Source organism: Diceros bicornis, chromosome 8, assembly GCF_020826845.1.
Source record: "Diceros bicornis minor isolate mBicDic1 chromosome 8, mDicBic1.mat.cur, whole genome shotgun sequence".
In the NCBI taxonomy this organism is placed as follows: domain Eukaryota; kingdom Metazoa; phylum Chordata; class Mammalia; order Perissodactyla; family Rhinocerotidae; genus Diceros; species Diceros bicornis.
In genome coordinates, this window is record NC_080747.1 from 84732474 (window position 1) to 84876652 (window position 144179).

At 39.7% G+C, this 144179-nt stretch overlaps 1 protein-coding gene across 1 annotated transcript; it reads right to left on the reverse strand.

Annotated features, from left to right (window-relative positions):
• Positions 1-557: 557 nt before the first annotated feature.
• SLC39A8 (solute carrier family 39 member 8) lies at positions 558-92343 on the reverse strand. Its single transcript, XM_058547583.1, has 8 exons — positions 91630-92343; positions 61953-62115; positions 54414-54583; positions 51877-51999; positions 51210-51377; positions 4104-4311; positions 3726-3910; positions 558-1633 (listed from the first exon to the last, which is right to left on the reverse strand). Exons 1-8 carry the CDS (start codon positions 91846-91848, stop codon positions 1484-1486), a joined length of 1386 nt encoding a protein of 461 aa, XP_058403566.1. The 5' UTR covers positions 91849-92343; the 3' UTR covers positions 558-1483.
• Positions 92344-144179: the final 51836 nt, after the last annotated feature.

The window sequence follows — 144179 nt, forward strand, 5'->3', positions numbered from 1 at the left end:
CATAGTTGCACATCCTTCTAGTTGCTGTATGTGGGACGTGGCCTCAGCATGGCCGGACAAGCGGTGCGTCAGTGCGCGCCCGGGATCCGAACCCGGGCCACCAGTAGCGGAGCACGTGCACTTAACCACTAAGCCACGGGGGCCGGCCCTCAAATCATCTTTCTTAGAGGAAGATGGGCACAGATGTTAGCTCAAGGCCAATCTTCCTCAGCAAAAAAGAAAAAAAAAGAGGAGGATTGGCATTGGATGTTAGCTCATGGCTGATCTTCCTCACAAACAAACAAACAAACAAAATCATCTTTCTTTAAGTGACTTGGGAGTGTGAATTGGGGTTAGGATGTTCAATGTTAGACCAACTTGCTATATCTACTAAATGAGTAAACAGGCTCTATCTTTTATAGAAGGTAGAAAAATAACCATGGTGTGCAGAATTGCTTTCCCAAAGCATACTATATAGGACAAATGTAGGCTGAACACAAAAGAAGTCTTTTCTGAATGACTCTCAATCACCCATAAGGAACGTATGTTGTCTAGTTAATCAGTCCTTGACACAGCAGTCCAGTTGTTATTTTGCATTTATTTAAAATATCCCCTGCTAAATAATTGTGTTCATCTTTAAAAATAAATTGCTTAAAATTACATTCCATTTCTTTCTACAAACCAACATATTCTTCACCTTCACAAAGCAAACACACTGTACACTGAACTGAGTTGTCATCAGCTTTACATACTGTTCTGACACTTCTTGTGGTGCAATCACAACATAAGTCATAAAAAAGCAATTCTAGATTTTTAGGGAATCTAGTAGAATTTACACTTAGAGATAAAGTATCAAAGTCTGAACTTAGTAGGGCTAACAAAACTTCATTGATTTCATAATTCATATTATTTTAGGATGGTTTTCAAAACAAACCTACAAGTCTCTACCTGAAATATGAAACAGAGCAAAAGCTGTGAGCAATCTTTCTTTCCTGGGTTAGTTAAGGCCTTGGAATCATTTATATCTGTGTTGTATACGTTTTGATTCTCTTCCACATTTCAATGTACTTGCTCATGAAAGCACCAGAACAAATTCATTAAAAGAAAACCACTCTGAAACCACTGAACTTTTGATCCTACCATAGGGGTTTAAAGGCTTATACAACCTCGCCTGTATTCTTCTCTGGGTCTCTGTGTCTAAATGATTATAGAATGCATGTTTCTTGCTTTGTGATGATTTTTGAATATGCATGAAACATGGAAAAGTGGGTGTTTACCAAAGATCTCATACACCAGGCTTTTCAGCTGGAACTGAAAGCCTTTTGAAGCATTGTTAACAACAAATAATGGTCTGTTTCACAATCTGAAACTAATCATCAGTTTCCTTGACCCATAGTTGAAAACAAAATTATCTTTTCGCTAAATAGCATCAGCTTAAAAACCCCTTTGGAGAAGTGTTTATTTATTAGATGCCTTCACTAACAACACCATCTTTCACTTCCTATTACTCCAATTCAATTTCTCCCGCATACAAAGTGATGAGCAGAATGGCTGTGAATCCAGTTAACATTCCAGCATTCTGAATCATGAAGAAGGTGAAATCGGTTTTTCTTCCAGTTACCTTTTCTCTCAGCATATCGTTCATCTCCGGAAACTACAAGGAAGACATATTATTAGATAACCGTTGCCATCTTGTGGTAAAACATAAAACAGTCATTTATAGATTTCGGTGGGGGGGGGTGATCACTTATTTCAGAGGTTTAAATGTTTTAGTATAGATTAGCATAAAGGGATCTCTAGCCCTAACAGACACCAACAAGAATAAAAGCACTAAAACAGTCTTCTCCAAGTGAGTCAACCACAGGACGGGATTCACCTCATGTTATGCCTCGTCTCTCCCTCTTCCCTCCCTCCCTCTCTTTCTCTTCCTTGCTCTCTATGGTCCATCCACAACATTCCTTCAGGACCTCAAATGCATCCAGCCTCTTTCCATCCTCAAAATCTTCACACCCACCAAAACCCCTATCTGCACTCTTCTCCCTCCACATTTTCAATGAGCTAAATCCTTCAGGTTTCAGCTTAAATCACAATTTCCTAGAAAGGCTTCCCTTACCACCCCTCCTAACCTACATCAGATTCCCCTATTATCATCTCTCCTCATATATATTGCTTTTCCTTGGGCTTCACAGATTTTCTTATCTGCAGTTCTTTAGTCACGTGTGTGACTCTGTTTGAGTGTCAGGCTCCCCTCTCTGTGGACAGAAAGCCCAGGGACACAGGACTGGGCCTCTTTGGCTCACCCTAGTGTCCTTAGGGCCTCACAACTTCCAGGCCTGGTGCAGAAATATCCATCGATAGTAGCTGATTAAATAAATTTTTAGAAACCACTATACGTGTAATTCCTATTCTCTTCAACTTGTTTCCTTCTGCTTGCTCTACCTCTCACAAAATCATAAACTTTTAAAATAAATTACACACTGTTCCAGTGTTGAAGACTATTAACAATCTCGTTAGTGTGAAAGCAATTAAAACCCCAAGTTTTGTACTTAAAAATCTACCCTTTCTCAGCAGATAATTTCTACTTTCTGGAAAGGCTCCATGAGGAAATGTGTAAATGGAAGCCTTTCAAAACATATTCCAAAATGATTTGCTCTGTATGCAGTGGCGCACTGTACCAAAGCACCTTAGAGGTCTCCAGAGCGCACAGTCAATCCGTGTGCCTGACTCAAGGAAATGGTTACTGGGATGAGATGAGAGAAAGCTATGAAACCACTCTGAGAAAAGCAAAACTGCTGTAAGTACACACAGCATCATTTTGCTAGTGTTATTTCTTTAAACTGAACAACTCTAACAGATTCTGTTCTCATATCAGAGAAAGGAGAAATGATGACCTAATATCCATACAGTATGAGACATTAATTCTGTGAAGAAAAATAAAAATGTAGTGATGGTTCTAAGAGATGAAATTCTTGCTCTTATAAGGGTCTGCACAGAACAATGAACAAGGGTAGACAGTTATCATTTGGAGCTAAGAATGCAGATGAAGGAAATTAAATTATTAAATTATGTATGTAATACATATTCAGTTCCAAATGCAAAGGAAATATTTCTTGATTGGCATACACTTAGCACACTTTCATTTTCTAGAAAGCTGTCCATGATCCATTTGAAAACACACAGGACCATTGATATTCTCTCTCTTACACATACAGAGACATAAACAAAGACAGAGACACAGCACAGCCACAAACATCGATACAAATACATACCGACCCAAGTAAACATTGTCCAATTTTAATTTACCAGTTTTAGTTTAACCCAAATGGCTCTCACTGTTTAGAACTTTGAAATAACAAAATGCTATTTACTTTAAGAAGTTATTCCCTTCTCGACGTGACATCCTCACAAAACAGGGGGAAAAGTCCTATGAGGACATACTATAATGGAATACAAGGTTTACCCAGCACATGGCAAAAGTCCTGGGGAAATATCTCTACTTCATTAAAATAAATCACTTCATGAAATAAATCATTTCATCTTCTATCAATATGATCATAGATTTTAATCAATGAGAATCACTTTCAAATTACTATTAGTACAAACTACTCAAGAAGAGTTATCTGTTGAACCAGAAATGTTCTAAATTACAACAGTAAGGACTTCCTTTTGCACTGAGTCAAATCATAATCCAAACATTTATTTCTAAATTTTAAATTAAAACAAGATGAAATATTAAAATTTCTTACCATATCCGCCAGAGAAATATAGAGAAACATGCCTCCAGCAAGTGCAAATATGATATTTGGAGCAAAATTGTTGCCCACCAAAATGCCAAAAGCTAGCCCAACATAGCAGGAACATGCAGAAAGGAAATTGAATAACAGGGCTTGTCGAGTGCTCATTCCTGCATTGAGTAGGATCACAAAGTCCCCTAGAAGAAGAAGAAAAGATCAAGTGAATCGTTCTTTCACTTTTGGGATGAGATAAAAGATAATCATCAATGTCGAACAAGGGCTCCTTCATTTTGATGCATCAGCAAGATTTTTAAGATTGTGTCACCTGAAATGTCTCACTCCCCTGACACCAAGAAGTGTCGGGCTTTACAACATGAGCAGAGCCTTTACCTAACTCATGAGGAAACTCCTCACACAGGATCGCTATAGAGGTGCTGAGTCCCTGAAGAAGAGACAAGGTGCAAGAAGCCCCAATCGCCAGGCCATCGATGAAATTGTGGAGGGCGTCACAGAGCGTTATCATCCAGGCAATTGTCCCTATTTCTGATAGTTTAGGCCCCTTCAAACAGGTACATGAGCTTGGCTCCTTTTTTCCATCCTGTGAAATAACAGAAAATCAATCAACAGGATAACCAACATTTCTCGCAAGTCTAATAAATACAGAGAAGGAGGAGATGTGTTATGTATTGAGAGAGACAAATGGTTCCAAGAGAAAGTCTTTCAGAGTCAATAGGAATTCCTAATCATATATAGCAGAGAAAAGACTCACGATAGGGGAAAGGAAATGAATAAATTGACAGGCCTTGAACCAGCCACTTAAAAGACATTTTACTTTGTTTTCACCTTAAAACAATCCTTTTGACTTGTATGAACAAATTCCTAGTACAGCTTTCCTAAAATGTAACAGATGTTAACCTAAGAATTTGGTTTATTCACATACTTTAAAATAAAGGGAATTTTTCAAAGACTAAATTTAAAGTCTTTTCCATGTTACAATTTAAACATCAAATCCACATTTAAAACATGATGACATCAAAGAACATTTATTCTAATCCCTCCTATACCACTGTGCGACTGTGAGCAAGTTATCTGGGCTCAGTCTCCTCAATTGTGAAATGAAGAGGATGGACTAAGAGATCTGTTTATTTTTCAATAACTTAAGTGTGCACCGTTCCAGGCAGTCAGTGTGCTGGGGGGCATTCAGGCTACAATGACGTGGTCCCTACCAGCTCTAAACGTCAATGATTTTCTCCACAAATTTCATGAGTATGACCAGAAAAGGCTTGCCTTTCCACTAACACTTCTTTCTATTTTGAATCAATAACAAAAACAGAAAATCCTACAATGGGCCCTTTGAAGAAATTAAATTGCCACAAAACTGTATAAAATCGAATGACAAATGCCAACTAAAGCATTTTCCAGAAATGGTAGAAAAAAGGTAATAAAATGCAAATTCATTTTTAAGTAGGGAAGCAATTTGCAATTAACTGGAGAACATTTTATTCCTAATTTTCCTCTCCTCGACTCAACCTCAGCAGCTAATCAACACATTTATTGAACAGTGTGCCGGATGCCACGGAAGTACACAGAAGTGGAACACACAGCTTCTGTCTTCAAGAAGCGTATTTCCTTGGGAGAACCGAGACGTAAAGTGTATGACTGACTTTTTGAAATGTGCGCTCTCTATCCGGCTGGGGGGCCTGCCTTCAGAGCAGTCATCGGAGGGACTGGACATGTACTTCCAAGTCGCTCCACTGCTCGGAACACTTGGGGGACTCCTCTTTCAGGACTGACTTTAGATCTTGCAATACATCTTTTCACTGCTTCGTTAGTGGCAAACCTTCCTCCTTGGGGGATGTGTTTTGTTTGCAGACACAGCCGAAAGTCATTTGGAGCCAATGTCTTTGTAAATCAGTATGGAGGGAGGGTTGTCGTAGTGGTAGCAGCAGCGGTGGAGGAAGAGCAGCTGTCCTAGTCGTAGACACAGTCACCAAAGGCTGACGCTATTTCTCATGTGCCAGGCACCGCTCTGAGCACTTAAGTATTTAACTCCTTTAGAACAATTCTATGCGCTGAGTACTATTATGATCATTTTATAGTTGAGGACACTAAAGCACAGAAAGGTTGGTGAACTTACCCAGGGACACAAGGGAAATGAGCAGGCTTCTTTAGCAACTGTTGTGCTACTCCAAACTTATGGTGGGGTGGGGGGAGACACCTCATTTGTAGTAGGATCTGAAGGCAACTCACAAGGAGAATGCCCCCTCCTCTCAAAAACTCTTCTAACACTTGAAGCAATGTTGGAATAAGTGTTTAATTTCCTTTTATTTTAAAAAGCAAATCTCATCAGCATAAAAAGAATTTCATCTGGTCTTAAAATGTGGTCTTTTTACTTTATAGTGCTAAAAGATAAACGGAGGCAAATTACAAATGTTAAGAGTTTATTTGAGCAAAAATCAATTCAAATCGGGCAGCATCGAATTGTAAGTGGTAAGAGGCGCTCCAGCAACAGGAGCTGGGGAGGGGCTCCTATAGAGAACAGGGAAGCGAAGCAAGGAAATGGTCGGCTGGCTCTGGCTCAAAGCCTGGGTGGCTGTGGTGATGGGTTGCTCTTGATTTCGATTTCCTAACCCTGGGGCGCTTACAGGCTGAGATTATGGTTTGCTTACGTGGGCGCCACGGCGTTAGAGCCACCTCGTCTAACGGCCTCCTTGTCTAATCAATCTAACCATTGATGTATCTTAAATGCACACATAACAAACAAGTACGATTTAGTACAGGTCAAATGGGTGGCTTGGGTAAGAAATGCCCCAGAGCAGGAAGCGATTACTGCCAAAGGAGAAACAAAGGTGGACCTAGGAAAAGCCATAGAGGAAGTGACCTTGGCTTTGCAAAAACTTACTGCCAAGATACACTTAACAAGACCAGTCGTTTTCATGTTCCAACTCAGTTTACCTCAGCACGTATTTATAATTTCCTTATTTACTTGTGGGTTTAGGGAAAAGATTACGAGACCAAGTCTTGACCACCTGATATCACATACAGAGACTGTATACGAACTCTTTTAATTCTGAAAAAGAAATTAAGTTAATACATCAGCCATGATTCCCTTACTGCTAAGTACAGATATTATTGACTCTATTTATTACACTTCCTTTTAGCTCTATAAGCTTGGGTCTCACATGGCACTGCTTGGTAGGTTAACAGTCATATATTTTGAATGGTTTTGGAACAAATGAAGGTAGGTAAACACTCACAAAGAGTTCTTTTTTTTTTTTTGTGAGGAAGATTGGCCCTGAGCTAACATCTGTTGCCAATTCTCCTCTTTTTGCTTGAGGAAGATTGTCCCCAAGCTAACATCTGTGCCAATCTTCCTCCATTTTGTATGTGGGACGCCTCCACAGCACGGCTTGATGAGCGGTGCATAGGTGTGCACCAGGGATCCGAACCTGCGAACCCTGGGCCACTGAAGCGGAGCTCGCACTTAACCACTATGCCACCAGGCCAGCCCCACAAAGAGTTCTTTTTTAATTCACCTGGAACTAAGTCACTGAGCAGAGGGAACACTGAATTCACGTCCCTCTACTTAAGTTAGTGAATATTCTCCTCTCTCCCTTTCTTTTCTATTTTTGTTGCTGTTATTGTTTGCTTGCTTGCTTCCTTGTTTGACATGTACACTAAATGTGATGCTACTTCTAACCTCAGCCATGATGAGGCAACTCAATCTAGTGAAAAGACTAGAGGTCTGAAATCCCGGAGACCTGAGTTCTAGCTTGGCTCTGACAAGAATCACTCTGTAATCAGCAGCAAGGCTCTTAACATCTCTCTCCTTAGTTACTAATCACCTTAGTTACCAAAGCAAAGTGCAGAGTAAGCAGAGAAAGGGAGAAAGTATATCATGGACCAGAGTGATGAGAGTAGAGGGGAGACTAAGTAGAACCCAACATAAGTATGGAGGGGAAGGAGCAAAAAGAAAAAGAAAAAAAAGACTATGAAGTCAAAATGAAGAAAGCATGTGCGCTTATTGCAGAACAGTTGAAGTCTAACGGTTTAAGGAAGAATAGAAAAGAGGAGGTAGAGAAGAATGAGAAGGAGGGCGAGGAGGAGGAAGAAGGAAAAAGAAAGGACTTGGTATCCCTCAGTAGGAGATGGATCATATAAACATGGCTTATATCTGCGATGAAAAACTACGCAGAGCAGTAGAGATGATGAATATCTATATTTCTCTACATGTAAAGATGTCCAAAACATAGTGTTGAGGTAAAAAAAAAGTTATAAAACAGCATGTCTAGTGGACACCTTTTTGTAAAAATAATTATTATTATAATTCCATAATGGTCTAAGTGCAAGCATATTTGGAAGGATATATATAAAAATGCTAATTATGGCTGTCCCTGGGGGATAGTACTGTGGTTAATCTTTGGGTTTTTTCTTTTTATCTTATATGGAGTGTTATGGGTTTTTTTGACTTATATATTATCTTAACTCAGAAAACAAAACATTAAAGCCATGGGATGAGAACCAGCAAGGGGGAGAAGTGAACCCGTGACGACTCGAGAGTCACCAGCAGACAAGGTCAAGCTGAGGAAGCAGGCCTCCTGCTGAATTGGGTCTGCATTGAAAAAGGGAGGTGTCGTCCCACCAAAGTGAAACTTTCTGTGTTGGGTTAATGGCTGCAAAGACCAGCACGAGCACAGTCAGACCTCATTCTGCACTGGGGGAGGCAAGATGAGCCATGATTAATGAATATGTTGTCATGGTTGTCTATACGTTTTACTGATGAAAAAAATAAGTTTTATTGGTAAGTGTACAACCGCTGCAGGTAAAAGTTCAATTCCAAATTCCACATCCCATGCTGAAAGAATTTTGCAGAGGAAGAGCTCTGATAAAAAGAACACCAGCCAAAAAGAAAAGTAGCGACCCACCAAAAGACACAATGAAGATGGCAAAAGGAATTATAAATGACAACAAACAAAAGACGAGTTATATGCAAAGAAACGTATAAAATCTATGCCCATGAAAGGAGCACTGAATGCGAGCTAGCTTAATGATTAAAGTGTGTGCCCTAGCATTACATGGGCATGAGTTTGAATACTGTTCTGCTACTTACTTGTTCTGTGTCCTTCAGAAAGTTACTTAATTATAGCTAAGGCAACAAGACAAGAAAAGGAAATAAAAAGTATATACACATTGGGAAGAAAGAAATAAAGCTGTCTTTGTTGGCAGATGACATGACTGTCTATGTAGAAAATCCAAAAGAATCGACAAAACAGCTCCTGGAACTAATAAGCAACTATAGCAAAGTTGTAGGACACAGGTTAACATGCAAAAAGTCAATTGCTTTCCTATATCCCAGCAATAAACAAGCGGAATTTGAAATTTAAGTCATAATGCCATTTATATTAGCACTCAAAAAATGAAATACTTTGGCATAAATCTAACAAAATATATACAAGATCTACATGAGGAAAAGCACAAAACTATGATGAAAGAAATCAAAGAACTAAATAAATGGAGAGATATTCCACGTTTATGAATTGGAAGACTCAATTTTGTCAAGATGTCAAGTTCTTCCCAATTTCATCTATAGATTCAATGCAATCCCAATCAAAATCCCAGCAACTTGCTATTTTGTGATTCTAAAGTTTATACGGAAAGGCAAAAAACCTAGACTAGCCAACACAAAATTGAAGGGAAGGAACAAAGTTGGAGGGCTGACACTACCCGACTTCAAGACTTACTATATAGCTACATTTGTTAAAACAGGGTGGTATTGGTGAAAGAATAGGTGAATAGATCAATGGAACAGAATAGAGACCCCAGAAATAGACTCATATAAATATGGTGTACTCATCTTTGACAAAGGAGCAAAGGCAACATACAATGGAGAAAAGATAGCCTTTTCAACAAATGGTGCTGGAACAAGGGGACAGCCAAACGCCAAAAAAAAAAAAAAAAAAGAATCTAGACACAGACCTGACACCCTTCACAAAAAATGGATCACAGATCTAAATGTAAATGCAAAAAAAAAAACCCCAGAAGATAACATAGGAGAAAACCTAGATGACTTTGGGTATGGTGATGACTTTTTAGATACAACACAAAAGGCACAATCCATGAAAGAAATAATTGATAACCTGGACTTCATTAAAATTAAAAATTTCTGCTTTGGAAAAGACAATGTCAACAGAATGAGAAGACAAGCCACAGGCTGGAGAAAATATTTGCAAAAGACATATCCGATAAAGGACTTTAAACAAAATATACAAAGAACTCTTAAAAACTTAACAATAAGAAAACAAACCGAATTAAAAACTGGGCCAAAGACCTTAACAGACACCTCACCAAAGAAGAGATACAGATGGCAAATAAGCCTCTAAAAGATGCTCCACATCATATGTCATCAGGGAAATGACAATTAAAACAATGAGGGGATAACTACCATACACCTACTAAAATGGCCAAAATTGCGAACACTGACAACACCAAATACTGGCGAGGACGTAGAGCAGTAGGAACTCTCATTCACTGCTCGTGGGAACACAAAATGGTACAGCCCCTTTGGAAGACAGTTTGGCAGTTTCTTACAAAACTAAACATATTCTTATCATACAATCCAGCAATCATGCTCCTCGGTATTTACCTAAAGAAACTGAAAACATATTCACACAAAAACCTGCACACAGATGTTTATAGCAGCATTCCTAATTGCCAAAACTTGGAAGCAACCAAGATATCCTTTAGTGGGTGAATGGATAAATAAACTGTAGTACATCCAGACAATGGAATATTATTAACCTTCCCCCGAAAATGAGCTATCAAGCCATGAAAAGACATAGGGGAATCTTAAATGCATATTAGCAAGTGAAAGACGCCAATCTGAAAAGGCTATATACTGTATGATTCCAACTATATGACATGCTGGAAAAGGTAAAACTATGGAGACAATAAAAAGATCAGTGGGTGCCAGGGGTTGGGGAAGGGAATGGGATGGATAGGCGGAGCACAGAGAATTTTTAGTGCAGTGAAAATACTCTATATGATGCTACAATGATGGATACGTATCATTATACATTTGTCCAAACCCATGGAATGTTCAACACCATGAGGGAAGTGTAAACTATGGACTTTCGGTGATTACAACGTGTCAATATAGGTTCATTGATTGTAACAAACGCATTGACTCAGTGGGGGATGCTGATAATGGGGGAGGCTATGCATATGTGGGGGCAGGGGATATATGGGAAATCTCTGTACTTTCTTCTCAATTTTGCTGTGAACCGAAAACTGGTCTTAAAAAAAATAAAGTCCTTAAAGAAAAAAACTGGAATCTGACTTCAGATTCCTTGTCTGTAGAGTGAGAAAATAATACTACCAACTAACTTCACAGGATTATTGTGCTGATTAAATGAGATGTTTATAAACTGCTCAGTGCTCCGTGAATGATGATGATGATGTCACATAGATCACTTTATCTAACAAAGTGCAGATGAACACAGCCTTATCACAAGGAAGAAAAACAAAAACTGCCTAAGAGAAAAGTGTGCAAGACAAAAGATTTCTAATGCGTGATCCTTGAATACATTCAGGAGCATACTGATCAAGATTATTGGAGAAAAAGGGAGGAAAATTAATTAATTAATTAAGCTCTACAGAAAAAAGAGCTTTAGAAAAGTGAGGGGGTACAGAGACTTGTTAAAAAGAAAAAAGGAAAAGTTTTAATAAGGATGCTTGAGCTTGGGCATAAATACACTCTCGCAGAAAGCTCTTGAACTTTCACCTTCTGAAGTTCAAGGTGTATGAAACAGTCAGGAGATTAATTAGCCAGAAAGTAAAACCCTCGTGAAAAGTATGAAATCTGAGTTAATACGGCTATATGAATCACAGAGTTGACTGGGTAAGGAGGAAAGGAATCTGAAAGGTGTAATTAATATCTTGCATACCCAGCACTTCACAGTTTACAAGGCACTTCCATATGTTACTGTCTTTTCTTATGACCTTTACAACTGCCTCATGATCGAAATAGAACAGACACTGGTATACCAACTTTAGAGATGAGGAAAAGGACAATCCAAGAATATAAATGACTTGCTCAAAGTCACACACGAGGTGTTGGGATTAGACTACTTTATTTACTGAGCAATCATTTTATAGCAGGCAGGAACTGTGCTAAGAACTGACGACAGAAATATAAATAAAAGAATCTCCATCTTTTTTTTCTTTTTGCTGAGGAAGATTGGCCCTGAGCTAACATCTGTGCCAATCTTCCTCTATTTTGTATATGGGATGCCGCCACAGCATGGCTTGATGAGCGGTGTGTAAGTTCATACTTGGGATCCAAACCCATGAACCCCAGGCTGCCAAAGCAGAGTGCATGAACTTAACTGCTATGCCACTGGGCAGGCCCCAAGAATCTCCATCTTGTTGGAATTCATAGTCCAGAAAGGAACATCCAGGATTCAAACTTCAGGCCTGTGATAAATGCTCCCATCTGCCCTTCCAGAATGACTCTCCACTCTCTCACCCTGCTCTCTGTCCTAAAGTGCTGCCCCAAATGGGCCACCTCCACAGGCTCCTCCCCCTCGGTTTCCATTTGAGATTGACCACTGGGGAGCCCTAGAGGGAACCGAGGAGGAGAAAGGGAGAGAAGTCAGGGTATTTATTTCTCTGCTACGCCTTTGTGTGGTCACCTCAGACCCTCTTCTCAAGACAACTCTCTTCGCAGGTTCCAGTGACTGCTCCCTCCCCTCCGCCCTTTGGGTCCAAGGGTGGAAACCACTTTGCCATTGCTGATCCCTGGTTCAGGGACTACCCCTGTGGTTCTCTCATACGCCAGTCACGCCTTACAAATAAATCTTCTTGAAATTATTCTGAGTGTTCCATCTGTTTCTATTGGGATCCTAAATGATATAATCATCGGTGCTGGAAGTGGCTGTATGCAACACACCAAAGAAATGAGGTTTAATTGGGTTTTTCATATATTCAAAGTATACGGAAATGGTTACGCATAGGTAGGCTGCATTTTTTAGGGAAGCCCAGAATATGAAAGGGCTCTGCAAGGTCTATGCAAGCTTTCCTGCCACAGCACTTCTCAAGAAGTCTTCTGACCCAGCATACCCAGTGGAATTGGAAAAATCTATGGCAGACAGAGATGCTGAAAGGAGCCTGCTGGCAAACTCTGATCACAGAATCATAGTGCAGACCCCTAGGATGTTAGGATAAATCCATGTCCTCTTTTGCCATTAACTGTTCTTTTTCTCAACAGCAGTTCCTTCCTTATATCTGGGTCCTTGTAGAGACTTAGCTTGTGCCCACGGGACATTAAATGGCCATGAGATCATGCCCAGCATGAACTGGATGTTATCTGATCCAGCAAGCCAATAAAATCAGCTATTCATATAAGCATCTATTATTAAATTGTATGTACAGGAATAGGCCCACACCAGTCTTGAAGACACAAATTGCAACAGCAGGTGATTCAGATTCCCACAGTTTCTAAACCTAATGCTTCATCTCTTTTCCCTCAACAACAATAAGGTTTCATGGGAAATTCCCTACAGCCAGTTAACTGTGGATAGATCTGTTAAGTGTGCCAGCACCAGCCAGCTGTACAATTACTCATAACGAACTTAAAATATATTGATAAAGGGAAATCCTACAAGAGGGCAGAACATTTGAGTGTTGTGTTGAACTTCATGTAGAAGAAATGGCCTGAGATATAAATCTACACTAACTCATGGGTGGGTTCTAAAAATTTGGCTAGTTGGTCAGAGACTTTTAAAAAACAAAATTGGAAATTGCTGGGAAAGAGATCTGGAAAGAAATATATAGATGGACTTCTCATAAAAGGCACAGGGTGTGAAGATAATTCTATTCCATTAAATTTCATAAGAGGGTATCACAGAGGACAGTCTCAAAGATAAAGTGAAAAAGAAAATCTGATGATAAATGTCACTTGGTATCTCTCATCAGCCATCCCAGTGTCTGCTTGATGGGCCCATATACAAAGCAGTCAGAGTAGTGGGGATGGAGACTATTCACAGGCTCAACGTTCTCTTTCTCTACCAAGGAGGATCTGGCTTAGCAGCACTGAAGAAGGTCCAATCTGTCAAAAGCCAAGGTCAATGCTGAGCCCCCAAAATGGCATGCTCAATGGGGCAAGAAAGCCCAGCTGGTTCTGTGCAGCAGCAAGATGATTACACTGGATCCTTCCCATCACAAGGAGGTACTCTTCCCACTCCCAAAGATAGACATATATAATAAGCGTCCCCTGCTTTCACTGTTTCTGCTAGCACCATCATTCGTGGATTTACAGTACAACTGATATATAGCCAAGGTAACCTGTATAAATTGCCTCCAAACCATTTTTCAGCAAAAGAAGTGAGACAATGGAGTCAATACTTAGAATTCACAAATCATATCACTTGCTTCCTCATAGAAGCAACCAGCTTGACAGAATTGTGGAATGCCCTGCTGAAGGCTCAGCCAGGGTGCAAACCAAGACAGAACACCCTGAGAGGGTGGAGTTCTGCCCATAGGATGCATATATATGCCTCACACTAGCAGCCAAATACATGGGGCTATCACCACTGTAGAGGATGCACAGGTCCAGTACCAAGGGGTGGAGGAGAGTGGCCCACTCATGATTACATCTACTAACCCACTTGAAGAATTCTTGCTTCCTGTCCCCAGGACCTTACACTTGGTGAGTCTGAAGGCCCTAACATCCAACGGAGTAATTCTTCCACCAGGAAACATGGTTATTTTCTGATTCATTGGAAGCGGAAACTAAATTTAGGGTTCTTTTATGTCCCTAAACCAACAGGTAGATCAGGAAGTCACCACACTGGCTAGGATAATGGCACTCAATGATCAGGAGGACCTGAGTTTCTGCTACAGAATAAAGACAAGAACAATGCTTGGAACTCAAGGAATTCAGTGGGGCACTTCTTAGCACTCCCTTCCCAACAGTCGTGGTCCAGGAAGAATGGCTACAACCCAATGAAGACAAGACCACCAAGGACTCAGATCTTGCAAGAACGAAGGTCTGGGTCACTCCAACTGGAAAAGGACCTAGTCAGTCAAGGTGATGCCAGACAGTGAGGTAAATACAGAATGTAGAGTGGAAGGAGGCAGCTATAATTACCAGCTTAGGCCTTATGACCAGCCATAGAAGTGAGGAGCAGCTATAAGTTAAACTTATGTTCCTTAATTGCACCTTTTCTCCCTCTCCCATCCCCAGTATTTTATATGAAGAACACTGGGAGTGGTCAACATTTTAGTTTCAGGTTGCAATATTACTGTATCGGTATCACACTGGGATGATATGGTAGTTGATGGGACTCTTCATTCCCTGTCTTGGGGACATGCATTTTTAACCCAGATGAAGGACAAGAGTGGAGGCTGACAGGGAAAAAAGGGGGTGGAATAGGCCAGATATCTTTCATTTGCCTTTCCAGATCCACTTTCCACCCTTCTTCTCTCAGTTCTCTGCTCCATGAGACCTGTATGAACTCTATCTAAGGGTTCCTATGCTCCTGGCTTCTACTGGTTCCAAACAAAGTGCTTTAACATAAAATTAGAGGGAAAGAGAGGGAGACCAGGGTATTCATTCCCCAGGCTCCCGCCTTGAGGAGTCCCTTAGGCTGGCTACATCCCTATTAAAGATCACTGCCCCACTTATAGCGGCTTTCTGTACAAGACTAGCTCCTCCCAGGTTCTAGGAACTTCTTCCATCCCTTTTCTCTTTGGACATAAGACTGTTAACAGCTCCTCTATTCTAAGCCCCAGTTTTACTGCATTCTTCCCTGTGGCTCAGCTACACCTTGCTCAGAGTTTTGCAAATTGTCCCTCTTCTATCTATGACTTATCCTTATTTAAATGGGCCCTCTCTTTCTGGAAAGGACATGACTGATTCAAAGTCTAATGCTCATTCCACACACAACACTCACAGACTCTATATACACTACTAAATATATTTTAATGAAAAAATTTATAAAAAGGATTAAATACACATGAAGATACTATAAAGAGTTCTATAAAGAAGATACTATAAAGAGCACTATAGAAATACAAAATTTCACTTTGCTTTTATGACTATATTTTCTAGTGATTCCAACGTACTTTACAGCTGGTGGCTCCTCTGTCCTTCCTCTAGCCCTGCAGTCAGTCTCAGCTCACCATAACCAAAATGAAACTTCACAGGAGAAAGGAGACAGGAATTTTATCTTTAATGCATATAATCAAACAGAATTCAAATGCACTTAGTCTTTAGTCATTTGGTTTTGGGAAAATCTCATAACTATTTCCAGAACTCTCTTTGGTAATGAAAATAACCATTAACAGTGTCAGGGAAGAGGGAGAATCCCCCTCTGCCCTTTCCCTTAAGGTTCTTATGGCTGGCCAAATAATTAAAAGACAGATTAGCAGGAGAAAATAATACCAAGTTTAACAACATGTATACATGGAAGAAACCAGGGAAACTGAATTTCTCAACACAATAGTGGCAATTCTCATCTTAAATACCATCTTCAGCTAAAGACAAAGGAGAATGTTGGGGGTGGTAGTGGTTTGGGATTTCAGAGGGGAAGAAGACAATTCACATGGAGAGGGAAATGTAAATGTTTGTCAGACAATTCTTTACAGGGCCACCTATAGAGACTGTGCCTGGAGAGACAGAAATCACAGTAATCAAGAGTATGTAGATTTAAGTAAGTCCTCTCCTTCTGTACTGATAAGAGTTTCCAGAGATAAGGCCATCTCTCCCCCCTTCCTAATACAGAGAGGGAGATACCTTTACAAATGTAAATATTTGGTAAACAGAACTTTGAAAAGAATGGGCTTAGCAAGGACTCAGCCAGTCTGTCCATACCCAGAGTTAAATTCCTTTAGGCAGTTAGTGGGGGAGGTCAAATGTCTGTCAGAGAAAATAATCAAGGTTAAGAGACATATTTCAGGGTGGCCAAATTTTGATCTCCCACAACAGAAAAATAACAAATTCCAGAAACCTTGAAAATGGTTTCCTTTCCCTCCATCCCCTGTGTGGAATGTGAGTAATGTTGTTTCCGTCTTTAGGAGTTGAAATAATTGTCTTTCATTTTCAGTTTGGGACCATATCATTTTACTGTCTTGAAAAAAAATAATTTAGGAGAAATCTGAAGAGTTTTCAAGAAATACGCTACTATTTTGCTAATGGAATTTAAAGTATACACTAATTAAGTATTTATGATACCGGCTCAAGACAAGGTTGCCATAAGGGAAGCCATATTGTAGAAAAGAAAAACCCTATTGTAACTTTGAATGACCTCTGACAAACTAACCTAGCTGGATATGCACTCTCCAGGAGATCTAACTTCTCTGTAGCTTTTACTTGTGCGTGCTTGTGCGTGTACCTCTCAGCTGCGATAAGATGATAACTTTGCTTTTTTGAGTTCCTTAGGAATATGATGACTCCTAAACAGAGAATCTATCCTGATAGCCATCATCAGTGAAAACTGAAAGATCTGGTGTGGCACTCCCAGCATGTAACACCAAAAGGTCAACATTCCTAACCCCCTTCCCATAACACAATGGTCTATATAAGTGCTGGAAGATTTCACGCCCCCTTAAGATGGTTCTTTTGGACATGAGTAAGCCATCTTCCCTCTCTCTAGCAAGCTGTAATAAAAAAGTCCTTTTTCTCCCACCACCTTGCCTCTTGACTATTGGCACGTCTTGCAGCGAGCAGAAGGCCCCATGTGAGGCGGTAACATTTACAGTTATCTTAATGGACTATTTACACCACTCTAAAAGTTTTCCTACTGTTACTACAGATGAGGATAGCATTAACACTTTAACAGTATATTCAGGAAGCAGGATATCATTTCTTATAAAAAGCTTGTATAAAATACTCCCGAGTCCACACAACTTGCATTGTTCCTGAGAAGTCTTAAATGGAGTGAGAAGGCACCAGGAAATTGGTAAAGTTTTAATGTAAGTTGGAGAAATTTCTTGCTCCTGAAAAGCAGTGTTCCCAAAATACAGGAATATCAATACCACTCAGCATCAAGCCTTCCAGGATAATTCAGATGAGAAGACAGAGGTAGGTGGGGTGTAGTAGTGGAACCGACCCCATGCAGCAGCTGCCTGCTGTGTAATCACCGTTTGACATGAATTGTGTCAAAAGAACTGAACTAGAGAAGATCCCACCCAAAGTACTACAAACGATTGATTAACCGGCCCTGCAAAAGACAAGGGGCAGAGAAGATCTAGAAACACAAGCCTCTAAGGGCAAGAAGCTTGGGAAAAGTAATGAAAGGCAAGGAAGGACAGATAATAAGAGGAACAAGGGAAGTGCCAGCTGCAGTCACCGAGACAGAGCAGGCGATCAGGATCACAGCAGGGTGTTAAGAATCAGGCAATCTGCCAGCAGAGAAAGAAGTGAGCAACAGAGGGTTAGAAATAAAACGCTGTTCTCTGAGGGCCATCCAGCCCCCTGGTCTATGTTTCAACAGTTCAGAATAGCAGAGGCCATCTCCACACTGTACATGGAGAGAGAGGGGCGGGAACCACACAGGCGATAACGGCACCAGAACCTCAATTCCCCCTGAAAGATGTCACTGTGACACTCTGAGATTTGTTGACAGTTCAAGAAAAGAAGTTTGACAGTGGAGAATTGAGCATGAAAGATAGAGGATACACTCATCAAGCACAGAACAGTAATTATGATAATATTAGTAGTTTACAAATCATTTAATCTTCACACAACCCTACATGGTTATTATCCCCACTTTACAGATGAGGAAACTGAGGTCTAAAGAGGTAACTAACTTGCCGAAATCATACCTCTAGAAAGGAGCAGAGATGGGATTTGAACCCCTTTGCCAAGCAAGCTACGCCTGTGATCCCTAGGAGACGTGGGATTTTATTTTCTTTCTTGTGCACTCCTGTTCACCCAGTATCTAGCACAGCAGGCTAGTAAAAGCAGCCTGCAGGTTCACAAATCATTGTCACATGAAGCATCTTTCCAGGCTTTCCAAAGAGCAAACATGGGCATTTACATACAACGTGGGAAAGGTGTGCATGGAAAACTGTTCATTAATCCATTCCAAATCAGTTCATCTACATAAAAAAACTCCAAAAGTGCAAAAGTGTTTTTGTTGTTCTTTGTTTTCTTGCTAGTTCTTTGTGATTGAAAGTTGTGGAGCCAGATCGAGAGCTCCCAGAGAACACAGTTTAACGTTAGCAGGTGTTCAATAAATGTTTCTTTTAAATAAACGATGGGGAGAGAGGCCATGTTTTGCTGAACTGAACGGAGATGTGGAACGCTGAAACTGCGTTCCAGTCAACAGATCTCAGTGCTCCACCTCCACCCCAGTGACCACGAAGGGGCTAAAGACTTTCAACATCAGCTATCTTGCAGCTAACTTGATGAGACTTACACATTTCCCAGAAGATTGTTGGAGGAGGGAGGTATAAAAGTAGGAATAGTAGCAACAAAGGCAACGAACACTGCTGAGTGCTTACTGTTTGCAAGGGGCTTTCCTAAATGCCATGAGATGAGTACTTCTAACGTCCTAATCACGGATGAAGCAATGAAGATACTAGAGGGAAGGACTTGACCAAAACCACACAGCTAGAACTTGAACCCAGACGATTTGACTCCTCAGCCCATGCAATAAAAGGCAGAGAGACTGCTCCAAAGAACTGAGTTTTCCAGATAAGAAATTCTGAGTTCAGCAGTTTATTGTTATAATAATGCATTATTTTATTGCTGTTGCCAGCAATCCTCCATCCTGGAAGGTGCCAGTGATTCAAGTACCTCTGGTTTTGAGTAGAATACACTAAACTGACGTTCTGAGGTTTGCTAACACTTCAAACACACTTAAAGTAATGCCTCAATCATTGAGGGGAAAAACACTATCCTCGGGTTTTCAAATCTGCTCCATATAATCCGCTGTTTATGGACCACAGCATGGATGGAAAAACACCGCTGTTGTCTTGACCGCCCCTTCCTGAGTTTGCTACGTTTAATAAAATGTAATTGTAGAATCAGAGGCTTATTTTAGATTATGGATACTATTTAAATGTTAGAACACAGTAACACTTACTTTGAAGAAAGAGTTCTATCTAGAACTTTCTCCAATGTCATATTATACCACATCCATTGTGGCCTAGCCACTCTGCCCTTCTATTCCTAAAACCCAGCAAGCTCCTTCCCACTCTAGAGACTTTGCACTTTTGTTTCCTCAGCCGTGACCACCTTCCCCCGATCTCTGCACGGATGGCTGCTTCTTAGAGTTCAGATTTTACCTTAAATATGTCCCTGACCACCCAAACTAAAGTAGCCGCCCAGACACCACCACATCACCACATTTTAATTCCCTGCACAGCATCTGTAACCCTGTGATGGTGGGCTGTGTGTCCCACTGGAACGAAAAGGATGCCAGAGAGCAGGAACATTTTCTGTCTAATTTGCCACGATATCTCCAGGGTACGGAACAGAGTCTAGCACTGGGCAGGTGGTCACAGGACACACGACAAGTGAATGAAAGACAGAATGAATAACTGAATCCCTCTTCCTCCTTCACTGACTTGACCTACAGAGCAGGATGTCATTCAGAACAGGAAACGCTGCCAGAGTGCGGCCCAATTTAAGATTGCCATTATTGTTTTAATACGTAAGTTGCATGACTCTGAAATTTTCGTTCAAGTCACAAAAACTACAAAGAATCCAGAAAGAATGTGGACTATTTATGCAAAAGTGAGGCCTTCCCAGTAAAGGACTTTTGTGATTTTACTTTCCAAACGTAAAACAATCTCTAGATTTGCATGTTTGTTTTGCAGCCTACACAACTATTACTGACGACCCCGCCCTTCAGTTTTTCCGATATGTACTTTATATCCTAGTAATAAAAGCATGAGACCAGAGCCCTGCATTGATTTTTATTGGCACGGTCCCAGCTACTGAATTTTTTTTATTTTAATCTGCCTTCACTGAGTTGCTTTAAAGGTTTAATAAAGTCATGTTCATTAAGCAATTTGATATTCCTAAGTATAAGAAGATTCAATAAAATAAAGTTTGTTTTTTTTTACTTTTAATACTCTGATACCTGATAACAGAAATAAAGAGCAATAATATCCCAACCACTTTAAAACTAAATGGGCTCACACATAGAGCTCTCTCCTTTCTGATAAGAACGCAAAACTTACAACACACCTGAACAAATTGGACCACTGATTAACATGGCAAGCAAAGTTAAAGACAAGAGAAAGTCATCACTTAATTAAAATAAATGAGGAGTCATTAACTTAATTGGATTGAGATCCTCAGAAAGGGACTGAAATCCCCTATCTAAAAAGCAGGCATATAGTAAAATCAAATTTCACCACCCAATCAATGATCTGACTCTAACCTCATGGTACATTCATCAAGAGTGAGCAATTAATTTGGTCTTCAAACACCTTCAATTATTTTTGTATTCACTAAGACTATCAGTGAGGTATTAATAGTTACAAAAGTGATATTTGTGATGTGGACATTTGCCTCAGACATAAAACTGAATAGATATGAATATAAAGACACATGAATACCCATAGGTGAGTGTGGGTGTGTGCGTGTGTGACAATCTGCTGATACTCTGTTCATAGTATAGTAGTGTAAAACTCAGAAAGCATTTTGGCAAGACCACATTTCATTTGCAAGAAGCTTTAGCCTTGTGACTTTCTAATTTAGGATTTTTATTTTGAAATATATAGAATAAATACAACATGAAATAATAGAATAAATTCTACCTCCCCAAGTGCTTCTTCCTGGGACATGAATTTCATTTATTACAATAAAACTCCTCGTGCTTTGGCAAATTTTCCATCATGCAATCCACTGAGTAAAAATTACTCACCAGGTCTTGATCCAGTCAGTCTTCCCAAACTGCAAGATGTAGCATGTAAAGAATATAGCACCATATAAATATTTTCAAATGAGCAAATAGCAGAAGTCAAAGAAAAGAAAAAAGCCTATTTTGGAAAGTCCAATCTTTATGACATGAACATCCTTTATAATGTAACCTTAAAAAAAAACTTAAAAAGGCCGCTGTTAAAGACACAACAGCAATAAAATATGTATTTAAATTTTTCCATTGCTTATGCTGGTTTGCAACTGGGCTTTCTGCACAATAGAATTAAGCAACTCTTTCTGATGCTCAGAATAATTTAGTTGAACCTCTTACATTTTTTCCTCATCTATCAAAAGAAAATGTGTTGGCATTCATTCTCAAATTTTTTATCAATCAGCATGCATGCCAGAGCAACACAGCAATTCTTCATTATACTAATGGGGGGAAAATTAACTTGACATCAAGCCTAATTGAGTAAAACCTCACTAATTCTTCTAAATAGGGATACGTCCTGCTTCATTAGTGAAAGCAATTTAGTACAGAACATGTTGAGATAAACACAGTTTTATTGCTTTCCAGAATCACACTAACGAACAGCTCCCGCAGCAACACGGGTGCGGTAGAGGCCCTTCCGAAAATCTGCCACATTGTATGGGCAAGATTAATGTAGCATATCAATTACTTGTTAGATAACTTAAAAACCTTAGGTGCATCTTGCCTGCAAATTGTTTCAAAAGCACGTTTTACAGATGCTGTCAAGATACTCTACAGGTTAGCCTATAAGCAAAATACATATAACAAATGGTCATTTCTCAGCTATCATAGACTTGTAGAGTCAGAATTAACCAGGTTTCACTACGTAGGCAATCCTCAACTCACTACAAGTTGTATTCCAGAAGTTCGAGTGTACATTAATTGTTAGAAATCAGAAGTCCTTAGAGCAACGTTCCCACTAGGAAGTCAGTGTAAAGCAAGAACACAGGTTTGGGAATCAGACCCCAGGAGGGCATCTCATCACAGCTCTGCTGTTTACTGTCTGCGTGAACTTGAGTGAGTCACTTAACCTCACTGAGTCTTAATTTACAAATCTGTACATAGATTTAATACCTAGTTCATGGAGCTGTTGTAGGAATTACACATAATAATAGCTGTAAGGCACCTACTACAGTGCTGTCTACTCTTACCTCTCTGCATTTCTTTTCTTTTCTCAAGTCTCTCTCTACATCAGAGAGGAATAGCTGGGAGGCTGTGGAGGTGCTTCAGTGGGTTCCTGACCCCCTTCAAACTCTATGTAAAAGTTAGTGGGTCTGTATACCCTTCTGTTGCAAAATGTAATGTACTTCATCAAACAGCATCCTAAGAAGAATGATTAAGAACTATTGCCCTACTGTTTAGGACACTTCCCTAAAATTTTCAAAATTAGAAATGGCAAAATGTTTAAAAATAATAATTGGAAGTATACTCTGAACCTAGGTTACCGTTTCACCCAATCTGATTTACCTAGCAGCCTCCTACCCATCCTTCAAGATGGGGACAAGCATCACCTTCCCAGGAAAGCACCTGTGACCACCTCACTTGCGTCACTTCCCACCCCAACATGTGCCACATCATTCTCAGCACACCAACCTGGGCACCCCTCTCTACAATACTCATCATACTACACTCTAGCTATTTGTCACTTGTCTATAAGCACCTTTAAGGAATTCCGAGTACATGGTAGATGCCTGTCAAGTGGATACATATTTTTCCTCATAAAAATGTATTTATATTTGGATTTCATTATAAGAAGTCATTTTAACTGATGAGAAGCATGCAAATCATGTAGTAACTTAGCTTTGTTAAAAGAACTTTGAGTGTGACAGATTAAGTTCAAATAAATAAACCCTGATAGCTCTGAAATTCAATTTCCTCATCTGTGACTGGAGATAATCACACCCACCAACCAAGGTTGTACATGAATAATAATATTTGTAAAGTACTGAGTATACTTCCTGCCCATGATAGGTACCACTGCCATCACACCACCAACCACCACCATCACTACCATTCCTATTAATTATTTAGGAGTGGCAGGTAATAGAAATTTGACACGCCTATTAATGAGATGCTCTACCTGACACTGTGGTTCAGAGACCAAAGAAAAGAAAATCTGTGTAGGGACAGCTTTCCAGGAGGTGGAGTGCAAAACGTTTCTGGAACTTCATATGCAGGAGGAGGCTACTTTCATATGTGACCTCCTGGCTCCCAGAACCCTTCAAAGGTTGCAGGCATGCCATTCTCCCTGTCTGCAATGGTGTGGAACGCCACCCAGCTGGACTGTGCCTCACATCTGTGCAGAGCGGTGCTGGAGTTTGTGGGTCTGGGATGTAGAGGTCAACATCTCTACCCCTGAAAGTGAGGACACAGACTCAGGGCTGAGGATTCTGCCTTTCTGCCCAGCAGTCTGCCATCATCTCTAATCACCTCTTAAGCACATTAACAGAGAGCTGATTCCAAGCCTTTTCCACTTTTCCCCAGCCCCACACTCCTTCACTGCTACTTCCCACTTGCCTGCGATAGAGACCATCTGACACACACGCCCACCCCTGCACCCACAAACACTTTCTCCACCTTCCACTCCATCTTAGAATAAGAACCCTCTCCTTGTCAAGATCAACAGCTCCACTTGTGCTCTAATGCCCTTTCTTTTTCTTCTCTAGGAATCTGCTCCATCGGACGTCCTTACCGTGACTTCCATTCTCTTCTGCATCTTCAATCTCTCAGTCCACCGGGCCTTTCCTCTGTCTGAAATCACCCTTAGATTAACAAAATCCTGAATCCTGATACTTCATTGAAATGCACTTCCCTTCAATCAGAAACTCCTTGGAATAATTCATTTTTCTAGTCTTTTTCTCTATCTATTTATTAAATCTGGCCTTTCCTCTCCTTACAGCCCAACACAGCATAGTACTGCCTCCAAAAGTAGCTATATCTGACTTTAAAAGCACTGGAAATTTATGTATTCTTTACCAAAACCTTTTTGAAAACACCGAGGAAGGAGTTACTAGCACACACATGGCACCACTTCTCAATGCGCTGCAGACCTCTCTCTTGGCCATAGTTTCAGTTGTCAGGGCAGATCCTCCCAATCTCTTCTTCCCTCAAAATTCTTCCAAATTTTTCTCTCCCCCCAATACACCAGTTCTCCATCTTCAGATAAACTTATTATGGAAGCTGACCCATATTCTCATTCATGACTCTGCTGGGGCAGTGCAAACAAAGAAAGGTTATCAAGGAGAGTCCACTACATCCTGGGGGCCCATGACATTTCTTCTATTCATAACTGGGAACATGGCACCAGCCCATCCCACCCCAGCTCCTGGCCACTTTCTTCTACTTTTCCTCCCTAATGTCCTTGAGGCTAGCATTGCCTAATGCACAGGACTCTGTCCACCAAAGTCTCTTCTAATGAAAACCTGACACCAGGAAACTTGTTCTGAAGAGAAAGCAAGTCAACCTCAAAATTCAATCCAACTGCCTTCAGATCCTGTATTCATACTTGTGTTTGGTTTTGTTCTCTGCAAACCGCCACGAAAGCCCTGTTCTCCTCATCTATCCTAGTAACCTTCACTACTATAACTCTTGGCTATAAACTGCTCCTGCACTGAGGTCATCAATCTATTTTTGAATCTTCAAAATGTACCCCACCATATCTTCACCGAAAACCCACTGCACGAAATGTTTTCTCCTTCTAGTTGCCATGTGCTTGTAAACCTGACACACGATCCCATAACCTTGTATCAAATCTCCTACTCTTTCAAGAGCAGCCCAATATTCTGCATTGAAATAGAGGTCGTTGTGAGTTTGAGACCACACACTGTCGGCTGCTGTTGCTCTCACTTAATCCCCACTACTTCTCAGGAATATGGTAATGTTTGATTGTTTGGTCATGGTAGTAAAAAGAGTTAATATTTACTGCATACCTATGCTTATTCATTACTTTTAAAATATTTAATCCTTGTAATAATCTTGACTGGTAGAGATTTTTGCCAATTTACAGATGAAAAAAATGAGTTTTAGTAACCTGATTAGTTGTCAGTAAACTTACTAAACTCAGATCTGACTCAAGTTCTTTTGACAAAGCAAAGTTACTCTAATTTTCATGTTGCTAATCAATTAACACCTAATGAATAATACCGTAGTTCAGAAATGACAAAATTTTTGTGAGAAAATATACTTATTTATTCATTTATTCTTTCACTCTGCTTTAAGCCTCCTCAATTGTAAAAGTAGAAAAATTAATTGAGTATAGATTACCTATACTTGGTTATATTGTAGAAAAGGAAAAAAAAATCTAATAAAATTCAACCCTGAGAAAAACACTTAGGAAATTCTGAATATGAAGGAACTTTCTTAATCTAATTAAGGGTATCTATTTTTTAAAAAAGAATACTAAAGCAAGCAACCTGCTAAACTTAGAAGCATTCCCATCAAAATCAGAAATAAGACAAATACTAGCTATCACTACTTCTACTCAGCATTCTATCCATGAGTTCTTACCAATGCAACGAGACAAGAAAAATAAGAGCTGTAACAACTAGAAAAGGAGAAAAAATGTGCTTATTTGCTCTTTGATGTCTACATAGAAAATCCAAAAGAGTAAACAAATAAAATGCAAGAAATAAAAGGAAAGTTCAGCAATACTGCAGGATACAAAATCAATATACTGAATTCAACGTACTCCTACGTCTAACTGGTTATAACCAGTTAGAAAATATACCAGCAAAAAAGACATTTATAATATCTCAAAAGCTACAAAGTAATTAGGAATAAATCTAACAGAATACTTTAAAGACATTTATACAGAAAATTACAAAGAAAATCTGAAACATCATAGAGATGTTAGCTGTCCCTCAATTGATCTCTAAGTTCAATGCAATGTCAATAAAAATCCCCAAAATGACACTAATATAGAATAACAAAGATAATTTTCAGTGAAAAAACAAGGTGAGGAGCCTTGTCTTAGGAGATTGAACATTTACTAAAAACTACAATAATTAAGGTAGTGTGGTATTAGGGCAGGATTTTTTTTTTTAAATAGATAAATGAAAGAGAATAGAAAACCCTTTGACAAACACATTGATATATAGAAACTTGATATATGGCAGAGACAAAATGATCTATCCAATAAAACAAGCTGGGTTAACTGCTTTTCTACATAGAAAAAAAAAAAACTAGATCTTTTTCTTATATCATATACAAAATAAATTCCACATGGGAAATTAAACTTAAAACTTTTAGAAGAAAATATAGATGAATATCTTCTTTGCTTTGGCAAAGGGAAGATTTCTTAAACAAGACTCAGAGAGTAGAAAGCCAGAAGAAAAGTATTGACATATTCACTACACTGAAATTAAAACTTTTTTACAATAAAATATTTTATAAACAAAGTGAAAAGAGAAGTCACAGACTTTGAGAATATATTTGTAACCCACTTAATTAATGAAGATTAGCATCCAGAATATATGTCAGACTCCTACAAATGATAAAGGTTCTCTCCTTGACCAAACTTTAGTCAAGCTACTCTGAGCCTTCTTCTCAACTAGGCCTCAGTCTTGGGCTTGTGTGTCCATCCTTGCAGAGTCCAGTGGCAGCAAGTATCCTAAGTTAATTTAACAAGAATGCCCCCATCCTTGATATTTGATCACCTGGGCCTGCCTTCAGCAAGAATCCTGTTAAGTTGGTTTAGCAAGAATCTCCCCTGTCCTCGATATCACCTCCTAGTAATTTTCTATCCACTGACTCCCTCATTCTGCTCATTAGCAATAAATCCTCAGCTGTCTTTACTGCATTCATAGTTGAGTCTAATCTCTCTCCTCTATTGTAACAGAGTTGGCCCCTATTGTCATAGTCTTGAATAAACTCTTCCTTACCATTTTAACAAGTGTCAAAATCTTGTTTCTCTCATACAAATCAATAAGAAAAAAGATAAACAACTCAACTAAAAATGTGTAAAACAGATGCACAGGAAACACAAAAGTAAATTTATGACCAGTAAGCATATAAAGAGATGCTTAACTTTACTAGTAATCAGAAATATACTAAGAGAAATCACAAAATGATACCATTTCAAACACACTAAATTGGTAGTGAATTTTTTTAAAAGTTTGAAATTTTCAAGTACTGGTTAAGATGTGGAGAAAATGTGAAATTCTCTTCTGCTACTGATGAGAGTGTAAACAAGCATAACAGTTTGGAGAGCAGTTTGTTGTTATTCAGTAAAATTATATATATGCAAACCTCTGACCCATTTCTTATAAGTCCAGCTATATACCCCAACCTTTCTCATAGAGATTCTGAAAGACAATTAAGTCTTAACGCCTTAAGGTATCCATTATACATAATAAGTTAAATTCTCTTCCATACACATAGAATGGTACTAACTATATGTATCATCCTTAAGAGATGAGAGAAAACAGTCACTTAACTTGTTTTCAGTGGGGCTTACTCATCTCACAAAACTGCTGTTGAGAAAATTTCTAGACCATGGTTCTAAACCATGAATCTGAAATGACCTAAACGCCACCCAAGGGCATTTAGAAATGTGAGGATAATGGCGGATATTTTTTGGTTGTCATTAACGACTGGAGTGCTGCTACTGACAAGTGGTACCCTGGAGCCAGAAATGCTGACTCTCCCACACAGAGGGGATGCACAGGACACTCTCCCACAAAGTCGTTCCATCTGAAATGCTGTCAGTGCCCACCTCTGCCCTAGACGACCTCTCATACACAGGCACAGTGAGACATGTATAAGAACGTACATTGCGGCATTATTGTTATAGCAAAAAGCTGGAAAGAAAAAAATGACCATTTTAAGAGGAAATGGGTAAACAAGTAGTAGTAAGATCCCACAACTAAATTGAATGAAGTAGAAATACAAGTACTGAGATATGGGGGGGAAAAAAAGCAAGTTGCACAATAAAATGCCCAATACAATAGCTTTTTTACTCATTTCCAAAAATGTAAAATAATACAATATATTTTTATGGATATATAAATATATAATAAAAATATAAAAACATAAATAGATATGGTAAGATTAAATTCATGATAATGACACTGATGAGATATATGCATGTCATGGAATACTATAAAGCAATGAAAATGAATGAACTACTATTACAAGCCACAATATAAATGAATTTCACAAACGTAATATAGAGCAAAAGAAGGCAGATACAAAAGATTATATACTCTGTGAAAAACTATTTATGGTATAATGTTGGAACTCACAGTAGCAGTTTCCTTTGGGAGGAAAGGGTGTAATCACTGGGGAGGGGCACAGTGGAGGCTTCTGAAAGCTGGTGATGTTCTGTTTCCTGGTGTAGATGGGTGGTGGTTCCACAGACAATTACTTTGTAAAAACTCATAGAGCTATACAGTGAGGATCTGTTCTCTTTCCTGTATGTATGTCTTATCTCAATGCAAGTGCTTATTAAGAGAAAATTTAATCATCTTTCCTCCTCCCTGCCCACTCGCCCCTTTTCCAGGGCTCTCTCCTGATCGCCTCATTTTGTTAACCACGCCATCTTTCTTCTGTCACCCAGGCTCACACACTCATATTTGGTCTTTCAACTCCAGCAGACAAGACTGACTAATACTAACTGGGACTTTTATGAAATTTCTCTTTCCTTTTTTCCCACCAACATCAAACAGATCTTCTGTTTTCTGTTTAACTCTGCATTTTATAAATCAAATTGGAAACCAAGAAGTTTTGGTATCTTACCCTGATAACTCCTAAAAGGTTTCCATCCACCGTGAGTAGGACTCTGAGTGGATTTTTCAAGATTCTCTGGCAAACAAGATGTGGGATAGGAATTAGTCAGGATTTCTCTGGCAATTTCTAGCGAGATTGAGAGGACTTCTCTTGGAATGTCTTGTCTTTGAACGCCTTTTCTTTTCAACTTCAAGATATTCATTTATTCAACAGAAATTAAATTTCTGTGCAGGTGGGTGTGGCTATACACACAGGGAAAAGAGAATCATAAAAGCCTACAGATTATACCCAGAACTCAAAATTTCATAACATTTTAATTATGTTTGCATGGTCCTGAAAGCACATATCAATGGATTAAAATGATAAACTCCACAAAAATATGAACCATTTAAATGTTTACCAGACAATTAACTAAAATGTTCCCTTTTCATTTGATATCATACCAGTCCCTGACTGAGATCCTTAAGCTACTGTCTATCCTTCAAACAGATTAAGTAGTACAGATTTGGGTACCTTCCACAGCACTTCCATATATATTATCTTATTTGATTCTCCCAGCTGGCCTAGGAGTTGGTAGTAGTGACGTCTTTCTTTATGAATTTTCTGTGTCATGGTGATGCTACCAGCCCCTCTGTATGAGATGAGGGATGTCCCAGCTGGCCAAACCACTGGCTAATTTAAGGAGTCACAACAGATAACCTTAAGTCCCACCTCACATTGGGTATCAACCAAAATGCTTTTACCAAATTTACATATCTAGGACACGGTTTTATCTGAAAAACCAAAAGTAGTTCTTAACGGAGGATTTCCCCTTCTAGTAAGTTGCTCTGGCCGATATTTCAAGTCTCTCCATTTTAGTTCTGACTTAATTTAGATTGCATGTAGTCTTCAGTAGCGTGACTTTATTCACCAGTGCTCTATCTCATTGTTCAAATTATGATTTTTACATCTTGTACCACTAAATTTTTCATCTTTATAATTAATCTTTAAATTAATATAACACTTTATAATTAATAATAAAATTTCTGTATCCAGATAAAAAAAATAACAGCACTAACTACAATGCTTACTTCATTTTTAAGGATTTTATGCACCCCAATTATTTCAATAATATGACAAATATCTTTCATACATAATTAAGGTGTCATTATTTTAATGTCCTTTCAAATGAACTGAATGTATCAGAGTGTGACAGACAATCTGGACTTTTGAGTGCATAGCTGAACAACTCTGATAGAGAATCTGTGATGCAAAAACTGACAATATCATTCAAATGGCAAGTTCAATTGCACCGTAAAGTTTTATTCCATTAAGTGAGAGTAAATGTTTCAAGTTCTCTTAGTCAGTCTGACAGAAGGTCAATGGCAGGCTTGCAAGCATTTACATTCACAAGGTTTTCTTTACTACTAAACAGCCTTCAAGTTTTAAAAATCAAACTTTAATTTCTAGGAAAAGCACTCAACTTATAAAAAAATGGAGATGAGAAAGTATGGAATTCTACATATTTTATCCTCTCATTGTGTTACTCTATCTCAGTGGAAAAAACTAACAGATTCAAAGGCCTTTATGGCATAGTAGAACCCTCTTCTAAATAATGATCTGTAAATAATTAAGCACATGGATTTAGAAGCTAATTCCAGAGGAATTAAAGTTGAAGTGATAGGATTTGATGAGATCACTATGATTAAAAACTTCTAAGGAAATAGAAGAAAAAAATGTAGTGAATGGAAGAGGGAGGGAAATATATATTTATCACATGCATATAATGTCAGACACATTGTTACATAGTTGACTCATAGTAAATTATTTAATTTTCACAAAAATTCATTAATATAAGGATTTTTGCTCCTAATTTTACAAGATAAGCAAACAAAGGCTCAGAGATGTTAAATAATTTTCCCCAAATCACACAACTAAGATATTCTATTGCTGAGATGTGAACACTGGCCCACGTAAGTCTAAAGCCCTAGCTGCCTCCCCCACACCCAGCTACCCTGCAAGAAAAAGGAGATTCAGAGAAGGCACCAGGACAGCAGTAGCTAAAACGGCACAGGACGCTGCTACACCACAGAAACCATCGAATAAGTAATCGCAAGAGGGAGGGAACGTGTTCCAGTGAAAAATCCGCCCTTATGTTTCCAGCATTCCGTCAGTAACAGGTACTCAAATGTTGCTAAACTACAGCAATGCCTCAGAAAGAAGGAGAATGAGCGTTAAGAATATAGCATGCTGGGGCCGGCCGGGTGGCACAAGCAGTTAAGTGTGCGAGCTCTGCTTCGGCGGCCCGGGGTTCGTGGGTTCGGATCCCAGGCGCGCACCGACGCACCGCTTGTTAAGCCATGCTGTGGCACGGCGTCCCATATAAAGTACAGGAAGATGGGCATGGATATTAGCTCAGGGCCAATCTTCCTCAAGAAAAAAGGGGAGGATTGGCATCAGATGTTAGCTCAGGGCTAGTCCTCCTCACACACACAAAAAAAAGAATATAGCATGCTGCCTAGAAGAATCACTTGTACCATTCCAGAGAGAAACTTCAGAGAGTAGGTAGTGATTTTTTAAAATTATACACGATTAAATGTTTGAGGAGATGATGAAGAAGAGGAGGGAGCACATAAAGATCAGTCAGCAAATGGAACTAACAGGCAGTGCATTACAGGGAGCACATAAAGATCAGTCAGCAAATGGAACTAACAGGCAGTGCATTACAGGGTAATGGTTAATGCATGGATCTAGGAAGCAGGATGTCTGGGTTTAAACCGAAACTTGGTACCTGTGGATCTTGGCTAAGTTACTTAACTTCTCTGTACATCAGTTTCCACATTGTTAAGATGGAGATAACAATTGTACTTACCTCAAAGGGTTGTTACTTTGAGGAGTAAATGAGTTAACATATGTAAAGCCCTTAAGACAATGTCTGACACATAGTCTTACTTCAGTATTAGCTAGTCTTTCGAGAAGTTGGACACTGTAGGGAAGGAGAAAGTTTGAGAAGTCTCAGGGAGTAGCAGAGTCAGGAAAAAACAATAGGGTAGAAAAGACTTGAGCATGTTTGTAGACATGGAGAGAAGGAGAGATTCAGGAAAGAATAACGAAAACAAGAAAAGACTATGGGAAAGATAAGCACATTTGGAGGCATTGGCCTTAAAAAAGAGAAAGGATACAAGTTGTCACACAAAAGGGAAGATGGAGAGCCCAAGAGGACACAGAGCAGTTTTCAGGAACTAACAGAGGAGGTGAGGCAACAAAGCTCACAGAGATTCCAAATACCAACGTCAGTCTTCTCATTCAAGGAAGAAAACGTAGGAGTGAGAATTTTGTGGAGTAACGAAAAATTTTTAGAACAGTTATTCCTGAAAATTGAAAAGGTGTTCACTAGAGATGAGTAAAAGTGTAGTGTGGGCTAATTCAGAGTGGATTCAGGTACCAGTTTTCATAACTTTGGCAACACATAGACTAGAGCCAGATAAAATGGCCTATAGGGGGCGAGGAAGCACTGAGGCGGATCCAGCGAGACAGCAAATTGCACCAACAACCACCCACCCAGAATTCCTCCTCATGACTGTCTAGGGACATTGTCCGCCTCTAATTAAACCCTCTTTTGTGTAAGCAGCAATCAATCAACATCAATCAAAACCACTTCTTATATAATTTTATTACTTATATAGTTTTCAATTTTAACTAATTGTTATTATAACCACATACAGTAAAGTAACTGATTTCTGCTTTTAAATCTTGTGATGTTCAAAAACTATACAATTTTAAATAGTAAATAGGCTTTTGGTGAAATACGGCAGACTGGACATTCATATTTCTCTCTAGTCCTCCTGAAACTCCCTAAAATAAAAGAATAAAAAGGCCATAAAAGCCACAGGACAGGGAGAATAGAAGATGATATGACAGCACTAAGATCATTATTTTGGAAGATGAAAAGAGGAGGATGAGTTCTAACCGACTTCACAAAGTCAACAATAAGCAAAGTGATGCAGGGCCCGGAATCTCAGAGAAGTTCAGAAATTGGAGGCACTAAGTACCTCTGAAGGTGGTGGTGAAAGAGTGGAACTGAAAATGAGAGAATTAGGTGTAAGTTTATTTAAGGAGCAATTAGAACCCCCGATCCTTGCTCCCAAGCCAGTGCAGCAAGGCAACCACCCCAAATGATGACCAGACGTTTACCCTTTGGGGAAACTGAACCAGAAAGACCCCAATTCAAGGACACAAAGCAAACTGAAGGCTGGAGTGAAGTACAGTGCTGAGAACAGGGCTAGTAAGAGAAATATCCACAGTGCCCCAGTCCCCTTCTCCTCCCATTCTACTTCCCAATATGGGACTCCAGGAATGTACACCACCCTTCCCACCCCCAGGCAAGAATGGAGAAAACCAACTACCTGAGAGAAGAGACCAGTAGATAAGCCCCACACATATACACAGAGCTTCCAACAAGTTTTTTGTATCTCATACTTAAAAAAAAAGAACACTTTCCACTTTTCTGTATAACATTACTGTATAATATTATATAATATTTCAGTTATGTTATAGAAGGGCAGAAAGTCTGTCTGTTTTGTCCCATTGAAGCATTTCCAGTACTTAGAGGAATGCCAAGTACATATTAGGTACTCAATAAATACTTGATCAATGAATTCAGTGTATTTAAAATTGGTTGGACTCTCATGGAAACCCAAGCACCTCACGAATGTTATCTTTCTATGTGTAGAAAAGTCTCCTTAACATCCGTACACTTTGCAGCCAAATTCCACTTCACTGCACCTCAGTTTTAAACATAAAATTCACCTTAGGCAACTTCTAAAAATGGCTGATATTAATTTTTCTTTTTTTAGAAAAATAGGTGGATCATATCACTTTATATTTAATAGCAACTATTTTAAATGAAAGCACAAGACGTTTCATTTAGAACAGAGCCTGATCACAGCCGACATGAGGAATGGGCTCCATAGTCACTCTAGCGGCTTTGAGGAGCTAACAATCCCCAATTACCTTACCTTCCTAAGGAATCAACACCTAACAAATACAGTCCTCCAAAGGTGTAGACTCAGAGGAAAAAGACCCACCTGTCCCCATAGATACTGAAATGGCTTCTTCATGTGTCTATACAGTAGTCAGAGAGAGAAAAGAACACAGCAAGCGTCACAGGGTGAGACGTGAAACCTCACCTAGTGGCAATAATTGAATAACTGGAGAAATGGAATTCTGTGCTCCCCTTCTTCGCTCATAACTGCCTTCTTATCATCCCCTTATCATCCTATCTTTCCCCAAAAATGTGCATGAACATTTCCTGCATGCACACACACACAACACATGCTACGTGGAGTGCAGTACCTCACATTGACTGGATTTGGGGCAAGGGTACAAAGGAAATTGCACATCGTTTGTCTGAATATTTAAAAGTTACAATAAACCTAACAAATTGTTAAATAAAATATCTTCCATCCTCCTACTGTGATAAATATGTTTCCATGGCTACAAAACCAGAAAAAAAATATGTGTAAAGCTATGGTTTTTATATGACTGAATATAGACAAAATACCAAAGACAATGAAACTTAAATGTTATTGCATATCTGAGTATTCTGTGATGGGCCAGAACTGTTTGGAGGAATATCAATAAAGACATCCCTAAGTCATACATTTTAATTATTCTATAATGTTTCTTTTGTTCTTCCTATATTCCAGGAAAATCAAGACTCATGCTGTTACAATCTATATTGTCAAATAATTTGTGTTCTATTGATAGTAATGTCAAATTAGACTACTTTTCTTAACTCATTGCAACTCTTAGTTTCTTATTATTTTCAATTTGGAAAAACTTCACTGTGTTCAAGTAGTAGCAACAGGAATCATCAACGAAATTCTTAAGGCAATACCTGGACTCAGAAATGAACCATGAATTTTACATGTCATGTTCGATCATTGTAATGGGGTCATCTAGATTAAGTTATTTTTATCATCTAAAATACTAGAAAATATTTTAATTTTATTATTAAAATCACTATCACTTATATTACAATACCTACTGCCTCTTAAAGCATAATCTAGACACTTACAGTATTTCTTAAATTCTACTTCTTTTAATTTTTTTAATGTAATATAAAGAGAAAACAGAAAATAATAGTATATTGCTCCATTTTTTTAAATCTCTCTTCATTCAAGACTATGCCTTCAACCAAAATGACCAGAAAATAGCCTCCATAAGAAATTAGTGTCAGGAATATTTCTGTGGCTCACCTCAAGGCCTGATACAGGGCTGTCGTCCTGACACCCACCTTCTCTGCCTTCAGCTGGACTTCTTACTCCTAGAAGTCTATTTCCAGAATCCTCGCTTCATTCCGCCCTCTCTCCAGATTGATAGTTTACCCAGGTTCACAATTCCACAGCTGTTTCTATTCAGAATAGCGAAGGGATTGAGCCACTGGTTCGGTGCCGGAAGCCCAATGCCATTTGGCTTCCAGTTCCCTTACATGTGACCTGTTCAATTATTCTCAAAACTTTTAGGATATTCTTTCCCAGATACTTGCAAGGCTGGCTCTTCTTTCTCATTAACCAATTCTCTGCTGACCTGTTAAGGGGCCTTTCTTGACAAGTCCATCAAAGAAGCCCCCATATGTCACTCCCATATCACCATGTTTTATTTTCATCAAAGTGTTTACCGCTACCTGGTGTTTTCTTGTTTTACTCTTTTCTATACTGTCTATTCCTGCTGAATAAACTGTAAGTTCCACAGGAAGTCATCTGCTTTGGAATCCCCAGTGCCCAGGACAGGAGCAGGGACTTAGTACATGTTTACTGAATAAATGAATAACAGCCTGTACACTAGTGCTACCACCAAAGTAAACTAAGAATGGCCTTCTGATTGAGATTTCTAAACTATACAAAACAGGATCATGTCTAGGACCCCATCTTTGTCGTGATGCTTATATTTACTGCAAACATGTCTTCTGGCCATAGTGAATCATAAATCAGGAGCCCTAAAACTTTAAAACTAAAATCAAACTTTTGAGCAGTTTAATTTATTCATCCTCAGAAAGCAATGCCCTTGGGTCAAATTATCTTCTTCTCCCTATAAAAATTAATATTTATTAAGTTAAGAGTTAATGTCATCATCTTGATTCTAGTAGAGCAGTAACATAAAGAGGCAATCCAGTGAGGTACATAACAGTGCAGGCTTCAGCATCAGGTGACCTCGGTTCTGACCCAAGCTTCACCACTTAGGAGCCGTGTGTCCCTGAGTGTGTTATTTAACCCTCTCTAAGCCACAGTCTCCTAATTATAACAGTACTTGAAGCCTAGGCTATACTAAGGCTATAAATGAGATCATTCATTTAAAGTTCTAGGCATAGTCCTCAAGCATTTAATAACTGCTAGCTGTAATTACTGTAAGAAATTATCTACTTGAACATTCCCACATTCTTTGCAAAATCTTGGCTGAAAGCATCATTCATTACACTGCATGAAACAATTTCCTCTCTTAGCTCAGTGCTCACATAAAACTGCCTCCTTCGGCCAGCCCCGTGGTGCAGCGGTTAAGTGCACACGCTCCGCTTCTGGCGGCCCGGATTCGGATCCCCAGCACACACCGACACACCGCTTGTCAAGCCATGCTGTGGCAGCGTCCCATATAAAGTGGAGGAAGATGGTCACGGATGTTAGCCCAGGGCCAGTCTTCCTCAGAAAAAAGAGGAGGATTGGCATGGATGTTAGCTCAGGGCTTATCTTCTTCACAAAAAAAAAAAAAAAAAAAAAAACTGCCTCCTCAGAGTGACGTCAGCATCATGGTGGAGTGAGCTTCCCCCATTGAACTCTCCCCCTCTAAGACACGACAAAAAGGACATTCATATCCCAATAGAAGCTATTCACACAACACAGGGAACATCTGAGGCACCCAGGCAGCTGTACACCGAGGACTGAGGTGCTAGAATTCCCAGAGAAAGTGGAAGGAGGTAAGAGGAGCTCCCTTCCTTCCCCAAGGACTGCGACCCTGAGAATGAGACCATGCGGCTCTCAGAGAGGCGGGGGCTCGGCTCTCTGTGGGAAAACCAGCGCTCTCCGAGATCCCTCACAGCCTGTGGGGAATCCCCCTATGGAAGGAGTGGAACTGTTGCGAGAGTACTTTCGACAAGTTAGCCCCTCAGGAGAGCAGAGAGCCACAGCAAGGCGAGAGACCTCTGAGATCGGGAGGCAAACGTAAGTGCCCCTCCCCAACCTGGCCCGCCGGCCTGGGGCTTCAGCACAGCGGTCCTGCAGCCTCGACACAGCTGCGTTTCAGCTCGGCCCTGCCCCCAGAGGCAGCGGCCCCCAGGCACCCAGACACCAGGGGTGGCAGGCCCCCAGCACCAGGGTCCCACTAGCAGCGTCAGCGAGACCCCGCCCCACCCCCAGGGGCAGTGGCCACCAGGCACCCAGGTCCCACCAGCAGTGGCAGCACAACTGCGCCCCGCCACCACCAGCGGCAGGGCATGCCCACACCACTGCACGAGAGGCGGCGGCAGCTCAGGTCCCACCGTGCCACAGCCCCAGCTGCTCCAGCTGGACTGCACCACGGCCCCAGCTACCCCGGCTCCACCGTGCCACAGCCCCAGCCCCTTTGGCTTGACTGTGCCCCAGCCCCAGTTGCATCAGCTCGACCGTGCCTTGCCCCCAGCTCCTTTGGCTCAACACCCCCCTAGGCTCCAGCTGCTTCGGCTTGGCTGTGCTCAGGGTCCAGCTGACTTGGAGCCAGCAACTTCGACCCAGCCACACTCCAGTTCCAGCTTCTTCAGCCCAGTGGTGCTCCAGCTGCAGCTTCTTTGGCCTAGCTGCACTCCAGTCCCAGCTGTTCCCATGCTTCACCCCCAGCAGCCTCCGCTCAGCTGCACTTCGGATCAGCCATGCTTCAGCTCAGCCACACTTCAGCTCAGCTGGGGGCAGACCAGAGTGTCCGCAGATCGAGGTGGGCCGGAATACACAGCCCTTGACCCCCACACAGCAGCGGCAAGAGGAAACTGCCACCATGTATTTTCGCTATGAGGAAAAATAAACCAACACCAACAGGCACTATCCAAAAATATATGAAATCTCCAGACCAAAAGGAAAATGACAAGCGCCCAGAAGTCAACCCAGAAAGCACAGAAATGTATCACCTTAATGACAGAGATCTCAAAATAGCCATCATAAAAAAGCTTAATGAAATACAAGAAAACACAGATAGACAATTCAATGAAATCCGGAGTTTCTTCACAAAAGAGATTGAAACTATAAAGAAAAACCAATCAGAAATTTTAGAGATGAAAAACACAACAGAGGAGATAAAGACAAATCTGGAAGCCTTAAGCACCAGGGCTGACAATATGGAGGAAAGAATTAGTAATATTGAGGACAGCAATGCAGAAATGCTCCAGATGGAGGAGGAAAGAGAACTAAGACTAAAAAGAAATGAAGAAACTCTCCAAGAAATATCCAACTCAATTAGGAAATCCAACATAAGGATTATAGGTATTCCAGAGGGAGAAGTGAGAAAAAAAGGAGCAGAGAACTTGTTCAAAGAAACAATAGCTGAGAACTTCCCAAACCTGGGGAAGGAGATAGAAATACCAGTGAATGAAATAAATAGATCTAAATATATCAACGTGAAAAGACCCTCTCCGAGGCATATAGTAGTAAAACTGGCAAAAGTCAAAGACGAAGAAAAAATATTAAGGGCAGCTAGATTAAAAAAAAAATGTACAAGTGACGTCAGCATCATGGCGGAGTGAGCTTTCCCGTGAATTCTTCCCCCACAAGATACAACAAAAGCAACAGCCACAGACCAACAACGGAATCCCAGACAGTGAAAACCTAGAGTGGAGGGATCCACACTGCCGCACATCTGAGACCGGAACGTGCTGGGCCCCCGGAGGAAGTGGGGAGAGGTAGGGAGAACTCCGCTCCCTCCCCATCAGATCAGCGATCCGGTCCACGCGGCTCCCAGAGAGGGGGGAGGGGCGGCCCTCGGCAGGAAACTGTAGCTCTTCGGGCTCTCTCAGCCAGTGGGAAACTCCCGCACAGAGGGCTCAGAGGAGCCACAGGGCTACCATCAACATCTGAGCACCCCAGAGAGCGGATAAAGAGGGGCAAATGAGAAGCCTCCCACGTCAGGGACCGAGAGGGCAAAAGAGAGAGCTCCCCCCTCCCCGCAACCCGGAGTCTGCAGCTCGACTAGACCTAGCGATCCGAGGCAGACCTGAACAAACTGGACAGGACCCGTGGATCGCAGTGGGGAAAAAAAAAAAAACAAAACAAAACTGCGGATCGCAGCAGAAAAACTGGGGCAGAGCGCAGGGGGCTTAGACTACACAGCCCTTTACCACCAGACAGTGGCGGCAGGTGGAAATTGCAACCAGAGACTTCCAGGATGAGGAAAAACAAAACCAACACAGGAACCACAATGCAAAAATATATGAAATCACCAGACCAGAAACAAAATGACAAGCACCCAGAAATCAACCCCAAAGACACAGAAATCCATAAACTAAATGACAGAGATTTCAAAATAGCTATCATAAAAACACTCAACGAAATACGAGACAACACAGACAAACAATTAAATGAGATTAGGAGTTTCTTCACAAAAGAGATTGAAATCATAAAGAAAAACCAATCAGTGCTGATGGAGATGAAGAACACAATGGAGGAGATAAAGGAGAATCTGGAATCTTTAAAGAACAGAGCTGACAATATGGAGGAAAGAATTAGTACTTTAGAGGATAGGAATACAGATATACTCCAGATGGAAGAGGAGAGAGAACTAAGACTAAAAAGAAATGAAGAAAGACTCCGAGAAATATCTGACTCTATTAGAAAATGTAACATAAGAATTATAGGTATTCCTGAGGGAGAAGAGAGGGAAAGAGGAACAGAGAGCCTATTCAAGGAAATAATAGCTGAAAATTTCCCAAATCTGGGGAAGGAGCAGGAAATACCAGTAAGCGAAGCCAACAGGACGCCTATATATATTAACAGACAAAGGCCTTCACCACGACACCTAGTGGTAAGGCTAGCCAGGGTCAACGACAAAGAAACAATATTAAGGGCAGCTAGACAAAAACAAAAAATAACGTACAAAGGAACTCCCATCAGGCTCTCAGCGGATTTATCAACAGAAACTTTTCAGGCTAGAAGAGACTGGAATGATGTATTCAAAATACTAAAAGACAAAAACTTTCAGCCAAGAATACTCTATCCAGCAAAAATATCCTTCAAATATGATGGAGAAATAGTAACTCTCCCAGATAAACAAAAGCTAAGGGAGTTCGTGGCCACGAGACCCCCACTACAAGAAATACTCAAGAAGGCCCTCAGGCCTGAAAAAAAGAAGAGAAAGGGAACACAAAGCTTGGAGTAAGGAGAAAAGTAGGTAGACAAAATCAGAGAAATAGTAGATCTTTACCGGAATAGGTTAGCAACCACTTAAATACTAAACACAAAGATCAAAGGAAGAAATTCACCAAAAATAAATTTAACCTCATCACTGTAAACACACAGCCACAACACAAGATAGAATAAGGTATAACAAGAGCAACTTAGAAGGGGAAGAGGAAAGTGACTGAATTGACTTAGTATAAGGAAATAGGAGGCTATCAGATAATGGACTATCTCATACACAAGATTTTTTGCCCAAACCTCAAGGTAACCACTAAACAAATAATCAAATTAAAACCACATATGATAAACAAAGAGAAAACTAGAAGAATCATAAGACAGAACAACCAAACTGAATTGGCAGTCCAAAACAAATGGGACAAGAAACAAAGGAAATGCAAAAGAACCAGAAAATAAGTGACAAAACAGCAACATTCAGCCCTCATATATCAATAATTACCCTAAATGTAAATGGATTGAACTCTCCAATCAAAAGATACAGAGTGGCAGGATGGATTAAAAAGTAAGACCCAACAATATGCTGCCTTCAGGAAACACATCTTAGCACTAAAGACAAGCACAGGCTCAGAGTGAAAGGATGGAAGACAATACTCCAAGCTAATGGCAAACAAAAGAAAGCAGGTGTTGCCATACTCATATCAGACAAAGTAGACTTCAAGATAAAACAGGTTAAGAAAGACAAAGAAGGGAAATATATAATGATAAAAAAGACACTCCATCAAGAAGACATATCACTTATAAATATATATGCACCCAACATAGGAGCACCAATGTACATAAAACAACTATTAACAAACCTAAAAGGAGAAATCAACAACAACACAATAATAGTAGGGGATCTTAACACCCCACTTACAGCAATGGATAGATCATCCAGACAAAAAGTTAATAAAGAAATATTAGACTTAAATGAAAAACTGGACGAGATGGACCTAGTAGACGTATACAGAGCACTCTACCCAAAAACAGCTGACTACACATTCTTCTCAAGCGCGCATGGAACATTCTCTAGGATAGACCATATGTTGGGAAACAAAGCAAGCCTCAATAAATTTAAGAAGATTGAAATCATAACAAGCATCTTTTCAGACCATAAGGCTATGAAACTGGAAATGAACCAGGAAAAAAAAACTGGGAAAGTGACAAAAATGTGGAGATTAAACAACATGCTACTGAACAACCAATGGATCATTGATGAAATTAAAGGAGAAATCAAAAACTATCTGGAAACAAACGAAAATGATAACATGCCATATCAAACCATATGGGATGCAGCAAAAGCGGTCCTGAGAGGGAAACTCATAGCGATACAAGCCCACCTTAACAAACAAGAAAAAGCCCTAATAGGCAACCTTAAATTACACCTAACAGAACTAGAAAAAGAAGAACAAACAAAGCCCAAAGCCAGCAGAAGGAGAGAAATAACAAAAATCAGAGCAGAAATAAATGATATTGAGACCAAAAAAACAGTAGAAAGGATTAATGAAACAAAGAGTTGGTTCTTCGAGAAGATAAACAAAATAGACAAACCCTTAGCCAGGCTTACTAAGAAAAAAAGAGAAAAGGCTCAAGTAAATAAAATTAGAAATGAAAGAGGAGAAATTACAACGGATACCATGGAAATACACAGGATTATAAGAGAATGAGAAATTATATGCCAACAAATTGGACAATCTAGAAGAAATGGATAAATTCTTAGACTTATACAACCTCCCAAAATTGAACCAAGAAGAAATGGAAAATCTGAATAGACCAATAACAACTAAAGAGATTGAAATAGTAATCAAAAACCTCCCAAAAAATAAAAGTCCAGGACCAGATGGCTTCTCCAGTGAATTTTACCAAACATTCAAAGAAGATTTAATACCCATCCTTCTGAAACTATTCCAAAAAATAGAGGAAGATGGAACACTTCCTAAATCATTCTACGAGGCCAACATCACCCTGATACCAAAACCAGACAAAGACAATACAAAGAAAGAAAATTACAGGCCAATATCGCTGATGAACATTGATGCAAAAATCCTCAACAAAATATTGGCAAACCGAATACAACAATATACTAAAAAGATCATACACCATGATCAAGTGGGATTTATACCAGAGACGCAGGGATGGTTCAACATCCGCAAATCAATCAACGTGATACATCACATCAACAAAACAAAGAATAAAAACCACATGATCGTCTCAATAGACGCAGAGAAGGCATTTGACAAGATACAACATCCATTTATGATAAAAACTCTCAATAAAATGGGAATAGAAGGAAAGTACCTCAACATAATAAAGGCCATATATGACAAACCCACAGCTAACATCATACTCAACGGGGAAAGACTGAAAGCCATTCCTCTGAGAACAGGAACGAGGCAGGGCTGCCCACTCTCACCACTCCTGTTCAACATAGTACTGGAGGTTTTGGCCAGAGCAATTAGGCAAGAAAAAGGAATAAAAGGTATCCAAATAGGTAACGAAGAAGTGAAACTCCCACTATTTGCAGATGACATGATTATATATATAGAAAACCCTAAAGAATCTGTTGGAAAACTGTTAGAAACAATCAACAACTACAGCAAAGTTGCAGGGTACAAAATCAATCTACAAAAATCAGTTGCATTTCTATATGCTAATAATGAACTAACAGAAAGAGAGCTCAAAAAGAATACCATTTACAATTGCATCAAAAAGAATAAAATACCTAGGAATAAATCTTACCAAGGAGGTGAAGGACCTATACAATGAGAACTACAAGACATTATTGAGGGAAATCCACGATGACATAAAGAAATGGAAAGATATCCCATGCACGTGGATTGGAAGAATAAACATAGTTAAAATGTCTATATTACCTAAAGCAATCTACAGATTCAATGCAAACCCAATCAGAATCCCAATGACATTCTTCACAGAAATAGAAAAAAGAATACTAAAATTTATATGGGGCAACAAAAGACCCCGAATAGCTAAAGAAATCCTAAAGAAAAAGAACAAAGCAGGAGGCATCACAATTCCTGACTTCAAAACATACTACAAAGCAATAGTAATCAAAACAGCATGGTACTGGTACAAAAACAGACACACAGATCAATGGAACAGAATTGAAAGCCCAGAAATAAAACCACACATATACGGACAGCTAATTTTCGACAAAGGTGCTAAGGACATGCAATGGAGAAAGGAAAGTCTCTTCAATAAATGGTGTTGGGAAAACTGGACAGCCACATGCAAAAGAATGAAAGTGGACCATGTGCTATCGCCATTCACAAAAATTAACTCAAAATGGATCAAAGACCTGAAGGTGAGACCTGAAACTATAAAACTCATAGAAGAAAATATAGGCAACACACTATTTGACATTGGTTTTAAAGGAATCTTTTCAGATGACATGCCTACCCAGACTAGGGAAACTAAAGAAAAAATAAACAAGTGGGACTTTATCAGATTAAAGAGCTTTTATAAGACAAATGAAACCAGAATCAAGATGAACAAACAACCAACCAGCTGGGAGAGAATATTTGCAAAACATACATCTGACAAGGGGTTGATCTCCATAATATATAAAGAACTCACACAATTGAACAACAAAAAAACAAACAACCCGATCAAAAAATGGGCAGAGGAAATGAACAGACACTTCTCCAAGGAAGATATACAGATGGCCAATAGGCACATGAAAAGATGCTCAACATCACTAATCATCAGGGAAATGCAAATCAAAACAACGCTAAGATACCACCTCACGCCCGTTAGAATGGCTATAATCACCAAGACAAAAAACAACAAATGTTGGAGAGGATGTGGAGAAACAGGAACCCTCATACACAGCTGGTGGGAATGCAAATTGGTGCAGCCTCTATGGAAAACGGTATGGAGATTCCTCAAAGAATTAAAAACAGAGATGCCCTATGATCCAGCCATCCCACTACTGGGAATCTATCCAACGCACCTGAAATCAACAATCCAAAGAGGCTTATGCACCCCTATGTTCATTGCAGCATTATTCACCATAGCCAAGAAGTGGAAGCAACCTAAGTGTCCCTCGACTGACGATTGGATTAAGAAAATGTGGTATATATATACAATGGAATACTACTCAGCCATAAAAAAGACAAAATTGTCCCATTTGCAACAACATGGATGGGCCTGGAGAGTATTATGTTAAGTGAAATAAGCCAGAAAGAGAAAGACAAACACTGTATGATCTCACTCATATGTGGAATATAAACCAACACATGGACAGAGAAAACTGGACTGTGGTTACCCGGGCAGTGGGGGTGAGGGGTGGGCACAAGGGGTGAAGGGAGTCATATATGGGCTGATGGACAAACAAAAATGTACAACCCAAAATTTCACAATGTTAGAAACCATTAACACATCAATAAAAAAAAAAAAATTAAAAAAAATGTACAAAGGATTTCCTATCAGGCTCTCAGCTGATTTCTCAACAGAAACTTTACAGGCTAGGAGGGAGTGGAACGATATATTCAAAATTCTGAAGGACAAAAACTTTCAGCCAAGAATACTCTATCCAGCAAAAATATCCTTCAGATATGATGGAGAAATAATAACTATCCCAGATAAACAAAAGTTAAGGGAGTTCATGGCCACAAGACCCCCACTACAAGAAGTGCTCAAGAAGGCCCTCATGCCTGAGAAAAAAAAGAGAAAAGGGATTCAAAGTTTTGAACGAGGAGGAAAACAGATTGACAAACCCAGAAAAACTGCAGCTCTCTATCACAATAGATTAGCAAACACTTAATTATAAAACCAACGATCAAGGGAAGGTAAGCACCAAAAATAAATATAACCTCATCGTGTTAAACACAATCTCAAAACACAAGAAGGAATAAGATGTGACAACAATAACTTAGAGAGGAAGAGAAAAGGGATCGAATCGACTTAGCCTAAGGGAATAAGAGGCCATCAAAAAGTGGACAAAGATTTTTTTACACAAACATCATGGTAACCACTAACCAAATAATCAGAACAGAATTACGTATGATAAAGACAGAGACAACTAAGAGAACCCCCATACAGAACTACCAAACCAAATTCGTAGTCCAAAACACATGGGATGAGAAACAAAAGAAATGCAAAAGAACCAGAAAAAGAGCGATAAAATAGCAACAATAAGCCCTCATATATCAATAATTACCCTAAATGTAAATGGACTGAACTCTCCAATCAAAAGACACAGAGTGGTGGGATGGATTAAAAAACAAGACCCAACAATATGCTGCATCCAGGAAACAGATCTCAGCTCTAAAGACAAACACAGGCTCAGAGTGAAGGGATGGAAGAACGATACTCCAAGCTAAGGGCAAACAAAAGAAAGCAGATGTTGCCGTACTTAGACAAAGTTCACTTCAAGATAAAACAGGTAATGAGAGACAAAGAGGGGCAATATATAATGATAAAAGGGACATCCCACCAAGAAGACATATCACTTTTATATATGCACCCAACACAGGAGCACCTAGGTACATAAAGCAACTATTAACAAACCTAAAAGGAGATATTAACTACAACACAATAATAGTAGGAGATCTTAACACCCCACTTTCATCAATGGATAGATCATCCAGACAGAAAATCAACAAGGAAATAATGGACTTAAATGAAAAACTTGATGAGATGGACTTAATAGATATATATAGAGCACTCCATCCAAACACGGCAGATTACACATCTTCTCAAGCGCGCGTGGAACATTCTCAATAATAGACCATACGTTGGGAAACAAGGCATGCTTATATAAATTTAAGAAGATTGGAATCATAAAAAGCATATTTTCTGACCATAACGCCATGAAGCTAGAAATCAACTACAAGAAAAAAACTGGGAAAATGACAAAGCTGTGGAGACTCAACAACATGCTACTAAACAACCAACAGATCATCAATGAAATTAAAGGAGAAATCACATCACATCTGGAAACAAATGAAAATGAAAATACACCATATCAACTCATATGGGATGCAGCAAAAGCAGTCCTGAAAGGGAAACTCATAGCAATACAGGCCCATCTTAACAAACAAAAAAAAAGCCCAAATAAGCAACCTCAAACTACGCCTAACAGAATTAGAAAAAGAAGAACAAACAAAGCCCAAAATCAACAGAAGGAGGGAAATAATAAAAATCAGAGCAGGTAAATGAAATTTAAATCAAAAAAACAGTAGAAAGGATCAATGAAACAAAAAGCTGGTTCTTTGAGAAGATAAACAAAATTGACAAACCCTTAGCCAGACTCACCAAGAAAAAAAGAGAGAAGGCTCAAATAAATAAAATTAGAAATGAAAAAGGATAAATTACAACAGATACCACAACAGAAACACAAAAGACTATAAGAGAATACTATGAAAAACTATATGCCAACAAATTGGACAATCTAGAAGAAATGGATAAATTCTTAGACTCATACAACCTCCCAAAACTGAATCAAGAATAAATAGAGAACCTGAATAGACCAATCACAAGTAAAGAGATTGAAACAGTAATCAAAAACCTCCCAAAAAATAAAAGTCCAGGACCAGATGGCTTCTCTGGAGAATTTTACCAAAGATTCAAAGAAGATTTAATACCTATCCTTCTCAAACTATTCCAAAAAATAGAGGAAGATGGAATACTTCCTAACACATTTTATGAGGCCAACAACACCCTGATACCAAAGCCAGACAAAGACATACTAAGAAGGAAAACTACAGACCAACATCCCTGATGAACAGACACAAAAGTCCTCAACAAAATATTGGCAAACCAAATACAGCAATACATTAAAAAGATCATACACCATTATCAAGTGGGACTTATACCAGGGACACAGGGATGGTTCAACATCTGCAAATCAATCAATGTGATACACCACATTAACAAAATGAGGAATAAAAACCATACGATCATCTCAATAGTTGCAGAGAAGGCATTTGACAAGATCCAACATCCATTTATGATAAAAACTCTCAAGAAATGGGTATAGAAGGTAAGTACCTTAACATAATAAAGGACATATATTGACAAACCCACAGCCAACATCGTACTCAATGGGGAAAAACCAAAAGCCATCCCCCTAAAAACAGAAACAAGACAAGGGCGCCCACTCTCGCCACTCTTATTCAACACAGTACTGGAGGTTCTGGCCAGAGCAATTAGGCAAGAAAAAGGAATAAAAGGAACCCAAATAGGCAACAAAGAAGTGAAACTCTCGCTATTTGCAGATGACATGATCTTATATATAAAAAACCCAAAGGATCCATTGGAAAACTATTAGAAATAATCAACAACTACAGCAAAGTTGCAGGATACAAAAGCAACTTACAGAAATCAGTTGCATTTCTATATACCAACAACGAACTAACAGAAAGAGAACTCAAGAAGACAAACCCATTTACAATTGCAACAAACAGAATAAAATATCTAGGAATAAATTTAACCAAGGAAGTGAAAGACCTATACAACGAGAACTCTAAGACCTTATTGAAAGAAATCGATGATGACACAAAGAAATGGAAAACTATTCCATGCACTTGGATTGGAAGAATAAACATAGTTAAAATGTCCATACTACCTAAACCAATCTACAGATTCAATGCAATCCCAATCAGAATCCCAAGGACATTCTTCATGGAAATAGAACAAAGAATACTAAAATTCATATGGGGCAAGAAAAGACCACGAATAGCTAAAGCAATCCTGAGAAAAAAGAACAAAGCTGGAGGCATCACAATCCCTGACTTCAAAACATACTACAAAGCAACAGTAATTAAAACAGCATGTTACTGGTACAAAAACAGACACACAGATCAATGGAAGACAATTGAAAGCCCAGAAATAAAACCTCACATCTACAGGCAGCTAATCTTTGATAAAGGAGCTAAGAACACACAATGGAGAAAGGAAAGTTTCTTCAATAAATGGTGCTGGGAAAACTGGACAGCCACTTGCAAAAGAATGAAAGTAGACCATCTTCTCTCACCATATACAAAAATTAACTCAAAATGGATCAAAGACCTGCAGGTGAGACCTGAAACTATAAAACTCTTGGAAAAAAATATAGGTAGTACACTATTCGTCATCAGCCATAAAGGGATCTTTTCGAATTCCATGTCTACTCTGACAAGGGAAACAAAAGAAAAAATAAACAAGTGGGACTTGATCAGATTAAAGAACTTCTACAAGGCAAATGAAACCAGGATCAAAATTAACAGGCAACCCACCAGCTGGGAAAGAATATTTGCAAACTGTATATCTGACAAGGGATTAATCTCCATAAAATATAAAGAATTCACGCAACTGAACAACAGAAAAACAAACAACCCGATCAAAAAATGGGCAGAGGAAATGAACAGACACTTCTCCAAAGAAGATATACAGATGGCCAATAGGCACATGAAAAGATGCTCAACATCACTAATCATCAGGGAAATGCAAATCAAAACCACACTAAGATATCATCTTACACCCATTAGAATGGCTATAATCACCAAGACAAAAAACAGCAAACGCTGGAGAGGCTGTGGAGAAACGGGAACCCTAATCCACTGCTGGTGGCAGTGCAAACTGGTGCAGCCTCTATGAAAACCAGTATGGAGATTCCTCAAAAAATTAAAATTAGAAATACCTTATGATCCAGCTATCCCACTACTGGGCATCTACCCAAGGAACCTGAAATCAACAATCCAAAGAGGCTTATGCACCCCCACGTTCATCGCAGCATTATTCACTACAGCCAAGACATGGAAGCAATCTAAGCGGCCCTCAACTGACGACTGGAAAAAGACAACGTGGTGTGTATATATATATATACATATACACACACACACAATGGAGTACTACTAGGCTATAAAAAAAGACAAAATCGTCCCATTTGCAACAACATGGACGGACCTGGAGGGTATTATGTTAAGCGAAATAAGCCAGAAAGAGAAAGACAAACAGTGCATGATTTCACTCATATGTAGAAGATAAACCAACACACGGACAGATAGAACTGTTTGGTGGTTACCAGGGACAAGGGGGGTGGGGGGTGAGCACAAGGGGTGGAGGGATACATTTATAGGGTTACTGGACAACCAATAATGTACAACAAAAATTTCACAATTAAAAAAAAAAAAACCTGCCTCCTCAAACACACTCGAGATTCTCCTGAATCAGTGGGGAGAAGGATACGACCAGTCATATTCTCTTTCCAGAAAGAAACTTGGGTCATTTTCCATAATAACCTCCTCCAGATATCTTTTTTCTGCTTTTTTTTTTTTTTCTTAGCTGGCTTTCCTTTTGATTTTATTTTTAACTGTCCCCTTTTATATTGTGTTTAACTTTGTAGCTTGTGGATCCATCATATACGAGCTGAGCGACCATGGAAAGGTTATTTAACATCTAAAGCTCCACTTTCTTAATCTGTCAAATGAGAAACGCTGTGGACACCAATGACACTATCATCCCAGCATCACTTTTTAATAACCACTCCTCTGCTGCATCCGTATTCCTTAGGGGCCATACAAGGGACCAACCCTCTAAGCACTTAGATTAGTCTAGAAGTGGATATCTAATTCAAGCTGGACCAGAGACACGTGCCAGGAATTCTGGATTTAGGACTAGGGTCAAGTCAATTTCCTTCTAGTAGCTGAAATTATAAGACATAAATCTCAGGAGTTGCTAGTGGCTGTTTCCCACTTATGAAAGAGCTGGACCACAGTGAAAGAAAAGAATGACGCTAAGACGCAGGGAGGAAAGGGGGGCTAACGGTTCTGTTGGTCCCAGGTTCCTGTTCTTCCTGTAGCTGGCTGTTCCATTAGCCCATTATCTTTCCAATTAATTCTGCTGTTTGCATCCATAATTTGGGTTTGATTTCCATCACTTGAAACCAAAATAGTTCTAATATGTAGAAAATAATCCCTACTTTGAAAAGTTGTTATAAAAAGTAAACGAAATAACACAATTAAGTGCCTAGCATATTACCTCGCAAGTACTACATGCTCAAGAAATGATAACTATTAATATTTAGAAAATGAGAATAAAAATTCTAATTCAATTAATTAATGAACACAATTTTAATAGCTCACAAATATTCTTTCTTCTTGCAGTTTCAAAATCACTCAAAGTGGTTCTTTGCTTCTGGATCTTGAAAGAATTGCAAAATAAGAGAAATGTTCTGAATTAATCTTGCTACATATTATTGTATAAATCTAAGTGATTCTTATATAGTTAAACAATCTTAGAGAATAGTGAAACTTCAGACTCAGTAACCCACCATTTTTTGCTTAACTCACTAGTCTGCAGTAAACAAATAGAGGGAAAGTGGAAAAAGAATGCAGACTTACATTCCACTTATCCCACATATACAAGAATAAGTCTGACACATTTAAATGTACAAAATACTGAACTGGCTGCATTCACAGCAGTCTTCACATAGTACAAGGCACACAGTCTAGTAAAGAGAAAATGGAACCACACACCTGTAGAGAGACCACACTGACATTATCAAAATGGATGTGTCCATTAGGCTCAGTGACAGCTGGATTTGCATAGCAAGTCACACCGCTGATGGCAGGTAATGCTTTAGGTTGATGAGTTTTTTCTTGAGAAGGACCAAAGTCATCATTTCCAAAGTGGGTATGATCATTCTACATGGAAAAATAACAAAATGAAGAAGAGGTTGTAAGAAGGAAAAAATATGGCTCATACAGACAAGGAAACAGAGAGCTTAGTGCTTTTAATTTATAAGAAAAAAATCTTATGTCTATTCTATGTGTAATGTAATCTTTTTAGATTTATAAAATTTCTCTCCCTTTAAATCTATCCTCATTTATTAGATTCTTTTGTTTCTGTTTTTTCATGTTAGGGTACAAATATTTCTTATTTTGATGAATATGAATGGAATACAAGTTATGCACATCTGTTATTCAATGTTAAATTGTTAGCACTTACTACAAATTCTGCAATATTAATCAAGTGTTTCTCTTATACTTATCAATATATCGACTCTTTTCTTTCTTCTCACATTCATAAGCCTAATAATTGGACTGTTCACATAATTCTAAGAACAAATTCCTGTCTTTATTCGCCTATATAAAGTATGTTTAGTGGGTAACATATCAGACGTTTTAAATAAAGTCCATTTACCTGACCATACGTCTTTAACAACATCTTGAGCATTCTTTCAACAAAGAAAAGTATGTAAAATCCACCAAACACAGCAACTGCTTTCTCAACATAGTTGTCAATTTTGGGATTGAATCCAAATGCCTGAGAGAGAGAAAAAAGGCAATTCAGGTAAAACCAAATAATTTTAACTTGATTTCTAGAAACTAATACCAAAATTTCTCAGTACACAATTTTCACCAAAGTTCTAAATCCATCTTCACATTCAAGTAATACCGGGAACTTACCTGCCAAAATCACAAAACAAAAACTCTGAATTTGAGCAACCAAACTGAAAGAGATGGCATAGAAGTTTTATAACCAGAGGAGATTCTATTAAATGAAGCCCCCAGAATATCTTATAGTTTCCTAGCTATAACACCATCAGCAATATTTACCTTGAAAGAGTAAACTTTGAGTAGTAAAGCAGCAGCATTGATTTCCACATTTATAAGATAATATCAGATCTAGGTAATGAAGATAAATGAGACATTGATTATCCATTTTCTCTAAAAGTAATATATCTGCCCACCATATCCAGAGTCAAATTTTTAAGGCAAATAAGGCAGGCCATTAGATTACTGCTTTCCCAAGAGAGATCCTCTTGAACCTAGAGCATCCTGATGAGTCCTAAAGAGATAAATAAATCAAGCCCTGGGCCCAAGAATAAAGAAGATTTAAGATACTAGGCTCACTCACACACACACACACACACACACACACACACACACACAATGATAAGAATGAAATAATTCATTGTTTAAAGGACATAGGGCAAGAGCTGGAGTTTGAAATTATAAAGTGTTAAGATGTTCCTAACAGACAAGAAACAGAAACTTAAAATAAATAAATAGGAGGAGAGAGTAATATGTGAAAAGCCGCAGTGTTACACCATTCTACACATTGCAAACCTCCCCTCTGAACAGCAGTCTAGAACAGAGGGTTCCTGGGTTCTTGTTCTGCGTCTGTCTCTAGGGGAGACCTCATGGCCACATCTTCATTTGAGTGACTTCTCTGTGCCTATTTTACGGTGCAAAAATGGCATAAAAATAGCGACTGTACATACTAACACAAAGGTTATGAAATAGCAAAAGGGAAGAATTTTGCCAAAAAAAAAGAAATAACTGTCTATGTAACTTTGAGGTATTATTACAAAGACAGATTCTTTAGTGTTTACATAATTCTCTCATCACATCCATAGTTCTCTAATTATCACAGAAAAGCAAAAGAATATCCATAAATGCTGTTGAAAAAGTTTCTCATTTTCCTGATAGACATGTCTTATGTATTACTACATTTTCAATAAAATAGAAAACCTCAAAATCATAAATGTGGAATCTCCAGTCCACATACAATATCAGTTTGTCTAATTTAATTTGACCCACAAATCAGATGACTGAATAGATACATATATAATATTATATTATATTAAATGTATTACATGTATAATATTACATGTAATATTTTTTTAATCAGAAAATCTGTATTGTCATCCTAGCTTTGTCACTGGCTGCTTGTATGGCTATAATCAACTCATTTAATCCCCCTGGATTTTAATTTTTTTCATCTCTACAATCGAGAGTTTGAAGTAGATGTTCTCCTAGGTCCTTTCTAGATACAGTAGCAATAATAATTATAATAATAAATCTAAGACTCTAAGAAGTTATATCCCCATTTTCATATATACCTGTGAAAACTAAAAGAAGCTTTAGTTATAATTTTCTAAAAGTTATGAGATGAGAGCGGTACTCCTTCTTTGTTGGGGTCTTGCCCCTCCCTCCTCCTGTGTGCCTGGAGGGGACACAGCCCATGTGTGCATGCATTTCTCTACTTCTCCTCTGTGGCTCCCTCCTAAGAACGTCTCTTGCTCTTCCCCTTCTCTTTTCCTCTCACTTATTCTCCGCCCTCTGTCTCTCTTCCTTATATGGCCACAATATAGATTTGAAATAAAACATATATATTATTTGTTGATTAATTGAATAGCTTACTATAGTCAATGTCAGATCAATAACACATTTTATCAAAGGAAAAAAATAAGCTGCTGTTTATCTATTGGTCCTCAATTGACTTTTTTTTCACAGTCAAAAAAAATGAAAAGGTTTGCCAACCAGCCTCTAATTTATCCTCTAGTCTTTTATCACTGTAGTAAATATGAGGGAATTCTGTGGTCTACCTTCAGTAAATTTGATATTGCATGCTCTTTAGAAAAAAAATATAAATACTAAAAGTGTGTAGAAAAATTAAATTTGCCAAATGTGAGACAGAATAAAGTGTGAAGGCCCTCGCAGGCGTAGCAGGCCATCTGAGTGCGGCCTGGTGGCTGGCCTCCCAGAACACTGATCTCATCTCCCACACTGACAACCGCCCCAGCTCGGGGCAAGCTTTCTCATTTGCTGTGATTCAGCTTTCTCTTACCCAAAACACTATAAACCAGACCATAAAATGCTGTGAGAATTATGGAGGCTTAAAACATCTAAAAGAAACAATTATTCACAAGAACAAATAGTCAACATCCTTACCTCTGGAATAAGTTGGAAAATTGCATTTGAAAACAGAGTTCCGATAGCCAGCCCCACAAAATAGGTCAAAATCTTAGGGAAATAAGATTTCTTTATCAGTGGAGTCAAAATCATGCCGAGGAGCGATGCCAGGTTAATAATTGTCACTGACAGGAATCCATATCCCCAAACTGGATCAGAGGGGAAAGAGTAGAAATTAATCAAAGGAGCCAAATGAAGTCTTACACTTGAAACAAATTTCTTCTTTAAAAGCTTGAAATAGATATCTTCTTTAAAACAAGAAAATAGTCTCAATGAAAATTATATAGAAAACCAAGAACATAAGTATAGCATAATAAATATTAAAAGTAACACTGCCTATACTTTCGTCAGTCCTAAATCATCACATTGGGATCAAAGAATTTTACAGCTTGCAGGGAATTTGGAGAACATCTAAAACAGTGACAAACAATCTGAGGCCCACAGGCTCCAAGCCACTGGTTTCATCTACGGCTCAAGGCCTAGTTTAAAACCCAGCCTTTCAGAGGAATACAGAGGCAGCGTGAGTTTCAGGGCAAAGGTACGGAATGATGGGTGGAGAGCAGGGGTGGAAATGGGTGGGGTGAGTCGGCTTCAAGACGACCATAGCTGCTGACACAGAGCTTGTCATAACCACTGATCTGAAGGCGCCTGTGGAGACCACCTCCTGGGGAAGGCAGCACCTCAGCCCCTGCTGGGGCCTCCAGGGAGCCCAGGGCAGGGAGCCCTCAGGAAGGAGCACACAGGAGGGAAAGAGGGGCTGTATTGCCCAGCTCACTCTCTGGGCCCAGATTAAGGCAAAAATATCCTACATAGTGGAGACCCTGGTGACAGAAGGAGGTGGTGCATCTCTCATCTCTCTATCCCCAGGATCGGGCACCCAAAAGGTGCGTAATAATTCATTGCTTAGAATGAAATGAACAAATGTTACCCTAAGCTCTACCACTAAGGGCACGTGTGACCAATTGCCTTTGGGCCTCAACTTCCCCCTGGTTATCCTAGAGGGGTTGGTGTAAAGACACAATGGGAAAGCGAGTGAAACACACTGTGTGAACGCTGGACAGTCCCGGACGGCAGCGCAGGCTGACATGCAGACTGGCCCCCGCAGCTGTACAATGCATGGCTCTGCCTGTGGCCCCACACCTTGTGCACAAAGGACAATGTGAAAGATTAGAAAGCTGCCCCTGTATTGGCACTTCTTTAAAATGCCCAGAAATCATTCTTAGATGTTGGGTCACTTTGCTCACTGACACCATCAGCAAAGTACCATATAACCTAACGCCTAGCAAGTGTGGGCCATGAGCCAGGCACTGTGCTAAGCAACTAACATGCAATAATTCATTTGACCCTCACAAAACCCTCTGAGGTAAGTACTACTACCACCTCCTTCACACAACTGAGGAAACCAAAGCATATGGAGTTCAAATGAGCTGCCCAAGTCATGTGGATAGAAAGCGGAACTTTGAACCCAGATAGTCTGACTCCAGGGCCCATATTTCTTAGCAATATGCTTCATGACTCCTGTAGAGGTCATCTAGTTTTTAAAAAGCCCAAGGGACTCAACAAAACTGTAAACACTTTATATTGTGCTCCATGAATACAAGAGTGCTTGCCATTATTCTAGTTCAAGCGATTCTATCTACAAATAAATAACCTTAGCAAATGTTTATGGAGCCCAGGATGTGGACCAAACTGTGCACAACAAGGAGCCTGCCAACAAGGAGCTTGGATCTTTTGTTTGGAGAACTGGGAAATGTGCAGCCAACACCTACACAAGGCACTGCAAGGTAGCCTGTGCTAAGTACCCAATGAAAAGGACAGACAATAAATGTTACTATGTGACCACAAGAATCATGAGAGCACTGACCACAACTTTATCATCTCTAGACACTTTCCTATGAGTCCCAGACTCCTAACCATGCCCTACGAAGTCATCTCATTGGACCTACAAAGATCTACCTCATTCCCATTTATTACCTTATCACCTAAAACAATACTACCTACCCCCCTCAGACTTTCCACTTAAGGAAAGTTCTCAACCCCACGTCTTCTGCCATGGTATACCTATGTGTAGTTTCCCTTAACACAAACAGCCTCTATCCCATCACCAGCCTACATGCATTCACTCATTCAACAAGTATTTATAATCTCACTGGGTAGACAGGATACATACATGTTGACTAAAAGAAAAATGCAAAGAAGTTTTTGAGTATCACATAGAGGCAAAGCCACAGACACACATTAAACTCATCACCTTCCCCTGAGAAATCCTGCTCCACTACCCTTGTGCACTATCTACAGAAACAGCAGAAACATCAGGATCAATTTCAATTTCTCACTCTTGAGACAGAGTCAGTTCCAAAGACAACTGGTGACCAAACTCTATCAATTCTGCTTGAGATATTGCTCACTCCAGTGTCTCCAACCCATTGCCTGTGCCTCGACTTCAGGCTCTCATCATCTCTCAGGCTCATCATCTGATACATTACAACAGCTTGGCCACCAGACTTATTATCCTAAAATATAATTCTGATCATCTCATGCCCCTATTTGAAACTGTCCTTCATAAACGGACAGCTCTCCAGTGTTATTTACCCCTTTCTCAACATGGCCGTTACGCAGACACAGAGTTTTCCAAATACAGAGTTACCTTTGCACTTGTGGTTCCTTATCTGGAAATATCTTCATATCTTCACTGCCCGAGGAACTCACACATGGCTCTCCAAGCAACTCACTGACCTCCTCCATGAAGCCTTCCCATAGCAATTTGTTTGAAGGTAATTGGGTCGCTTACCATTTCTTGTGTGCTACAGTAATTTTATCACTTATATATTTGTCTATACCACACAAACTATGAGACTTTCAAGAGAGAGGCTATGTTTTATTCATCCTCAGTGTCTAGAATATTGCCCAGCAAATAGCACATATTCCTTGATGAATGAATTAATGAATACCTTAATTCAAGTTGCAGCCCAGAACTCTGTCAAAAATATACCAATTAATTTGCTTACTCAATCTTTCTAACCTTCCTTACTATTGTGCATATTTATCAGAACCACTTGGGGAACTGTGGGAGTGAGTCATCACAGTCCAAGTACACTGCATAGTCTCCCCTTCTTGTATTGTTAGGACATGATTCAGAAAAAGAAGATCCATGCGTCCACTCAACTTGGACACCAAAGATTGAATTAGTATAAAAATATTCCTTGGACCTCTCCATGTACACATAGGACTCCCTCTAATGATCTGTTTCAGAGAGGATTCTTTCTCTTTGCTTCATAGTGAACTTGAAAAGATTTTAATAAATTTCCAAGGAATATTTGTTAACTATAGCTAATATTTATTGAATGCCCACTATGTGTTAAGATTCTTCTAAAAATTTCACCTATTTTAACTCATTTCATCCTCCTATTTCATAGTTTTTACAAGAAAAAAATAAAACCAGTTAATGTAGTTCCTGGAATATAGTAAGTCTTCAATAAATGTTATTTTCAAAAAACATAAATTACTAAGCAGACCATCAAATAAATTTTACTCCATTTAGCTCATTGTTACACAGTGAATGGACAACAAACCAGAGGTGGGAGCCTGGGCTCTGCTTCCTCCTCAGGTCCTCTACCTCGAGGACAGCACTGAACCTCCCTGGAGCTTGACCTATACCTCGGTTGCATTACAGAGTGGACAATGTGATCTCCAGGGATGCTACAAGTAAAATTCTATTATTCTTACCTATTATTTGAATTAAACAGCATCTGTGATCTCCTCAAAAAAATGAGGCAATTTTGAACCATTAAATTATTGCTAAAACTTAATTAATTTATCTCCTAGAGAATTTCATTGACCATCAGTTTGCTGTACTCATCAATATGAGTTTATAAAGCTCCTGAAAGGCAATTTCAAAATCACAAAATGTGAGGTCTCTCATAAAGGAGACTATTTTTCTGCCCACTGAAACATCAGCGTAAACGTGTTCATAAAATCCTTGTATCATGACTACTTTGGATTACTTTCATTTCAGTTTTTCATTCCCTTGAATGAGCTCAGAATTGACTCCATATTAAGCGAACAGTTATGTCAAGAATCTAGTACATTTCATTATTTAAAAAATCATCTCTTTATGGGGAAAAAAAATAGGCTTACACAGGGGCCAGGGAATGGAGTGAACCTATGAACACATGAGTAAGAAGAGGGAAGTCATACTCTTCCTACTCTGTGCCAGGCACTGGTCCAGGCCCTTGCATATATTAAGTCATTTGATACCCCCAACAATTCTATAAGGTAGGGACTACTATTATCTCCACTTTACAGAAGAGGTAACTGAGGCACAGAGACATTAAATAAGTTGCTAAAGATCACACGGCTGCACTAAAATAGAACAATTAAGATATTACACCAAGTAAAGGAATATATTGTCAACTTAAACATCTTAGAATAGTAAGAACAAGTACTCTACTAGTTTCTCTAATTCTCCAGAAACTTTTCTATATCTTCTCCCACCCCACTCCACCCACTCCAGCCCATTTCAATTCCTAAGACAAAGAGGTATTTCTTTCTTTATTGGGTCCTCTGTCCAAATATCTGGTGCCTTTCTGATCTTGTAACTTACAACTGTTGATTTTTCCATTTTATGAGTTTGCAGTGTGGACCTTAGAATTCTCTCACTTCCTGCTTCCCACTTCCTTGTTCACCTCCTGGCTCCCGAGATACAGTAATTTGGGAATTACGGTTAAAAACACTTTTGAATATCAGAAATTAACCTGCACAGAGTAGGGGATTTGCTTTTTCTGAAGCCTCACCTCCTGTACCGAGAATTATGTACGTTAGACACTTTTATTTAACAGACACATATGGTACCTAACTACATGCCAGAGAATGTTCGCAACGCTTTACAAATAGTAAGTTATTTAATCCTTATAGCAACCCTATAAGAAAGGTACTATTTTAAATGAGAAAACAGAGGCAGAAAGACATAGTCATGTGCCCAACATAGCTCAAAAATTACGGAGCTGGGATTTGAGCCCAGGCTGGGTTGACTGCAGAATCTATGCTTTTACTATGCTATTCTATTAGCAAATGTTAGTATAGAAAGCATTTGCTGAATTTACTTTTGAACATAAAGTGCAAACTGGATTAAAGTTAAACAGACTCATAGAAATATAAACATACTCCAGCAAAAATAATTGCTGAAATTAGTGTTATTCACAAAATAGCTAATTATATTGATAAGCTCTGGTTGGTGATTTCTATTCTTTGTATATGTAAATACAGAATGTAAAAGAGAACATGGGTTCTGAAGGTGAGACAGTCTAACTTTCAACCCGGCTCTACCATATAAAAGCCGTGTAATCTTGACCAAATGACTCTAAACTCTCTGTAACTCAGTTTCCTCGTTTGTAAAATGGGAATAGTAGTTCCTACATCACGTAGTTGTATGAAGATTAAATGAGTCAACTTATGTAAAGCACGTGGAACAGCACCTGCCACATAGCAAGTGCCACCTAAGAGTTGACTATTATCATTATTTTTGTCATTGTTGCTGCCATCCCTGTTGTTCACATACAGAGAGCTCAAAGTATTCATATATACATACAGGAATCCAAAAGTTCATAAAATAGGCGCTTCTTTGTTGAGGCTCTCCTTTTCTTCTCTATTTTTACTCTCTTTATATGCTCTATCCATACTCACATTAGATGAGCTCACTCAGACCAGTGGCTTCAAATGCCATCGCCGAGATAACAGATTTCCAGCCTCGACCTATTCGCTGAGCTCCAAATGTGTGCATGCCACTGCCCACTTGACATCTCCCCTTGTGGGTGTACATCAATGGCTTAAGCTGATCACATCAAAAATTATAGTCTTGATCCTTGCCACTCTCTTCCTCCACAATAAACTGCTCCTCCTCAGTCTTCTCCATCCCGGGAAATGGTGCAACCATCTATCCAGTTTCTCTGGCTCAGACCTTGATTCATCTTTCCCTGCCCCACATCAAATCCAGAGGCAAACCATTTTAGCACAGTCTCCAGAATCCATCCTGAATCTGACCACTCCTCCTCAGTTCTACTTCGTGCACCTTAGTCCAAGTCCCAACCAGCCTGAGCACCAACTCCTGGCAACAGCCTCCTGACCAATCTGGGTGCTTCTACTCTTACCCCACTACAACCTATTCTTCAAACTGTAGGTAGAACGATCTTGTACAAATCCAAATAAAATCATGTCACTCCCCTGTCTAGAACCCTACAGTGTCTTCACACTACATTCAGAATAAAATCCCATCAATTTACCACACCTGACAAGGCCTCTGGCTACCTCCAGGATATCATCTCCTTCTAGTCTCCCTCCTGCTCATTATGCTACAGACACACGGACTTTCTTGCTGCTCCTCACACATGCCAAGCTCGTTCTCAAATTTATGCTGGCTGTTCCCTCAACTGAAAATTCTCTTCCCCCAGAGAAGACCTTGCCATGGCCCTCTCTTTCTCCTCAGTCAGGACTCTGTCCAAACGTAATCTCATCAGCGAGGCCTCCCTTGACCCGTCCAAGGTCACACTCACCCACTGTCTCCTTCTATCCCTTACCTACCTAATTTTCCTCATAGCCTTCGTTACTCCGAAATTATATTATTTACCTGCTTGGTTATATAAATGTTTATTATTTCTCTTCTCTACTATATTGCAAGCCCTAACAAGCAGGGAATTTTTCTTCTTGTTCACTACTGAACCCTCAATACATAGAACAGTGCTTGGCATGTCATGCCATAAATATTTATTGAATAAAAAATGAACAAAAAAATGAGAATTAAAATACCCATGTGGGGCAGGGTAACAATTTAGGAATACCAAGAAATTGCACATAGCTAGCAAATGGTTTATCTCATTTGTGAAAAGACTTCTTCTACATGTTTAAGCATGTGAACTATACAGTAAGCACACATTTGTTTTCTTATATTTTAAAATTTCTTCGCAGTAGATTATTCCTTTAAAATGCAGTATCTATAGCAGTATTATTATAAGCACTTAAAAAAGTCACTAGCATTTTCTTTCATTTATGAAAATTAAAGCAGCAATAACTCAGTACCTGAAGATTTAATCTAGAACCATGCTAGTTCCCTTATCCCTTTACTGACAATTACAGACAAAATTGACAGATTTTAAAATAATATGATAAGCACAAGGTAATGGAAATTAACTGATCAATTATGAGCCAAATAGTTAATGCAATCCAATATGCACAGCATAAAACATTTATTGTTTAAAATCAAGAATTGAGTTTGAAAGTTTGTAAGCGGTACCAAGTATAATTTTGATTCCACAAATAGAAGAGCATAACTTACTAAACTTTAAATGAGTTCTAATTATTCTTATTCTAAATAGTTCTGGAATACAAGTATTTTACTAAGGGATTCTATGCAGATTAATTAAAAATAATAAAGCAGAAAAATAAAAATGCAGAAAGCACGTTAATTTCATTTCAGACTAGCCCATGGACTTTTCAAGCAAACGGGAGAAAAAGCTTCCAACATACCTTCGGAAAGACTCGGTTTTGCTTTGTGTTTGGGCCGATCCTCGCAAGGGTAAAAGTTCAGTTGCTGTAAAACTGCTGGACAGATGACAGAGAAGTCCGAGCTGGTTATCTGGGTAGCATTTGAAAAGCCATGAAGGGAAAAGATCTCTTCAGCTGATAAACACTGAAACAGAAGAAGCAAAACAAACACATATGTATGCATATGGCAAAAGCACACATGCCAAGATACTACAAAGAGACAAAGAATACTTCATCTAGACACACAGCACTAACTCTTTATACAAAAGCCCACTACAGAAATGTATCCACTCCTAAAACTGTAAAACAGCCCACACCTCTTTAAACCTAGAAACCAGAAAAATAGCAAAAATCCTTCTTGATCAGCGGTCTACCTACAGCAGTCAAGAAGGTCAGAACTGGCTTGGGGGTTTCCAAAGACTTTAAAGATATTAAAAGTGGACCAATAGCAATTCAAACAAAGGGCTTTAAGACAACTCTATATTCTCAATCTTCCCTCTCTTTTTCTTTAGTTTGAATGGATATTTTGTGTAGGCTATTGGAGTGGCTCTCTACAACATTTCTTGTAGACAAACACCTGGTTCCCTAACAGTTTCATAGTTAAGAAATTCATCTATCCTCCTAGACAGCAATAATAATTCCAATATTTAAAAGTTGTTTTTAGGGCCGGCCCCGTGGCTTAGTGGTTAAGTGCGCGCGCTCCGCTGCTGGCGACCCTGGTTCGGAACCCCGGGCCTGCACCGACGCACCACTTCTCCAGCCATGCTGAGGCCGCGTCCCACATACAGCACCTAGAAGGATGTGCAACTATGACATACAACTATCTACTGGGGCTTTGGGGGAAAAAATAAATAAATAAAAACTTGTTTTTAAATATTTTAGCATAAATGGTTGTTTTCTAAAATATGTATTATTCTCGATGGTGGGTAGCTTTTCTATATTGCATAAAGTTTTGAAAATAGTGCTGGGCTGTTTAGAAATTCATTAGTTATTAATGAGGAATAGAATCCATATTAGAAAAATATTCTCTGCAAAAATAAATTTTTAAAGGTATCATTTTACTCTTGGGCATATTTTAACTGTGAACTATCTTCCACATACTTGCATTATTAAGAAGAATACAAAAGAAGTTAAATGTGTTACTATTGCTAATAAATGTAAGAATTATACAGTGTGAAAAATATCTATTCACTCAAATAGAAGAGTCTGTCTTTAATAAGTGCAATTGAGAAAAGTTCTTTGCATACTTCAGCCAATATTTAAATGCTACTAAGATCTTAGCTTTGTGCTATGGACTGGATTGTGCCCTTCCAAAATCCATGTATTAAAGCCCTAACACCCAATATGATGTTATTTGGAGATGGGGCTTAGGGAGGTGATTAGAGTTAGATGAGGTCATGAGGGTGAGGCCTCACTCCAATTGGATTAATGGTCTTTTAAGAAGAGACACCCAACAGCTTGCTTGCTCTCTCTCTCTCTCTCCAGCATCTGAGAACATAGCGAGAAGGCAGCCACCTGCAATCCAAGGAGACAGCCCTCACCAGACACCAACCCTTCTGGCACTTTGATGTTGGCTTCCAGTCTCCAGAACTGTGAGAAAATAAATTTATATGGTTTAAGCTATTCGGTCTATGGTATTCTGTTATGGCAGCCCAGACTGACTAAGACGTTATGAATGGTATTGAGAATTCAAAAGTTGATGTAACTGTTTGACCATAAGGTGTTGTAATGTCCTTCACAAGAGACAAATGAAACCAAAAATGTTAAGATTTCGGTTCAAGAACATCACTACTGATTATAAAGGAAAGATAAAAAACATCAAATACACCTAAATGTATGCAGTCGTCAAAGGCTAAGACTGCATTGGCCTTAAAGAAAACACACATTTAGACCTCCTTTTTATTTAATGTCTAAGTATGTGCCTAAAGCAGTTCCTTATTCAACCCACACTCTCGTTAGGTTCATGACAATGATAGCTGTGTGCCATCCCTAGAAGTAGAGACTCCACACCCAGTGCTCTGTTCACAGTCTTTCCTTCCGCTGAGACTAGAAGGTAACAAACCAGAGGAGGGAGAACACAGCTCGGGAGCTAAGTGCGGGAGGGAACGTAGGTGTAGCATATTCATGACCATGAAGCCACCCAGGGGGCATAATGGCCAGGCTCAAAAATCAGAGTCCATGTGGTCCAACTGCCCGCCGCAGCGTTCCAGGAATAAATGGGGTAGCGACATAAACAGAAAGCAGCACTGTTTCCCTACAAGGAAGGCTGCGTACTTGGACTTCGAGTTCCTCCAACTACAAAACGGTAGGAAAAGGGGAAGCTGCCAATAAATAATTTGCCAAGTCTTCTCAGAATTAACATTCTAAGACTTCCTAAACCTTGATGACTGTTAAGCAGTCCTCTTCAGACTCCAGTTGTGACTCATTCACAGGCTAGGAAACCCACTTACAATGTCACAGTCAGCATTCTGTAAGGAAGTACAAAATGATACAACAAAGCTGGAGAGTTATCATAACTATTGTTATCACACAAAACAAGGGCAAGTACTGCTTAGTCAAACTTCTGCTTCAGTGACGCATGTACGTACCACACACATGTACACTGGATCACAACGTAACAGTCACTGTTCACTGTAAATGGTAGTCAAGAGTTTCAAAGCCGTTACCCTGAAGGATGCCAAAATTGCCCACTGTACATCATTGAAGACACTCTTATACAGACACTTAGGAAAAAAGCAATGCAGTCAAAGAAATATATAGTCAATCCTGTAGGACAGCTGAGAGTCTTGACGATCTGGGCGGCATCTGGTAGAAATTTTGGCTGGGCAGGTGGTCACGGATAATAACACTCAACAGCGGCAACTTAGTCTCCAGAAGGAACAAGGAGGTGGAGAGATGACAGAACTCTAGGCCTTGCCTATGAGGTGAGAATGAGGACGGAATACTAACAGTGTGGCAAAACTGAATCCATGGCAGATCTGATTTATGTAAAGATAGCTATCTACCAGCAAGTAGAATGCAAATAGTTTTATACAGCAGCCTATTTTGGCTTTAAACCATCTTGATTTTTATTACGCTTTGATTTAACAAAGTTGAACCTGAAACAGAGAAAGCAGTTGTTGGAGAAAGGACAGTGTTCTCCTGAGCAGGGACAAACAGGATGAGAGCCCAGCGCCTGAACAGTGAGAGTGACAGCAGAACCGGCAGAACCACTGACAGGAAGTTTACACATCCTCTCAAACACACCCCTTCTTCTCCAACGCAAACAGTGAATAAATTATGAAGCTGGTAGGATCCACCGTGGCTCCTCAGAAAACACTCAGGGTGACTCGCCTGAACGGTGTGAGCCTTAATAAAGCCTCGTGCGCCTTCAGCCCTCCTTCACACGTACGGACTGAGCTGTTCTTCTCTCCACCTATTTGTTCTGACAACACTGCTGTGCTGGAGAGGGCCACGCTGATGTTTGCCGTGGCTGTCTGAGCGCTGTGCCATCAGAGCAGGCTCCAGCCAGCAGAGGTCCCAACGTTCAGTGCGTTGACGCTTCCTAGAGACATCTTCTCAATGCCGCGTTAACGCCTATTCATTAGTCTCTTGCCACCTGAAGGTGGTCTCAACTGGGCCTTACGAGGTACCAAAGGAAGGGAGCAATAGAGGCAAAGGCGTTTAGACCCGTATCATAAACGAGACCCCAAGTTATATTCAAAATCATTGTAGCAAATCGTTCCACAATTTCTTCTGCTGCTTCCCTACCCCTTCTTCCTCACCAGTTCTGACTAGTCAGGAGCTTTCCTGCTTCTTTCCCAGACACATCTTTGTGGGAATGCTGGGGGCTGCTGCAGGAGGGGACGGAGGGAAGGTTGAATGATTAGAGGAAGTTCCTCCCTAAACATTTTATACAGTTGAAATCTCCCTATAATAAATACCAAAGAGTTAGGCAAGATTTGAAATTACAGAACTTAGATAATGATACAGACTCTCTCCTCGATTAAGTCCTCAAAGCCACGGCCTTGCATCTGTCCCTGTGAGGCCTGCATCACCCAGTTCTAGCAAGAGTCCTGCTCGGTCAGTTCAGAGAATTCCCCCATCCTCAGTGTCTGGTCACCCCAGCCTGCCGTCAGCAGGAATCCCGTCAGGTCTGTTTAATCAAAATCCCCCCTACCCCTGAGGTTTCCTCTTAGTAATTTTCCATCCACTCACCCCGACCTTGCTCCTTGGCTACAAATCCCCACTTGTCCATGCCGTATTCAGAATTGAGCCCAGTTCTATACTGAGGGCCCTTTTCCCTCGTTGCAATAGTTCTTGAATAAAACTTGTTTTTATCCCTGTAACTATTGCCAGGCTCTGGTTTTAACAACACCAAGTATAATAACCATATAATTATACTATACATCGCATAAATTCTTTCCTCATTCAACAAATATTTACTGCATCATAAAATTCTCGGTATAATATTGACAGGAGAAGTGGAAGGTGGGGAAGCTGGAGGATGACAACCAAGAAAGAAATAGTACAAAGATAAATAAGTCATAATACCTTCCATCCAGAAACCTAAATAATTTTGGCAGAAATAAATCAGAAATATCAGTATATATAAAACCAGAAAGAAAGTGATAAATTCACAAGAGATGTAATGATAAAGAACTACGAGAGTTCATGTAAGGGAGAAATGATATGCAGAGGAAATAGTCAAAAGCAAGTTTGAGGTTAGAACTCCGGGGAAAACAGAAAGAGGATGTTGCTACTGGAGTGATTAGGGAACCTAGGAAAAGAAGCTCATTTGGGAGGATGGTGGCAAGTTTGGTTTTAAACATTTTAAGCTGTAATGGCTGTGGGACATCAGATGGAAATGACATGAGTGAGCTTTCTCTGAGAAAGGCAGAGGCCAGAGGTAAGGATGTGGCTGTCTTCTGTAAGGAGACAACAGCTGAGTGGGACTGGGGGAGATCATCAGGAGAGAGAGGAGAGAGAAAAGAGGAAAGCTTTGGAAATACATATTTAATTTGTGCAAAAGCAGAAAAGGGAACCAGAGAACAAGACAGAGCAAGATAAGCCCAAAATGTAGGAAATAATCTAGGCCAGTAAAATGTAGTGAATGTCCATTGTTGTTGCCTGCCTGAAATCCCTTCCCCACCACCAGTAACAGACTGCCTCACCACCCCAGGAGCCTCCACCTGTGTGGTTCAGTGGAGGCTGACCAGGGAACATATGACATGTCCACCCTCCAGTAGAACTAGTGAAGAGATCTTCTTCCACTAGGATTGCTATGAGTCTGGGGGCTCCTTAGGCCATTTTTTCTACCATGTGAAAGACGGTGAACTAATAAGTAGAGAAAGATAGGTTTCCAATACCATCACTAATCCCCTGGATACCGGTGTGCCTAAAGCTGGTCTGCCCCTTGACTCTTCAGTTACCTGAGCCAATGAATTCCTTTTTTGACTTAAGCTAATTAAGTTTCTTTCACTTACAAATGAAAGAGTCCTGATTGAGATATAAAGTAATTATTCAAAAGACATTTTTAAAGCTAGCAAATGAATGCTACATCCAGAACCTACAGGAAAACAAAAAAAATAAGTTTTTCCACTCTTTAAACCTTCTCTATTCTTCTTCCGTTTCTCAACACATAGGCTGTTTTCTCTACTTGGCTGTCTTGTCAAATGGTACCCATTAAATAATACAAAACAATAGGACTGTCTGATCCCGTACCCATTACGCCAAGGCCTTCACACCACACCAGAAATGAAATATCATCCCATTCAAAAGCTGCCCAGAGATGGTTTCAGATTCTGTTTTGCCATGGACTGTGCTTCTGGAGAAGCTGAGCGCTCACATTCCCAGTGAGGACGCTGCCAGGCGTGGCTGCGTTCCCTCTTGTGGAGGTAAAGGCAGGGAGAGAGGGCACCTCACAGCACATTTAGACTCAGTGACAATCAAACCCAGAATGAAACCTCAAGTCCAGTCAGTCTTCTAGGTTGTCAAGTAACTGAGCCGCACAAACATTAAATTTCATTACAGAGCTCCAAAGGGAGCAGAGGTACACCTGGGGCTAGAATCCAAGTCTGAAAGAGCCCCATCCAACCTCTTTTCTTTTAGTGACTTCCCTACTCAGCCCTGCTCTGCCACAGCTGTTGTTTTTCAGCAAGAATGGCAAGTATCTTCTGGAATTTGCCAGCTGAGTTGAAAGCCATGTAACCAACCCATGCTTCCCCATATCCCAGGTGAATGACAGGTCTCCCATTCTTTGAAGAGATGCCACAGATAAGAGGTTAAATAAGAATCCATCCAAAATCTTCATCTATTTTACTCTTCTAGCAGCCACTTCTCCTACACTCTCATTCATTTATTCATTCACCAAACAGAGGTTGATCACATCTTCTCTGGGTCAGGTGTTCTGGTAGGTGCTGAGAATAAGACATGGTTCCATTTTCAATAGGCTCACCACTCAGTAAATAAAACATATAGATACAAAACGGACAACTATAATACAACGTGGTAGGTAGAATAATAAAGACATGTGCAAGGTATCAAGAGGGAAGAGGGAAGAGGTCAGGGAAGGCTTCCTGGAGGACCAGATACACGTGCTGCGTCTGAAATGTTAGTTCAGTGCTTCCGATGGCTAGAGAGATAAGATATGAGCCACAAAAATTTAAGTAAGGCAGAAATCAGTAATGCAAGTAAGCATGTGATTAGTTGACAAATGAATTCTATAAACAACAGTCATTACAGGAGTTCTGAGAAGCACATAAAAGCTATAAGCTTAAATATATATAGTCTCTTTTAATCCCCTCACCAACAACTAAAGTAGATTTTAGGAGATATCTGGGATGAAGAGATCATGTCTTAGCAAAGTAAGTTGTCCAAGATTAAACCACTCATAAGAGTTAAAGACAGAATTCAACCAATGTCTTTTGTGTCTTCTGACAGCGAAGCCACTATTCTTGCTGCTATACTCCTATATTTTGGTGGGTTGAACACTGAGAACACAAATAATGAAAGAGTGAACCATTTAGACCCTGGCAAGGAGTCATAGAGTTAAGTTACTCTTAGACCATATTTAGCATCCTACACAAAGAGAGACCTCAAAAACAATCAAACATCAGCCAAATTCAAACATCAGCCAAGTTTTCTCACCATCGTGAGAATTAAGAAGGAAATGCAAGGGGCCGGCCCAGTGGCGTAGTGGTTGAGTTCCTGCGCTCCTCTTCAACAGCGCGGAGTTCGAAGTTTCGGGTCCTGGGCATGGACCTACGCAGTGCTTACCAAGCCATGCTGTCGCAGGCATCCCACACATGAAATAGAGGGAGATGGGCACAGCTGTTAGCTCAGGGCCAATCTTCCTCAGAAAAAAGATGGTCATGATTCTCTGCCCCCCAGTAAGCCCTCCTGTCCGTCAGGCAAACAGGAATATTAGGCAGACAACAGCCATACTCAAGCAGCAGCCAGCCAGAACCTGGCACAACACCCTCTGCCACGTGCTTCACTTCGTGACGTTGCCATGAAGTGCTCCTGCAACAGGATCATCAAGCCAGAATATCTGGGTGTGTGCCATCTTGAAGGCTTTGCTTCCCTATTACTATTTTTTTTTAATTTTTTGTTTATTGCAGTAACGTTGGTTTATAACATTGTATAAATTTCAGGTGTACATCATTATACTTCTATTTCTGCATAGATTACATCATGTTCACCACCCAAATACTAATTACAACCCATCACCACACACATGTGCCAAATTATCCCTTTTGCCCTCCTACCTCCCACCTTCCCCTCTGGTAATCACCAATCAAATCTCTGTCTCTATGTGTTTGTTTATTGTTGTTGTTATCTACTACTAAATGAAGGAAATCATACGGTATTTGACCTTCTCCCTCTGACTTATTTCACTTTGCATAATACCCTCAATGTCCATCCATGTTGTCACAAATGGCTGGATTTCATCGTTTCTTATGGCTGAGTAGTATTCCATTGTGTATATACCACATCTTCTTTACCCATTCGTCCCTTGATGGGCACTTAGGTTGCTTCCAAGTCTTGGCTATTGTGAATAACGCTGCAATGAACACAGGGGTGCATGTATCTTTATGCATTGGTGTTGTCAAGTTCTTTGGATAAATACCTGGCAGCGGGATAGCTGGATCATATGGTAGTTCTATCCTTGATTTTTTGAGGACTGTCCATACTGTTTTCCATAGTGGCTGCACCAGTTTGCACTCCCACCAGCAGTGTATGAGAGTTCCCTTCTCTCCATATCCTCTCCAACACAGGTTGTTTCCTGTCTTGTTACTTATAGCCATTCTGACGGGCGTGAGGTGATATCTCATTGTAGTTTTGATTTGCATTTCCCTGATAGTTAATGATTTTGAACATCTTTTCATGTGCTTGTTGGCCATCTGTATATCTTCTTTGGAGAAATGTCTGTTCAGGTCTTTTGCCTATTTTTTAATTGGGTTGGTAGTTTTTTTGTTGTTGAGATGCATGAGTTCTTTATATATTTTGGAGATTGAGCCGTTATCAGATGTATGGTTTGCAAATATCTTCTCCCAATTGTTAGGTTGTCTTTTGGTTTTGTTGATGGTTTCCTTTGCTGTGCAGAAGCTTTTTAGTTTGATGTAGTCCCATTTGTTTATTTTTTCTATTGTTTCTCTTGCCCAGTCAGACAAGGTGCTTGAAAATATGTTGCTAAGACGGATGTCGAAGAGCGTACTGCCTATGTTTTCTTCTAGAAGTTTCATAGTTTCAGGTCTTACATTCAAGTCTTTAATCCATTTGGAGTTAATTTTTGTGTTTGGTGTAAGGTAAGGGTCTACTTTCACTTTTTTGCATGTGGCCATCCAGTTTTCCCTATTACTATTTTAAACCCAGTATTTTTGCATTCAAGCAAAGAAGTCAGCTTGTTGATTCATCCACTTGAGCTACCATCACAAACTATATGACTATGAGACCAGTACAACTGGCCATAGATTGCTAAGAATTTATTAAGAGGTGGAAAAAGGTGAAGTTGCAAAATAATTATTTAATGGGAAAGAAACCTCTGGAATCCTTGAGTTCACATCTATCCTAGTATTTACTAAAGCTAATACTAATAATATAATACTGTGTGCTTGGCATATACTAGGGCTCAGCAAATTCTTGTTGAATGAATGAACCCCTCACTTGTCTTCATGGTATTTTTTAGAACTGACTGCAAAAACAGTTTAAGTTCATAGTAGTAACCTAAAGAAAATTACAAAAAAGCAAAAGAAGTTAAGTACAGAAAATGAAGTATATGTCAGAGTGTTTCAAATATGGCAACCAGCCAAAGATCCCAAGAGGACAATTTAAATATTTAAATTTAAAAAGGGTGGTTTGAGTTTAACAATTAGAGGCTTGTTTCATGGAACAGCGAACAGTCCCATTAGCTTATTTTTTTTTTTTAGCATTAGACTATATCATTTATTTTAATTTAATGAACTGAGTTTAATTAGACTATTATTTACCTCGTAGTCCAGAGATAATTCATACTTCTGAGTCACGTCACTGGACTGAAGAGGCAACTGACATTTATAGGAATTTACATGCTGCAGTGGGGTGGGGCCAGTAGGCAGTTGCATGCACATCAGAGACAGGTGAAGTCTAGCCATTGACTAAAGAACTCCAGAATAGGAGTAGAGGGTGAACCCACATTTCTCTGATCAGTCTTTAGGGCAGGGCTCATTCACTCTTTGCCACCCTCCCAGCTACTTTTCTTTTTTTTTTCTTTTTTTTTTTTAATTGATGTTTTAATGGTTTCTAACATTGTGACATTTTGGGTTGTACATTTTTGTTTGTCCATCACCATATATATGACTCCCTTCACCCCTTGTGCCCACCCCCCACCCCCACTGCCCCTGGTAACCACAATACAGTTTTCTCTGTCCATGTGTTGGTTTATATTCCACATATGAGTGAGATCATACAGTGTTTGTCTTTCTCTTTCTGGCTTATTTCACTTAACATAATATGCTCCAGGCCCATCCATGTTGTTGCAAATGGGACGATTTTGTCTTTTGTTAATGGCTGAGTAGTATTCCATTGTATATATACACCACATTTTCTTAATCCAATCGTCAGTCGAGGGACACTTAGGTTGCTTCCACTTCTTGGCTATGGTGAATAATGCTGCAATGAACATAGAGGTGCATAAGCCTCTTTGGATTGTTGATTTCAGGTGCGTTGGATAGATTCCCAGTAGTGGGATGGCTGGATCATAGGGCATCTCTATTTTTAATTCTTTGAGGAATCGCCACACCGTTTTCCATAGAGGCTGCACCAGTTTGCATTCCCACCAGCTGTGTATGAGGGTTCCTGTTTCTCCACATCCTCTCCAACATTTGTTGTTTTTTGTCTTGGTGATTATAGCCATTCTAACGGGCGTGAGGTGGTATCTTAGCGTTGTTTTGATTTGCATTTCCCTGATGATTAGTGATGTTGAGCATCTTTTCATGTGCCTATTGGCCATCTGTATATCTTCCTTGGAGAAGTGTCTGTTCATTTCCTCTGCCCATTTTTTGATCGGGTTGTTTGTTTTTTTGTTGTTCAATTGTGTGAGTTCTTTATATATTATGGAGATCAACCCCTTGTCAGATGTATGTTTTGCAAATATTCTCTCCCAGCTGGTTGGTTGTTTGTTCATCTTGATTCTGGTTTCATTTGTCTTATAAAAGCTCTTTAATCTGATAAAGTCCCACTTGTTTATTTTTTCTTTAGTTTCCCTAGTCTGGGTAGGCATGTCATCTGAAAAGATTCCTTTAAAACCAATGTCAAATAGTGTGTTGCCTATATTTTCTTCTATGAGTTTTATAGTTTCAGGTCTCACCTTCAGGTCTTTGATCCATTTTGAGTTAATTTTTGTGAATGGCGATAGCACATGGTCCACTTTCATTCTTTTGCATGTGGCTGTCCAGTTTTCCCAACACCATTTATTGAAGAGACTTTCCTTTCTCCATTGCATGTTCTTAGCACCTTTGTCGAAAATTAGCTGTCCGTATATGTGTGGTTTTATTTCTGGGCTTTCAATTCTGTTCCATTGATCTGTGTGTCTGTTTTTGTACCAGTACCATGCTGTTTTGATTACTACTGCTTTGTAGTATGTTTTGAAGTCAGGGATTGTGATGCCTCCCGCTTGGTTCTTTTTTCTTAGGATTTCTTTAGCTATTCGGGGTCTTTTGTTGCCCCATATAAATTTTAGTATTCTTTTTTCTATTTCTGTGAAGAATGTAATTGGGATTCTGATTGGGATTGCATTGAATCTGTAGATTGCTTTAGGTAATATAGACATTTTAACTATGTTTATTCTTCCAATCCACGTGCAGGGATATCTTTCCATTTCTTTATGTCATCATGGATTTCTTTCAATAATGTCTTGTAGTTCTCATTGTATAGGTCCTTCACCTCCTTGGTAAGATTTATTCCTAGGTATTTTATTCTTTTTGATGCAATTGTAAATGGTATTATCTTTTTGAGCTCTCTTTCTGTTAGTTCATTATTAGCATACAGAAATGCAACTGATTTTTGTAGATTGATTTTGTACCCTGCAACTTTGCTGTAGTTGTTGATTGTTTCTAACAGTTTTCCAACAGATTCTTTAGGGTTTTCTATATATACAATCATGTCATCTGCAAATAGTGAGAGTTTCACTTCTTCATTACCTATTTGGATTCCTTTTATTCCTTTTTCTTGCCTAATTGCTCTGGCCAAAACCTCCAGTACTATGTTGAACAGGAGTGGTGAGAGTGGGCAGCCCTGCCTCGTTCCTGTTCTCAGAGGAATGGCTTTCAGTCTTTCCCCGTTGAGTATGACGTTGGCTGTGGGTTTGTCATATATGGCCTTTATTATGTTGAGGTACTTTCCTTCTATTCCCATTATATTGAGAGTTTTTATCATAAATGGATGTTGTATCTTGTCAAATGCCTTCTCTGCGTCTATTGAGATGATCATGCGGTTTTTATTCTTTGTTTTGTGGATGTGATGTATCACGTTGATTGAGTTGCGGATGTTGAACCATCCCTGCGTCCCTGGTATAAATCCCACTTGATCATGGTGTATGATCTTTTTAATGTATTGTTGTATTCGGTTTGCCAATATTTTGTTGATGATTTTTGCATCAATGTTCATCAGCGATATTGGCCTGTAATTTTCTTTCTTTGTATTGTCTTTGTCTGGTTTTGGTATCAGGGTGATGTTGGCCTCGTAGAATGATTTAGGAAGTGTTCCATCTTCCTCTATTTTTTGGAATAGTTTCAGAAGGATGGGTATTAAATCTTCTTTGAATGTTTGGTAAAATTCACTGGAGAAGCCATCTGGTCCTGGACTTTTATTTTTTGGGAGGTTTTTGATTACTATTTCAATCTCTTTACTTGTTATTGGTCTATTCAGATTTTCCATTTCTTCTTGGTTCAATTTTGGGAGGTTGTATAAGTCTAAGAATTTATCCATTTCTTCTAGATTGTCCAATTTGTTGGCATATAATTTCTCATAGTATTCTCTTATAATCCTCTGTATTTCCGCGGTATCCGTTGTAATTTCTCCTCTTTCATTTCTAATTTTATTTACTTGAGCCTTTTCTCTTTTTTTCTTAGTAAGCCTGGCTAAGGGTTTGTCGATTTTGTTTATCTTCTCGAGGAACCAACTCTGTTTCATTAATCTTTTCTACTGTTTTTTTTGGTCTCAATTTCATTTATTTCTGCTCTGATTTTTATTACTTCTCTCCTTTTGCTCGCTTTGGGCTTTGTTTGTTCTTCTTTTTCTAGTTCTGTTAGGTGTAATTTAAGGTTGCTTATTTGGGCTTTTTCTTGTTTGTTAAGGTGGGCTTGTATCGCTATGAGTTTCCCTCTCAGGACCGCTTTTGCTGCATCCCATATGGTTTGATATGGCATATTATCATTTTCATTTGTTTCCAGATAGTTTTTGATTTCTCCTTTAATTTCATCAATGATCCATTGGTTGTTCAGTAGCATGTTGTTTAATCTCCACATTTTTGTCACTTTCCCAGTTTTTTTTTCCTGGTTCATTTCCAGTTTCATAGCCTTATGGTCTGAAAAGATGCTTGTTATGATTTCAATCTTCTTAAATTTATTGAGGCTTGCTTTGTTTTCCAACATATGGTCTATCCTAGAGAATGTTCCATGCGCGCTTGAGAAGAATGTGTAGTCAGCTGTTTTTGGATGGAGTGCTCTGTATACGTCTACTAGGTCCATCTCGTCCAGTTTTTCATTTAAGTCCACTATTTCTTTATTGACTTTTTGTCTGGATGATCTATCCATTGTTGTAAGTGGGGTGTTAAGATCCCCTACTATTATTGTGTTGTTGTTGATTTCTCCTTTTAGGTTTGTTAATAGTTGCTTTATGTACATTGGTGCTCCTATGTTGGGTGCATATATATTTATAAGTGATATGTCTTCTTGATGGAATGTCCCTTTTATCATTATATATTTCCCTTCTTTGTCTTTCTTAACCTGTTTTATCTTGAAGTCTACTTTGTCTGATATGAGTATGGCTACACCTGCTTTCTTTTGTTTGCCATTAGCTTGGAGTATTGTCTTCCATCCTTTCACTCTGAGCCTGTGCTTGTCTTTAGTGCTAAGATGTGTTTCCTGAAGGCAGCATATTGTTGGGTCTTACTTTTTAATCCATCCTGCCACTCTGTATCTTTTGATTGGAGAGTTCAATCCATTTACATTTAGGGTAATTATTGATATATGAGGGCTGAATGTTGCTGTTTTGTCACTTATTTTCTGGTTCTTCTGCATTTCCTTTGTTTCTTGTCCCATTTGTTTTGGACTGCCAATTCAGTTTGGTTGTTCTGTCTTATGATTCTTCTAGTTTTCTCTTTGTTTATCATATGTGGTTTTGTTTTGATTATTTGTTTAGTGGTTACCTTGAGGTTTGGGCAAAAAATCTTGTGTATGAGATAGTCCATTATCTGATGGCCTCCTATTTCCTTATTCTAAGTCCATTCAATCACTTTCCTCTTCCCCTTCTAAGTTGTTCTTGTTATACCTTATTCTATCTTGTGTTGTGGCTGTGTGTTTACAGTGATGAGGTTAAATTTATTTTTGGTGAGTTTCTTCCTTTGATCTTTGAATTTAGTATTTGAGTGGTTGCTAACCTATTCCGGTAAAGATCTACTATTTTTCTGAGTTTGTCTACCTACTTTTCTCCTTGCTCCAAGCTTTGTGTTCCCTTTCTCTTCTTTTTTTCAGGCCTGAGGGCCTTCTTGAGTATTTCTAGTAGTGGGGGTCTTGTGGCCATGAACTCCCTTAGCTTTTGTTTATCTGGGAGAGTTACTATTTCTCCATCATATTTAAAGGATATTTTTGCTGGATAGAGTATTCTTGGCTGAAAGTTTTTGTCTTTCAGTATTTTGAATATATCATTCCAGTCTCTCCTAGCCTGTAAAGTTTCTGTTGAGAAATCCGCTGACAGCCTGATGGGAGTTCCTTTGTACGTTATTTTTTGTTTTTGTCTAGCTGCCCTTACTATTGCTTCTTTGTCATTGACCCTGGCTAGCCTTACCACTAGGTGTCGTGGTGAAGGCCTTTGTCTGTTAATATATATAGGTGTCCTGTTGGCTTCGCTTACTGGTATTTCCTGCTCCTTCCCCAGATTTGGGAAATTCTCAGCTATTATTTCCTTGAATAGGCTCTCTGTTCCTCTTTCCCTCTCTTCTCCCTCAGGAATACCTATAATTCTTATGTTACATTTTCTAATAGAGTCAGATATTTCTTGGAGTCTTTCTTCATTTCTTTTTAGTCTTAGTTCTCTCTCCTCTTCCATCTGGAGTATATCTGTATTCCTATCCTCTAAAGTGCTAATTCTTTCCTCCATATTGTCAGCCCTGTTCTTTAAAAGATTCCAGATTCTCCTTTATCTCCTCCATTGTGTTCTTCATCTCCATCAGCACTGATTGGTTTTTCTTTATGATTTCAATCTCTTTTGTGAAGAAACTCCTAATCCCATTTAATTGTTTGTCTGTGTTGTCTTGTATTTCGTTGAGTGTTTTTATGATAGCTATTTTGAAATCTCTGTCATTTAGTTTATGGATTTCTGTGTCTTCGGGGTTGATTTCTGGGTGCTTGTCATTTTGTTTCTGGTCTGGTGATTTCATATATTTTTGCATTGTGGTTCCTGTGTTGGTTTTGTTTTTCCTCATCCTGGAAATCTCTGGTGGCAATTTCCACCTGCCACCACTGTCTGGTGGTAAAGGGCTGTGTAGTCTAAGCCCCCTGCGCTCTGCCCCGGTTTTTCCGCTGCGATCCGCAGTTTTGTTTTTTGGGTTTTTTTTCCCCGTTGCGATCCACGGGTCCGATCGTTTGATCAGGTCTGTCGCGGATCTCTTGGTCTGGTCTGCCGCGGATCGCTAGGTCTGGTCTGGTCTGGTCGGTTGAGCTGCAGGGTCCGGTTTGCGGGGAGGGGGGAGCTCTCTCTTTTGCCCTCTGGGTCCCTGACGTGGGAGGCTTCTCGTTTGCCCCTCTTTATCCGCTCTCTGGGGTGCTCAGATGTTGATGGTAGCCCTGTGGCTCTTCTGAGTCCTCTGTGCGGGAGTTTCCCACTGGCTGAGAGAGTCCGAAGAGCTACGGTTTCCCCGCCCAGGGCCGCCCCTCCCCCCTCTCTGGGAGCCGCGCGGACGGGGATCACTGATCGATGGGGAGGGAGTGGAGTTCTCCTTACCTCTCCCCACTTCCTCCGGGGCCCCAGCACGTTCCACTCTCAGATGTGCGGCAGTGTGGATCTTTCCGCTCTAGCTTTTCACTGTCTGGGATTCCGTTGTTGGTCTGTGACTGTTCCTTTTGTTGTATCTTGTCGGGGGAAGAGTTCACGGGAAAGCTCACTCCGCCATGATGCTGACGTCATTCCCCATTAGCTTATTTTTGCAGGGGTGACTGCACAACATCATGGAACTGGTGATGGAAATGCTGCACACTGGCAGCAGGAGTGGCTGAGGACGGCACTTCCAGGTTTGTTACTGACACAATAATGGAACTACCTAACCTCTGTCACAAGGAACTCGAGTATCACTTCCAAACTTCCTTGATGTTGCTCACCATATATATGAGCTGAGTCACCCTCTACCAATCTTCTCTTGAACTTTTTCCCCCTAATTTCCTTTTCAAAGTTTACTCATTATTTTTTTACCAAGATAAAATAGAATTTTCTAAGGTTTAAGCAACAAACATTCCAGAAAGCTGATCCCTAGGTTTAGATTTAAGAGGTAGCTAATCAAGTAATCCCAACTCTGTTTCCCCAAGATTCATGTTTCCACTTTGCCCTCAGGTTTTCTTACACTTCTTACTGAAGCCACTATGGCGCCAATGCATTCCCACCTACTATGTACACACGCACACATGCACACGTGCAATCACATTCACTCTCAGAACTCTTCCTTAAGAGGAGATGCTGTTCCTAGATACAGTCTTTACCTTGTTTTATGGTACATTAAGCAGAAAAAGATTATTATGAAACAATATGTATAGAATGACACCACTGCTATAAAAAAGGTTAAATAAAATCTGCAGATATATCCTGCAAAATATTAACAGTGTTTATTTCTGGATGGTGAAATTATGGGTGATTTTTATTTTTTACTTTCTGCTTCTCTATATTTGCCAAAGTTTTACACAATGTACATGTATTCCAGTTTCAATTAGAAAAATAAAATTAAAACTTGAGGTTTTTTATTAATCTCTTTTTCTGGGTTCCTCCAAACACAATTAAGATAGGCTGGAATTTTTTTTAATTTTTACTAAAGAAAAAGAAATTTTAAAAGCCATAGTGCACTTTTTAAAAGGAGTTGACAAAGTTTTTGACTTTGCCATAGCTATTGACAATTTCTCAGCCCTGCCCCATTCCACATTCAGTTTCTCAAGTCCCTCTCCCCCTTAAAGACAGGCATGGAGTCAGAGCACAGACACTCTGGCTGGGTTCGTGACTTCCCGACCCTGACCTGCCTCCAGGTGGCACGGCCCACCCTCCTTTCCATCACCTGCGAGATAGCCCCACAGGTCTTCTCCTGTTTGCTGCCAAGATCAAAGGGCCTTCTGTCCTTGCTGCTGAGGCCCGGGGGCGGGAGGACACAAGATGTGGAAGGCATGCCTCTTCTCCCACTCAGGGCCAGGGCAGATGCCACAAGGAGTGAGCTCACCCTTCAGAGTCGTCTCACCTCCGCATACAAGAAATGGCCTTGTCCATCACAGGCCCAATTATATGACAATCCTTTAGCACAGTGGTTCTCAAAGTGTGGTCCAGGGACCGCTGGGGGTTACCAAGACTGTTTCAGAGCACATGCAAGGTCAAAATTATTATTTTTGTTTGTGTGTGAGGAAGATTAGCCCTGAGCTAACATCCGATGCCAATCCTCCTCGTTTTGCTGAGGAAGATTGGCCCTGGGCTAATATCTGTGCCAATCTTCCTCTACTTTATACGGGGTGCCGCCAGAGCATGGCTTGACAAGCAGTCAACAATCCGAGCCTGCGAACCCCGGGCTGCTGGAGCGGAGCTTGCAAACTTAACTGCTATGCCACCGGGCCAGCCCCTCAAAATTATTTTTATAATATTAAGACTGCATTTCCCTTTTCACTCTCATTCTTTTGAGTGAACAATGACTCTTCCAGATGCTAAATGACATATGTCACAACAGAATGAATGCAGAAGTATATATGAGAATTCAATTATCTCCTACTGAGCTAGATATTAAAGAGATTTGCAAAAATGTAAAACAATGCCATTCTTCTGACTAATGTTTTTGTCATGGAAAATACAGTTATGTTTCATTTAAAAAAATACTAACATAGTATGGACTTATTACTGTTATTTTTACTATATTAAATAAATATTTTAAAATTTTCTCAGCATTAATTTCTATAATAGCAAATATCAATAGATACTAAAGCTCTTTGGTGTCCTCAACAATTTCTAAGAGTACAAAGGGGTCCTGAGACCAAGCAGTCTGATCCAGCACATAAGAATGACACACACAGGCCCTTCTATACCACTTGACTGACAAGTTGGGAGCTTCTCATCAAGCTTATCCAACGCACCTCTCACCCCGTTTATCCTACATGCCGCAAGACGGTTTCTACTGAAACATCACCATTGTCGCTCTTCTACTCAAACTGGCCCCTGACACAAAAACAAAAAGCTTTCCTTCTGACAAGAGTCTAAAGTCCTAACACTGAAGAACCTCAATCATCTGTCTCCAGTCCTCCTTTCTCCCTCTCCTGTCCTCTGGAAGCATGTCTGAACTCTCTATCCTAATTACACAGTTCCCATATGTCCCGTACTGACTTTCACTGTGACTCTGCAGGCCCTGCACCCCATGACCCCGACCTAGAAGTCTGACGCACCTCGTCTCCAAGTACTCAGCTCCTACTGTCCTGCCTTCGGTCCCACCACCCCTGCTTAATGTCGCCATGCTCTCCAGACTCCTACACCCATAGGACTGAATTATTTGGCACTTATTGTGTGCTTCCTTGTATTTTATATGTTCATGAAAATGGATATCTCACTAATCAGATCACGAACATCTAGAGAGGATGGATGTACTCCTTTCTACATTTTCCTCAACCCCTAACAAAACTTCAGACATATAAGACACACAATTTATAACAATCACTAATTTGACAGATTAAGGAAAGAGGGGTGGATAAAAGAAGATCAGAAACTAGTACATAGTGTCTGAGTATAATTATGAAAAATACATATCATTAACCTGAGCGTCATTTACGAGGACCTTTGAAGAGCCAGTTTCCAGTCACAAGTTTCTCTGCTCATTCTATGAAACTTTCCCAGAACCAGCTCAGAGTGGCCCTGATACTACCAATGAACTAATACTGATACCAATGTTTCCAAGTTGCCCTAAAAAGTATAGCTATGGGCTAGGTGAAAATCCGAGTCTAAATGAGGAGGGAAAAAAATCTAAATAATTCAGAAAATAGAAAGAACAAAAACTTTATTATTTCCTTCTACTCAGATGACACATGAGTTCAACTTTAATATACTATTTCTTTTATACTATTTCTTTATTAATTTGTCTGCATCAAATAAATGAATTGCTGGTTTACCTGGAATTAATGAGACACATTAGGCTGATTAAAATAATTTGGAAAGCTATGTTGGTATAAACTCCATTGTAAAAGGTTGAAGTTATTCATTCATTCAACAAATATTTCCTGAATATCAACTATATGCCAGACAGCACACTAGTGACAGGAAGGGAGAAGGTGACTGAGGCAAACCCAGTCCCCCTACAGATCTTACAGCCTACTGCGGGGTCAGACACAGGTACAAGCCATCACGGTGTGGCCTGGTGCGTGCTGGGGCAGGACCCACGGAGGAATGTGAAGAAGACAGGACAAGTAACCCAGCCAAGCCATGGGACTGTCAAAGGAGACAGTAGTGTCTAAAGTGAGACGTGAAGAAAACAGGGAACACGAGGTTGAAGAAGCATGGGGGAGGGGTGGGCGCTTCAGGGCTTTACCTACCAGGCAGAGTTTGGATTTTATTCCAAGAGTAACGAGAGGCCATTTGGGGATGGCGGAATGATCAGACTCGCATATTAGAGACAAAACTCTGGCGGCAGTGTGTAGGATGGAGAGGGACATGGGGCAGGACTAGATACAGCGGGCAGCAGCAGCAACACAGCAGACATTTACTGAGCCCTTAGAGTACACCAGGCACAAGACAGAATGGCAAAATACAACATCTAATTTTATCTGCTCAACAACCCCATGAAGTAGGTAAAACTACCCCCATTACACAAAAAAAAACACTGGACTTTAGAGAAATTTGGTGTTGCTGGTGCCATGGAGTCGATTCCAACTCCCAGTGACCCCGTGGACAGCAAAGTGGACCCTGCCCGGTCTTTCTGTGCCATCCTCTCACATTCTGGTGCTGTATCAGACAGTGCTCCCTGCTACTCATGGGATTTCCATGGCGAATTTTTTTAGAAGTGGGTGGCCAGGTCCTTCTTCCTAGTCCGTCTTAGTCTGGAAACTCCCCTGAAACCTGTCCACCATGGGTGACCCTGCTGGTATTTGAAATACCGGTGGCACAGCTTTCAGCATCACAGCAACACACAGCCACCCAGTATGACAACCAACAGACGGGTGGTGTGGTTCCCTGACTGGTAAACGAACCCAGGCCGAGGCAGGGACAGTGCTGAATCTTAACCACCAGACCACCAGGGCCTTAGAGAGATTAAGTAACAGATATTCAGCAGTTATTGTGACAGGACTTATTGGCATTTGATGTGAGAAGGAGAGAGAGAGAAAGAAGAGTTGAGAATAACATCCAGTTTTTCAGCTTAGTCAACTGAGCAGAAGGTGATGCTGATCACTGAGAAAGGCAAAACAGGATTACCAGAAGGTTCTGATGGAGAAAGGATAGAGTGGATGATTCCATCAGGGACAGGTGTAGACTTGCTGAGTTGGGGAGAGCAGAGAGTTAGCCATCGATCAGCAACAGGATGCACAAGGCTGACCCTCAAGAAAGAAATTTGAACCAACCCAACCTCTTTAGAAAACATCTACAGACAAATGATAACTGCAGCCAGCGGACTGGCTGAGGCTGTAGAGAGAGTATAAAATCACAAGAAAGAGGTCTTGAGACAGAACCCAGAGAGGTAAGAAAACTGAGGCAGATACAGTTGCAGGCAAGGAAAGGGTGTGTTTCAAGTCGGACATGTTCAACACTGTCAAAATTAACAGAGAGGTAAGGCCTGAGACGCCCAGTGTATTCAGCAATAAGCAGGTTCTGGGTGACATCCTGGAGAGTAATTCCTCATGTCGGGGACAAAGCCAGACCACAATACATTGAGGAGTGACTGGAAGGTGAGGAAATGGAATAGGAATTCATACATTTTCCACCGCCCAGCTATGTACAGAAAGTGAGGCACAAAGACTACTGTATTCAGGGGTTCATAGCACAAAGGTCCCATGAACCCACACCTTCCGAAAACCAGCATGGTGGGGAAGAACTGAGGATTCAAAATTGGAAAGTCTGTTCTTCCAGACAGATTTGGGCACTTGGTGACTTTGGCCAAATGACTTAATTGTGCCTCAGTTTCTGGGGAAACTAATCTGTCCTAATTCTCTCACAATACTGTCTTGAGTATCAAATGTCAATAATCAGGAAATGACATTGTAAGGTTGAAAAATAGCCTGTGGAGGAATTAATATCAGGTTTTAGAGCCAGTCCTGACTATTGTGCAGACAGTTTCAGCAGGAAATAATAATAATAATAATAATAATTTTTTTCTTTTTTTACTCAAATAAGACAGGAATATCAGCAGAGAACATCTTCCTGCTTCAAATGACTGTACATTTCCCAGTGGCTTCAAGAAACTGACATCAGTTCCACTTTGACATCCAGGCCCTTAGATGACATAGGAGGCACTTGGCTTTTTGGGAAATAAACCAGCACCTCTGTGGGAGGATATTCTTCATCATGAGGAGCAACAGTGGAAAGAACGTAGGTTTCAAAGTCCAGTCACCCTGGAATGGAATCCTCACTCTGCCGCTTCTGAGCTAGATGACTCTGAGGGAGGCACTGAACCAGCAAAGGCTAGGTCTCCCCATGGGAATACCTGGAGGATGTACCCCATGGGATGAGGAAGATTAATGGATGGTTAATAAGAAAACATGGATCACAATGCCTGGCACATGATAAGTGCTCCACAAACATTACCGACCATTCCCATTGGGACAGGACCTGTTTCTTCCACTAGAGTGAAGGCCCTGCCCAGAACATCTACTTAAATGGCATCCATCCCAAAATTAGGGACAGAGCCAGCGTCTAGCTTTTCACATTAATATGTGTAGGTGAAGTAACCAAAGAATATACCTAAGTTCTGAGATGCCTGCTCATAAAAGAAAACTATAGAACATCATGATTTTATATACAAACTCAATTACCTGGTATCATCAACAGCACACACCCCTTAACAAAACGGTCTGTGTGTTTTCTAGCACATGTGCTCAACATTTAAAGACAGTGGGATCTGTTACCCAAATCAGAATCGGCCTACAGATTTTACCGCTCCCTTTCATTGGAAGTTTGGGCTAACTTGCTCTTTCCCCGTCCCTGAAGAGGCACAGCTCTCGCTGCCCATCCCAGCGAGACCAAAGCGGCTCCTGTTCTCGTACCTGCTTTTCCACTAAGGCCAGCAGAATGTAGAGGGTCCTGGGTTCTTTCATGCTGCAAAATCCATATAGTGGTCCTAAAGTCAATCTAAACTTAAAACCATAATTATATCAATGTCTGGAAGTAAAATATGGACTCCCAATCATTCACATTTCAGTAGCGATGTAAATTTTAGACAAAAAAAATAAATAAATAAAGCCTTAGAGGCCTTATAAATGCTCACGTGGTTTTTTTCTCTAACTATGCAGTTAGTTATAAAAAGTCAAAGTATTAAATATTTGTAAATGGAAGGCATAATACTACTTTTCAGGTTAACACCTTTGATCTAGATTCACAGATTTTTGTTTTTTGCTCTCCTTAAACTTCAGGCCAAGAAAAACAACAGAGGATCTTTGGAAGGAGACAGAAACCAAATTAAACAAGGCTCCATTCTGCAGATTTTCTACACTCCCAAATCCAATCATCACAAAAGTAATTCAATGATAGTTTCATTTCTTTCCAAAATAAATCTCAAGACTCAGCGAACCCATTTGGCTTCTGAAACAGACAACTGGGAATAGTTTGAGAATAAATTAATTAGTTTCAATTACAAACAGGAATCTGTTATCTGGAGTTGGAGACGGGAAAACTCTCAGTTTCTTAGGTTGTCTAGAGTTTAGCAACATTTTTTAATAACTTGCACTGTAAATGATCGTAATATTAACTGTTTGCACTTAGTAATGTGTACAGTCCCTTGAGGAAACACCACTCTGAACACAAGTATGATCTCGCAAACTCTGATTACCAACCACATGAAGCTGCCTTCATTAGGGTCTGCTTTTCTTTTCCCTGAGGAACGTCAAGCCTTCTCAACTTCAGGCTTTATTTTCCATTCCTATTTATATTCCTATTTTTCTCTCCCAACCCCCACTACGACCCAAAGAAATCAATAACATAGAAGATTCAGATGTACATTAAATTTAAAGGAAAAAACCCTTAAACTACAGAACACAGTTGAAAAGCAGTGGGTTTCAGTGACGAGAAAATGAAGTCGCCACCCCTCAACATCTCCCAAGATGGGTTTAATCAGGAAACAGGAAGATGGCGTGAACGGCAGAAAACATACAAACTGCAGTTCTCCCACCCAGCAACTGGACTTTATACATCCCTAGAGAGATGTTCTCCCAATGAAGGAAGAAGTTGAGCTGTCCCCTCCACTGTGACTAAGCGCAGCGATGGCCTGCCTGCAGGTAGGTAGTAACTCTGTGAGAGGACTCTGCTCACCTCCCTCCCCTCATCACTCAACTCCTTCCCCAGCGCCTGCGCACAGACCACTTTCTCCACAGTCCCGCAGTCAACAACACAGGTGCTTCACCCACATGATAAAGGAGAGTTTACACCCTCAACTGCCGAAGAGAGAGGGAACTCACTGGCAGAATCCGTCTAGAGTAAAAGTGAGAACAGGACTGAAAGTTTTAACACCAGACATGGTGATTCTCTCATATTCAAAGTCAATCCGTGGAAGAAAGAACAAGTTGACTAAATTGCCTTTCTCCAGGAACATTTCTGAAACTCGCAATTAGGAAAACTACTATTGCCAAAATATTTTCTCCAAGAAAAAATTCATCATATAAGAAAGAATAAAAGAAAATTTCATTCTATAAAAGAGAATTCATGTAACCCAGAGGAAGATCCATCTTGTGATTAATAGTACAGACACAATAGTGCAAGCAGATGTTCAATCAACACATACTTTAAAAACCAAACCAGATAAGCAAAATTCTCCAAAAGGAGACTTGACTGATGTGTAACTCCTTCATGAGGCATTTCTCGCTCTTTTGAACCAGTAGCCCACGTTATCAACAGTGTTCGTTTAACAGCTGATCACGCACGGCCCTGGGCGGCATCTTCTCATGTGTGTCTCAGCGATTCCTGACCCACTGCAGTTTGGCCTCGCCTACGCCTCACAAGTTTCCATGTTATTTCTTCATTAGACTATAAGGTCTCTGAGGATACGACTCTTCATCGTTGTAGTCTCTGTAGTCTCAGCACTGTCCCTTCACGTGACCGAGCGATGGAGCTGGATGAGCGACTGATGATTAGTAACTTCTACCTGTTGTTCACAGTCTGAAGTAACAGCTGCCCTGGCTAGAGAGCATTATTGTCTAGACTATGTTTCTGGACTTTGCACAGTGTTTAGGATTGCCTGAGGTTCTACCACTTATCGCATGACACTGGTTGAGTTACTTAACCTCTCTGTACCAAATTTTTCTCGTGTGTAAAATAAAGATAATAACAGTACCTTTATCATAGGATTGTTGTGAGTATGAAATGTGATAATACAAATAAATGACTTAAAAGAGTTATGTCACATAGTAAAAGGCCAATAATAAATCCTAGATAAAACAACGTACAAAGGGTCTATGTGACTCCTAGGGTAGTGGGTAATGATGCAAGTTTGGGAGTTGGATATGGAAAGAATGAAGGGCATTTTTCCCATATGGATCCCAATCACACCTGGCATGGAGGCAAACCCAGTTCTTGACATCATAGTCAAATTAATTATGAGTATCCCTCATTTTCCCAAAACCTCCTGGAAACAACAATCACACTGTACAGGGTCAACTTAAATGAGAGTGACATAACAGATCAGAACAGGTCCACTGTCTTGAAGAAAAAGCGACCAGAGACCTGAGGGCAACCTCGCCCTTCTGTCCCGCCCTTCTGTCCTGCCCTTCCAGTTTCTCACCTGAACAAGCAGACCAGCAAGCATTCTTAGAAGATTTACCCCCACCATTTCTCAGAACAGAAAGGCCAAAAAAAAAAAAGAGCAGATACTCTTTTCTCTCCTCTGTCCATGGTCAGTGCTTCCCAGAATCTCCCTCATCTAATCCACCATTACCCCCACCCAAGGAAAAAGTACAACAGATGACAACCAGCTATGCATAGACCATGTATGTAATGACTACACACACACACACACACACACACACACACACACACACACACCCTCTCTTTGCTAGGCTGGCCATCCACTGAAATAAGCCAAGAGTTACCTCACTGCCTCTCCCTCTGGCATCGCTGGGCCAGAAGCTAATGCAGGAAAAGATTTAACAATAGTTAAATGATCACTACAGGATAAAGACAGAAGTAGAAAATATTTATCTTTGGGGCTTTTTTTGTCTACTCTTAAGCCATGCCTGCACTTCCAGAAGAAGGGCGAGCCTTTATGCTGCCTCCTGTCGTCTCCAGGTTCAAAAATCATTACATCTCGCACAAACCACACAGTGTCCTCCTGAGCTCCCGTCCTGATTCACTCCAACACAGTCCACACTCTGAAACAGACGACTTTTCTGAGAACACGAGTCTGATCCTATTCCACTCTTGTTTGTAATTCTTTAATTAGACATATCATTCTATCATGCAATAGTTACATGTGCATATGGCATACCTCCCCCTATAAACTGGAAAGTCATGTGAGGGCCCAAACTATCTTACTTATATTAAATGATCTTCACTAATTCATTCAAAAAATATATAAGAAATACATGTTATGTACCAGGCACTACACTAGCCCCTAGAGAGCTGAGTCACATCATTCCCTTCAATTTGTTTAAAATCATCTGTGTGTACAAGTGTTGCTGGGGGGGGGGGGGGGGAGTTGCAGCCATATAAACAGAAAATTGTAATACACATAAAATTATTTATATAATTGCAATATATAACGTTATGATTGCACAGGCCAATTAATTAGGATCACAAAGAAGGGGCTCCTACTAGACCCTTGAACTGATCAAGAAAAGCCTCTCAGAAGAAGTAACGTCTACACTGATACCTGAAGCATCAGCAGGTGTATATGAAGAACCAGGAACCACAGGCAGTCCATTAAGACTCGAGTACCGGCAAAGCATAAGACTTGAGAAGTATGTAGGGACCAGATCATAAAAAGGCTTAAGCCACATCAAAGCGTTTGAAGTTTCTCTGGAAGACATTTAATTGTTTTAATAAAATGAATGATATGATCAGATTTGTAGTTTAAAATGATCACTCTAATTAGAGTATAGGAGTCATTCAAAATATTTGTTGAACACATGAATAGTTGTGTCATTAGCATAGTAAAAAATATTTCAGGAATCAAAAAAGAGAAAAGTCAGCTAATTAGTGCTGGCTGTGATGCCCCTAAAACGTTTTATGGTGGAGTTTAACTGGGCTTTTAAAAATGTAGGGTTTTGATAGGGCAATTCAAGGAAAAGAAAGATATTCCAGTCGGAAACAGGAAGAATGCAAGGAAGACTATGAGCTAGGAAGTGGCTGAGCAAAAGTATAAGGTGAATTCACTGAAGAGTGAATAGTTTAGTTTAGTGAGTGCTGAGTCTGGAGAGGTAGAATAGACATCTTGGGGTCAACCTTGAGGTGCAGGCCTTGAATGCCAGGCTCAAGATTTAAACTTGACCAGCCATGTTGACAGAGGGGTTTTGAAAGAAGAGAGGCATACTGAAAGAGGTTTAAAAACAAGATTCAGGCAACCAGGTGATAGGAATTTGAAAGGAAAAAAAAAAAAGATGGAGGAGATGTGCTGCAAGATGCATATCAAAACAAAAGAGTTAGGAGAGAGAAGCCCAAGCATAAGGCTGAGTGACGGTGTGACACAAAGGTTGCCTCCCATGCCCACCTACCACCCCACTCCCACACCTCCAGCACCCGCTAACACTCCCGGAGATGGATTTATTTGAATGGAGGCATTTCCTGCAGTTTAGGGTGATCATCTGGAGAATGAGGATCCTTCTTTTTACCAAGCTGTTTAACCAATGTCTACACATAAGAACTCGGAGATGAGGTGTTTTGAAGAGGAAATGAAGGTAAAAGAACATTTGGAGAGTGAGAAAGGAACATCTGAACAAAGAGAAGGTAGCACCGAAGCCATTCTTAAACCCCTTAAATTAACTCCCCAGGGGTTCATTGAGCTGGGCTTCCCTGTGTGTTCTAGGAACTCCCGAGACATCAGACTCACACCAGCCGTGCAGCCCCAGACCCTTTCAGCTAAAAGGGCTCCCCATTCTCACCGTGTGGGTGGCCTCCTCCACCTACTCTTTGTACCCTCAGAAACCCTAAGAAGCAAAACGATAAACTCAATTGTTCTATTGTCTCCAATTTGAACTCAGGTAACTTTGGTCTCCCAAAGCAACAAGTAAATGGAATAGTACAAAGAGATACTGAAAAAATATTAGAAAACCTTCCAAAACTGTCTAGCAAACCTCCAGAGTACAGTGGTCTATTACCTGAGAAAAGCTCATCTAAGAAATATCACAGCTCTCATCCAAAGGAACAATGTCATTTGTAAATAGATCTCATAGAAGATTCAATGAACCCCAGGCCCATAGAAATAAATTCTTTTTTCTCAGCCTTTTTCAAAGTCAGAAAACCAAGCTTCTCACAGTCGGCTCATACATTATTTATTCTACTTTGTTGCAGGTGAGGAACCTGAAGTTGCATTCTTTAAGGTATACAGATATTAATGGCCCTAAATTATGCTCCAAATTGGATGGTTTCCTGCTGGAGCAGATATGAATTACTGCAAATTACTAGATTCTTCTGGAATGGCATTTCATTTGTTATCATTTAACTGATGATTGTTGTTTTCATCAGGACTTTTTAGAACATCAGATAAATGTTTGCTAGGCCTGATTAAGTGGTAAACTTTCCTTGGCTTCCTTTTGTTTCCAAAGTAATCATGGGGTTCTTCCTGTCTCTTTTTGTTGCCCACAGAGGCCATAATGAGGGTAGTTAAATATGCAAATATGAGAAAGAGAAACAAGGTGTCAACATACATATAATTTACCTACTGAGATATCCTACTTACTCATAAACTGGGAATCACATAGCTAATAAACTGAATAATTTTCCTAAATAATTTAGGCATATTTTCCAGTGTCTTTGCCAGTGGGCAGCTCAGGGGTCTTTTGTCCCTTTATGACTCATCAACACCTCCAGACACTGCAAGATAAGGAGATAACTTAAGTCAAAACAATGTGTGGGCAACAGATACGCAGCTGCAAGTCCAGTCCCCAGGCTTCTTTCCAAGCAGATGACCACCCTTCTCTACCTGGAAATACTGTGGTCAGCTCAACTGTTTCCCTGTTTGAAGAGAAGAGATTGCAACTAAACAGAAAATACAAAGTTGTTTGCTTTGTTTTATTTTCTAAAATATCGATATAATATGCGGGCATTTCAGTTTTTCCAACTGAATATCATTTCTCAGACATTAAACCAGATGCAACACCGTGCCAAAACTGGAACTATAGATAGTTTACTAAAGAAGATGCACAGGCGGACCACAAAACCCTTCTAAATCAAAGGGAAATCACCCTCTGATACCTCATGGCATCAGAAAGTTCTATTTCTTCTTGAGTATTGTATGTTTTAATTGAGGTAAGATATTTCTAACAAAAAGAATGCCAACCTATCTATAATTTTATTATCAAGGAATTTATCTGATTAGTTTCCCTAAATATAATCTCAGGTCAGAGACACTGAAAAATGCTCATTTCCAAGACTGGAGTATAGTATGCAGCATTTCCCAAACATCTTGGACCACGAAACTTTTTGTAACACAAACTAACATCGCCCAGAAGTGATGAACAATATGGGAAATACTGCACACTGCTATTCACCATCAGTTGTCACTGGAACAAGAGCAGAAGGAAGAACGTCAAGGCACCGCGTGCACTGAGTTTTAACACGTGGGGAGAAGTCTTGAGGCGTGTGCTGAAAGCACACTCGGCCTACTTCACAACTTTAAGAAACGCTCAGTACATCATAGTATGTTTATGACGGAAATAACTGGGAACCTATTAACAGGTGTGATCTTAATTGCTCCTAGGTAGTTCACGGCTGTCCTTAAATCCTAGGAATTACCAAATGCCTAGATAATACTGTGTATACCCAACACATATTTTTTTTTTTTAATCAATATTAGAATCAAACTCTTGACCTGACAGATAACTAAAAACGAAGACTCTGAACCCAGTTCGGCCACCAACTGGGTGTGTGATCGGGTCTCCAGGCCTCCTGGGTCTCCCTGTTCCGTGCAGCAGGCCCTTCGGCTCTAGACGCCTCCGATAACGCACACAGGGGAGACAGCACGGCGCTGGACCCCGCTGGCCCGTGTCACCCACCGAGCAACTGCTAGCCGGGCCGGCACGGGAGCCGCTTCTTTCCTTGGAAGATTTAAGTGCGCCATTCCCAGCTAAAAAGCATATCTTAAGGTGCTTCTCGCCCTCAACTGCTCCATAAACTTTTCTATAAAATCTTAGAACCCAAGCCACTGATCTCTCAGCTCATCAGGCATAAAACCGCCATTTCTGGCCCCCTCACCACCCAGGCTAAGAAGCCCGGTCTAGTGAAAATGAAGCCCCACCAGTTACCGCCTCACACTTGGAAAACGTCACGAAATTCTTTCCCCTGCGCGTTGCCCAAAGACCCCGCGTTCACGCGCCCACGGCGTTCTGCGGGCGCCCGAGCCCGCGCGTACCTGGTTGAAGTGCAGCCGCCCGGGCTCGGGGGCGCCCTCCGCGGGGGCGGCTCCCAGCTGCTCCAGCAGGCGCCCGAGCTGCGCCGCCGACAGGCTCCGATTCGCGCCGAACACGCTCAGCACGTCCTCGCTGAAGGCCAGCCCGGGCCCCGCCGCCGCGCCGCCGAGGCCGGCGGCCGCCAGCAGCACGAGCCCGGCCAGCGCCCGGCCCGGGGCCATCCTGGCCGGGGCCGCCCCTCGAGGGCCAGAACCGGGCTGGAGCGCACAGGGACGCGCCGGGCGCGCCGGCGTCGGCGCCCAAGGGCGCGCGGCTCAGGCGTGGGCGCGGGTCCCAGTCAGCGCGGGCACCCGGCGCCCGTGGTCCTCCGCCGCCTTCGAAAGAGCAGCAGCCCGCGACCTGCGGGGCATTGAAGTGGCGGTGCACCCTGGGGGGCAGCTCGAGGCAGCGCGCGCCCCTGGGCCTCCTGGAGAGCCTGAGATAAAGAGGACAAATGGGGACAGAGATAAAGGCCACCGGGCCACCCGCCGGCCGGCCCCGGGAGCACTGCGTGGCCGGAGCCCTCGAACGCCCGGCCGGGCATTGGGCCAACTGCCCCGGAGCTGGTTTGCAAACGTCCCAGGATTTGCGTACAGTGGTGACACACGCTCCTCCCGGGTATAAAGCCTCAGGCACGCCACCTCTTAGGAAGAACTCAAACCACACTCGCTGTAGAAGCCCACCTCCTCTTCCTGTCTTTCTCTTAATTTCCTCAGAGCGGACTTAGAAGGGCTGAGACCGGCAGTCCCCAAGGGGCTACAGGAAGTGGCCCCTTCGGAGTCGTGGGCTTTGAGCGTCTAAAGGGACCCTCCCTCTCCCACCCAGGTCTCTTCTCTGCGCCTGGCAACTAGTAGGAAGGACTCGCTAGCCTGCTGACCTCTCACCTCGCCTGTCTGCCTGTTTCTGTCTCCCTGCGTCCCTATGTGTCCACGTGAGTCCCTGTCTCTGTCTCAACACTACCTCTGGCAAGTCCGCTGTGAAACTCCGAGATCCGGCCCTGCGCCCTTTACAGATAAGGGAGGAGGGCCGTGTCCCCGCCTCCGCGGCACGTGGTGGCACACTCCCCCAGCATGAACTCCCGCGCGCGTCCACGCCGGGGCGCAGAGCCGCCGGCCTCTCCCCTTCGCCGGCGTGGCGCACTAGCAGCCTCGGCCGAGCCGGCACCCCACCTCACCCCGGGGGTTACCTGAATGCCACCTCCGTGTCAGTGTCCCTAACCTCCTTTCTGGTCTCCACGGTGTCTTTGTTACCTTGATGAAACCAGCTTCCTGGAATAGAGTCTGGAGCCCCTGGCATTGTCTAAGAGATTAGCAGGAATTGCTTTTTTGTCTTACTTCTTAAACTCAGGGGAGAGAAAGGAAACCAAACCTGTAGCGTGGTGGCGGGCCCAACTAAGCCAGCACTGCCCAAGCGGGCCCTTCCTGACGCCACACGGGATATCCGCAGATTAGAATGAATGTTTGTTCAGATGAGGGTTCAAGAAAAGCTGGCTCAGGTGTAAGGTCAACAAGCTGTGCACAGTGAATGCGGTGTTTGGGGGCAAAGGTTCTGTCTGGATATAACTGTCCAGAAGTAAAGTGAAACCATGATTCACTGTTACGTGGCTCAGGAGAATTCAGTGTTTTTTTCCTTTCTTGGGGAGCGTGTACAGGCTCCTAAAACAACACATTTTAAGAGTCTCTAAGTCCAGACAAGGGCAGAGAGATGGGGAAGGGGAAAGAATCTCTTCTCGCATGAGAAACTTAGATATAACCTGGAATAAAGAGACAGGGAGAGAAAATTCCAGAAGAATGAGGATCTAGGCAGACATGACCGAAGGGCTGACCTATCTAGCCGGTTTAACTGTATTCTAACTACAGAGGGCAGAAGGCAGCAGTAACAGGGCAAAGTAACCAAGAAGAAGGTTTCTGCAGAATACAAGGCACAACTGCTTTGTGAAGTAGTAATTTCCTCATGATTGACAGGGATTCAAATGCACGGTATGTGGCAGGAGGGTTTCTGCCTTGGAGGGAGATCAACAAAATGATCTTGATGGTGTGTCCCTTCCAATTATAAAATCTGTATATTTGTTAATATTAATTTACAGAATTACATTGGTGCAAAAAGGGCAAATATCTCACCCAAGGGCCAGAAGTAAGTTCATATCACAGTTAAACTCTTAAATCACACAGCTGGTGGGACTCTTCAAGGTTTCTATTGGATTCTTAAATGCAGTTTGTTGCCTGTTTTTCCTTTTGATCTCAGTGACTCAAGGTGATCCTTGGAAATTAATGAACACTGTAGATGGTTTATCTACACCCAACAAGTTGTTCGTTCCCAACTTGAACTGCAACGCTGATAAGACGTTGGATTTTCCACAAAAGTAAATGAGTTTTAAATAATACAAATTTTATATTATGGATGTTTTGAAGTTAAATTTTACTTATCAGTCTTTCATTTCTATGCGCATACCTTTTGGCAGCCCGTCAACCCCTCGTAACAATAAACAGTAAAATAAATAATAACCTGCTTGGCAACTTTACCAAATACAGTTAATGTAATGTAACCATGCAATTAAGAGAGAGTATTCAGAAAATTACAAGTTACTAACTACCAAATTGGTAAGGTTAATTTCTAGACCATCTACCCTAATGAAATATAATCACCAAAGTACTACTCAGATAATGTTTTAGAGCCCAAAATATGGCATTCTATCGGCAATGTCATTACTGAAGGAAAGGACTTCCAATTTAAAACATAAGGTGTAATGTACAAGCTATAATTTTTTTGGAAATTTGCCTTAAAAGTCAAATAATTTTAAATGATAATAATGAAGGGAGCATGCCAAAAACATTGGCCAGGATGTTGAAAGAAGTCCTTTGGCTTTCTGACTATGTCACCTGGGAAACCTGGAAAAGTCATTTGACCTGACCAGGATTCAATTCCCTCATCTAGGAAACAAGGAAATTGGGATAGAAGAACAAGTATCCATTGCAGCCTTTTTATTTCTAAATGTTCAGTTTAGAAGTTTTCTCTCAGAACAAAACATGAAACACCAAGAAGAGAGATAAAAGTTCAATTTTCCGATGGAAGGGACATTTAACATCAAATCTTACTTTTTCTAATAACTTCAAATTTTTCTCAGTCCAAATCTTTTGACTATTGTAAATAAGAAATAAGTTGGCCTCTTTTAAACTTTCTCATCATTCATTTCCCTGTGGAAGGACTAATGAGCAAATCTACGAGACGGATGTTTCTTTCCGTTCTTCCCCTCCCCTTGTCTTCCTCTCCCTTCCAGTCCTAAAGCCATTAGGTGGAGCATAGCTCTGTAAGTGGTATCTGTATGGAGGGTCGTCACAGACCCCAAAGAGGGGCATTGGAGCCTGAACAAGAGAAGAAGGGTATCCAAGTAGGAGGGACACTTAGTGTGGGCGGTTAGAGCCCAAGCAGGGTGACCAAGGTGTCCAGACTGGGGAAGAGAACGTGAAAAATCAGAAGGCATATCCCTGATGGCATAAGAGTGTGTGCATGCACCCCAACACAGAATGTCAGAACCCGAGTATGATGAGGGGAGCATCTTTCCCAGCACGGTTTGTCAGAGCCCAGGCTGGAGGAAGAGTGGTCGCCTGCGGTAGGATGTCAGAGCAAGAGCAAAGACTGCAGGGTTTCCGTGGCTCAGGGGAGAGAAAGACAGGCAGCCGAGTGTGGAGAATCAGAGCCCCAGTGGGTGAAGAAGGCATCCGTGCTTGATGTGGCCCCACACAGAAAGTCAGAGATGCACGAGGGTGAGGAGGGAGACCCTGCCGGGCAGTAGCATGAGATAGTGGAGTCTGTGCAGTGAGGAGGGTGGCCTGACATGGGGTGTGTGATAGCGTGATTTCTAAAAAGAAATATATATTTGGTCTTCATCCTCATTTCTGGCACAAAGCTCCTAAAACCCTTGGACTTTCCTAAGTGATGAGAGTGTTAAAAGTGTTTCCTGTTATTTTACAAGTGATTTTTGGACAAGGATGAGGGCTGGTTCCCAGGAGAACCAACCAATGCTATTAGAGAGTGGGACCTTTCAGTCCGACACCCTCACCTCTGCGGAGGGGAGAGGGGCTGGAGGTTGAATCGATTGCCAAGGGCCAATGATTTAATCAATCATGCCTATGTAATGAATCCTCCATAAAAACCCAAAACAATGGGGTTCAAAGAGCTACCGGGTTGGTGAACACGTGGAGATTCATGGAGAGTGGCTTGCTGAGAGGGCTCGGAAGCTCCATGCCTTTCCCCCATACCTTGCCCTATGCATCTCTTCCTTCTGGCTGTTCCTTAGTTATATCCTTTTATAATAAACTGGGGATCTAGTAAGTAAAATGTTTCTCTTGAGTCCAGGTTGTTGACAACTTGGACTTTGTGACTGGCATTTGAGGAAGGGGGGCAGTCTTATAGGACTGAGCCCTTAACCTGTGGGATCTGATGCTATCTCCAGGTAGACAGTGTCAGAATTGGGTTGAGTTGTAGGACACCCGGCTGGTGTCTGAGAATTGTTTTGATGTGTGTGGAAACGCCCCCTTACTGAAATTTGAGTGCAGAATTATAGAGTGCCAGAACCCAAAGAGGAGAAGGAGGGAATCAGGGGTGAAGGGGATGGCAGCAGAAATAGAAGATTAGTTGTATCTAAAAAGATTCATTAAATAAGTGAATATATTAAAGATAATCGTAGCCAGTTTTCTCATGGTCAGGGAAGGGAGTTGCAAACATGGAGAGGGAAAAAAGTAGAGTGAGCCCATGGGGTTGGGTTGGAATTGGAGAGATCGATGTTGATTCACAATTTTCAGTATATAAACAGATAAAAATTGACCTAGTTGTAAATAATCCCTGGGTCTGTCCACTGGGAGGGCCTGGAAATAGCCAGGAGCATACCTAGGGCCCTGAGCTTGGCTTTTAAAAATGATTCTCCACTAATAGGAACCAGGGCTCCTTAGAAAAAGCCTTGATTCCAGGACTGGACAGGCAAAGAACAAGATGAACCTGGAATCTCTTGTGCCTGAAAGCAAGGAAGTGGTCAAAAAATATAGGAAATAAATATTAAAGTATTCCAAGATAATGGAGCATCAGATCGGAAACCTATACTCAAATGATTCAGGAGGGAAAGGTCTTTGAACTGTGCTTGTGTCTTTTCTGTAAGTTTGTAATTGCTTCAAAATTTAAAACATAAAACATTGAGTATTAATAAGGAAAAGAGAAAGTTCCTGCACAAATTACATAAAAATTAAAACTAACATTTTGCTAAAATCCCAACTTGATAATACTCAGTGAAATTAATTTACTCATTCAACACCTATTTTTAACCTCTGCATCACAGTCCATGCTGTCTAGGAACACAAGAGTGAAAAGATGCACTTTATTTTACCCGTAAGAAGCCTGTGGGTAAGGTTAGACAGAAATGAGGTGGTTGCTATCATGGAGATTTTAAAGGTTGCAGTGGAGAGAGAGAGGAGCACTCACGTCTGCAGAAGATGCTGAGCAAATCATTGACAAGGCAGGTAACCCTTGAGCTTGAAGGATAAGTAGAAATTAGACAGAAAGACAGGGAGAGGAAGCACATCCATGACGAAGAAATGCAAAATAAAAAGCCCCGAGAGACTTGAAGGAGCAAGGAGAACTACAAGAGGGTTTTTGGAACAGGCAAGTCTGGAGCAGAAAGGCAGGATCTGACAAAACCCAGAACAGTCTCAAAAATCCACTGGGTCAAAAGTTGTCTAGTGATGCTTCAAAACATTCTGTATGATCGTCCGCAGTAAAAGTCTCATTGGTGAACTTAAACCGCCTTTTTCCTGTATTATAGGTATCAAATAATATTCATTCCTTATTATTACAAACGTCACACATGAAATTCTCAAAGAGCAAGATGATGACTCTGGGCAGACCATGACTATCCAGTCATCAGTGCTACAGACAGTGTAGGTGGAGTCAGGTTTCTGCAAGTCCTCTCTGAACTTGATTCGTAATCTATACAGTGGGGATGACAATAATGCCTGCTCAGTCTACGTCACTGAATAACTGTGAACACCAGATAGAGGTGTGAAAACTCTCCAGGAGCCGTAAGACGGAATGGCATTGTTATTCTAATCTAACACCATAGGTTGATGTGACCCCTGTCACCGGCCCTGAGAACTGCCATTGGGAAGTGGACAAGAACAACCAAGAGTACCCTGAGCAAAGACTACTTTATACCAAACACAATTGAGGTGTTTTTCCAGGAAATTAAAGCACTAATCGGAAATGGAAAGAACCATAGCTCTTATCCAGTCTAATTCGGTCATTTTGGGGCAAGGAAAGGAAAGCTAAGGAGAGTTAAGTGAAATGGTGAAGAAACACACTAGACTAGAACATAGGCCCAAATCCGCTTCTTTCCATTTTACCACCAAAAACAAACACCAGTCGATGTTTTGAGAATAATATGTGTGTGACTTTAATTTGATTGAGTAAATGAAACTGGAAATTGTATTAGCTTGTGTTTTTCCTAACTCTTCTCTCTCCTTTTTCTTTAGTTCTTTTCTGAGGCACCCATGTCCCCAGGTGCTTTGCTCCCATTCAGCTCTGCTCGCTGAGAATGACCTCACCATGGTTTCTTTGCTTTATCACTCCATATGTATATATTTTTTCTGTGTGTGTGAGGAGGACTAGCCCTGAGCTAACATCCGATGCCAATCCTCCCCTTTTTTCTTGAGGAAGAGTGGCCCTGAGCTAACATCCGTGCCCATCTTCCTCTGCTTTATATGGGACGCTGCCACAGCATGGCTTACCAAGCGGCGCGTTGGTGCGCGGCCGGGATCGGAACCTGCGAACCCCGGGCTGCCAAAGCGGAGCTTGCGCACTTAACCGCTTGCACCACTGGGCCGGCCCCCCATACATTTTTTAAAGATATTTTTAGAATTTTTGGAAAATTTTTATGTACTACCATAGAAAGATGTCGAATACATAAATGAAAAAGTAAGAGCAGAATATGTTGTAAAACAATATAAACAACAATATATATATGTGTGTTCCACTTAAATTAACAAAGGTCTGGAGAATGTGCACCAAGCTGTTTACAAGGTTTTCCTCTTAAGGAGTAGGTTTGGGCAACAGGGGATTCAAAGGTACGAATGACCCCTTTCTCTAGAGAGAAAAACGAGGAAAATGTGCCATTTTCTTTCCACAATTCTATGGTGTTGAATTTTTCAAAAGGTGTGTCTTACTTTTATAATGAAACGAATAAAAAATTGTCAAAATGTAGCTGGTGCTGGAAGTCTAGGTGGCCTCTCAAATGGGACCATGGAGAGTCAGGACCAGTGTGTCTCCACGTGCCCAGCGAGGAGAATCCTGAGCAGCAGGTGCAGAGATCCCGTGCTGTGTGGCTGGCATGCTTCTTTATCACAGACGGCTAACAAAAATAGCATAGATTTATAAAAATAGCCCTGAAAGGCATGCAAGTCCTTTCACTCTGTGAATCCTGATTAGCCCCAGGTCTTTGATGGGGAATCAGGCAAACTGAACAGTAGATTCGCATGATTCTCCTTGGAAGGGGTACTTCCCATAACTCAACTCTGGGGGTCAGAGTCCCAAAGCTTGAGCAAAATTGAGCTGCTAGGCATTATAACCATGTGATAACAATTAAGAATTTTGTTTTCAAGATAAGAGCTTAGTACAAAGCCTACTTTTGGCAAGTTTATGGAATGAAACTATGACAAGGAACTCTTTTCCCCTCTGGGTTCTCAGCTCCTGAGTACTCAGACTCACATCCTCTTCCCTTGCCTTCCCTTCATTCGCATCTTCTAATCCCAGTATGGTATCTCCATTCACATTAAAATACAAAAGACTGAGAACTAAAAAGTAATAACTGACCCAGGCACTGTTTACAACTTTTTTGGCCAATGGCATCACTGGTTTATCTAGTTCACAAAGCGTTTTTAACACAAGAATTTTGAATGGGACTACTGGGAGTAAAAAGCAAACAGAACAAGTGTTCTTTCTTCAGTGTATGCACTATTAGGAGCTTAAATCTACGTACGAGTCCTCCTGACTAGCTTCACTCCGAGTCTTTTTCCAGGGACTCGTTCACACCACAGTCTTGCTGCAGAGGCAGTACTCGCTGTTCTGAGGCATTTATTTGCCTCTGACCTCTGGTAAGGAAGCCCTGTTTGATAGAGCTGTCTGTTCTCTAAGGAATGGACCACAGATTACTCCAACCCTAGCACAGTGTTGAGGAAAGAGCAATGAGATAAGAATCAGGAGACTTAAACTCTCATTCTAAATGAAACCATTTGAACAGTTTTGTCGTCTTTGTAGTCTGAGTCCCATAGCTCTTCCAAGGATCTCACAGGGTTGTTGGGAGAGTTCATTGAGATAACAGAAATTAAAGCATTTTATAAACTACAAAACCAAGGAAAACTAAAATTTCAAACTAGCCAAACCAGGTGGAGGTGTCATACTGAGCGTGGTTTACAGCATTGTGACACTGCTTGTCTGTGGGAAACACATAACATCAAACAGGTGAGGCAGCTCATCCTTTCTAGACCCAAAAATTACTTCTCTGTAGGGCCTGAACTCGGTCCAGAGAGCCCACTTTAGAAAACACTGCTTGCTTTTTTTTTTAACTTGGATGGAATTTGTCAATTTATCATAGAAACTTTGTTTTCTACTTCTACTTGTTTTGATGCCTTTGTTCAGTATGTTTCAGAAGGAGGAAAATTATTCTTGGCACACACAAATGAAAACCCAAGCTTTGCCACCTGTGGCTTTACACTTAAATATCATCCATTCTTATGTGAAAGTCTTAATGTAGGTAAATGTACTTAGGATTTACATGAAAATAATGTAAAAGCAGGATAGATATTACGGGGAAAGACAATGGTTTGAATACACAGGAAACTTACTGTCCAAAAATAACATATCCTAATATCCTCGGAACTGTAGGGAAGTGTTCAACTTGTATTTGTGACAGAAGTCTAATGCCACTGAGAAAATGATGGATTCTCAAATGTCTGGGGTTGTTATGTTCCAGGCACAGTCTCTAGAAAAGCCTTCTCTGATGGGTGTCTATTTCTTGAAGTCTGTGGACAGCTGACGGCCCTTGGACATCTTCTAGGAACCTCACAGCCTGGTCTTAATTCAAGTTACCCAAAACACGTTTGTTCTTTTTCATAAATGAAAAATGTATTTTCCACTGCAGTTTGGGAACTAAATTAGATAGGGAAAAAAAAATTTGTGTTTAAAGATGCCCAAATATTTACTCAGACAAAAGCACCAGGAGTCTTTTTAAGGTTAATACAAGCAGGAATACATAGTGGCTTTATTCCAAAGTCCCATAACTATCGCCTAGGTTTCCTCGTCTAAAGGAAGAAAAAAATTGCTATAATGGAGTTAACTCCAAGAAAATATGGAGTTCAGATGGATGCTTTTTCAATCGTTTATTATCCATCATTTGTGAATTTGAGGGAGAGGCGAAAGGAGGAAGGAGGGTAGATGAGATGTTCTAGAGTGGTATGATTCTGATAATATGAGTTTATATATTAAACTAAGTTCTTATTTCCTTTGACATTTCCCTATTAGTTTTATTATTAAAAATGAAACTGAATCTCCAAACTGTAATTTCCAAACCATCTTGTTTTCAAGCCAACTGGAGGGTTATTGCACATCTGAGCACATATCTCCCACTGTCGTTGCTCTTTAAATACAGTTTTCATCATTTTAACTGTCATGGAAAAATGTTTCTGATCTAGTCTTAATTTTTTTAATGAGCTTGAATTCATCTTTGTAAAAAATGAAATAATAAATTTGCATAGAAAAAAGCGTTGAATGCACAAAATCATCAACTCTGATCACCTCTGGGTGATAGGGATGTGAAAGTTTTGCTTTGTGATTTTTTTATATTTTCTAAATCTGCTGAAAAATGATTCCACAATTAAATTTTTGCTTTAATTTTAAAACAGCAACAAGAACAAAATAAGAAGTTAGAGAGTTAAGCAGAATGACGATATAAACAGCTTTTCATTGAAAAGCCAATGTTAAGCTGGGGTGAAACTTTCTCATTCTAGATTTCATGCCTGTGGGATTTCCTTTGATTTGAGGAAAGAACCCTGCTTTCTCCTTATCTACAGGGTTAAATACAGACTCATATTAAGAACTAGAACTGAGTCAGCAGACCCAATATTTAGCAGGGGAAAAAAATTCCCCAAGGCCAGAATTTTTATGCTCCATAAAATTTTCCAACTGCGACTGTACCCTCCCACATGTAAAGGGAAAATGTAGACTAAAACTTTAAAATTCAAATGATTAAGATATAATAAATGGTCCAGTAAATTCTGGATAGCTACCACTTCGCAGAGTTTTCATCTAAAATAGTGCATAGGGATGGTAATTACTTTAGAGAGTTTTGATCTAAAATATCACTTAATATTTAAATACTAAAATATATTGGGCCGGCCCCATGGCTTAGCGGTTAAGTGTGTGCCCTCCGATACTGGCGGCCCGGGTTCGGACCCCGGGCGCGCACCGACGCACCGCTTGTCCGGCCATGCTGAGGCCGTGTCCCACACACAGCAACTGGAAAGATGTGCAGCTATGACATACAACTATCTACTGGGGCTTTGGGGGAAAAATAAATAAATAAAATTATTTAAAAAATAATAATAAATAAATAAATACTAAAATATAAATAAAATCTAAAAATTTGATCTACAATAAAATAAAATAGGAATCAGTGTAACTTCTCCAAGTTGTTTCTTCCTACTTAATCCACTGAAAGTTAATACAAAGCAAGTTTTTAGCAATATTATGTTCAAGTTTTCAACCTTCATAATGCAAAATTCTTTCTGTTAGGTCACTGCCTATTTTATTCTTCATCATTTTGTGATTCTAGGATTTGAATCTTTAAAGAAAAGTTGAAACAAACTTGGAGCCAAAATGAATTTGTCATCCCGAGAGTTCTGACAGAAAGGTGAAGCTGATCAGCCCTGGTGTCCTTTCTGCTCTTTTGTCTTGAGAGAAGTGTGTAATGCTCTGTGTTGGCCAAGGCTGGGCTCTGCCAGAGATACACAACCAAAGAACAGGGTTGGGAGCCATCACAGACCAGATCATATCACAGCCGCTTCTAGACTAGCTTCAGAGATGCCTGGGTTTTAAGATAGAGACCATGTATGTGACTGTCATTTTTCAGTCATCTATGCCCCTGCTGACACTATAGAATTCCATGTTTATGGCTGAGGCTCCAATGCCATCAGCAAACATATCAGTGATTGCTCTCTCCACTCCACAGTCAGGTCTATAGGGCAGGTCTGGTGGAGGCCTACAGTGAAGATGACAGCATTCCACTGTATCATCCGGGTTAACGTGCAGTTGGTTAAATGCCACCATTTCCTTACAGATGTTATTTTCCTCACAGAACCTTTGCTTGAATTATTATCTGATATTTCAGTTCTAGCATATGAACATTTGGAAAATTAATTCATTGTCTTAACTAGACAAGAACACTTTGGATATAGTTTATATTCTTAAATATTAGGAGTGAATTTAAATCAAAGATAGGCTAAGTATAGAAAAGTAAATTGGCTTTTAAATGTTGGCTATTTAAAACAAAGGCCAACATTGAAAACCATAGCAGTATACATTTCAAATTTGTAAGCTTCTTTTGATATAAACGTTGATAAGGATGGTAAAAACCACTACCTACTAACAAATTGATCTACATTTGAGAAGCAACAACAAGAAGGGACAATGCCTCCTGACTGGCTTCTGGCCAAGAAGCAGGGTTAAAGCACGAAGTGGCCGAGGTGTGTGAACAGCAGGGAGCCGGCTGTGACTAACCCTAGGGGGCTTGCTCACGGGGCATTTCTACTTGCAACTCTTGACAGCTGTTAAAATGGGTTTGGTTTTGTTGGTATTTGCGGGGTGGGGGGGCAGTATTTCTTTTCTTGGCCTGGATTCTTCTAACAGCTAACTACTATCCAAAATACATGACAAAAAAATAATATGGAGTTCCCTAAAAGTTTTAAATGACAAGAGAGACTTTTTGTTTTGTTCTGTTTTAGGCGTCTTGGTGCTGTCATTTATAGCACAAAACTGATTATTGATAAACAGTGATATTAATAAAAATGATTTGTTTATTGGTAAATATTCACTAATTGACCTTTAATCTATATCCTAAATTTTTTTTTTTTTTTTAGACTATTCTTCTCAGCTTTGTACTGATTACTTTACAATCTTCAAAGGACCTACTGACATGACAATGTGCTATTAGTTAACCTCTGGATCACTATGTGAACATATTTAATACTGAACCCAACCTTTACGGTACATAGAAAAAGAGGCTCCTTTGCCAGGAAATTCCTTTGTCAAATGTTGTGGCGATTAAAGTAGATCATAGATATAAAGTATCTAGCATAAAGGCATAGGGGGGTGTGTGTGTGTGTGTGTGTGTCAGTCAAGCACTGTGCTGTATTTTCATATGTACCACAATTTCCTGAAACAATACTAATTGTGATTATGACGCTGATCTAAATTTCAAATCAGATACATTTGTTTCTTTTTCACTGAGAAAATATAAACACTCAGAAGAGAAATTTCTCTTCCCACCATCAAATCTACAGTCCACCCTTATCTGAATTCTTAAACTCTTAAACTGTTAGAGCAATGCACTTTCCAAGCTTTTTTCCAAGACCAGCCCTCCACTGGTACAATAGACCCCATCCTCTCTTGGTACAAAAGAACCCATCCTCTCTTGCTTACTTAATTTGTGGGTTTTTTTTTTTTTTTTTTTTTTTTTTGGTGAGGAACATCAGCCCTGAGCTAACATCTGTTGCCAATCCTCCTCTTTTTGCTGAGGAAGATTGGCCCTGGGCTAACATCCATGCTCATCTTCCTCTACTTTATATGGGATGCCGCCACAGCATGGCTTGACAAGTGGTGCATCAGTGCGCGCCCGAGATCCAAACCTGCGAACCCCAGGCCGGCCGCCACAGCGGAACACACGCACTTAACGGCTACACCACCAGGCCGGCCCCCTTACTCAAGGTCTTTGTTTCCACAATTATACCTTCTCTCTCCTGCTATATTATCAGTTTTTCCCTCTGTACTAGATCATTCCCATGAGCAAAAAACAACATCTGTTATCTCTTAAAAGTTCCTTTCACCCTATGTATCCCTCAGGCTATCACTCTATTTGTTGTGTGTTGAATTGTGTCCCTCAAAAGAAGATATGTTGAAGTCCTAACCCTCAGTAACTCAGAATGTGACCTTGTTTGAAAATAAGCTTGCTGCAAATGGAATTAGTTAAGATGAAGTCATCCTGGAGTAGGGTGGGCCCCCATCCAATACGACTGGCGTCCCTATAAGATGGACATGTGAAGACACAGAGAGAGACGCACGGGAACGCACTGGGACAATGGAGGCAGAGATTGGAGTTATGCAGCTGCAAGCCAAGGAATGCCAGAGACTGCCAGGAAACCACCAGAAACTAGGAGGATGCAAGGAAGGGTTCCCCGAAAGTTTCCAGAGGGATCATGGCTCTGCCAACACCTAGACTGCAGACTTCAAGCCTCCAGAGCTCTGTGTGAGACAATAAATTTCTGTTGTTCTACACCAGCCAGCTTATGGTACTTGGTTATGTCAGCCCTAGGAAACTAACATATCATTTCCACTCTACGTACTAGATTATTCCCACGAGCAGAAAACATGATGTCTTAAAAGTTTCTTTGACCCTAAATCTGACTTCAGCTAGCACCCTAGTCTTTTGCTTCCTTTTGATAACACTATCTCGTGAGAGTTACCTGTAAGTGGTGGCATCCCTCGCTCTGCTGCCATTCTCTGGAGCACTCATTCGCTCAGGATCCCACCTCTCCACTCCTCAGAAACCATTTTGTCAAGGCAACTCATTGCACTTCAATTTTCTTCAAAGCAAATAATATTAGATGTTTATCTCTTAATTTAGTTATTGTCTGACATTTTGGAACTAGAATCTAAGTTCCAAAATAATAAGGAATTAATGTGTTTTTTACTACCACATTCCAAACCCTGGCACTCAGCAGGTCCTTAATGAAATTTTGTCGAATGATGCAATGCATTTGCTTTTAGATTGTTAATTGCGTATGGTACATAAAATTTCCACCTAGATTTAAGCACTCTTTGTTTATGGATGCTATAAATTTTGCAAGGATTTTGTTATAATTCTTCAAGAATTCGAAGGTTACTAATAAAAAGGGATTTTATGCTTTACAAGTATATTTTATCACTAATATTTTACCCTAAGGTAAAACGCGATGTCTTTATTTTATATTATACCTTCCAAAGCCATTAGCAGATATTAATCTTTATATTCATCCCATGAATTAGGGAAAGGAGGTTTTTAACGTTTATCTTACAGATTTGGAAATTAAGTGACTTAAGAACCAAAGGGCCTTCTTGTGACATCTAAGTGTGTAAATGATAAAATGTAAACTGGGATAAAAGTTGACTATCAAATCAGTTTAATTTCCATTAAAATCCCCCATCACCAACCCCACCTTATAATTTTATTGACATTTAAGATTATTATCTTAATTATATTAACTGAGAAAAAATAACTTCCTCTTGGATAGTAAGGCAATTTACAGAGGAGGAATATGAAATCAGAGATATTATGCAAACAAATGCAATAAATGAAGATTTATTTCTCAGTTTAATGTTCTAAAGAGCTGCAGAAATTTAGCACAGTGACTCGAGTGAAAAACAAATTAAGGAGCACTGTTAAACGCTTTCATAAAATGTATTATCTAAAATGTGAATGGGGCTACGATCACGTCAGTCTATGATGCAACAGTTCACAGTGATCAATCATGTATATCCATAAACTTGTCTTTCCATTTTCTCCTTGCCCTCTTTCTTTTTTTTTATTGCTTAATTACTTTTATTCTTAGTCATAATTATTGCTTATTTTGACTTATTTTAAATAGCAAAGTACTTTATTCCTAGATATTAGTGTTTTTAAGTTTCAAATTAGAAATATTAAGTTTAATATTTATTGAGCACATACTTTTGTGCCAGCCACTGTATTCTGTTTTGTTTTAAAACAAAAACTGAATTTTTAATGTTTATATACTTATTTTTCCATACTACATTTTACTTTTACTTTATTTTTAACATAACCATATACATTGGATACTGGGTGGCCTTTTTCTCTGTTTTGTGTAAAAGGAATCTGACTTAAAAAGACTAAATGATTTGCTTGTCTGTGATAGATCTGAGAATTAGAATTCAGTTTTCTCGATTTGTAAGAGAATGTTTTCTCTTGACCTTAGCACCTCACATCTTCAACTTTTTGTTTTGTCTTTTTGTAATTTGTAATTTTTTCTTATTGTAATTTGATAGATAATACCTACCAGCAATGTATTTGTAACTCACATCACAAAGGATTACTTTGTTGCCCTTTTTCTTTATCAGTAGTAAACAGCAGCTCAACAGCAAGATAAGGCAGCACATTCCAGATGCTGACACTTTGCTAACTGAAGCTGTCAGGGACACGTGGTTACACTGCCTGTCCAGGCCTCCACAGTAAAGGAGCACTCTGCATTTTATTCAAGCTAGTTTTTGGAAATGGTGTAACATAACAATAGCACTTTAATCATCCATGTATATACACAATAACAATAGATTTAAGAATACTGTTTCATATTTTCACCAAACTCATCTTTTTAAAATGTCAACGTTTTGATTTCATGGAAAAAAGTGGATACAAGAAATTTCAAGGACGAAAGTGATATTGAATTTAACAACAGAAAAATTATCTATTTATAAAAATACACTATTGTGGCCAGCCCGGTGGGGTAGTAGTTAAGTTCACACGCTCCGTTTCAGCGGCCTGGGGTTCGCGGGTTCGGATCCCCGGCGCAGATGGGCTCACAGCTTGTCAAGCCATGCTGTGATGGCGTCTCATATAGAGGAAGATGGGCACGGATGTTAGCCCAGAGCTAATCTTCCTCACAAAAAAAAAAAAATACATTTGCATGCTATTTTATGAAATCTTCCTTCAACCCTTAGGTATTCAAGCTATCTTCACTCTCCCCCAAAACTCTGCCTGAGCCAAAAACATGGTGCCTGGAGTAGACCCTAGTTGTGCCCCATGTCAAATCCCCTTGGCTCACCTCTAACTCCAATTTCACCTCAAGTAGTTCTCTCAGATTTTCTGCCTCAGGGTTTTCTCCAAAGTTCTACGAACTTGCTCCACAGCTCTCAAGAACAGAGGAGTTATCCCTGGAAGCAACCACAAACCAAAGAGAGACCAAAGTCAGAAATAAAGGCCCAGTCTCCAGTCTTCCAGAGGGACACTTCCGAGGAGCTTTCAACATGGTTCTTCAGAGGCTCCCCCACAAGTCTGTGCACGTTTTTCACAGGAATAAACACCATATTTAAGACTGCACAATTATTTGATCCTCAATTTAGCAGGCAATAACTTTTACCGTAAGAAAGTTCTGGAGTGATTCTAAGGAGTAGCTAGTGACTTCATACAAATTTCAAAAAGACAATTCTTTCATTTATTCAACAAATGTTTTTGGAGTGCCTGTTATGTGGTTGCCAGGCACTCTTCTATGTACTGAAGGGTCATCAACGAACAAAACAGATAAAAATCCTTGCCTTCTTAGAGTTCATATTTTAGTTGGAGTAGAATGAAATAACACAGTTCATTTTTTAAAAACACTTATCATACATGAGTCACTGTGTAGTTGTTAAATATCATCTTCTTAAAGAATACAATTTAAAGATTTGAAAATATGTACACATAATGATGAGTAGGAAAAAAGTTAGGATACAAAACTATATATATTACATATATAGGATATATATATACACGTGTTCGATGTAACTGTGTATATATGTGATTCCCAAGTTTATGAAAAAATTAACTGAAGCATATGAAGGTATAGCTTCCAGATATAGCTAGAGATAGAGTTAGGGGGAAAATGGGAGTATGGATATATACTAACAGTTACTAGTGTTATCTTTGGAGTAGGATTATCAATAATATTTATTTTCTTTTTTATATTTCTTGTACTTTTTAAAATTTCTTAATGAATATTCTTTTAAAAGCAGCAAGTGAGTACTGCATTATGTATTCTTAAATGCAAAAAAAAAATAGGCTAAGATGAAACTTTATTCATACTTGCCACAAGTTGGAGGCACCAAAGATGTCCTTCAAAAGGTGAATGGATAAACAACCCGTGGTACATCCAGACAATGGAATATCATTCAGTGATAAAAAGAAATGAACTATCAAGTCACAAAAGACATGGAGGAACCTTAAATACATTGATAAGTGAAAGAAGCCAATCTGAAGAGCCTACTTTTTACGTAATTCCAACAATATGATATCTGGAAAGAATAAAACTATGGAGATAGTAAAAAGATCAGTGGTTGCCGAGGGTTTTGGTAGAGGGAAGGATGAACAGGCAGAGTACAGAGGATTTTTAGGGCAACGAAACTATCCTGTATGATAGTGTTATGGTGGATACATGTCATTATACATTGTCAAAACCCATAGACTATACAACACAAATATTTAACCTATGGACTTCAGCTAACAGTAATGTATCAACACAATGTATCAATGGCTCATCAATTGTAACAAATGTACCACACTAATGCAAGACGTTAATGATAGGGGAAATGCGGGGATGGAAGGAGGCATATGGAAACGCTCTGTATTTTCCACTCACTTTTCTGTAAACCTAAAACTGCTCTAAAATAAATCTACTAATATTTTTTTAAGAAATAGGCTAAGACAAACTCTATCTTTTTGACCTTCCGGTGTGTGAAACGCTGTACAAAACAGTGGCTCCCAGATCTTGGAACATCAAGGACTAGTAAAATTTCCCCAAAAGAGTTGGGAAGAGATCAAAAGTTTTCCACTTTTCCTTTGCCAAGTAAGCACAGTAAATATATACATGTGTGTGCACATACATACACATATACCCACACTCACTCTCTCCATAATATTCCTTAAAAAGGAAGGGCATTTTATCACCTAAAATGTAAAAGCATAATCTTAAAGTAAGAAAAATTCTGTTAAATGCAATACACTTGGCCTTATGACAAACCTGCTCCATTTTGTGACTTTGCTCACTTCACCACGTCATTGTGCACATCTGTGCCACGTGGACTGGGACTCGCCGGTATACAGCACAGTGTTTTACCCCTCTACAACTGAGGAAAGGAGAGGGATGTGCCACAAAAATCAGGATTCTAGCCTAGTCATTCAGAGGATGGAGACTCAACCTCCTGAATCAGCCATTCTTGAGCAGTTGGCTGGCAGCATGTTCCATGCTGTTCTTTGTCATTTATCATGATTGTGAAATCATATCAAATGTGCAAAGGCTAACTTCGTGTGGACAGTGAATTAGTCTTCTAAAGTGGTCAATCATTTGACTGTTTATGACCTTGAATTTCTCACACCTGTTCCTCGGAACCAGAACTAGGAGCATATGTTCACAGACGAGCTCCCCTGGTAAATCTTTAGAGTATGGTTCACTGCGGAATCAATGAAGCAATGATGGAGTACTGCCAGTGGAGGCAGGTGTTGTTACTCACCAAAGATCTCAAATAGGTACTTCCTGCTCCTCGATGAGAAGAGACCCAGAACTTCCAGATCCAGTACTGTGGTCCACTGCTTCCTCTGCAGGCTCTCATCTCTGCCCCAGGTCAACAGCATCACAAGATGTGGCTTAGACAGAATGTACCTCTATCTCTGAGAGGGAGGAGAGAGTGAGGGGCATTTGTGTTGGGAGGCAGGGGTAACACCCATCTCTTAGTTGTAGGTTATTTTACATGATTACTGGAAATGGCAAAAGACAACAGTCAGGGGGATTCCTGATCCCACCATCCAGCTCACTTCTCTGGCTACCAGTGTAGGGCAAGTGGGGACTCCTGGAACAATGCCAGACTTTCATGGCAGTCATTGAAGGTGGGAGGGGGGTCACACACACCCTTCCCTTCCCCTTCAATCTCGGGCAGGTAAGGACAGGTCCACATTCTTCCTCTCTCACTCCCACCAGAGATTAGAAATAAAGACTTTGAACTGTGTGTTGGGCTTCTCCTCAGGCACTTGAGTGATTGTTATTCTGGGAAGAAAGCAGTGTGGCCATATCTTTTTATATGACTCCTTTTCTGTAAATTGACAAAGAGAAAATGGGTGAGCTCATCTGGTTATTCCAGTTCCACAGAATTTACTCCAAATTAAAGGGAAAGTGTTAGGTACAAATTTTAAGGATCAAGTTGCAAATAATGTGTAATGCCTCTATTAAATAAGAGAAAACTGATCCTTCTTCTGAGGGTATTGGTGCCTCCACAGAAAAGTAGTCTTACACTACTGAAAACAGAAGTCAGGGGCATGATAAAATTTAATGCATCCATTGTGCTCTATCTAAATTATTTGACTTCACTCACTGACTGCTGTTTGTGCTGAACTAATACCTCAGGCTTGCAGGTGAAACTGACACGTTCTACATACTCACGAAGTGCCTGGTGCAAAAGAACCCTGCTGTGCCAAGAAGAGACCCTCAGCTCAGACCAAATCATCAAGGTGCAGAACATACCAACAGTGAAACTCAAGCTGGCAACCTGGCCCTCTCGCAACAAGCTGTAAGGGTCCTTCTCCATACACACAAACTCAGGCATGTGCCCTTGGCCCCTCTTCCAAACGGATTTCTTTTCAATCTATGGAATCACTAGGAGAACACCAACTACCTGACTTTTCTGTCCTCCTGACGATACCATTGATGACCTTTGAACCAGTTTTCCTAATTCTCCACGTGTTGATTTTTTGGGGCAGATTACACTAGTGAGGTTGAGTCTTGGCAACGAAAGATAGAGAACTTAGACTAGGCAATTTGCCTGAACCTGAGGACAGAGTCACTTTTATTATGGCCCGTTGATACATCCTGCTTAAAAAAGGTAAACCCCACACTCTCCCTCCTCTCCTAGTCTGACAATTCCAGACCACTCTTCTTCCTGCCTTCCATCTTCCAGCTGTATGGTTAATACCCTATCTGCCAAGTTAAGAAATGATGCGTTAGTGTCCTGTTCGCCAATCCTGGCTTAACCCGCTTCCCGGATCCTTTCTCATTCAGCGAATATACTGCTAAGCTTAGCAGTAAATATTAATTTTATTTTGTACTTGTGGTACCCTCTGGGTGAAACAGTAAAGGAAATATTTCTCTCTCAGAACCTGTCTCGCCTTTGGTCCCTTTCAGGCACAGATTTCAGGCTTCCACATTTTCTCTACTCTCCCCTCTAACACAATTTGCTTTCCAGAAAAATTAATAAATCATTCACTCTAGGGTGTAAGATTGGAAAAAGGTTAAGCCTTTTTCCAAATACCTTTGCTTTAGCAGAGAACCAAACTCTCAAAATTTCCAATGCTAGAAATGCAGCATCAGTAAGAGGTCTTGGGGAAAGATACCTTTCTGGTGTCCTTTAAGCATCCTTCTTAGGACACAGTGATCAAATTGGGCTAACAACCCACTTAGTGGGTTAATAACAGTTTATTTTGTAATAAAATAGAAAAGAAGGAAATAGAAATATCAAGGCAAGAATCGCTTAAAGGTAAATATTGTTTCTTAGGATTTTCATTTCTGTTATACATGTATAACATATGTACTTATATATGAAATATATAAATACATTTCTTATAATGATCATCATTAAAAAGTTTGAGAGTTACCAGCCCCTTGCCTCTTAATCAAGTTACTGAATTCTTTTTTCTTCTTGTATAACTTCATTAACATCCAGCTCTACTTTTCCATTCCTGCCAGTGTCAACTTAGGTCAGACTTTTTACTTCAGTTCTGAAGTCCTACAATAATCACAAAGTCTACATACTGCAGTCTCTTGCATTTATTCTGGGTTTTTAGAGTTTCTGAACCACAGCACTTCCTTATTCAAACACATTCTTTAACCCGCAAAACTTTGCAAGACAAAAACCGACATTCCTTACCCTGGACCTCCACCATCTGGCCCGTTTTTACCTTGTCAGCCTCATCTCTTGCAGTTACCAGACTTGCCTCCAGGTACTCTTCTTTCCTGCCTCTGTGGCTGTGCTCGAATCCTCTGACCCTTACCTTCAGCCTGAAACGGCCTCCTCATCCTCATCCTATCAGTTCTCTGAGTCATACCATCCTTCAGGGCCCAGCTTAGTTCCCATGTCCTTCATCCTCCATTATAGAGCCAGGTCCTCCATCAGTACCCATGTCCTCCAAACTCCATAAAACATCTACTGACCTACCCTGTAAATCTCCTTTTTGAGAAGCCCTAAGTTTTATTATTTTTAACCCTTCCCTGAGCATATTGTCAGTGCCCTCGTATTTTCAATTATTTTCTATTTTTGTATTTTACCTTTTCAAGGATATTGCAAGCTTCTTGAAAGGTGGAATCTCAAGTTTTTACATGATGCACCACACTTACCACAAGGTCTTCAATAAATATGCTTTAATTGATGGATTTCTCTTTTAATACACATGATGCTAAGATCACTATGACCTAATAGTCAAAAAATTGACCATAAACTTAAAGAAATGCTTATTATTCAGTTTATTTTTGATATTTGATTTTCCACGAAATTTCATTTTCTAAACAAAAATGAAATTATTATTCTTAAATCACTGAGCAATTAATTTTAACTTTCTAACCAACTGTACTACTACTAGTAATAATATTAATAATAATCTTGCCTCATTTCCCTTGCTTTACCACTCTCTGCAGAGGTTTTAATGAGAAAAACGTTTAGGATATTGAAACAATAAACGTTCTGAAGTGTTCAAGGTGGAATGGGTGGCCTTGTATGATAGAGAGTTTCTTCTCACTAGAGGGAGTGAACCACGGGCTACATAGGTACCTAGAAAAGCATAATGGGGGATGCAAGCATCAGATCATGGCTGAGTTTTGTGGATTTCTCATTCCTAACCTAGAAATTCTATGACTCTAAATTCCACCTACTGAATAAGCAGGTCCTGAACAACCAAGGATAACTTTTTCCTCCCTCCCACTTCACCTCTAAAATGTCCTGTGACTTATTCACATCATAATGGTTCATTAAAGGGACTACAATAAAACTCAGAGTTATTGATAAGTTACAAGAGAACTAGCTCTTTAGTCTAACATTCTGTAGGTTATCTTCTGGATTTTTAAGAGATTATTATATATATAGTAATATTTATTATCCTGGCCTAGGTTTATCTACATTTTACTCAAAATGAAGTATTACTCTTTACAATCTTAACATGTTAAGATTATGAATATCTTTAAAAATGAGAAAGTGAACCCTCTCAGGAGGGATTGGGCTGAAAATACAGTGGAGATACACAGCCCACATTTTACATATATATATTTTATAAATATATATATATCTGTTTATGATTAAAACAGAGGGGTCACCACTAAGATTAGTAATAAGACAAAGATGTCTGCTCTCACTACTTCTATTCAATATTGCACTGGAGGTTCTAGCCAAGGCAATTAAGCAAGAAAAAGAATTAAAGACATCCAGATTGGTAAAGAAGAAGTAAAACTTTCTCTGCTCACAGATGACATGATCTTGTATATAGAAAATCCTAAGGAAAACACACACACACATACAAACTATTGGAGACAATAAATGAGTTCCACAAGGTTACAGGATACAAGATCAACACACAGAACTCAATTGTTTTCATATACATTAACAGTGAACAATCTTAAAATAAAATTAAGAAAGCAATCTTATTTAAAATAGTGTCAAAATAAATAAAATACTTAGGAATAAATTAAATAAAAGAAGTACAATACTTGTGTACTAAAAACTACAAAACACCATTGAAAGAAATTATTAAAGAAGACCTAAATAAATGGTAACATATCACATATTTATGGGTCAGAAGACTTAATATTTTTAAAATGTCAATTCTCTCCAAGTTGATCTAGAGATTAAACGAAACTCCATAAAAATTCCAGCTGGTTTTTTTTTTTTAAGAAATTAACAAGCTGACCCCAAAATTTATTGGTAAATGCAATGAACATAGACTAGCCAAAACAGTCATGAAAATGAAGAACAAACTCTCATGACTCACACTTCTCAATTTCAAAACTTACTACAAGGCTACAGTAATCAAACTTGTGTGGTACTGGCATAAGAGTATCCACAGAGATCAATGGAATATACTTAAGAGTCCTAAAATAAACTCATACATATATGGGCAACTAGTTTTCCACAAAGGTGCCAAGACAATTCAATGAGGAAAAAATAGACTTTTCAACAAATGATGCTGTGACAACTGGTTATCCACATACAAAAGTATACAGTTGGACTCCTACCTCATGCCACATATGAAAATTAACTCAAAATGGATCAAAGACCTAAATGTTAGAGCCAAGATTGTAAAACACTTAAAAAAATAGGTGCAAATCTTTGTGACTTTTGATTAGACAATAGTTTCTTAGATTTGACTCCTGAAGCACAAGTAAAGAAAAAAATAGATTAATTTGAATTCATGAAAATTAAAAACATTTGTGCTTTAAAGACACTGTCCAAAAAATGAAAAGACAACCTGTAGAATGGGAAAAAATATTTGCAAATCATATATCTGATAAGAGTCTAGAATCCAGAATATATAAAGAACTCTGATGATTCAACAATAAAAAAACTTGATTAAAAAATGGGCAAAGGATTAGAATATACATTTATCCAAGAAGATATATACATGGCCAATAAGCACATGAAAACACATTCCACATTATTAATCATTAGGGAAATGCAAATCAAAACTACAGTGAGTTACCACTTCACACCCACTAGGATAGCTATAATAAAAAGATAAACACTAACAAGTGTTGGCAAGGATGTGGAGAAATTGAAATCTTCATATGTTGCTGCTGGGAATGAAAAACACTGCAGCCACTTTGGAAAACATTTGGGAGTTCCTCAGAAAGGTAAACACAGTTACCATATGACCCAGCAATTCTACTCCTAGGTATAAACTCAAGAGAATTGAAAACATATGTTCTCAAAAAAACTTGTACATGAATGTTCATAGCAGCATTATTCAAAACAATCAAAAAGCAGAAACAACTCATATATCCATCAATGGATGAATGGAATATTATTGGAACACTGGAATATTATTCAGCCATAAAGAGGAATGAATTTCTGATACTTGCCAAGACATGGATGAACCTTGAAAACATTATGCTAAGTGAAAGAAGCCAGACACAAAAGGTCACGTATTGTAGGATTCTATTTATAGGAAATGTCCAGAATAGGCAAATTCATACGGACAGAAAGTAGATCAGTGTTTGCCAAGGGCTTGGGAGGATGGGGAAATGAGGAGTGACTGCTTATGGGTTCAGGGTTTCTTTTTAGGGTGATGAAAAACTTCTGGAATTAGATAGCAGTGAGGAGTGCACAATCTTGTGAATACACTAAAAACTATTAAATTGTACACTTTAAAGGGGTGGATTTTATTGTATGTGAATTATATCCCAATTAAAAAATAATAGAGAAAGATCAAACTACTTATCCTGAAATTAAATGAGAAAATATCTGAATCAGAGATTAATTTGATGACAGGAAACCTAGTTATCAGTTATTCATAGTTCTTGATTGGACCTTTTGATTACCTGTAGTTATTTGTTTACAAGTCTGACTTATACCTTTAACAGGTGCTTCTCAAACTGTCAGTGGTGTAGAACGAATTTTTTTTTAATTTCCCGTCTGTCTCACACCAATATTTTTTAAAAATATAATAAAAATAAATTACTAGCAGAATGAAATCAACACGCAAAAAATTTACTCTGTTAAATTGCTATAATCTTTCTTAAACGTTTACTCTCAGTTGCTGTACTTTTCATTTTATATGGACCGGACTGTACTGATTGATTTTATGTGGACCGGAGTGTACTGATTTTATGTGGACCGGACTGTACTGATTTTATGTGGACCGGACTGTACTGATTTTATGTGGACCGGACTGTACTGATTTTTGTGGACCGGACTGTACTGATTTTTGTGGACCGGACTGTACTGATTTTATGTGGACCGGACTGTACTGATTTTATGTGGACCAGACTGTACTGATTTTTGCGGGCTGGCCCTGGTCTAGGGCTCCCACTTTGGGCAGCACTGCTCTGGGACAGAGGCTCCTCCAGGAGGGGTATTTTTATTGACCTTTGTATCCCCTCAGGTAGCACAGAGCAGGCACAGGTGGCACAGACTGATTGCCAGTTAAATTGGATCAATCAACCTACCTATGGATGGCAGCTTCAGAAATAAATAATTCAAACAACTAGTGAAAATACTATTGGATTCAGAACTCAAGCAATGGAAACTGGCTAAGATCAGCTCAACTCCAAATCTGCGGTCTACAGGCGCTGTGGTTCATAGTGGCGATGTTCTTCCACATTAAATGGCAATTATGCTCTTTTCATTTCACGTGTTTACACCTTAAGTCCACTAAGTAGAGTGACATCACTTACCAGATAAATAACATAGCCAAAACAAAGCCAAAAATAGAGACAGAACTATTTTAGCTTTAAAATGACAACGAACTTCAGTGTTGAAGTTTGATACACAACTCACAAATTATTTACCGAAAGTGCTTCCTAATATCGCTAAGAATAGTCCTCTTTTTTTTTTAGGATAGAGAGGAATTTGAAAAATATTTTTTTTAATTCCCTTACTTGAAATGCTAGCAATTACACAATTTGCTACTAGAAGTCTTTATAACCAAGAACATCAGAGGTGTTTGAGGAATGGAGTCTGACGGTGGGCTAGGGCAGCCCAGCAGGTTGCATCATATCCATTCATCATTGCACAGGACGCAGAGAACAGTGATTTTAAATCTCACGAACCCCATCAGCAAACCTAGGGAAAGAGACGTCAGCTGAAAAGGCTTTGGGACGGGACGTTTTAGGCGTAGGTATGTTCCCAACTCTGAAGCTTGAAAAACTGCAGCATTTCCTTGACCCCCTTTTCACCACTGGAGAGTAAACAAAGATGCCTCCTGTCATCCCTCTTTCGAGGAGGGGAGCAGTGGATGCTGGGAGCAAAGGAGGTACCAGCCTGCACGACAGCCACAACCACTGTGCCCAGGTGAGGGCTGTGATCCCCACCCCATTTGGCTGTGTCCCAAAATGTCTGGCCACTAAACAACAGCCTTCTCACAGAAGTATGATACTTCTCTTTTATTTTTTAGAGGTGAAGTTATTCTACTTCCTGAATGAAAGAAATAAAGTAAGATTATGTGAGTCTGGTCAACTTTAGAGCCTCACATATTAACTCTTAATTAGGTAACTCTATGATTTCTAACTTTCCCTTATCCTGCAATATAATACTGCCAAAGAATTTGTGAAGTAAGTAAAATGGCTACTTAAAATTTCTTACACAAATACAAGGACAGAAAATTCCATAAAGATAGTTATTTAATTCAGTGTATTATGTCATAGTACAGACCAACAGGAGTACTTTATCTTGCTTTACAGAAAATCTACTGCGTAAAAAGTGACAAGTGCTAGTTATATTAGCCAAAGTACAATTATTCATCAACACTTTTATTGTGCCAGTTTGTTTTTCCTGTGACATACACACACACACACACACACACACACACACACAGGATGTATATCTTGACAAAACAGCCCTTCCTTTTGAATGCTAGCACAATTGCTAGCATTCCAGGTAAGAGAATTTTTTAAAAATCTTTTTCAAACTCCCTCCCCCTTCACATATATAAAATGAAATGCTCACCATCAGAGGATCATATGGAATCAATTCCAATCCTTTACTTGAAAACAGGTAAGTAAAGGGCACTAATCAAAAATTTACCCTGCCTTTCCTACATAAATTGTACTACTAGGTAACCCAATTGTAGGTAAAGGAAGCGTCTCTTTATAAAAGTAGTTCAGCCAATAATTGAAAACCAAGTGATAGAATTAGAGTATCACCCTTTTGCAATGCCCCATGAATGAATAATTTGAGGCAATGAGTGTCAATGTCTGCTAATGTCAGAAAAAGAAAAACAGCCAGACATATGGATCAATGGATTCAAATCTGAGTCTGATCAAGCTCCTGGATCCAGCTGCCAGTGTTCAGGAAATGCAGACGATAAGAGCGGGTTGAACTTCACCATGAGGATGCAATCAAAACAGTCCAGCCTGCAAGATACTTCATGTTAAATGGCCCGGGGTCTTCAACTGGTGAACTGTAAGGCAAAGAATGGAATGGAGGATACCCTGTAGAATAAAAGAGACATAAAAGACGTATCGAATATTTTAAATATGCAAAATCAACTATAGTACTTAGTAAAGCACACTCAAGTGATAAAGTCATAAAGAAGGAAGTGATTACTATAAAAGTCAGGATGGTGGTTACCTTTGGAGAGGGGGCGGGTGTGATTGGGACAGGTCACCTGGAGGGGCTTCTGGAATGGCTGGCAAAACTTTTACTTTGGCCTGGTGATAGTTAAAAGAGCATTTGGCTTATACTAATTCAAAGCCATACAATTCTTTTGTGTGGTTTTTCTAGATCTGTATTCTATTTTTTTACAGAGAAAAAGAAAAATATAATCCTTGTGATAAAAAAAATCAAAACTAATACAGCTTTACTTGACACCTCCTCACTACGTGGAAAACACCATAGAGGCTTCCAGAAATATTTTCCCTGGTGATTTACAGGTATTACCTTCTCTAAAATGAAAGGCTCTTTCCTGTAAGCAGAACTTGAGTGTTAAATTCCTTCCATATCTCCAAAGTACACAGCTGAACCTGGCCCCACGGTTAGTTATCACATTCTGAGTCAGAGATCAGATTACCAGCAAAGAAAAATCATACAAATATTTTACAGAGATTCCAGTAAAACCCACACATAGGTTCTGTAGGCTATGACAACAAACTGGCTTCCCAGCTTCTATTCCTGTTCTATCACAATACTCTCCACATTGCAACCAAAATGATCATTTTTAAAAACTAAATGAGAATGGTATGAATACTTCAGGAAAAGGTCTGCTAGTTTTTGTAAAACAAACACACCTACTCTATGACCCATCAATTCCACTCCCAGTGATTCACCCAAGATAAATGACACCATATGTTTACAAAGAGATTTGTACAAGAATCCTCATCACAGCTTTATTCATAATTGCAAAACACTGCGGACAGCCCAAATGTCCAATGATAAAATGGAGAAACTGTGGTATATTTTTATAATGGAATACTACTCCAAAATAAAAAGAACAAGTTGCTGATACATGCAACAACATAGGAGAATTTCAAAAAGAATATCTTGAATGAATGACACCTTACACAAAAGGGCACATACTGTACGAACATATTTATAGGAAGTTCTACAACAGGCTACATTAATCTATGATGGAAAAAATGAATATAGTAGCTGCCTCTGGGGCAATGGATATGAATATTAACTGGGAAAGAGCACAAGGTTCTGGTGTGAAGGTTACGGTCTACATTTTGATAGAGGTTTGAGTACATAGATGGAAGTGTTTGTCAAAAGTCGGCAATTTACGCATTTCATTTTATGTAAATTTTTCATCAAAAAAAAAGAACCAACTCTCTAGGTAATGATATATATACTGCATTAATTAGAGGTCAATGTACTGGGGTCTGTACATAATTATGAAATACAAAAAACATCTGATAAATTAATGGCTGGACAAGTGAACAGGTATGTGATAAAGTAAGTTTGGTAAAATGTTAATAGTAGAATCTATTTGTAGGCATACAGTTGTTCACTGTAATTCACTGTAAAATTCTTTCAACTTTGTTTTATGTTTAAAATTACCAGAATAAAATGTTGGGCAGGGGAGCAAATGAGATCATCTCATTCTTTCTTTAGAAACCTAAGGAAGCTTCCCATCTCATTCATAATAAAACCCCAACTCCTAATGCATGGTAGGCAGGCCCTATATAATCTGGGTCATTCCCATCTCTCTGTTCTCATCCAATCGCTCCACTGTGCTTCTTCTGCTCGGGACCTTGGCCTTGCATATGTTCTTCAAGTGTGCACCAAGCTTTTTTGTCGTCCAAGTGTCTGCGTATGTGCTACACTTACCTGGAATGCTCTTCTCCCAGATCTGCTCACTGCTGCTCTTTTCTTAGTTCACTGTCGGCTCAGCTATAACCTCCTCGGAAAGACCTTCCCTTACCAACCAGCCATGCTAACTTATCAAATGTCCCTGCACTCACGCTATCACATCAACCTGATTTATTTTCTGCATACCATTTACCCTCACTGAAATTATTTATTCATTTGGAACTGCCTAAGGTCTAGAGGCCTTCCCAATACATTTTTCCAGACAGGTAGCTGACATCCCCAGGGAGATAGTGGCTGACTGCCTGCATCACTAATCAGATAAGGACACAACCAGCATAAAGGAAGGAAGACACATTGAAAAGAATCTACCACATGGAAAAGAATGTAAAGTAAGTATAATAAATGTCCTCAGTTACATACAGGAGGATATTAGTAATATGAACTAGGAAAAAGAAGTAAGTGAAGAAATATCATAATTGAACTAAAACACAATAAATTGGATAAATAGGATGGATACTACTAATGAATAATCAATAAGATGGAAGGTAAATTGAAGGAACTCTCCCAGAAAGCATCTTAAAAGAGTAATGGCACTGAAAATATAAAAGAAAAACCAAGAGATATGGAGAACAGAGTAGAAATGCCAATATCTTGAAAGCAGGACTCCCAGAAAGAGAGAAAATAGCAATTGGGAGTGAGAAATTATTTCCTCTGGAGAAAATTTGAAGACTATATGAGAAGATACTTTTTTTAATAGAGGAATAAATGAAGCAATATCCCATGCTATTGGATAGGACAACTTAATTTTATAATGTTGTCAATTCTCATCAAATTAATCTACAATTTCAAAATTATGCCAATAAAAATGCCAACCAGATTTTATTAGGAATATATTGAAGTAATTCTAAAGTTGATATGGAAGAATAAATGCCCACAAATAACTAAAGCAACTTTGAAAAAAAGAGCAAAGGGGAAGACTTTCTTGCCAGGCATTAAAATGTATTATGATGCAAGAAAATACACGATAGTGCAAGAATAGAAAGTGGAACAATGTATCAGAATAGACAACAAAGAAGTAGATCATTGTATACATGGGAATTTAATATATGATGAAAAAGGCACCACAAATCAATAGTGACAGGAAGGACCAGTGCAGTGGATGTCAGTGGAAAAGTGAGTCACTGTTCTGCATAGAAGACCTAACACTATATGCAACATGGGATCACAGACGGGTTAAAGACACAAAAGTGAATGACAAAATAATACACTTTAGAGAAGCTGATGTTGGAGAGTATCTTTATACACAAGAGAAAAAACTTATTAAATAAAATCCCAACAGTACAAAATATAAGGTAAAATTTGATTAATTTGATTAGATCTAAAGTAAAGATGTCTTTCCAACAATGACAATGTCGAGAAGGTAAGAAAATGAATGGCAGATTGAGAGAAATATGTGAAATTTACAAGGATCTATTATCTAGAACAGACAAGAATTCTTTCAAAACCAAAAACAAGGTAAGGGCTTAATTTATGAATAAGCAATTCTCAAAAGAAATGAAACTCATTAGCAGTTAGATAAATTCAAATTAAAACAACAATGATTGTCACTTTATGTGCATTATATTGTCAAAAATTAGCAAACAGAATAATGCCAAGTTTGGGCAGGGATGTGGTGATATAGCAACCCCTGTGCCCTGCTGGCAGGAGTACAAACTGGTGCAGTCTTTCTGGAGTGAAATCTGACAATCACATGAGTTGGTAGGGAACATATTCAAGGATGCTCATCACGGCATTGCTTGTCATAAAAGGAAGTTGAAAACAATCTCAGTCTTTCTTCCTCCAAGAGAACTAAAATTTATGATGTGATGGATGCACAGTAAAGAATATTACACAATATTTAGACAGACCATGTTATTTACACAGTTACATGGTTAGGTCTTACATCAAGAAGCCAAGTTTAAGAAAAACAAAAGAAGAATGATATGAACTCTACAAGACAGTAGCATTTCTATAATTTTTCTTTAAAAATGTACATAAGGGAATGACATTGGCAACATTGGTGAGCTGTTCCCTTTATCTCTCCCCTTTGAACTACAACTAAATGGACATTCATTAACCAATGGAGGATACCTACACAGCACAACAGGATGCCTGAGAGATCCACTCAGCTGTACATCTGAAAGTGGATGGACTGGCTCCCCAGGGAGTAGCTGAGATAGGTGAGCACTTCTCTACCATTCCTTGGCAGCCCTGTGCACTGCGTGAATGCTTTCCCAGCCAGTGGGAGCACCCATAGTGCCTCTGCAGCCCCAAAAGTGGGAACATGCCTCAGCACAACTGTAAGAAGAGGTGGTAGCAGCCCTGAGCCCACAAGCGAACACTTTCCTGGCCAGCAGGAGTGCCCATCATACCCACACAACTTCCAGCAGACAGAGTGGGATCAGAAACACAGCTCCTGCTTCCCTCCAGCAGCAGCAAATGTAATCTGTGACCTGATACTACCATAAATGAGCCAGCAAAGGATTAATTCATCAAACAGCATGAGAAACTACAATAACAATTCAGAGCAGAAGGAAAATGACAACTCTCCAGAAACCAACCCTGAAGTCACAGAAATATACAAACTAAATGACAGAGAATTCAAAATAGCTGTCATAAAGAAACTTAACGAGTTACAAGAAAATTCAGAAAGACAGTTCAAAGAGCTCAGGAATAAAATTAAAGAACAGAAGGAATACTTCACCAAAGAGATTGAAGCCCTTAAAAAAAAAACAAGCAGAAATTCTGGATATGAAGAATTAATGAGATAAAAATAATCTAGAATTCTTAAAAAATAGAGCTGATATTATGGAAAAAAGAATTAATGATTTAGAGGACAGAAATATAGAAATGCTTCAGGTGGAGGAGGAGAGAGAACTAAGATTTTTAAAAAATGAAGGAATTCTTTGAGAAATATCTGACTCAATTAGGAAAAGCAACATAAGGATTATAGGTATTCCAGAGGGAAAAGAGTGGGAGAAAGGAGCAGAGAGCTTGTTCAAAGAAATATTAGCTGAGACCTTCCCAAACCTGGGGAAGGAATCAGACTTACAAATACATGAAGCCAATAGAACTCTTAATTATATCAATGCAAAAAGACCTTCTCCAAGGCATATATTAAAACTGGCAAAAGTCAATGACAAAGAAAAAGTATTAAGGGCAGCAAGGCAGAAAAATATTATGTATAAAAGAATCCCTATCAGGCTTTCAGCAGATTTCTCAGCAGAAAACTTACAGGCTAGGAAAGAATGGAATGATATATTCAAAATACTGAAAGACAAAAACTGTCAGCCAAGAATATTCTATCCAGCAAAACTATCCTTCAGATACTATGGAGAAATAAAAGCTTTCCAAGATAAACAAGCTGGGGGAATTTATCGCCACTAGATCTCCCCTATAAGAAATGATCAAGGATGCTCTCATACCTGAAACAAAAAGGCAAAGGTCTACAAAGCTTTGAGCAAGGAGATAAATAGACAAACAAAATCAGAAAACTTCAGCTCTCTTTCAGAACAGAGTAACAAATACTTAATTATAACCTAAAAGATAAAGTGAAGGAAAGCATCAAAAGTAACCATAAACACTTCAACTTAGTCAAAAACTCACAACACAAAACAGAATAATTTGTGACAACAATAACTCAGAAGCAGAAGAGGAAAGGGATGGAATTTGCTTAGGCTAACGGAGATAAGAGGCTATCAGAAAATGGACTATCGGGCCGGCCCCGTGGTTTAGCGGTTAAGTGCGTGCGCTCCGCTGCTGGCAGCCCGGGTTCAGATCCTGGGCGTGCACCAGCACACCGCTTCTCTGGCCATGCTGAGGCCACGTCCCACATACAGCAACTAGAAGGCTGTGCAGCTATGACATACAACTATCTACTGGGGCTTTGGGGGAAAAATAAATAAATAAAATTTTAAAAAAAAAAAAGAAAGAAAGAAAATGGACTATCTCATCTATGACATCTTTTCTACAAACCTCACAACAACCACTAAACAAAAACTCAGAGCAGAGCCACGATTCATAAATAAAGAGAAAACTGAGAAAACCACCAAACTGAAATGGCAGTCAGAAATACAAAGGAAGAGAAACAATGGAAATATAGAACAACTGGAAAACATGGGATGAAATGGCAGTATTAAGCCCTCATATATCAATAATCACTCTAAATGTAAATGGATTGAATTCTGCAATCAAAAGACAAAGAGTGGTTGGATGGATTAAAAAACAAGACCTAACAATATGCTGCCTCCAGGAAACACATCTCAGCTCTAAAGACAAACATAGGCTCAGAGTGAAGGGATGGAAGATGATACTCCAAGCAAATGGCAAATGAAAGAAAGCAGATATTGCCATACTTATATCAGACAAAGCAGACTTCAAGATAAAAAAAAAAGACAATGAGAGACAAAGAGGGGCAGTATGTAACGATAAAAGGGACTTTCCACCAAGAGGACATAATACTTATGAATATTATATTATATGCACCTAACACAGGAGCACCAAAGTATATAAGGCAACCATTAAAAAAACCTAAAAGGAGAAATTAACAGCAACACTATAATAGTAGGGGACCTCAGCACCCCACTTACATCAATGGATAGATCATCCAGACAGAAAGTCAACAAGGAAATATTGGATTTAAATGAAACACTTAATCAGATGGACTTAATAGATATATAGAGAGCATTCCATCAAAAAACAGCAGAATACACATTCTTCTCAAGAGTACATGGAACATTCTCAAAGGTAGACCATATGTTGGGAAAAAAGGCAAGCCTCAATAAATTTAAGATTGAAATCATATCAAGCATTTTTCCAACCATAATGCTATGAAACTAGAAATCAACTATAAGAAAAAAGCTGGGAAAGTCCAAATATGTGGAGACTAAATAACATGCTACTGAACAACCATTGGATGAGTGAAAAAATCAAAGGAGAAATTAAAAAATACCTGCAGAAAAATGAAAATGAAAATACAACATACCAACTCTTATAGGATGCAGCAAAAGAGGTTATAAGAGGGAAATTCATAGCAATAGAGGCCCACCTCAAGAAAGAAGAAAAATATCAAATAAATAAATTTAAACTACACCTAACAGAACTAGGAAAAGAAGAACAAAGCCCAAAGTCAGCAGAAGGAGAGAAATAATAAAAATTAGAGTTGAAATAAATGAAATAGAAACTAAAAAAACAGTAGAAACAATCAGTGAAACTAAGAGCTGGTTCTTTGAGAAGATAAAAAGAATTGACAAACTCTTAGCCAGACTCATTAAGAAAAAAAGAAAGAAGTCTCAAATAAATAAAATTAGAAATGAAAGAGGAGAAATTACAACAGATACCTCAGAAATACAAAGGATTATAAGAGAATACTATGAAAAACTATATGCTGACAAATTGGATAACCTGGAAGACATGAATAAATTCTTAGACTCATACAACCTCCCATAACTGAATCAAGAAGAAATAGAGAATTTGAATAGACCAATCACAAGTAAAGCGATCGAAACAGTAATTAAAAATCTCCCAAAAAAACAAAAGTCCAGGACCAGATGGCTTCTCTGGAGAATTCTACCAAACATTTGAGGAAGATTTAATACCTATCCTTCTCAAACTATTCCAAAAAATTGAAGAAGACGGAACACTTCCTAACTCATTCTATGAGGCCAACATTACCCTGATACCAAAACCAGACAAGGACAAAACAAAGAAGGAAAATTACAAGTCAATATCACTGATGAACATAGATGCAGAAATCCTTAACAAAACATTGGTAAACCGAATACAGCAATACATTAAAAGGATCATACACCATGATCAAGTGGGGTTTATACCAGGGATGCAGGGATGGTTCAACATCCACAAATCAATCAATGTGATACACCACACGAACATAACAAGGAATAAAAACCACATAATCATTTCAATAGATGCAGAGAAGGCATTTGACAAGATACAACACCCATTTATGATAAAAACTCTCAGCAAAACGGGTATAGAAGGATAGTACTTCAAAGTAATACAGGCCATATATGACAAACCCACAGCCAACATCATATTCAATGGGGAAAAACTGAAAGCCATCCCTCTGAGAACAGAAACAAGACAAAGGTGCCCACTCTCACCACTGCTATTCAACATAGTACTGGAGGTTTTGGCCAGAGCAATCAGGCAAGAAAAGAAATAAAAGGAATCCAAATTGGACAGGAAGGAATGAAACTCTTGCTGTTTGCAGATGACATGATTCTATATATAGAAAACCCTAAAGAATCCATCAGAAAACTTAGAAATAATCAACAACTACAGCAAAGTTGCAGGGTACAAAATCAACTTACAAAAATCAACTGCATTTCTATACACAGATAATGAACTAGCAGAAAGAGAACTCAAGAAGATAATTCCATTTACAATTGCAACAAAAAGAATAAAATATATAGGAATAAATTTAACCAAAGAGGTGAAAGACCTATACACTGAAAACTATAAGACATTATTGAAAGAAATTGGAGAAGATATAAAGAAATGGAAAGATATGCCGTGCTCATGGATTGGAAGAATAAACATAGTTAAAATGTCCATATTACCTAAAGCAATCTACAGATTCAATGCAATCCCAAACAGAATCCCAAGGACATTCTTCATGGAACTAGAACAAAGAATCCTAAAATTTATATGGAACAACTAAAGACAAATAGCCAAAGCAATCCTGAGAAAAAAGAACAAAGCTGGAGGTATCATAATCCCTGACTTCAAAATATACTACAAAGCTATAGTAATCAAAACAGCATGGTACTGGCACAAAAATAGACACACAGATCAAGGGAACAGAAATGACAGCCCAGAAATAAAACCACACATCTATGGACTGCTAATCTTCAACAAAGGAACCAAGAACATACAATGGAGAAAGGAAAGTCTCTTCAGTAAATGGTGTTGGGAAAACTAGACAGCCACATGCAAAAGAATGAAAGTAGACCATTATTTTGCACCATACACAAAAATTAACTCAAAATGGATTAAAGACTTGAATGTAAGACCTGAAACCATAAAACTCCTAGAAGAAAATACAGGCAGTACACTCTTTGACATCGGTCTTAGCAGCATGTTTTCAAATATCATGTCTACTCAGGCAAGGGAAACAAAGGAAAAATAAACAAATGGGACTACATCAGACTAAAAAGCTTCTGCAAGGCAAAGGAAACCATGAACAAAATGAAAAGACAACCCACCAACTGGGAGAAAATATTTGCAAATCATATATCCAACAAGGGGTTATTTTCCAAAATATATAAAGAACTCACACAACTCAATAACAAAAAATAAATAAATAAATAACCTGATTAAAAAATGGGCAGAGGATATGAACAGACGTTTTTCCAAAGAAGATATACAGATGGCCAACAGACACATGCAAAAATGTTCAACATCATTAATTATTAGGGAAATGCAAATCAAAACTACAATGAGATATTACCTTACACCTGTCAGAATGGCTATAATCACCAAGACAAAAAATAACAAACGTTGGAGAGAATGTGGAGAAAAGGGAACTCTCATACACTGCTGGTGGGAATGCAAACTTGTGCAGCCAATATGGAAAACAGTATGGAGATTCCTCAAAAAATTAAAAATAGAAATACCTTATGATCCAGCTATTCCACTACTGGGAATCTACCCAACGAACCTGAAATCAACAATCCAAAGAGGCTTATGCACCCCTATGTTCATTGCAGCATTATTCACTATAGCCAAGAAGTGGAAGCAACTGAAGTGTCCCTCAACTGATGACCAGATAAAGATGTGGTATATATACACAATGGAATACTACTCAGCCATAAAAAAGACAAAATCGTCCCATTTGCAACAACATGGATAGACCTTGAGAGTATGGTGTTAAGCAAAATAAGCCAGACAAAGACAAATACTGCATGATTTCACTCATATGTGGAAGACAAACACACGGATAAAGAGAACAGATTAGTGGTTACCAGAGGGGTAACCACTAATGGGGGGGTGGGTGAAAGGGGTAAAGGGGCACATATGTATGGTGATGGATAAAAATTAGACTACTGGTGGTGAGCACGATGCAGTCCATACAGAAATATATTAATAATAATGTACACCTGAAATTACACAATGTTATAAGCCATTACAACCTCAATAAAACAATTGAAAAAATGTACATAAAACAACCATAACTATTTAGCAAAACCAAACAAGTAAATGGATTAAGTCCATGTACAACATCAGCAGGGCCTGGAACAAGAATGCAGGTGGAGGTTGCATACATCTAACAATTTAAAAGTTATAAATCAGGCTTATAAATTGTTAAATAAAATGTTTTATCCTTTCACTTTGACAAATACACCTTCCTAATGATAAAATTTAAAAACATACGTAAAGATATCTTTGTGTGTACATATATATACACACATATATATATGACTAAAAGTTGACAAAATATCAACTATGAGACTGAACTTAGTTACTATTAAACATGGCTGGATGTTCTGTTATGGGACTACAATGTTTGGCTAAGCAATTATTGAACTACAGACTATTCCTTGGCTGCCATGTGCAACTGTTGCAAAAAACATGCTAATTCACATATCATTCTTTTTTTTTTCTGCTAAGGAAGAGTCACCCTGAGTTAACATCTGTTGCCAGTCTTCCTCTATTTTATATGTGGGTTGCCACCACAGCATGGCTGCCAACAAGTGGTGCAGGTCCTTGCCCTGGATCCTAACGTAGGCCACCAAAGCAGAGCACGCCAAATTTAACCACTAGGCCATGGGGCAAGCCCCTACATATCATTCTTGAACCACAACTTGAACGTAAAAAGAGGCAAGAAATGGACACAAAGAGAAGTTAAGAAAATATTCATCACTTAAAATGCTACTTCATTTAGCCAGAATCTCTGACATTCATACCGAGAGCAAGGATTTGACAAGGTAACTTTCTCTTCCCTGAGTGTTTGCGGGCAGTGTCTGCTCTGACACTGGCAACAGCACAGTGCACAAGCCTCAGGAGCACTTGGACACAAAGTACACAGGCCAAAGACTGTGAGCAGTTCTACCCTGGGGCTGAGGGGTGTGAGTCTGCAGTGTGAATGTCGAGCTGGCAGTTATGCTGTGCCAAACTTGAGCACCAGATTCCAAGTGACAGACGCTCCCAAGTGTTCTTCAATAAAATTGTTTTTGTGATATTCAGGTTCCTATAAAGTGGTCTAGGTCAAGGACCAAAGGTCAAAGGATGGCATCAATTAGCTACACAACAAATATATTAAGAGAGTTCCTACAGGAGGGAGCTGAACAGAATTAGGAACCAGGGTTAAAACAGAATAGATAGATGAGAGGTAAATAGATAGATAGATGATGATTGATAGATTGATGATGATAGATAGATGATAGATAAAGAGATAGATAGATAGATAGATAGATAGATAGATAGATAGATAGATAGATGATAGACAGAACAAGAGAGGGATCTAATAGAATAATAATGATGACATGCCATAAGCTAGAAAGTATTATTAACTTAACTTTCTCTACTTGTGGTCAAACAAAAGAGGAGGGAAAACAAGTAAAGAATGAACAAAGTACCGTTTGGATTTCAAGTGTTTTTCTGGTAACATTTTTCTGACAAAATCCCAAGAGATTACAATATCACAGCCTTCATATTTGACTGCGCAGCATGATCTAAGTTTCATTATTTTTGTAGAAATATTTGAGTACTTCATCAGTTTTCCTGAGTACATTTCTTCATCCTTTAATAATCAAATCAATCTCTTCTGAAGTACTGATGACTCTATCATCCAGGTAGATTTTTGTCAACTTCTATTGCTAACTGATTTAATTGTGCCTGATGTACTTTTTGCAATAAAGGGTTGAGAAGTTCTTCAACATTGTGTTCAACATTGCATGTAATCCTACTTTTTTGCAAGATTTGGAATTTCACTACGCAATTGATTTGCATTTTATCGTGGCATCCAAAACTCAGTAAGACGCAGATGGAACAGACACTATAGGCATCACAGTCTCTAGTGGTGTTAAAGGGAAGGGAAGCATAAGTGGAGAATAATTTTGTAAGCAGAAGTTCATTAGTTAACATTTTCATGTTATAAGGACTTTTGCTTCCCTATGCAAATTTGTAACTTTACTTTGGGGCTATCTTAATTGGGGGCTATCTTAATGAAAACTTGGATAGCAAGTAAGGACTCCCTACACGCTTATCTCAAGCTCCCTTGAGAGTTATTAAGACGAACTGACCCAGGTGGCAGAATGTTGAATTGTGACTCTACTTGAGCGAGAAAAGATTAATCTCCTTTAGTACATGTATCTTTTCTTATCGAATAATTGCAACTCTTTCCTAATATTGCTAGATATGACAGTGGGAAGACTTGTGGTGTTTTAAGTAAGATTGCCATAGGAAACACTCAAGGAAGGATTTCAAAGAACAACACAGCCTAGAAAAGCAGTCACATGTAAGAAAAGAGCTGTCAGGGAAAGGAATCAGATTGACTGCATGTTCATAGGGAAGACTGTCACTTAACCTGCTCATAAACACTGGAGCCAGGTTGTTAGCAGCATATTCACATAAATATAAGAGCAATATGCATTTGAACTACAAAAACTCAAATAATCAAGCAAACATAAAAGATTCTAATCAGCACAGTTCTAGATATTTTAAAAATCTTTGAACTCATGCAAGTTTTATAGAAAATTGTCAACAAAACACTTTGCTTCTCTTGGCCTTGCTCAACTCCTTGTACTGTCCCATTTCATTTCACTTAAATGTTTAGAAATTAACTACTACGAAAGTCTCAATTATTTAGCAGCTGACTATTTAAACAGTTGGATTTCTTGAGCTCCTTTGACCCTTCTTCTTCTCTGCATATTGGGCTGGTCTCTCCTGAGGCTCAGGAGGACACCAAGAGCAGAAGCATTTGTCATTTAGTTTCAGGAAGTCTAGTAAAAATTCTATGAGAAGAAAAGTATATGCTATTATATTAGTCAAGGTTTTCCATAAAAACAGAGCAGAGAGAGACAGAGAGATTTTTTGTGTGTATGTGAGGAAGAGTGGCCCTGAGCTAACATTTGTTGCCACTCCTCCTCTTCTCTGCTGAGAAAGAATGGCCCTGGGCTAACATCCGGGGACACCGCCACAGCATGGCTTGACAAGTGGTCTGTCTGTGCACCCTCGGGATCCGAACCCAAGAACCCCAGGCCACAGAAGCAGAGTGTAAGCACTTAACTGCCACACCAGTGGGCTGGCCCTGAGAAAGAGATTTTAAGTAATTGGCTCACACAGTTGTGGAAGCTGGCAAGTCCAAAATCTGCAGAGTAGGCTCTCAGGCTGGAGTCCCAGTGGAGTTGCAATTCAAGTCTGAAGGTGGTCCTCAGGCAGAATTTCCTCTTCTTCAGGAAGAGGTCTTCCTTCAGTCTTTTTTCTGTGAAGGCCTTCAACTTATTGAATGAGACCCACTCACATTATGGAGAGCAATCTGCTTTACTCAAAGTCTACAGATTTACATGTTAATCTTATCTAAACAACACCTTCACAGAAGCATCTAGAAGAGTGTTCAACCAAATATCTGTGTACCGTGCCCTAGCCAACTTGACACATAAAATTAACCATCACAGCTATCAAGTGAAATTTAGAAGAGCAAAGGAACTTCCCTTGAGAGTTAGTTAAACTTCAGTAGGAATCCACCTCCTGTAACTATATCATCTTGGACACCAAGCTCCTAATTTCTTAACCTCTAAAAATGGGAATAAAATTTGCTTACTGGGATTATTGTGAGCATTAAATGTGTTAATTAATAGTGTTTAACACAACCTAGGTGCTCAATAAATATTACCTGATCATTAATTTCATTAAAATATTTTAAGCTTTCTTTAACCTCTATATTTTATAATTGAGATATTATGCAATAATTGTAAGGTAAGTGCATTTTTCATAACTTACCCTCAAATAATATTAGCAAATGAGCAAGCATTCTTTAAAACAGTTTACTAGAAGAAATATTAGAATATATAAAACTCTGTCATGAGTTGGCTGCCTGGTTTCTTTTAGGTCCTATTCTTCAATTAATAAGCAGATTTCAGCTGTAACTGGCTTTTCACATGTCATTTCACCGTTAAGGTCCTACCCGTGTTTTCCTGAAGCAGCTACTCAGTTTGAAACAACTTTAAAGAGGATGCATATCCTGGAAATTGAGCAGCCCATCAAACATTCCTGTTAATAACATTTCTATTTCTAAACCAAGGTAAATGAACCACCATCGCTTGACAGTAAGAATCATCTGTCTAGGGAAGTTAACTATTAAAAGCAAAGATAAAGTCCTTTGTTTGCTGAAAAATGATGTGCTTTACCACTGACAATCTATTTTGTTAAGTAATAATCTTCACCACTTAGAAACTCACATAGGTGAAATGGGGTTATTTAATTTTTAAAAAGAGCCTGGTTTTCTTCCTGGTAGATCAGGCATTCAACCAATTCTTCTCATTTCCTTCTCCCGTATCACAGTATGAAGGAAGAATTCCTTGACATCAAGTCAACAGACAATAAATTCAGCTCTGCTTTTACTGCTTCACAGTTTGGAGATAGAGACTTTAAGTGGTAATATATTACTCTTTTGATTTCAAGTAACAGAAGCCCAATTCAAACTGCCTTAAGCAAACAAAAGAATTTACTGGATCACAGACAGTGAAGTTCAGGGATGCAGCATGGTTTCAAGCACAAACTGATCCAGAGTTTAAGGATGTCATCAGGAAAGTCTCTTCATCACTCGGCTACATTAATAGGCAGCCTTTTCCTAAACTGCAATCAAGTCGACCTTTGGGCTATATCTGCCCACAGCAGTGCCAGGCTTACCTCCTACTAGTTTAACAGTCCCAGCAGAGAGAACCACCTTCCTGGTGGCTCCACAAATGCCCCAGTGACTTTCATTAGCCAGGCCTGAGTCCATGCCCACCCCTGGAGCCAGAGGGTAGGGTCAGCTCCACACATGGGGATGGCTAAGAGTGAACAGTGGCAGTGGACGTCTCCTAAAAGGAAAAAATGATACACTGAGAAAGCAAAAACAACAAATATCTACTATAATATGGAAATTATATTTAATAAAAAAAATTTAATTTAAAAATAAACCATTTTCGGGGCCGACCCCGTGGCATACTGGTTAAGTTCAGTGTGCTCTGCTTTGGCGGCCAGGGATTCACGGGCTCAGATCCTGGGCATGGACCCACACCACACATCAAGCCATGCTGTGGTGGCATCCCACATACAAAATGGAGGAAGATGGGCATGGATGTTAGCTCAGGGCTAATTTTCCTCACCAAAACAATAAATAAATATAATTCATTTTCTAACGCAGCAGAATGATCCAGTGAAGACAGAACCTGTCAGGGACTCGGATATCTTGACTTCTTGTTCAGACTATGGCTTCTCATTACCTATGTGATCTTTCCAAATAACTATCCTCTCAGGATATCTGTTTCATATACATCAAAAGAGAGAGTTTGATTAGAAACTCTAACTTTTCCTCAGGCCTCAATGCAATGATTTCTTAATAATGGCTATAAAGCAATATGATCTACAGCTTGAGTTTCCAAAAAGACAATGACTATATACATGGCTTTTTAAAGATATCACTGACACTGCAAGTATTTCTTCAATTCCTTCCTTTCCTTCTTCTTTCTCTCCTTCTTTCCTTGATGGCAGCCCAGTGGCCCACACGGGGTCTCAGAGGACAAGAAAGCAGTGAAAAAGGAAGATTGAAAAAGTAAGTAAATATGATGAGATAACGGTCATGACATTTCTCAATGTCAGAGAAGAAAGGCACAAATACAGAAAGGAGGAAAGCTAGATGATGTCTTGTGGCACTGGACTGCAATGGGAGGCATGAATGTGAAATGGTTTTCAATATATATAGATAGAAACAAATATACATATAAATGTGTGTGTATATATATATATACATTTTTTTTTTCTAATTCTGTCCACTGAGAGGATGTGGGAGCATCAAGATCACAGTAGCAATAAGTACACTCACCACCCAGATGTTTGGCTTCTGAATATCATTCTCCACTCAACAGAACTAAGGTACTTGGAAAAAGTGGCTAATACCAAGGCTTGAACAGGGAAAGAACAAGATGAGCCCAGAACACATCCAAAAAATGATAGGGACATGTACAACAGACTCAGAAACCAGTTTGAAAGGGCTTTTACTCGCCAAATCTGGAACAATTTGAGCATCAAAATGAGTAATAATAATAACAAATTATGACCCATTTATTAAAATAAGGATCCATGGGACCATGGATATAAGTAAATATATGAGTAAATAAATTGGAGAAGAGAAAGTTCTTCCTTAGAGTAGAATGCCAACTAATAAATGGAGAATGAATGACAAAATTAGAAAATCACAATTTGGCAATCATCATAGTAATAACTCATTTGCACATGTATTATCACTAGATGCTGAAACCAATGGGTGAAGGTGAGACAAGGAGCAAGGTTTCACCTGGTCTCAAGGCTCTGCCCACCAACATTTATTAATTAGGATGAAAAAGCAACTTCACAACAGAAAAGCTAGGCAGACACATCTTGATAAAGTGATCAGTGTTAACTCCAGCGGTAATAGGACAATCAGCCGTGGTGTGTTACCTAATGTTATGCACTGGGAAGAACACAGAATTACTCCTGTGATAGTCTGCAAAAATGCAAAACCTGGCTCCACTCATGAGAATACAGTGGACAGATTCAAACTGAGAGACATTCTATAAAATTATTGACTTGTAATGTTTAAAAATATCAAGGTTTTGAAAGTGTAGGAAATACTGAGGAAATGTTCTAGATTAAAGTAGATGAGAGAGACTTGACAACTGGGTACAATGCATGGTCTTGAATAGGATCCTTTTGCTGCAAAAGGCATTAATGGGAAACTTAAATGAGGTCTCTGGATGAAAGATATATGGGAGTTCTTTGTAATATTCTTGCAACTTTCCCGTAATTTTAAAATTATTTCAAAATTAACATTAAAATACGTAGATAGGTAGATAGATAAATATTTCTTTAGACTGTTTTACCTTGTTTACAAATGCAATCTTTGTATGCATGATTGGTATCAATTACAAATTTGTCTACTTATCACTGAGCATTTTAGAGCCAAAAAGATAAAAAATTTAATGAGTGACACTTTTATATGAATTTTTCTATTTATAAAAGTAATGTACGGTTATTATAGAAAATTAAGAAAACACAGATAAGCATAAAGAAAATAATCACCAAATCTCTCTCCCTCTCTCCCCACTCCACACACTCCAGAATGTTAAATTGGAAGTTGAGACTGAAGACCCACGGTACAAAAGGCATCAGATATAAAACTAAATTTTGAGACAGACCGCCAAGATGCAGTTTCAAAGAAAGATACAAGAATTACATATACAACACTTGGTCCCCTCCCTGGATCAAAAAGAGTAGAGTTTGAGGGAAATCTGTGAGGAAGGCTCCTTTGGAGAGAGAGCTCCCCAGACAAGAGACCGCAGAGAGCTCAGGCACAAAGCCAGGTGCTCAGAGCCCTGCCCTGAGTCACTCACTGTAGCTTCAGGTACGTGGAAGGCCACAGGTAACCATGACCCAAAATTAGACCCCAATGCCAAACCCTTAGATTTAGTGCCTTCTTTAGTTGGACAGCATGTCTGGCCAGACTGAAGAATGGTACCAGACCCGCAGTGACAGCTGCTCAGACTCGCGGCTACTTCGCTGGCTCAGCCTCTCGAAACCTAAGCCCCACAGAGGCACGTCCCTAAGGGTCTGGCGCGGGACTTGGCTGTCGCTGGTTGTGTTAGTTTGTTTCTGTTTCTGTAGTGGTGGTGCAGTGTGGGGAAGCGGGAGACACGTCCCCTCGATTTAGCAGGGCTGACATACCACTGGCAAAGCCCGGGGCCGGGCCCACACTGACGCGCAGGAAACAGCAGGTGAGTGCGCACGACAGTTAGCGCTTCGCAGAACTCAGCTGTCGCTCTGGCTATCCTCGTCTGCTCATGCGCTGTTTTTCCACTCGGTAAAATGGGAATCGACGCAGTCTCCTGCAAGAAGCAAAGAAAGAGGAAAGCAGGAGCCTCGACTGGAAGCTTCTCCAGGAAGGTTCAGCTCCCCACTCCGTCCCTGGTGTAAATTCCTGGCATATATTCACACTACAGTTAACTACTCAACAGCCTAAAACCAGGGCTCATTACCTGCCTTGCTTCTCTCTGACTATTCATTATTTTTTCTTTCTAGTTTGAAACCAGAGTTCAAAGGTCTTTTCAAAGAGAGTATTAGTCAACACATATCCTGAGAATTATCAGAGCTAGACTATTAGCCAGTCATGGTCAAAGGCCCTGCAGAGATTAGACACACGTCATCACTGGATGGCTAAGTCACCCCATGACCCTGAAGAATCTCTCCCTATTACCACTTCCCTAGAAAGAATCCCTCTTCTTCAAATCAAAACTCTTGCTACACTGTGCAACTCTGGCCTACAGGTTTACAGTCTTCAAGATGAAACTTTTGTCTCACATCAGCCTGCTGAGCCCTCGTCCTGCAGCACTCAGCTTCTTCTGGACTCCTCCATGAAGAGACTTTCACATCAGTCACTTCCTGCCAATCCTCAAACCCCACAGAAGACACTCCTGCTTGCCCTCATGTATGCTGGACATGGTGCCGCAGTTTCCACTTCCAATATGTACCTTCTCCTAATCCCCCAATTTTTAGACCTCACGTTATATCTATGTCCAAAGTATAATTAAAAAATAGAACCTTATTGTCCCTTAAATAAATGAAAATTAAATAATCCAGACCTGAACACCTTTTTCCTGATTAATCACTGTGGCACTGCACTGCCATGTGCATTAAGAACACCCTGTACCCCCCACACATGTGCGCGCACACACAAATACATCTTGGAGATGGAAATAATTTTGATATGGGCAGGGCTTTGGCACTTGAAGTAAAGGGCAGGGGAACTAACATTTGAAACCACCTACTTTACAAAGGGCACACTCGCTCCTCCATGCTCACGCAGCACCGTGAGACGGAGCAGCAATGCCGGGCCTGGGTGCAGGCGACGGGAGCAGCTGCTGAGTCCACCGGGGCGGCTTTGAATCCTGGCTTAGCCACTCACTCATTCTGATTTCAGGTGTACTATTTCACCACGTTGTACTTCATTTCCTCCTCTATTAAATGAGAAAATAGTTCCTAGTTTGTAAGGTTGTTTTGAAGACCAAAAATAATAAATGTGAAACACCTGGCACATGCTCAGTAAGACACAGCTAGCATTATTGTCTTCATTTTTCGGAGAAGGAAGCCGAGGCTTAAAAGAATGTAAACCAAGGCCACAAGATTCCTTAATTTAAAATACAGTTATCAACATTCCTTCACCTTTTCATTGATACACAGGTGCTTGCTTTTGCTTCTTCCAGCAAGGTTTTCCAAGGCAGGTGTATCAAGGGACAAACAGGCCAGAGGCTGGGAAAACACTGTCTGGATAAGGACACAGTTGTCTTTATATCCTCCATTTCTCAGCACTTTCTTTCATTCTCCTCTCTCCTGGTGCCAAAACACCCTTCCCACATGGACACTGTATAGCCCTATCATTGCTAGTACTTTGCTCTCAGCTACCTGTTGATTCATTTCCCTGCAGTCTCTCAAATCACTTCTACACTGCCTATTTTAAATCCACCACTGGACACTGAACAAAAGATCCCTCTGATCAAAGAGTCAGTCTGCCTAACGGCAGGGCAGGGCAGGGAGATCGGCCTCCAAGACACCACTAAGCATTTCAGATCATCCCGGAAGAAAACAGCATTTACTGAAAGTCTTATGATAAGTACATCTTCTGTCCTTGCATAAATTGGTTCTTTCTTCTTGTTAGATGTTTCCTTTTTTTTCTCTTCAACCACTTCAGTTTTGAGAAATGTAATAGATGTTTACTGAAAAGGCCTGGACCGTGTTCAGAACTTGTGCAAGCCTCAGAACACTTTGTTTATTTGGTGTGTGGAGGTTCCACTATTGCTTAATTGCCACACCTTTCTCAAATTCCTCAGAGACTTGAAAATCTGAAACCAATCAGACAGAGATGGTTAATTTATTTTGTTCAGTCCTAAGTGCCAAAAAATGATTCCTTCTCCTTCTTGGAAAATTCAAGCTCTCCAATACTCTAGGCCAAGTCAACCCAGTACCAACACCCCCCACACATGTATCCATGGACTGCCCACTTGTTTTTCCAGATGTGCCTCCCGTTTCCTCCTCCAGCTCCCGGAAGTCTGTCCATAAACTATGACATCTGCCTCTCCAAAACACAAAGAGCACCACTTGTAAAAGGTAATAGAAGCCTGATTTTACTTAGTGGGAAATTAACATAAAAGATGACAGATTTTAGATATAGACACCAATTTGGGGACAGACGTGGCAATAAAAACACAAAGAATGGCACAAATGCCATCTGTCCTCACAGTTCTTAATACTTCTCCTTCTCCCTCTCCACCACGCAGCTCTTTCCTCTTTTGCACACAGAGTCCCTGCACTTAATGCCCATGCCAAGGTAAGTACCATATCAGAAAAGCAATTCTATCTGAAGTGCCGCCGAGACAGCACCCACACATCAGCGCACAGACTGTCCTGCCATTCACACTGGAGGAGTTATGGTAATGAGAGTAATGATAACAATTGTCACAATAATAGCTCCACTGCAAACTCACAGCTAACATCATCCTCAATGGTGAAAAACTGAAAGCTGTCCCTCTAAAAACAGCAACCAGACAAGGATGCCCACTCTCACCACACTTATTTGACGTGGTATTGGAAGTCCTAGCCAGAGCAATCAGGCAAGAAAAAGAAATAAAAGGGATCCAAATTGGAAAGGAAGCTGTGAAGCTGTCACTATTTGCAGATGACTTGGTTTTTTATATAGAAAACCCTAAAGAATCCACCAGAAAACTTTTAGAAGTAATAAATGAATACGGTAAAGTTACAGGATACAAAATCAACATACAAAAATCAGTTGCGTTTCTATACACTAACAATGAAGCAGCAGAAAGAGAAATTAAGAATACAACCCCATTTACAATTGCAACAAAAGGAATAAAATACCTAGGAATAAACTTAACCAAAGAGGTGAAAGACCTGCACACTGAAAACTATAAAACATTGTTGAAAGAAATTGAAGAAGACACAAAGAAATGGAAAGATATTCCATGCTCTTGGGTTGGAAGAATTAACAAAGTTAAGATGTCCATGATTCCTAAAGCAATCTATAGATTCAATGCAATCCCCATCAAAGTTCCAACAACATTTTTCACAGAAATAGAACAAAGAATCCTAAAATTTATATGGAACAACAAAAGACCCCAAATAGCCAAAGCAATCCTGAGAAAAAAGAACAAAGCTGGAGGTATCACACTTCCTGATTTCAAAATATACTACAAAGCTATAGTAACCAAAACAGCATGGTACTGGCACAAAAACAGACACACAGATCAATGGAATAGAAATGAGAGCCCATAAATAAAACCACACATCTCTGGACAGCTAATCTTCGACCAAGGAGCCAAGAACATACAATGGAGAAAGGAAAGTCTCTTCAGTAAATGTTGTTGGGAAAACTGGACAGCCACATGCAAAAGAATGAAAGTAGACCATTACCTTACACCATACACAAAAATTAACTCAAAATGGATTAAAGACTTGAATGTAATACCTGAAACCATGAAACTTCTAGAAGAAAACATAGGAAGTATGCTCTTCAACATCAGTCTTAGCAACATATTTTCAAGCACCATGTCTGACCAGGCAAGAGAAACAATAGAAAAAATAAACAAATGGGACTACATCAAACTAAAAATCTTCTCCACAGCAAAGGAAACCATCAACAAAATGAAAAGAAAACTTAACAATTGGGAGAAGATATTTGCAAACCATATATCTGATAAGGGGTTAATCTCCAAAATATATAAAGAACTCATACATCTCAACTACAAAAAAAAACTAACAACTCAATTAAAAAATGGGCAAAAGACCTAAACAGACATTTCCCCAAAGAAGATACACAGATTGCCCAGAGGCACATGAAAAGGTGTTCAACATCACCAATTATTAGGGAAATGCAAATCAAAACTACAATGCAATATCACCTCAGGCCCGTCAGAATGGCTATAATTAACAAGACAGGAAACAACAAGTGTTGGAGAGGATGTGGAGAGAAGGGAACCCTCATACACTGCTGGTTGGAGTGCCAACTGGTGCAGTCATACAGAAAACAGTATGGAGATTCCTCAGAAAATTAAGGATAGAACTACCATAGGATCCAGCTATTCTACTGCTGGGTATTTATCCAAAGAACATGAAAACACCAATGCATAAAGATACATGCACCCCTCTGTTCACTGCAGCATTATTCACAATAGCCAACTCGCGGAAACAAGCTAAGTGCCCATCAAGGGACGAATGGACAAAGAAGATGTGGTATATATACACAATGGAATACTACTCAGCCATAAGAAATGATGAAATCCAGCCATTTGTGACAACATGAATGGATATTGAGGGTATTATGCTAAGTGAAATAAGTAAGAGGGAGAAGGTCAAACATCGTATGATCTCACTTATAAGTAGAAGATAAAAACAACAACAAATAAACACATAGAGACAGAAATTGGATTGGTGGTTACCAGAGGGGAAGAGGGGAAGGGGGAGGGTGAAAGGGATGATTAGGCACATGTGTGTGGTGATGGATTGTAATTAGTATTTGGGTGGTGAACATGATGTAATCAGTGCAGAAATAGAAGTATAACGATGTACACCTGAAATTTATACAATGTTATAAACAAATGGTACCGCAATAAAAAAAAATAATAGCTCCACTCATCAAGCACCTACCACTGCCACACCCTCACCAGCACTAGTCCTTATAACCACCTGCAAGGGAGACACAGCAATTCTCTTTTTATAGATGAAGCACTGAGACTCATAGAGGTAAAATGAGCTGTCCAAGGTCAAATAAAGAGATAGGTACATAATCAAGATTTAACCCCTGATCAATCTACCTCCAAATCTGATACTTTTTCCATCAGACACAGTGAAGTGGGGTGAGAAGGAAGGAAGGAGCACACTCAGGACTGTGTAGTTCCCAAGGTAGAGAAGCTAGTACGGGTCACTTACAAGACTTCAACACATCATCTTACACTTTTTTTATCATCTACCTGTGTTGGACCTGGGACGTGTAAAACTTCACCCATCCACCTGTCAACAATTACAATAAGGAAAAATACTAGCTCCACAGGGGAGGTGATATTTAATCTGAGTCTTAAACATGCATCAACATTTACCAGGAAGTTGGGGAAAGAACATTTCAGACACAGCCCCTTCCATTGGTAAAGCACCTCTGAATATTATTGCACTTAATACCAAAAAAAGAAAGAAAAAACAAAACCACTCCTGAGATAGCTGGGACTATTACCATTATCCCCATTTTAAAGATAAGGAAACTGAGGATCAGGTAGGCTGAGCCAGCATTCTTTACATCCTCACGACATGTTCAGGCAGGGTGTACATGGACTATATTGGAGAGGAAAATTTTTTTTGGTAGTGTTAAAAATGATTAAAGAAGACAATTTAGGTGATACAAACAAAGCTTATTTAACACTTCATGAAGCGGGCAACCTCCATTCCCAAGGGTCCAGAGAACTGCAGAATGGGGCAAAAGGAAGGAAGCTTTTATAGGATGAGGAATAAGGAACAAGGAAGAGAAAATGAATAAAGAACAAGGAAATAAGTATCAAGCCCAGAGTTGGCTTGGCGTTTGGGAATTGGCTGACTGGACAAACTGCGTTTCTGGTCAAGTAGTGTTTACAGGGACACAAAGTAATCCAAGTTTTGGTGTGCTGACTTGGCATCCTGGGTAGGAGCAGCTCCATTTCAGGCCTAGAAATTTATTTCAAGTGATGTCACAAGTGTGGCCCACCCTAAACTGACAGGACTGGTGTCCTCATCTGAAGAGCGAAAGACAGCAGGGCTGCCCAGCGCAGAGAAAAGGCCCTATGAAGATGAAGTGAGAATGTCGCCATCTACAAGCCAGGAAGAGGAGGCTCGCAGAAACCAACCCTGACACCCCTTGGTCTTGGACGTCCAGCCTCCAGAACTGTAAGAAAATAAATTTCTGTTGCTTAAGGCTCCCCGTCTGTGGTATTTTGTTATGACAGCCCTATCGGAATTAGTACACTGTCTAACAGTACTCAAAGCTAGCCTAGGATATGGGGCACCAGGTCAATTACAGATACATGATCCAAAGAGAAATCAGAGTAGGAAACAGCAACTGCCCTTGGCCCTGCACCTGGCATGCGGTACTGTTCCTAGAGTTTATCCCATAACTCTGGAAGGCAACTGGTGAGGAAAATTGAGTGGTAGCTTAGTTATTTAACTTGTATCTATTGAGCTCCCACAGCGAGCAGATGAGAGGGATCCAAGGTATAAATGGACAAGGTGTATGTATAAACAAATGTGATGCCATTCGAGAGGCTGTAATGAGAGCAGAGTGGACAGAACATGAAATAGATAGAACCAGGTTAATCTGTCTTTGAATTCCAGCTCTACTATTGACTCTAACTTTATGAACTGGGACAAATTACCCAGCCTTTCTCTCCAAACCTGGGTTTTCTCACCTATAAAATGAGTTTTATACACACACTCTATAAAATTGTTGTGAGAATAAATGAGCAATTTTGTGTAAAGCAAATTTAAAATACATGACACATAGTAGATATTCAGCAAAGTCTGTATATTGCCATTATTGTAATTATGTACAAGGTCCATTGAGAGCAATCCTAAAGGGATTATCACCTTTACATGGAGATACCATGAAAGACTTTCTAGAGAGAGTAAAATTTAATCTGAGTCTTGAAAAATGAGTAGGAGTTTACCTTGCCGATGGAGAAAATGTATTTCAAAATGCAGTTCAGGTACAGGGAACAGCACAGGTAAAGGTAAGAACACATTAAAAAACCGTATTGTGAGTTCAGGGAACTGTACGTATTTAATCCAACACGGTTGACCCAGAGGTTGAGAGGACAATGAATAAGGATACGGTACAGGTTGTGTGTGACGGAGACACAAAGTAGCAGTGGCTTACACCTGAGAGTTTCTTCCTCTCTCTCTCACATAAAGGCCTGAGCAGGTGTGGTACCTCCGCTCTGCAGAATCACCGAGGTCCCTGGTTCCTTTTATCTTTATCTTCATCCACAAGGTCCAAGGTAGCTCACCACCACATCCGCGCTCCAGTCAGTGGGAAGGAAGACAGAGAGAAGAGGAGGGGACCTCCACTCTTTTCAAGAACAGAAGCCCGAAGTTGCACAGATACCTTCTACTCACATCCTCTTAACCAGAAGTTAGTATT

Coding starts and splice junctions, on each gene's coding strand:
- SLC39A8 (XM_058547583.1), bottom strand. CDS start 91,848: ATGGCCCCGGGCCGGGCGCTGGCCGGGCTCGTGCTGCTGGCGGCCGCC. Junction 54,584..61,952: donor AAAACCGAGTCTTTCCGAAG/GTATGTTGGAAG, acceptor CCTCTGATCCAG/TTTGGGGATATGGATTCCTG. Junction 51,378..51,876: donor TGTTAAAGACGTATGGTCAG/GTAAATGGACTT, acceptor TTTTCCATGTAG/AATGATCATACCCACTTTGG.